The sequence below is a fragment of the Pongo abelii genome, chromosome 23 (assembly GCF_028885655.2).
Source record: "Pongo abelii isolate AG06213 chromosome 23, NHGRI_mPonAbe1-v2.0_pri, whole genome shotgun sequence".
In the NCBI taxonomy this organism is placed as follows: Eukaryota; Metazoa; Chordata; class Mammalia; order Primates; family Hominidae; genus Pongo; species Pongo abelii.
Window position 1 is genome coordinate 43,993,313 of NC_085929.1, and position 136,133 is coordinate 44,129,445.

Genomic DNA, 136,133 nt, shown 5'->3' on the forward strand with positions numbered 1-136,133 from the left:
CCTGAATGTGGGGCGTGGAGGAGGGGGGAACTGGAAGGGGAGGGCCACAGCCAGAGAAATGAAATATGCACAGACCCACTTTTATTTATTCCATTTTACTTTTATTATGGAAAATCTCAAACCCCTACAGAAGTAGAGGGACTGGTATGAGGCACTCCCACGTACCCATCACCCAGCTCTAACTGCCATACCCACTTTGCCGTTCTCATTCCATTCCTCCCTCAAGCCCCTTTTTAACAAAAATGTCAGACATCAGATCATTTCACCCATTAATATTTCAGAATGTATCTCTCACACATTAGCACATTTCTAAAAATAAGCCCAACATCATCACCATACCTAATAAAATGAACCATTCCTTAAGATCCTCTAATATGCAGTCCATCTTCAAATTTTCTCGTTTTCCTGAAAAATGCCTTTTAGGGTTTGTCTGTTTGAATAAAGATCTAAACAAGGTCTTGTTGCCCAGGCTGGAGTGCAGCGGTACGATCTCGGCTCACTGCAACCTTTGCCTCTGGGTTCAAGCGATTCTCCTGCCTCAGCCTCCCAAGTAGCTGGGATTACAGGTGCTCGCCACCACACCCAGCTAATTTCTGTATTTTTAGTAGAGACAGGGTTTCTTCATGTTGGCCAGGCTGGTCTGGAACTCCTGACCTCAGGTGATCCGCCCACCTTGGCATCCCAAAGTGCTGGGATTACAGGCATGAGCCATAGCACCCGACCCATACATTGCATTTTGGTGCTTTATCTCTTAAATCTCTTTTCCTCTCTAACAGTCTTTTCTCTCTTCCTTTTTATGCCCTTTTACTTGTTGAGGAAACCAGGCCCTTCATCATGTGAGACGGTCCTCATTGTTGATGTGGCGGACTGAACCCTCGTGGTGTCATTTAACATGTTGCACTGTCCTCCTGCTTCCTGCAGACTGGTGTTTAGGTCCAGAGGGTTGAGGTGATGTAGGGTCAATCATTCTAGCAAGCGGACTTCCTGGGAAGTGCTGTGTCCTTCCTATGGGATCACATCTGGAGCATACTAAGAACGCTTTCTGGGCGATACTAAGAAGGCTTGGTGCGTTCTGGTATTGCCAGCCTGATCCCTCCATTAGGAAGCCCCATGGCATTGCCTCAGTTATTTCGGTACCTTCCATAGCATCTTAAAACACTGACAGAGCTGGAAGAGATCTGAGAAGTCCGTTCACTAATGTTTCTGTTCGTTCCTCAAATATTTGTTGAGGATCTACTATGCCAGGTCATGAGCTGCAGGGAACAGAACCAAGGGGATCCCTGATCGTGGAGCTCACAGCCAGGTGGGAGAAGACAACAAACAAATACCTAGAAGGCAGGTCTGCAAGGGTGACGGGTTATGAGTGACTATAACAGGAGGTGATTGATGACCACCAGGTGGCTGCTGTGTGATGGGAGTGGGGAGCCTCCCTAAGAGGTGGGACATGGGAGCCTGACAAGAACAAGCCAGCTGTGCAGGAGTGAGGGTTGCAATACAAGGAGAGGCAAGAACTGGTGCTGGCAGAGAACGTGGCACCTGCCACAGCAAGCAAGGAGGCCACTGTGCCAGGAGCCAGTGAGCAGTGGAGAGAGGACTACAGGAGCAGCAAGGAGGCTGCTGTGATAACAGCCAAGGTAGGGAGTGGAGGTGATGGCCAGCCCAGTACGCCAACCTCTTACTGCTGAGAACGTGAGCTCAGCAAGGACAGAGAGTTGCTACTTACTGAGCAACTACCCCGCATCAGGAGCTTTCTATGCAGCATCTCAAAGCCTCACAGCCTGCTGCATAGGAGCCACTGTGCGCATTTTACAGATGAGGCCAGTGAACAGTGAAGCCACCTGCCTAAGGGCATAGAGCCACAGGTGGGCAGCAGGGTGGAGCCCAGGCCTGAGGAGGTTCTCCAACTCTTCAAAGTTGTCCCGCAGCGAGATGACCACTGCAAAGCCAGGCTGCCTCCAACCTTGGCTCTGGCACCAAGAAGACCTGTGACCTGGCCCAAGGACCTTCTCCCCTTCTGTGCCTCAGTTTCCCAATCTGTAAAACGGGAATAACAATTGTACCTACTTCAAATAGGTGGGAATGAAATGAACTAATTTATGTCAAGTACTTAGAACAGTGCCTGACCCCCAGCATGCACTTGATGGTAGATATTTGTGTTTATAGTTCTGTTGGCATCAATACTTACAGAAGGGCAAAGCTGAGATGATAGGTCACCAGACTCCCGGGACGGAGTCCACCTCACTCACAGCAGGAGCAGGTGCATCAACTAAAAGATTGCCAGGGCCGGGCGCGGTGGTTCACATCTATAATCCCGGCACTTTGGGAGGCCGAGGCGGGCGGATCACTTGAGGTCAGGAGTTCAAGACCAACCTGGCCAACTTGGCAAAACCCTGTCTCTACTAAAAATACAAAAATTAGCCAGGCGTGGTGGTGCATGGCTGTAATCCCAGCTACTCAGGAAGCACGAGAAGCACTTGAACCCGGGAGGCAGAAGTTGCAGTGAGCCAAGATCATGCCACTGCACTCCAGCCTCGGTGGCAGAGTGAGACTGTCTCAAAAAAGAAAAAGGTTGCTGGGAGGAGAGGAGACCTACCTTGGGCCCCTGCACACTCCTTGCTGGGGATAGGGGCTGGTTGAGGGAGCCATAGACCCCTGTAGGAGATCTCCAGGCTCCTTCTGATGTCTGCCCCAGGCCAGGACTCCTGTTCTGGAGTCACTCTCTGTCCCTGTTATCATAGAGGCCTACCCTCAGCCACCTAGCCGAAGGATCAGTGACCACCCATGGTCCTCAAAGTATCCCATCCACATGCACCCTAAAATGGGCAGGCAGAGCTCAGGCTAAACGGGAGGAGGCTCAGTGGCAGCTATGTGCCCAAGGGGCATGGCAAGGCCAAGACTAGGTGGTCTAACCTTGCTACCCCACCCCACACTCAGCCCCTGCCTCTGGGGCCCAGATGGGTCACTTCAGCACAGGGCACAGGGAGCTTCCTAACTTCCCAGGCAGACACACAAAGGGTTAAACTCAGACTCCCTCCTTCCTTCATCCCAATTCTGATCCTTGCTGACTCTGCTCCCCCTCCCTACCCCCAGCTATTCTGGGACAATGGAGGCAGCAGATGGCCCGAGTCCTGTTCCCTCCACCCGACCCTCAGGATCTGGGAGCAACCCGAAAATCTGCTGCCGTGTCTAAATGCGGGCAGACAAGCAGCCTTCCCTGGGTGGGGTGGGGAGGACAGCGACTGTGGATGGCACCATTCCAGCCCCACGGGGCTGCAGGGCCAGGGGCTACCCTCACTCGACTGGCATCCCATAAACCCAGCCCTGGGCCCGCCCAGAAAGAAGCGAGGCTTTGGAGAAGCACAAGTGGCCAGTTGCACCCAACTCACTGTGTGACCACAGCACGTGGCAGTCCCTCTCTGGACCTCTCCTCCCTGGAAAACAAGGGGCTGGCTTCAGGTGCTCAGTGGTTCCAGATGTCCCCAACACAGATGTAGCCAGAAGACGGTTTCTGATTCTTGAAGGGTGGAGCCCCTGGCCCTGGCTCCCTGGATCAGGGCCCCTCTGGCCCTGGGGATCTCTCCTCCTCCCTCACCATCTGAGAGCCCCACTGTGACCCCAACTCCGAGCATCACTGGGCATGACACAGACCTCCCCTCTCTAACCCTCCCCTGCCTATGTGCCACCATGCCTGAAATTTCACCATGATAGCTTTCATTCATCCATCCACCTTCTTGGGATCCGAAATTCCAAGGGCACTTGCGTTTATTCAGTTCCTGCTCTTGGCTGTCAAATCGCCCTTCGGCACCATTATCTGCTACCTGAGGCTAAGTCCCTCAGCCCTGAGTCTCCATTCCGCCTTCCCTGATTCTCTGACCTCCCCCAACCCAGGCCCTGGGGGCAGAGAAAAGGAGGAACCACTCCACACCTCACAGCACACACGCTTACATGTATACATCATGTACACATGTGCAACACAGCCACAAAAACACACAGCACAGGCCAGGTGCGGTGGCTCACGCCTGTAATCACAGTACATTGGGAAGCCGAGGCGGGCGGATCTCAAGGTCAGGAGATCAAGACCATCCTGGCCAACATGGTGAAACCCTGTCTCTACTGAAAATACAGAAATTAGCTGGGCGTGGTGGTGCACGCCTGTAATCCCAGCTACTCCGGAGGCTGAGGCAGGAGAATTGGGAGAACTGCTTGAACCCAGGAGGCAGAGGTTGCAATGAGCCAAGATCGCACCACTGCACTCTAGCCTGGTAACAGAATGAGACTCTGTCTCAACAAAAAAAAAAAAAAAAAAAAAAAACCACATGTACATCTTTATGCATAGACACATGTAGAAGGTACATGCCACACACACACACACACACACACCTGTGCACCGCCTCACACACCATGACTCACAAACACACTAGTAACAGTCACCATCCACTGTGCCCTTCCTTTTTCTGTGCCAGGCTCTGTAACATGGTCTTTGCACACATCATGTCACACCACCAAAAGTGACTGCCATCTCCACTGTGATAGACAGATAAAGACCATACCCCGTCAGGAAAAATTTGGCTGCATGTAACAGAAAACTGGACCACGAGAGACTTAAACAAATAAGCATTTAATTTTCGTACAGAACCAGACGCTGGAGGGAATAGCTGTGGATGATTGTCTTGGCCTTTCCTTCATGGTAGCAAGGTGGCTGCCCCAGATCCAGCCATCACACCCACATTTACAGCAGGAAGATGGGGAGTGGGCTGCATGCAAAACCTTCCCCCAGAAACATCTCTATTGGATTTGCTTAGTTCCCTCTGGCCAGAGCTGGTCCCATGGTAGCCCCTAACAGCAAGGGAGGCTGGGAAATGAGCAAAAAGGATCATCACAATTGGCTGGGACCCATTATGCTCCATCATCTGGGCCCCGGCATGCTGAGGCTCCAAACAAAATCGGGTCCTGTTAGCAAGGGCTGGGGAGCAAGGAGCTTTGGGAGACTGGTTGGCAACAACAGCAGGTGCTGCAGACCCTGGATTCTGCCATCATTCCACCCGTGTCCCTTCAGGAACTCGGGACACAGATGAGGGAGGCAGGAGTGGGCGGCCCAGCGCTTGAGCCCCAGGGGAATGACTGAGAGACATTAGCCAGGGCCAACGGCCATGTCACTGCCTAAAGGGTTAGGACCCCTGAGCCCCAGCCCAGCTCAAGTGCCCCCTGCCCTTTTTCAATTCAGCCTCCTGAGGGAGTCTAGCCCTTGGAGCCTCTCTGGCCACCACCTGGTCCACCTGGTCCCCTGGGCTGTCTAACTCACCTCCCAGGGCCTGGGGTGCCTTCAGTGCCAATTGCCACTCAGATCCTGGGCTTGCCAACCACCCGAAGGCCCTGCCAGGGACTGCCTATCACAAGACACTTGCCAGGGACCCACAGTGCCACCTTGGGAGCCAAGGCACACCCAGAAGTCTCTGCCCAACCTTTGCCCAGCAGTTCAGGGTTCATCGGGCACCCAGCTGGGGACACCAGGGTGTATCTGGATAGACGAGACAGTGCAGGGAGCGAAACCTGCAGAGAGACCAGAAAAGGACAGGATGGTCACCCCCACTTCTGCTCTCTGCCCACTCTCCTAGGTGGACACATGCCACAGAGATGGTTTGGAGCAGGGTTTCTCTACCTCAACACCACTAACACTTAGGGCCAGAGAATTCTTTGTTGTGGAGCTGTCCTGTGCCTTGCGAGATATTTAACAGCATTCCTGGACTCTACCCACAAGATTCCAGTAGCATCTTCCTGAATCATAATAATCAAAAATGTCTCTGACATTGCCAGATGTCCCCAAGGAGACAAATCACCCCCACTTGAGAACCGCTAGTTTGGAGAAACTTCAAAAGCCAGAAAGGCCATAAAGAGACCTCAGCTGAGGCCAATCATCTAATTACATGCATCTGAATCTCTAGGTGGCTCCAGACCCATTTGGCAGTAATCTATGACTTCTAGAATCTTCGGGCTTTAAGGAAATTTAAGGAAATTAAACCTCTTGTCAGTATAGCTATGGCTTACACACTTCTGCTGATGGGAAGCTCATCCTATTAGAAGGCAGCTTCGTTCATCTTGGAATTTTGAATTTTTGTCCCTATATCGAGCCAAATTCTGTTTCCTTGTAATATCCAACTTGTTCAACGCAGCCTTGGCCGCAAGGGCCCTCAGCATCATGGGAGCCCTCTGCCCCAGGACAGGCAGCACTGAAGAACATCAGGGCCAGGGGCCCTGGTTCCTCCAAGCATCACAAGCATCCAGACAGAGCCTACAAAGGCCTTGGAGAGGCCCTTGCCATGTCCCCAACCAAATTTGACACCATTCCCTCCTCTTCTCCACATTCCGGTCACACAGTCTCCTTTTCCTACCTTGAGCAGGTCAAGGCCTGTCTCCTGCTATCGGGCCTTTGTATATGCTGTCCCCTCTGCGGGAGCGATCTGCCACCTGCTCTTCTCCTAGCGACCTCCGGCTAGCCCTTCAGGTCCTTCACGTTACCTCCTCAGAGAAGCCTTTCCCGGCCAGCCCCTACACCCCAGTCAACATCAGGGCTCTGACTTACTCTCCTATAACAGCCTATACTTGCATACTCACCCTCATCCCCTACACACACAGTGTTCTGTACTCCCCGTACCCCAGGACTCCCTCTGGACAAGTCTCTGTCACTCAAGTGGGCCCAGAGTTCACCCCATGCCCTCCTCTACTCGTTACTTCCCTGAGTCCCTGCTCAGTCCCCAAAGGCAGGAGCAGGGCTCCTTCCCCAGTTCCCAGACCCATTGCATGTCACTACAAGGAGCAGAAATGGAAATAGAAGGGTCGGGGCTAGTCCAGCTGCCCAGAGGTAGAACAGACTGCCACAGGAGGGAGGAACTCCCCGTGGCTGCAGGCATGCAAGGTGAAGCCAGCCTATCAGTTGGCAGAGATGCTGGGAGGGGGTCAAGCATCAGTTCTGGGGTTGGACTGATAGGCCCAGAGTCCATGTGTCCCCTCCCCCAACTCCTCTCCACCGCCATCCCGCCACCCCTGGCCAGAATCACAAGCCATAGCTGGGCCGGGGGCAGTGGCTCATGCCTGTAATCCTAGCACTTTGGGAGGTCGAGGCAGGCGGATCACTTGAGGTCAGGAGTTCGAAACCTGCCTGGCCAACATGGTGAAACCCCGCCTCCACTAAAAACACAAAAACTAGCCAGGCATGGTGGCAGGCGCCTGTAATCCCAGCTACTCGGAGGCTGAGGCAGGAGAATCGTTTGAACCCAGGGGGCAGAGGTTGCAGTGAGTCGAGATTGCGCCACTGCACTCCAGCCTGAGCAACAGAGCGAGACTCCATCTCAAAAAAAAAAGCCACAGCTGGCAGGTGCTGGTGTGTGGAAAGGAAGCTGCATATCACAGGCTATGCTCCAAGACTACTCTAAACCAGTCAGGAGCAGATTTGGGTGGCCCACCTCCCCGTGGCCAGTTCTGGGCAGAACTAGAAGGCATTATTCCAACCCTTTACCTGCCTAAAAGAAACATTTAAGAGTATCAAAGAAACAATGAGTCCAAAAAAGATAAAATAAAAATTCCCCACCAGAGCCTGAAGTTCCACCATGAGAGCGTTGCCTGTGCTGAGGGAAGGCATTTCAGCCTTCCAGGGTCTCCCAAAGAACCCAAGGATTGGGGCTGGGAGAGCTCTTCAGATCCATCATGGCCAGCCTCCAGGTGTTACTAATGGGAGACTGAGTCCCAGAGAGGGCAAGACACTTGCCCAAGGTCACACAGCAAGCCAGTGGCAGGGTCAGAAACTGAAATCCACTCCCTCCACTCCTAGCTCTGTGCTGTCAGCCACCAAAGCCTGTCCCACTCCGCTCCCTCCCAGCTCCCCCATGTTTGGATGCCTGGACCCAGCCCCCACTCTTCCCATCCAAGGTTCCAGCCCCCAGACCCACCTGGAGGGGTCCTCCTCTGGGGAGAAGGGGCCCTGTAGCTTAATGACGTTGAGTTTCCCCTCAAAGACACCGTAGCTGAGGGTGACCTGGGCAGGGAGACAGAAGAGTGTTGGGGCGTCACACTGGGGATCCCCACAAGGGGGCAGCATCCTGGTACAGGTGGAGGAGGGGTTTTAAGCTGCAGGGAAAGCTGCCGGGGAACCTGAAATTCCCCGCTGGTGGTGGGAGCTTCACTAAGGAGCCCACCCGACGCCCCAAGGCACTTCACAGCTGGAAGAGCACTGCCATGCCCTTAATCCCATTTGCTCCCTCGAGAGTTGAGCTCCCCTGAGAAGCTGGAACAATACCCCCATCTACAGATTTGGAAACTGAGGCTCAACAGGAAAAGGCAGCTTTCCAGGAAGCTGCATGCCTGGACTAGAATGGAGGTTTTCTGAGACTCACTGGAGGGCCTTGACACATCCCTCTTCACCCGGAGCCTCTACTCCACCAGGCAGTGACAACATGGATCATGATTTCAGCTCAGAGGCTGTAGAGCACAGTGGTTAAAGACTGTGGGCATAGGGACCACCCAGCTAGGGTTCCAGTGCCCCTCTGCCCCATATTAGCTGTGTGCCGTGGTCAGTTCAGCTCGCTGGGTCTCATTTTCCCCATCTATAGAATGGGGAGAATGTTAGTACTCACCTCATGTGAATATTGTGAGGAATCAGAGAGTTAAACAAGGATGGCTGGGTGCGGTGGCTCATGCCTGTAATCCCAGCACTTTGGAAGGCTGAGGCAGGTGAATTACTTGAGGTCAGGAGTTCGAGACCAGCCTGGCCAACATGGTGAAACCCTGTCTCTACTAAAAATAGCCAGGCATGGTGGCGGGTGCCTGTAGTCCCACCTACTCAGGAGGCTGAGGCAGGAGAATCACTTGAACCCAGGAGGTGGAGGTTGCAGTGAGCCAAAATCGTGCCATTGTACTCCAACCTGGGCAACAGAGCGAGACTCTATCTCAAAAAATAAAAAGAAGGGAAGGATCCCAGCGTGGTGCCTGGCATTGTGGGTACTCAGGATACCCTAACCATTAGGGTGCCCTGGTTTGGGCTGCCTCAAATCTGCCTCTCTTTCCTGGTTTCAGGCCCTGCCATCCCAATGGGACCAACCTCAACACCCCAGTTCCAGGCCTAGCCAATCAACACTAACTCCAGGTGCTGGTAGGAGATGGGTCACGTGACCCAAGCCCAGTCATCAAATCAATGAACGCCAGCCCTGGGATCTGAAGAAAGGAGGCACTCTCCTCCAATAGTGGGGGGAAAGCTGGGGCTGCCATCTTGCCAACATGAGGGCTGAGTCCGCCTGAGGATGGGCCAACTTGGGGGAGAGCTCCTCAGTTACGTGAGCCAACCATTTCCTTTTCAGGTTAGCCAGTCCATGTTGAGTTTCTGTCACACTGTTGGGCAGGAGATCCTGGGGACGCTCCCAGCCAGGACAATCTACAGCGTGAGAGGGCAGCCTCTCCGAGGCAGAGCCAGTTGGACTGTATCACCTGCCAGGTGGTGGGATGGGGTCCCCCTCCTCCCCCAGCATAACATAATGCTGAGCATCCCCCCGAAGACCCATTCCAAGCCGGTAACCTCAGGGTTGGCAGGAACAGCACTGAGCAATGGATAGGGGAGTTTTGATGAAGGAGGGGGCTCCCAACGGGTAAAACTAGAAGGGCCAGCTGGGCTCCCCGGGAGGAATGTGGGGAGGATGGAAGACTGAGTAGAAGTATGGGTGGGGAGCAGGGTGGTGGGAACCTGAAGACAAGCTCATCTCATTTGTTCAGGTCCTTCCCGGCATTTGAGGACCAGATCAAAGAATTTCAGCTTCACAAATGCTAAACCTTGAGGGTTAGAGGTGAAGGGATTGAGTCCCTGTGTACCCTTAGGGGGTCCTTTGCCACCCTAGGCCTCAGTTTCCCCATCAATAGGGAACAGCCAAGACCCATAATCTGGAGTTCCAGGTTTCTTTCAAATGCCAGGAGGGAGGGTTGGGGGGACCTCATGTTCCTTTGGTTCCCCATTCCCATTTGCCACCTGCCCCAAGGCCAGCTCACCTGTTCTGGGAGCTGCGCAGTCCTCAGCAGCTGCAGGGTCTCCAGGTGGGAGTGGAAGAGGGGGCTGGGCTGCAGGCGGCCGCCCAGCTTGCACTCAATGATATAGCCCATGGTGCAGTCATCAGGCAGCCGGATGAGAGCAGATGTGTCCATGAAACGGGAGCCACTGAGGGACAGAGCCAGACTGTAGACACTGGCCCAGGCCCTCCACACCCAGAGCCGTGGGCCACCCCACAAAGGCCCTCTACTGGGACAAGCTGGCAGAGCAGAGCACCTGCCTCCTGCATACTGTATGACCTTGAGCAAGTCAGGAACCTTGGGCAGCCTCAGCCTCAGTCTCCTGTTCTATGAAATGGGGATGCTAATGGCTGTATCTTCATGGGGTTGTTGTGAGGATTAAACAGGGAATGGGAAGGTGATGCCCTTTATAAATGTAGCCTTTCCTTCTTTCCCCGTCTTGTCATTCATTCATTCACTCATTTATTCATTGCTGGTGCCAGATACCATGCTAGGGCTGAGGAAACAGAGATAAGAAAGAAATGCTTCCTGCCCTCAACAGCAGCCGCTGTTATGGAGGGAGACAGAGCAGGTCTTTCAAAAAGTGGTGCTAAGTCAGAGGGAAGCACGCTGCCTGGGGGTATAGGGAGAATCAGGCAGGCTTCCCAGAGGAGGTGGCAGCTTTTTTGTGTTTGTTAGTTTGTTTTTGAGACTAAGTCTCCCTTCGTTGCCCAGGCTGGAGTGCAGTGGCACAATCTCGGCTCATTGCAATCTCTGCCTCCCGGGTTTAAGCGATTCTCCTGTCTCAGCCTCCCGAGTAGCTGGGACTACAGGTGCCCGCTGCCATACCCGGCTAATTTTTGTATTTTTAGTAGAGATAGGGTTTCACCATGTTGGCCAGGCTGGTCTCAAATTCCTGACCTCAAGTGATTCACCCACCTCAGCCTCCCAAAGTGCTGGGATTACAGGCATGAGCCACCTAAACAGAGTCTTGCAGGATGGGCTGGAGTCAGCCAATGCTGAGAAGAGAGAGGAACAGAGTCCCAGGCAAGGACTTCAACTGGCCGCACACACCCCATTAATGCCAGTGCCCCGAATGCCTGGCCAAGGGGCAAGTGGGTACGGAAATCCAGCCTGTACTCCCCTCCCCAGCCTGCACTCCCCTCCTCAGCCTGCACTCCCCTCCTCAGCCTGCACTCCCCTCCCCAGCCTGCGTGCCCTCAAGCTGCACCTGCAGGAGTTGGAGGGAGGGGGCTTTTTCTAATTCACACAAAGGTAATTTAAAGGTGGGCAGAAGTCTGGGTGGGGGCACCCCAGGCACACAGATGACCCTGGTCATGTGTACACACACAGTTCTGTGGACATGCCCCAGGACAATGAGCCCGCTCTTGTTCAGTATGAATCACCTGGGGGGCCCCTCCCAGCCAGGGCAAGGCAGGGCAGGCTTGGGTAGTAGCAAGGCTTGCAGACCTTGGAGCCAAACCCAGCAGCTGAGTGACCTTGAACCTGGCTGACCTCAGACTGGCTTAATCTCAGCACCTCAGTTGCCTGAGATCTAGAAACAAGGCTAACGCCACCTTCTCCCCCAGGTGTTGTGATCCTCTTGATGGAGCACAGAACTGGCTCAGAGTCAGTCCTCGATACAAGGGAGTGGCTGCTGATGGTGCTGTTAATAATAATAACAGCCCGGAAAGACCTCCAGAGGCCAGGCCTTGCCACTTCTAGAACACCAGTGTCCCACCCCCAACCACACTTCGGCCTCCACTACCCCTGAGATCCCCTTATAATATTAGGAGTAATATTATCTCCCTTAGATGGCCCAGTGTATACTGGACTGTCCCAGCTCAAATACCACCTCTTCCTGGAAGCCTTCCCTTCTTCCTTCACCCAGAAGACCCTTCTCCCTCCTCTGAAGACCCTTACTTTTGGCCTTCACCTCCCCTATGGCATTGACCAGTCAGAAAAAGGCAGCAAATAGCAACTACCAGGGCAGCCCAGACATTTTCTCATTTAACCCTTACCACACCATTGGCCACTGTATTATCAGGTCCATGTGCAGACGGGGGGACTGGGTCTCTTGGAGATGACATGACTTGCCTGTGAGTGGCATGTCATGCACTGGGTCGTGCAGCCCCTGAGGGCAGGTGGCAGGTGGCTTGTTCACCACTAACTGCCGCTCTGTGACACACGCGAATGAGGAGCAGCTTCTCTTGAGCTCACTCTCAAAGTCCTTCCTGCTGCAAAGGCCCCTCCTGTACCCCAGCCGCCACCCCCTCCCCGCCCTCCTGCCCATCCCTGGGTGTCCACTTACCTGGCCCACGGAGCCATCTTCAAAGCCAGTTTGCGATTGATGCAGAAGCCAGCACCCCCAGTGGCAAACCAGAACTGTACCAGCCTCTGAGGGAGAGGAGGACCAAGGGGCAGAGTGAGCCTGGTGGCAGTTGTGGGGAAAAGGGACAGCCAGGCCACCCTTCACCCCCAACCAGCATGGCTTAAAAGCCCTTTATTTTGAATCTCACTAGAGTCTTGCTACAACCTGGCATTATTGTGCCCATTCTATAGATAAGAAAACAGAGGCCCGAAGTCACATAGTTCATTATGAGTGGTGAGGTCACTGATCAGACTCAAGTCCAGCTGAATTCCAGTTAAAGGGAATAGGTGATGTTTTACTCACCCGGCCACCGTGCCCCTTTCCCCTAAGAAAGGTCTCTACCTCACTCCATGTGGGTTGGGAGGGGCTGCCGAACATGGCACCTGCTCTCCTGGGCCACAGAGGTGGGCCTAGGTTAATGGGGCCTGAGTGTGCATAGGAAAGATATGGCTGGGAAACAAAGGTCGGGCTGTGTCCACTACAAATACACTAACACTTTTTTTTTTTTTTTTAGAGACAGAGTCTTGCTCTGTTGCCCAGGCTCAAGTGCAGTGGCACCATCTCTGCTCACTGCAACCTCCGCCTCCCGGGTTCAAGCGATTCTCCAGCCTCAGCTTCCCAAATAGCTGGAACTACAGACGTGCACCACCACGCCCAACTAATTTTCATATTTTTTTAGTAGAGACAGGGTTTAACTATTTGTTGGTCAGGCTGGTCTCAAACTCCTGACCTCAGGTGATTCACCCGCCTTGGCCTCCCAAAGTGCTGGGATTACAGACATAAGCCACCGCGCCCGGCCTCAGATCACTAACACTTTCTAGTGTTGACTTCGTGCCAGGTCTCATTCCAAGGACTTGGAGAGATGACCTCATTTCATTCTTTCTTCTGTGTTCACAACCACTCTTTGAGTAGGGGCTGTTATTACCCATTTCACAGGTTAGGAAACTGAGGCACAGAGAGGTGAGGTGACCTCAATCAAGGTCACAAAACCAGGAGGTGGCAGGGCTGCCGTGTAAACCCAGGGAGTCAGGCTCCAGCGCGCAGTTCTCCACCCCAGGGGCAAACTGCTTAGGCAGAGGTGAGTGGCCAGCAGTGAAGTGGTGTGAGAGCCTGGGGGACCTCCTGGCTCCCCTGGAATCACTCATACACAGAGCCCTAGGGCCCAGAAGAATTTAATTAAGGCTCAGAGGCTGATTAGCTACTGATAATTAAGGCTGTGTGTTTTCTGCTCTTGGTTTTCCTAATGAAGCAGATGGTGACCTGGGAAGGGAGGTTGAGCCCCGCTGTGTGCCCAGCTCCTGCACCAGGCGCTGCCTCTAGAGAGGGACCTCCCGACCCGCCTTTTTCCTGGAGCCAAGGGAGCCCTAGGGCCTGGACCACTCTAACACCTGATGCCCAGGGGGCCCTGGGGACAGGGAGAGAACCGTGCAATATTTGGGACATATTATACTAAAAATTTCCTCATTATTTATTGGAAAGTCAAGTTTAACTGGATGTAGTGGTTTTTGATTTGTTTAATGAATCTGGCAACCCAAATCAGTGTCCATCCAGGTCAGGAAGTGAGGCGGGTACAGAGCCCCCTGTTGTGCCAGGTGTCAACTCTTTAGTCACAGGCTAGTGGAGGTGTCTGGAGAGAGAGGGTGCCCAAGGAGGGGAACGTGGGGAAGGGTTCTAGGGCTCAGGCAGCAGCAATCAATCACCCAGCCCCACAGTATTCAGCAATTTTTTTTTTTTTGACGGAGGAACGGAGTCTCGCTCTGCCGCCCAGGCTGGAGTGCAGTGGCGCAATCTCAGCTCACTGCAACCTCCACCTCCCGGGTTCAAGCGATTCTCTTCTCTCAGCCTCCTGACTAGCTGGGACTACAGGCGCCTGCCACCATGCCCGGCTAATTTTTATATTTTTAGTAGAGACGGGATTTCACCATATTGGTCAGGCTGGTCTCGAACTCTTGACCTCAGGTGACCCACCCACATCAGCCTCCCAAAGTGCTGGGATTACAGGCATGAGCCACTGCCCCTGGCCATTCCAGCATTTTAACAACCTGCACACCTACATGGGGACACCAGGTGGCTGGGAGCCCTGCTGTGGTGTGATGCAGCCTCAGCTCACCTGGATGCTCCCTGAGTGACCAGGACAAGCCGTGGTTCCCGGGGGACGGAGGCCTCACTATGTACTGTGTCTGTGCCATGACTGCATGATCTCAGTCTCCCCATTTCACAGAGGAAGAGACTGAGGGTCAAAGAGGGGAAGCTACCAGCCCAAACCCACATGGGGCCAAACCTGAAACCCAGAACCCCTCTCACCTCTCTAGCACACCCCCACCACCAGGACCGGCCCGGCCCGGCCCTGGGATCAGCAGGCCAAGGGGCAAAGGAGGAGGAGAGGGACCCACCGTGCGGTTGTGAGGCTGTGGCTCTGAGGCGTGGATGGGCCGGTTCAGGCTGGGCCTTCCCACGTAGACATCGCGGGCCAGCGGGAAGGTTCTCAGCAGCTGCAGCAGCGCCCTTGGGTTCACATAGTTGTCATCGTCCACGTGGCAGAACCACCTGTAGGGATGAAACGGGGACAGTGAACTTGTTGGGGAGGGTTCCAAGCCAGGGTCCCCAAGCACCCCCACAGTCGGTCAACAGTGACAGAATGGGGGTAGGGGTGGGAGAGGCTGACATTTAAGGTATCTGTTTTGTGCCAAGTTGCATATTGTGTAAGCTCGTGAGGAGGGTGCCCACTTCACAGTTGAGGACCAAGACTGAGAGGTTAAGACACTCGCCCTGGCCAGGTGTGGTGGCTCACGCCTGTAAGCCCAGCACTTTAGAAGGCCAAGGTGGGTGAATCACCTGAGGTCAGGAGCTCGAGACCAGCCTGGCCGACATGGTGAAACCCCGTCTCTACTAAAATTACAAAAGTCAGCCAGGCATGATGGTGGGCATCTGTCATCCCAGCTACTTGGGAGGCTGAGGCAGGAGAATCGCTTGAATCCGGGAGGCGGAGGTTGCAATGAGCCGAGACCGCACCATTTGCACTCCAGCCTGGGCAAGAAGAGCGAAACTCTGTCTCAAAAAAAAAAAGTCATTTTCCCAAGGTCACATACCCAATCCTGAATGTCAGGACTGGAACCCAGCTGGACTTCCCGGCCATCTGCCCACGGCCTGCTAGAGGAGTGCGGGCTGAAGTCGGACCCCAGGAGGCCCAGGGGTTATTTTCACTGGGCCCAGACCACACCTATCCCCAGAGACCCAGGAACACTTACCTAAGCCCACTGGCCAAGAAGGTGTCGAACTCAGCAGCCATCTTGCAGGACAGAGCTGGGTGGCTGTGTTCCGCGGAGCAGTTGGTGACCACAAGGTGGGACCCTGGAGAAGTGAGGAGGAGTCAGGGGACCCTGCCCAGGTCCCCCCTTCATAGCCCTGAACACAGAATACAGAGCAAGGCTGGGCTACAGGGAGGCTGGAGCAGCCCACCTACTCCCATTTTACATATGGTAACACTGAGACCTGGGGAAGGCAGACCTGCCCAGGACCACAGAGCTAGTGGACAGCAGGCTGGGCTGGGACTCAGGTGTCCAGGGCCTTGTCCAGCACAGCTCCTCCCCATACCCACACCCACACCAGTTTCCAGGGAAGAGGCCCACTTCCCTCCTGGGCAAAGGGGAATCTCCACATACCAAGGGTGGGCAGCCCATTTCCTGGGAACCCTCAGGCCAGGGCACAGCCACCCCAGCTTTCCTGGGCAACAGCTAAAGTCCCCCACCCCACCCAGGCCGGGCAGAGTTACCCAGTCTCTCCTGGAGGCCTTTGTCTGGGCTGTCGGTGAAGACGAATGTCTAGGAAGGAGAAGAAGGGGTCAGGACTCACGTCGGCCCAAGGGGCACCCCAGACCAATCCACAGCCCACCACCACCAGGCCCCTGGAGGGGTCTGGACTCTGTACAGGACTCTGTACTCCTCCAGTGACAGACACACCCCTCTCATGGTCACACGCTCCTTTAGGACAACATACAACACATACAACCCAGCTTTTGTAGACACACAACTTCAGGGTGTACACAGCCCACAGTCTAAACACATACATTCACCCCCTTTCCGGAGCAGCACCACAGGGACCCAACCACAGCCACACACCTGGGCAGCATCTCACCCTCTTCTATCACACACACACACAATCACTCACACACACACACACACACACACACACACAATCACAGCTGCACTCGGCTCCTCCACAATCACATAACACAACCTTAAACCCATTATCAGGACACAAACTCTATGTGAACAGACCCACGCCCACACCCTGGGACACCACGCCACTAGGGAGACGTCACACCTTCACAGCCACACAAACCCCCTGTGCAAGCCGTCTCGGAAATGCTGCCTCACAACCCAGTCCAGCTCTCCCAGGCTGGACATGTACTTTCCTCCAATGACCCTCAAACCTCACAAGGCAGGCGTTGTCATCTGTTCCCTTCCCAGACGACAAAAAGGAGGCTGAGTGATGGACCAGGATTGGCAAGTGCCAGGCTGAGATTCAAACCTGCAGGACCTGGACCTCTCCCCACTGCCTCCCAGGCAGCTAAAGCTGCTCAGCCCCTACATAATCCAAACTCAAACTCTGAATGAGAGGTAGAGGAAGTACATGGATGCGACAAAGACAAGCCAGGCTGGGGACTGGTGTCCTTCCCATTCCACGCCCAGCCCAACATGGCAGAGCTTCTCAGCTGCCCAAGTGGGTCCTCTCATCCAGTGAGCACATCAACGGCCTTTGAGGGCCTCCCCAGCCCTGGGACTGCCCGGCCCAGGACTCAGGACAATTCTGGACCCCTTCCAAGTGTCCCACCTCTTTAAAGCCCCCAGACTCTCTCAGCCCCCACTGGGGCCACACTCGTGGCTTAACCCTGTCCTCCCTTGAAGCTCAGGGCCTCCAACTGCAATGCTCCCCTCTGCTTACCCACAATCCCCTCCCTCCTTTCCAGGAATTAACCCTTCAGGTCAGAACAGTCCCCGCCTTGATCCTCAGTTTACCCATCTACAAAAGGGGGATAGTAGTGACTGTGAGAATAAAACAAGATTGTGTGTAAAAGAGCAAGGAAGAGTTGACAGTGAAGTCAGGCTCAACTACTTGTATTTCAGGGGAAACTGAGGCATAGGAGGCCAGGAGGCCAGGTTTGACACAGGAAGGGGCAGGAGGGAGCCAGGCTGTCTCCCAAGGCCCATGGCCACAGCCCTGCTTCTGAGCCACTATCACCTCTCACTGGACTATTGCTAGACTCTGCCTCATTCCCTCAGATATGTTTCCCTGCCAGGACCAGAATCGGATAACACCCACCTCCACCACCAGCCACTAACACCTTCCATGGCTCCCTACTACTCTTGGGATAAAGGCCAGCCTCCCTAAGTGTGGCCTGTGAGGGGCCACCTGGCCACCCTGCCTGATGTAGTCTGATCTCATTACTACCTGTCTACCCCTGGGGCTTCTCTGTCTCTCTGTCTCTCTCTCTCACACACACGCACGCACGCACACGCACACACGCACGCACGCGTGCACGACTCTGAGCCTCTGCACACGCTATGCCCTCTTTCCACCCTCTAGCTCCCAGCTCAGGCATCACCTCCCCCAGGAAGCCTTCCCTGACACCCCTGCAGCTACTTTAGGGGCCCCTGCTATGTGTTCCTCAGCCCTCTGTTTCTCCTGTCACTAACAGCAGTTAGCAAAACTCCCTGGTTACAGAAATTTCTCTCCCCGTCTCTTCCACCAGACGATGGCATCCTGGAGGCCACAGGCTGGGTCCAATTTGTCTCCTTGTTCCAGCACCTGGCTCTCCTCAGGAAGGCCTGGGCAGCATCCACCCTCTGAGCCTCTCTCCCTGGGGTCTGTCTCCCACCGTCAGATTTAGCGAATGCTGGAGGTCTCTGGATTTCCGCAGGGGGAAATGTTGGTGGTCCAAGCCTAGGCCCTGGTCTGCTTCTCCATGAAGCCCACTCCGTCGGTGACGCCATGCAGCCTCTCAGCTTTAAATACCATCATGGAGCTGGAGACTCGTGGACACCACCAGCCCTAGCCTCTCCCTGAGCTCCAAACTGTCAAATCCCCTGAAACCATGACGTCTCCTGGGGGCTTAACACATCAAGACTGAGCCCCCATTCTCCCCAAGACCTGTTCCTCCCTCTCACTGGTTGGGACCCAAAACCTCAGACTCCCCGCTCCTCCTCTCTTCCTCTCACACCTCTCCCCGAGCCTATCATCAATTCTGCTCACCAGCTTCCAAATCGTCTGGGACGCTGCTCTTCCCTCCAGCCCGCCCGGCCACCTAGTCCCCGCCACTGTCGTCACCTGCTGCCCACTTTGCTGCAGGCCTTCCTCCCTGGCCCCCCTGCTCCCTGCCCCCACCCCAAGTCTGTTTTCAACACAGCCTCAAGGGATCCTATAAAAGAAGCCAGGCCTTTCCTGCCCTGCCCTCGACAAACTTTTGCCACCAAACAGCCACCAGATAGTGAAGCACTCTCAAGCTTGGAGCATGGCCAAATGGGCTGAGGACCATTTCCCAGTGAAGATCTAGTAAGCCTGAATAAAGCAAGAGAACAGGCACTTTGGGAGGCCAAGGCAGGTGGATCATTTGAGGCCAGGAGTTCAAGACCAGCCTGGCCAACATGGCAAAACCCCATCTCTACTAAAAATAGAAAAATTAGCCGGGCGTGGTACGCATGCCTGTAGTCCCAGCTACTCAGGAAGCTGAGGATCGCTTGAAACCAGGAGGCGGGGGTTGCAGTGAGCCAGGATCGCGCCACTGCACTCCAGCCTGGGCAACAGAGTGAGACTCTGTCTCAAAAAAACAAAACAAAACAAAACACCAGCAGCCATGAACAGAGTGAGGGAGAGAGCCGAGAAGGGGAGTCCAGGTCCAGAGGGGGCGGGGGCACAGGAGAGGGCAGTGAGGCTGGTGCTTTCAGTCCCTGGGAATCCTAAGATTGGCACAGAGCGATGGGCAGAGTTTCTTCAGAGCCAAGGGCTGCATTTGACTTGTTTAAGGAGGGGACCTGACAATGGTGAAAACTTCACAGGCAGCCGCGGGAAACAAAGGGACACACAGCCTGCTGGGGCAGGGGAGGGGTGGCCGGGGACCATCTGCTGCAGAGGAGGGGAGTGGTGGGGCTGCTGCCACCTCTCCCCACAATGAGGGGACCGTAGGGAGGAGAAAGGCTCCCCTTGAGCACAAAACCCGCCTCCCCCAGCCCACCCCCTCAGCCCAGGACAAAGGCCAGCACACGAGTCCCAGCCCCTGCCACAAGGCCCACCTGCCACCCGACCGCCCTTAACCAGCCAGGCGGTCGCCCAGCGCTGCAGTTAACCAGCTCAGGCCTGGTCCAGACACTCCTGCCCTGTGCAGATGGGAAAACTGCGGGCCGAAAGGGCAGGGCCTTGGCTGAGGTCACAGAGAGAACTGAGCCAAAGGGTGAGAGACGTGGGGTAGCGAGCGAGGGCCTCCCTGTCCTCCCACCTCCTCCTCCATCTCAGCATCCTTCCTTCTTTCAACTTCAAGGACAAGATTTCTAGAGTCTGCCCCTCGCCCCTTGGGTCCGGCTGACTGGATTCATCTTCCACTTCGGCCAAACCCTGCTTAGTGTTTGCACTGTAAGGCAGGAACATCACGGCCATCACAGCCGATCTCTGGGGCTTACTGTGGGGGTGAAACAAGCAACTCGCCTGGTCTACAGCCCTGAGCGGCGGCATAGCTGCCAGCACACCCACTCCCACCCCATCGCCTGATTCACATGTGGGATCGAGCTTGGGACATGGAAGGGGTTGTTCTTGCCTGCCTCTGCTGGCCTGGTACTGCCAGGCACAGCCGCCCAGGCTGAAGGCCAAGGACCCTCTCCTGTAGCCCAGTGACCCAGGCCTCACAGGGCTCCCAAGTCTCAGCAGGGGAGAAAAGCACCCAGCCAGGAGCAACGTTCTAGGTCCCACTGGGCTCTGTCCCCTCAGGCCTTCTGCGTGACACCACGCCAGCCAGCACTTCCCCCTCTCTGGCCTCAGTTTCCTCATCCGGGGCAAGGGCACCACCGCGGTGATGGAGACAAGACAGGAAAGGGCCGTGGGCCACGTGAGGCCACGCTCCCGGGTACACAGACGCATAAACAGGAAGGCCTGCGGGAGGGCCCGCCTTGGCGGCTTCCGCAGGAAGAACCAGGATCTCCCCAAGATGAGAAGCCGTGTGGGGCCCAGAGAAGAGCTGGGGTGCTGGGGGCCAGCTGGGGAAGAGTTAATCCCGAGTACAAGGGCAGAAATCAGGGCAGGGTGCCCCTCCCCAGGAGGGCCTGGCCTCTGCCAGCCATCCTCTCCGCCTCCTTTTGGTCTTCCAGGAGGCCTCAACTATCTCCAAAGACTCAGTCACTTCCTCCCACTGAGCCAGCCGCCAAAGAGGGGATGGGTGTGTGTGTGTGTGTGTGTGTGTGTGTGTGTGTGTGTGTGTGTACCCGTTCTCCACCTCCCCCATCAACGGTCCCTAACACCGACATCACTAACTTTGCTTAAGGAAGATACTGGATGCGAGGAGGGGAAGGGCTGGAAGGGACTTGGCTCGCCGGAGCCGCACAGCCATGTGACAGACATGCCTCTTGTCACACACATCTAGCACACTCCAGCTCCGTGCGTGTGAGCACACGCGCACACACACAATCCCACATGCCAGGCAGGCCTCCCCGACCTCCGGCCCACCACTGCCTCAGCCGCCACCCTCATGGCATGCGCTCTCCTTCCCTCCCTCAGAAGCAACCTGCAGGAAGCCAACGCAGGAGGCCAGACATGGCGGCCTCGGCACACCCGGGGCAACAGAGACACAGCGGCAGGGGCTATTGGGAAGGCCAAAGGGATGCCTCCCCCAAGGACAGACCCCACCTAGACATTCTCCCCCCATCCTCCATCCTCAGAGCCTGGGCAGGACAGCACCTAGGGCCTGGGTGGGACAGCCTGGCCTGGGCACGGGTCAGGGCCAGGACCTCTTGGAGGTCTCCACCCCAGCTGCCCAACACCCCCATTACCCCTGATGCCAGGCTGGGCCTGGGTGGCTAGGAGTGAAGCCCCCACGGGAGAAGCTAGGAATAGAAGAATCCCCAGGAGGGACCCGGGAGCCTGGAGCAGGGGCCCAGCCTGGCCCCCAAAAGTGGTGGAGCAGTAGGACCTGGGCGCACCTGGAGTCAGGACCAGTACAGGGCACAGGCAGGGCCGCAGGCAGCCCCTAAAGCCCGGAAGAAGGAGAGAGGAAGAGGATCCCAGATTAGGCAGGTATTGGGCAGCTTTTCCCATGAGGCAGTCAGGGACCCCAGCCCAGTAGAAAGGCCTCTGAGAACCCCTTAGGCCAGGGGCCACTCCCAGGGCCCAATGTCACCCACTTGTCACCTGTTCCCTGGTCCTGGAAACCCACGTGTCAAGCAGCAGCTCCAGGCGCAAGCGGTGGAAAGCCCGGGTTGTCTTCACTGCAATGAAGACATCGTGTAGCTGTAGCTCAGGGGTCCCCAGGCTCGGCTGGCTCAGCTCGGGGGTCTCCTGTACCTGCTGCGGGGACAGGTTCAAGTGGTACCGCAGACACAGGAGCCCTATGCACAGGAGGGTGAGGAGGGCTCCAGCCAGGCCCCGCGGGAGCCGGCACTGCATTGGTTGGCCCTGGGACCCCAGACAGCTCAGCCCCCAAATCCCAACCAGATAGGGAGGGGAAGCTGGTCAGGCAGGGGCTCCAGCAGAGGCAAAAGCCTGGCAGGCATCAGTGGCTGGCAAGGAGGGAAGAGGTAGGAGCTGAGGCTCTGGACCCAGAGGCTGAGCCATGGCAGCACGATCTTGACTGCCGCCAGCCCTCCACCTGCTCCTGCAGTCCGGCCTGCCGCAGCCTCCGGGGCCGCCTGGCCCCGCCCCGCTTAGCCCGAGGGGCGGGGCCAGACTAAGGGAACCCCAGACAGAGGCGGCTGAAAGGAGGCACCAGCAGAAAGGGCAGCCCTGGCTGTGCCAGCTGCTGCGGTGGGAGGAAGTCACAACAAACCCTCCATGCCCGGTGGAAGGGAGGGTCCTCCAGCACCGTCCACTCCCCTAGAGAGCTGTCAGCTCGGCCCATTCAACACCCATTACTTTGGTGTCCTGCTTCATCCAGCCCCCAGCTTTTGCTCACAGGTTTCCTCCGGGGTGCTCTCCCATCTTCCACCAGCCTCACCCACATTCCCTCCACTAGGCTGAATTCTATCTGGACTTCAAAGCTTAAGGGTTCCCTTCTCCAGGAAGGCTTCCGTGATAACCTCTTAACCTCTGGGGCTCCCACAGTTATTCGCCCAGTTCCTGTAGTCTTCACAACAGCACTGGGACTGTCATTCCCAGTTTATAGCTGAAGACATAAGGCACAAAGGCACAGAATGAGCAAAAACGATCCAACAACTCAGCTGCAGAGCTGGCAGAACCCAGGTCTCTGGTCCTCATCTAGTTCACAGGAGGTCCCCTGAGGGCACCTGTCCAGCTGTGCCCCAGCCCATACCCGACCTCACTCCGCAGTCTCTGGAGCTGCCTCTCTCCCAGCACCTGACCAGTGCACAGACAGAGGGCCTTCTCCAGCCACCACCTCCATCTTGTTTCGCACAAGCTCACTCACACCTCCTCCCTCCTCCGCTCAGAGCCTGCACTGGCTCCAATTTTCTTCAGAACAAAGCCAAAAAGCACACAGCAGCCATAAGGCTCTGCGTGAGCTGGCCCCCAAGTTACTCCCACCCCATCTCCTGCTACTCACCCTGCTGCACTCCAGACCCTGGGACCCCAGCTGGCCGAGGCACGTGGCGGCCGCAGGACCTTGGCACTTGCTGTTCCCACCTGGGCCCCTCCCTAGAGACCTCCACGTCTCGCTCCCCACTCCCTTCTGGTCTTTACACAAAGGTCACCATCTCTGTGAGGCCTTCCCTGACCACGTTATTAACATTGCAACCCCTCACTGCCTCCTTCCCAGCCCCCCAGGCCTGTCCCTCTCAAGCCACTTCACTGTTTTCTTCATCACGCTTTTCATCTTCCAACATTCTGTATGTTTAACTTAGTTTCTTTCCTCCTCATGAGAATATCAGGGCAGGATTTATTTTTTGATCACTGAGTCCCTAATCCCCAGTGCCTAGAACAGTGACCAGCAGACAAGAACTCAATCAATGTTAATTCAACACAACAAAGTACCAGGTGGCTGGCGAAGGGAACTGGCCCTGCCAGGCTCAACCCTGCATGAGGACATCTGGGGGAGAGGAAGGGGAAACCAACCCTTTGAATGACCCTCTCATGGGCCAGCCCCTAGCCAGGCCGCTTCACAGGCCATATTCTCAGAATGGTGATGATGCCAGCCTTGGTGATGATCCCAGACTCTGTACCCCACAGACCAGGTTTAAATCCTGACTGGGGGCTGGGCACCGTGGCTCACGCCTGTAATCCCAGCACTTCGGGAGGCCAAGGCAGGCAGATCACTCGAGGTCAAGAGTTCAAGACCAGCCTGGCCAACATGGTGAAACCCCGTCTCTACCAAAAATACAAAAATTAGCTAGGCATTGTGGAAGGCGCCTGTAATCCCAGCTCCTAGGGAGGCTGAGGCAGGAGAATCACTTGAACCCGGAAGGCAGAGGTTGCAGTGAGCCGAGATGGCGCTACTGCACTCCAGCCTAGGCAACAAGAGTGAAACTCCATCTCAAAAAAAAAAAAAAAAAATCCCAACTGGGCCATTCACTGGCTGTGTGACTCTAGGCAAGTTACCTTCATCATTTCTAAAATGGGGACAAAAATATGACTTGGCGACGATTACAGGATGAGTGGGCTTCTCCACCCCACAGAAAGGATGCTTGACACAGGGAACAGGCAAAGGCAGCCAAGTCACAGGGCCCCTGCCTTTCCCCAGGCCAAGCACTGGGCCAGGCTCACTGTGGGGCAGGGGGAGGTTCATGTACCCAAATGCACACAGCCCAGTTTCCATGCCCAGGAAGCCACAGACATCGAGAGATAGCCACACAGACACCCTCGTCCTGCCACAAGGCAGAACATGGCACGGGCCAGGAGAAGTCCCAAGGGCTGGGAGGACCTGGTTGTGGGCTTCACGGAGGTAGTATCTCGGCCAGGCTTCAAAGCTCAGGAAGATTCAGGCAGGGAGAGCAGCCCAGGCAGGGACCACATGAGCAGAGGAGCACAGCTAAGGGTAAATTGAAAGGCCACTGCCACTGCCCGCGGTGGGGAGGATGTGGCTGGGGGGATGGGAGGGTCAACACCTGCGAAGGCCTGGAGTAGAAAGCGGCATTGCCGCTGACGCCCATGCAGGGAGGCTGCCCTTCCCCCAGGGCACCGCCTTTGCCACTCAGGGTCCAGCTCTCCAGCCCCTACCCCAGTGGTGACAGACTGGCAGGCCTCCAGGTCCAATCTGCACCTTGTGAAAGACACCCTGTCATGGAGAGAGTGGGAAGAGCTTTTTCCCAAGCAATGGCTCAGCCCCAGCCACACGTGCTCACCCAGCCATGGCCAATCCGTACCTCCATGCTCACTCCACCATCCTGGGCCTCCACTCCACAGGGGAGGGCCATGGGCCCAGAGAGGCCATCCGAGTTGCCAGGGTCACCTGGCTGACCAGAGCTTTGGCTTTCAACCAAACTACAGTGCCCTGCGCTCCCTGCACTCCATCCTGGGAAAGGCTCTCTGGGCTCCCAGGACAGCCTGGGCCCACCGTCCACCCTGGCCTCATACCCAAGCACCGTCATCCTGCGTGGTCCAGTCTCTGAGACCCTCACCACCTCTCCCCTACACCCACTCCTTGTCTCTTCCCAGTAAAGATGGGGCTGTGGCTCCCCGATCCACACCCCAATCCCTTCTCCCAGCTTCCCCATTCCCTTCTCCACCCACCACCCCAAATCCCCAGCCCTGACCCCTTCTTAAGCATTTTTCTTGTCAAACATGGAGATCCAGATCCACCCCTGGAGGCCACACAGCCCCTCCTTCCTGTCTGCTCCTCTCTCCTCCACTGCCCCTGCCCCCCGCCCCCTACTCCAATTGGCCTCAGCCCTCTCTAAGTCAACTCCAAACCAGAACTCCCACAGCCCTGCTCCCACATTCTGAGAGGCTCCCACAGCCTCCAGGGCACAGCCCAAGCTCCTTTACGCTCCCAACCTCCTTTCTGACTCCATCCAAGGTGGCCAGATCCAACCCATGTACTGCCTCTGAGCTTTCGCCCTTGAGGCTACCCTACCTAGTTAGTACACCCACACCCCAAGCCCCAGGGGCCTGCCCAGCCTCATCACTGTGGCTGAGGACAGTCACCTGCACTTGGACACGTAGGTCCAATAAGTGGTTCTTGAAGAAAGGAATCCCAACTCCCAAGCTCAAGTGGCACCTCTTCCAGTAAGGCTGCCTGGATTGCTCCCAGTGGGAGCAACCATCCTCTCTCCAGTAGAGCTATCTCAGGAACCTGCGTGCATACCAAGGGTTTGCTCTTGAGCTCCTGGGCTCAGCAGCCAGGCCCTTTCATTCGGAGGCCACACCCTGCCAGTTTTGGTGCCCCGCTCCGGGGGACACTCCTCTGATGATCAGCTGTGGGCAGGGCTGAGCGCTGGGGTGGCCCATCTGTGGGGCCTTCCTCTGGTCATTCAGGGGCAGGTAAGGTGACGCCAGTACAGATGGCGGGCGGCTCTGGGAAGAGGCAGGCAGGAAATCTGACCCTCCCGACGGGCAAGCGGGGACCTGAAAGGTGGTGGTATCTGCCTGAGCTGGGAGACAAATGAGGAGAGTGGCGGGGGCCCAGGCCAGGGATACAAGCAAGCAGAAGGCCACCAGCATCTATGACAAAAGTGTTTAATGTTCCATAATGTGCAGCTTCTAAGTGAAAAAGGCCCGTTAATCATCCACGGGCCGTACATTCTCATGACAGAGCAGCTGCCCTCCTCGGCCCCCTAAGAGGGAGGCATAGGCAGGGAATGGGCCCTGTGAGGCACGGTACTGTGTGTGCCCACCAGGAACGCACACGTGTTAGTGCCCACATGAAACAGGGGTGGGGCGTGACATTTACACAGGAGAGAACCACAGACACCCACGTGAGGAGACATGAGGGGCACAGGTAACCGTGGGCCAGGGAAGCCCCCAGTCCATGCATGGCTGAATCCACGAGGAGAGTGAGCTGGATGGTGGGGGTCACGCGGTAACGGGCTCGGGGCTCCTGGGAGCAGAACAGGCCCAGGTCATCAGGAGACCTCGTGCCCAGGGCAGCGGGACAGACCTGAGCCTGCCCGTGAGAACTTGAGTGTGCAAACCTGCACACAAGTGTGAGAACAGACTCCAGGGCGAGTGTTTAAGGAGAAGACACAGACACACATGAGACCCACTAGTGGGAATGTGGAGACCCCAGGACAGGTGGGGAGGCCCAGAGCAGCAAATAGAGGGGGGTGGGCGCTCTGTCCCGGGGCTCCTGCAGGCTCGGCAGGGCCAGAGACAGCCTTGCGGGTGAGAGGCCAGAGCCAAGAGCCCTGCATCTGAGAGTCCAAGGGTCTAGGAAGGCTCAGGGTGGGAGGGCCCAGCTTCACCACAGACACCAGGGTCCACGCTGGCTTGGGAAGAAGCTGCAGGTATCAGATGAGCCTCAGGCCTCACTGCTGCTGGGGCAGCCTCTGCTGCTGCCGCACTCCACCCACACGAGGCGGGCCTGCTCCTGCAGGATGCGGCCGCGCACCACCTTGGCCAGCTCCTCTGCGTGTCCCCACTCAAGGGCGGGCACCTGCACCCAGGAGCAGGGCAGCCCCCAGAGCACCTGCTCTGAGCCACGGCACTGCCGCAGCAGCTCTGAGTCCCGCCAGCCCGGCCGGCCCAGCAGACCCCTGCCAAGAGAGGAGTGGGCAGCGGTCAAAGTGGGGGACCAAGACAGACAGAGAGACAGGGAGAGAGGGACAGACAAAGGGGGAAGAGTCAGAGAGATAAGATGGACAACCAAAGAGAGACACATGGCAGAAGGAGATGGAGAGAGAGAGAGAGAGGTAGGTGAGAAGGAGAAAGGGGGGGGAGAGGGAGGGGGGGAGAAGGAGGGGGGAGGGAGGGAGGATGGAGGGGGAGGGGGAAGGGAAAGAGGGGGAGGGGAGAAGGAGATGGGGGAAGGAAGGGGTGGCGGGGAGGGAGACTTGGGGGAGGGGGGAGGGAGAGAGGTAGGAGGAAGAGAGTGGGGAGGGAGAGAGGGGTAGAGAAGAAGGAGGGGGTAGGGAGACAGAGGGGGCAGAGAGAGAGGAGAGGCGGAGAGAGGGAGAGAAAGGGGAGGAGGGAGAGAGGGGGGAGGGAGAGAGAGGGGGAGGGAGAGAGGGGGGAGGGAGAGAGAGGGGGAGGGAGGGGGGAGGGAGAGAGAGGGGGAGGGAGAGGGGGGGAGGGAGAGAGTGGGGAGGGAGAGAGTGGGGAGGGAGAGAGAGGGGTGGGGAGAATGAGAGGTGGGGAGGGAGACAGAGCGGGGAGGGAGACAGAGGGGTAGGGGAGGAGAGGGGGGAGGGAGAGAAGGGGGAGGGAGAGAGGGGGGAGGGAAAGGGGTAGGGGAGAATGGGGGGGAGGGAGACAGATGGGGGGAGAGAGATGGGGGAGAGAGACAGAGCGGGGAGGGAGAGAGAAGGGTAGGGGAGAAGGAGAGGTGGGGAGAGAAAGAGATGGGGGAGGGAGAGAGAGGTGGGGTAAGGGAGAAGGAGAGAGGGGGAGGGAGAGAGGGGGGAGGGAGAGAGGGGGGAGGGAGTGGGGAGGGAGAGAAGGGGGAGGGAGAGAGGGGAGGAGGGAGAGAGAGGGGAGGAGGGAGAGAGAGGGGGGAGGGAGAGAGGGGGAGGGAGAGAGGGGGAGGGAGAGAGAGGGGGAGGGAGAGAGGGGGAGGGAGAGAGAGGGGGAGGGAGAGAGAGGGGGAGGGAGAGAGAGGGGGAGGGAGAGAGAGGGGGAGGGAGAGGGGGGGAGGGAGAGAGAGGGGAAGGGAGAGGGGGGGAGGGAGAGAGAGGGGGAGGGAGAGAGGGGGGAGGGAGAGAGAGGGGGAGGGAGAGAGAGGGGGAGGGAGAGAGAGGGGGAGGGAGAGAGGGGGAGGGAGAGAGAGGGGGAGGGAGAGAGAGGGGGAGGGAGAGAGAGGGGGAGGGAGAGAGAGGGGGAGGGAGAGAGAGGGGGAGGGAGAGAGAGGGGGAGGGAGGAGAGAGAGGGGGAGGGAGAGAGAGGGGGAGGGAGAGAGGCATCCTCAAGGAGGAAGCTCTCGGGTCCAAGTGCCTTGCCCGCTGCCCCACCCACCCACCTCACCTGACTTCCCGGACATTCTTCTCAGTCACCTCCACGTGGATGACGATGGGGTAGATCTCGTTCTGCACCAGCTCCCGCACACCCCGAGCACCCAGCTCCAGCAGGCAGTGCTTCTGCTCGGAGGATCGAGGCTACATTGTACTCCCGGGCCAGCCTCCCATGCTCTGCCCCCAGACAGGTCCCCTATCACCGCCTTCCCAGATGCAAGTCCTGCCTCCCCACCCAGAGGGACCCTGGCAACAAGGAAGGAGCCCAAAAGTACAGACAAGAGGCCTGGGCTCATGGGGCAACCTGGAGATACAGACCTCCCCCTCAGGACCTAGGCCTCCCCACCCGGAGGATGGAGCTGACCCAAACCCACCCAACACCCGCCACCCTATAGCCGACTGCCAGCTCCCAGGACAGTGGCAAGTTCAAGGACAAGGATGTGTAGGTGAGCTGTGTCAGCCAAACACCTCAAGGGGGGCCCATATGCAGTCAACTGCCCCCACCCACCCAGGCGACAGGTGAGGAAACTGAGGGCCACAGGAGGGAAAGGACTTGGCCAGGGCCGCCCTGCCAGTGAGCAGCAGAGCATGGCCCGCACTCAGACGCTGGTGCTCAAGCCCAGAACAGCAGCACCCGCTCTGGGCCACCTCTGTGAGCACCCCAGGCCAGCCCCCAGCACCCACCTTCCCAACAGACTCCTGGATGGCCCGGATCCTGCTGCCTAGCCCAGGGGTTGCAGGCTGAGCCTTGGGGGCTCCAGGCGCTGAGGATGGGCACAGTTCCTCCCCGGAGAGGCTTTCTGCACAGGGAGTGGAGAGGGAGAGATGAAGGGTCCATGGGCCCGGCCGCCCAGAGGGGCCCCCAGCCCTCCCCTCCCTGGCACATGGTCTCACCCGCTGGGCACACTTGGAAGTCCAGCCGGGAGCTGGGCAGGTCTAGTAGGTTGCGGATGAGCCGGGGCGCCAGGCACTCAGGCAGTAGCACCACCGGCCGCAGGGCAGACACCAGCAGCGGCCGCACCAAACTGTAGGGTCTGAGGCTCCGCTCCGGCTCTGTGGCAGGGGAGGGGGCGCAGAAGAGATAAGGGCACAGGCAGGCAGCATACCAGCTCCTCAATACCCCAAAACCCACCCCGCCACCCATCCTTTCCTAAGTCCTGCTGCTGCTCCTCCTACACATGCACGCACATACACATACACCCCCCCCACACACACACACACACACACCCTTAGTAGGACCGACGGTGGCAGTAGGCTCCTCCCTGATTCTCCGCCTCATCCCTGCCCCCTACAGTTCATTCTCCACCCAGCAGCCAGAGAGGCTTTAAAAAGCAAATCAGATCACGTTAACTCCCCTGCTTTCAACACACCAGTGACTTCCTAGATTCTCAGGAATAAAAGCCACATCCCCCACGTGGGCGACGCAGTCCTGCCTGAGAGCCTGGGAAGGCTGCCAGCCACTGACCCCACGCCACCAGCCTCCACTCTCCCTTCAGCTGCCTCCAACCACAGGGCCTTTGCATGCCCTGGGGCTGCCCAAAGCCCCAGCCCTGCACCACTCAGCCCAGTTAACCCTTGCCCTCCCTTCAGAGCCTAGGCCACACCTTCCCTGGTCCCCAGACAGCAGGGCCCCTGTCATGTGCCCCACAGCCCCCAGTTCTCCTCCACTGCACACCTCACACTCTCCCATTGTGTTCATAGGTGGGATTATCTTACCCTCTACCCCCTAATTAGACAGCAAGCTCCATGAGGGCAGGGACAGTCACGTCCCCAATGCCTGACAGAGCTGGTACTCAATACTCACCTGCTGTCCCCAACACCCTCCAAGCACACCACACACAGCCATGCCTCTGTGCCTTCTGCCTGGAACGAACTCCTCTTTATCTTTGAAGGCCCCAGCGGAAACTCCCTCTCTTCCAGGAAGTCTTCCCTAACTACCGACTCCTCTTGCCCCAGATTTGCTACTCCCTCATCTGAGCTCCCCCAGCCCCTTCTCCCTGTCTGGCCTAAGGCCTCACCCTACTGCCTCCAGGAACTCCCCTGGGTCCTCACAGCACCTGCCACCACACACGTGTGAGAAGCACCACTACACACACTCTGCCAGAAAAGAACAAGCCCGTATGTGTGCAAACCCACAGTCACAGCCACGTCTGCATGCACCTCCCCGCAGGGTCTCCCTCAACCTTGGCAATCACCATGGCAGGCGGGGTGGTCTTGTCTCTCAGGCCCCCAGCATGACCCCCACTCCTGTTGGAACCCTCACAACAGGCCCTTCCAGGCCAAAGAGGCCACCCAAGCTAAAGGACACCCAGCTGCACACATCCCTGGACAACGGGAGCAACACAGGATACAGCTTTGCCCCCGTGCACTCACCTGCACAGGGCTCCAGCAGCAGCTGCTCCGGGGAGTCCCCTGCGGGCGCCCCCACGGGCTTGGGCCTCACCAGCCGCAGCTGGTCCAGGGCTCTCTTCTTCAGCTGGGAGGGTGCAGGGACAGAGGAGCATCTGAGAGCTCAGCCCCACCCCCTCAGGGAGAGGAGGAAACGGGACCCCTGGCAGAGCGGGCCCCACTGCCACTGTGGTCCAGGCTTGCCGGAAGAGCCTGGGTCAGCAAAGATGTCCTTCTCCACCAGGCCCTCCCCTGCCCCTCCCCAGCCCAGCACAGTCCCCCAGGCAGATGACAGCAGCCACCCCTGTGGCCCCAGGGAAGCCAGCCGGTCTGAGCCTGGTGGAGGGGCCTTAGGTATACTCCCTAAATTACAGATGGGGAGACTGAGGCCCAGAGACCAAGAGGAACCAAATGTCACATATGAGGCAAACCTTATGGTCTCTTCCGATGAATTAGCAATGTGACCTTGGTAGGAAAATTAATGAAACCAATAAAGATGGCACTGATTTTACCAATACCTGACAGGTCTCAAATGCCTACAACATGACAGACACTCACTAAGCCCCTGAGGGGCACTAACTCACAGAAGTCATCCCCCGCCATGCACAGCCTGAGAGGCAGTACAACCCCCGCATTTTATAGATGAGGAAACAAGCCTCAAGGAAGGTTCAGGTGATGGTCCAAAGTCACACAGCTGATAGGTGGCAGAGCTGGGGTCCAATGCAGGCTGCCTGGCTGGGGCCCTCGCTCTTCCTTTATCTGATGCCTCTGAGCCTCACTTGCCCATGTGCACAGCAGCACTGGCCACAAAGCCCAGCCACCATCCAGGCGTTGGAAAAGGTGACGTGACTGCTGGGTTTTTTTTGTTTGTTTTTTGTTTGTTTGTTTTTTTGAGACGGAGTCTCGCCCTGTCGCCCAGGCTGGAGTGCAGTGGCGCGATCTTGGCTCACTGCAAGCTCCGCCTCCCGGGTTCACTTCATTCTCCCACCTCAGCCTCCCAAGTAGCTGGGACTACAGGCTCCCGCCACCACGCCCGGCTAATTTTGTTTTTGTATTTTTAGTAGAGACGGGGTTTCACCGTGTTAGCCAGGATGGTCTCGATCTCCTGACCTTGTGATCCGCCCGCCTCGGCCTCCCAAAGTGCTGGGATTACAGGCATGAGCCACTGCACCCGGCCTGTCAAATGTTTATTACGTACCAGGGGTACTCCTGCGTACTAGGCATGCTTTACCTCATTTCATCTCTAAACTACCCTGGACGGTGAGCTCTGCTGTTCTGTTTGCTGGGCACATAGTAGATGACCAATTAAATCACCAGGGAAGGAGGGAGGGAGTGTCTTCCTAGGTTGCCAGAGAACAGAGCCTGCTAGCTCCCTTTTGGACCCCACCCTTGGGGCCCCCCACCCACTGCCCGCCCAGCCGTGCTCACATTACTGCGGGGGCCTCGGTGCCGGTTGGAGGGCAGGCATTTCTCCTGAACTTCCAGGAGCTGCTGGGCTCTGTGGGAGGGAGTGACATCACGTGTGTAGGAAGAAGGAAAGCTCCTCATTTCTCCTCAAACCCCCCGCCCTGTCCCAGAGGATGGTGACGGAATGCGGGAGGAGGGAAGAGCACCCCCATCTGGGCCCTGGCTCCCAGCGGGACCCCATCCCCAGCTCCTGGCTCTGCATCACCTCTGATAATTGGGCACGGTGCCCCGGTCCAGGTCCCGCAGAGTGAGGGGGTCAACCCGGGTGCAGAACCATTCCTGCCTCCGCTTGTATGCCGGGTCCACCAGTCGAAGGATCTCTTGGGCTTTCACGCAAAGGGCATGGGGATCTGCCCTCTCAGGCAGGGTGAGGTTGGCACGAATGTAGAAGGGCTCGGCACCTGGCCCCTTTGCCCAGGCTTCTAGGGCCTCGTGGAAGGACTGGCAGGCTGGGCATGGATGGGGCAGGGGGCAGCAAGGAGGATGAGAGGAGGATGGTGAGGTCCAGGATCGGCCTTGGTGGGGCCACAAACATGGCCCTCTCGAGGCCTGAGCTCCCAGGACCCCACCTTCACCTTCTTAGAATGACTTAGGTCCAGAGGGGGCAGGGACTTGCCCAAGGCCAGTGCCTTCTAGAAACAGAGCCAGGACTCAAATCCAGGTCTCTGGACTCCTAATGTAGTGCTCCTTTCACTGTAAGCTGCTTACAGAGGGAGGCATAAAAAAAGGGCACAAGTACAGACAGAAGGAGGCATCAGCAGGTGGGGAGCCAGGAGAAGGGCAATTGGGGCAAGGCTGGTCCCTTCTCAGGTCCGTGGTCCCCCCCCACCCCATGCACCACGGGTTAGAGGACCCCTCTGGGGCCATCAGCTCCGACTCCCAAGCCAGACTTACCCTTCGAGTCCATCAGGGAAGGGAGTGTGGACCCCTGGTTCCAGAGCAAGGTTCTCTGCTGGGCCTCGGCTTCCAGGCACGCCCCCTCCAGACCAGCAGCTTCCACCCTTTGCTGGGAGAAAACCCAGGCAGGGAGGGAAAGAAGTGAGCTTCTGAGAGCAGAGCAGCCCAGAGGCTGGAGGAAGACCGGGTGTGGGGGTGATCATGCCTCACAGTTCAGATAGCGCCCCCTCAGAAACTGCCATGCCCAGACCGGTCAGACCCGCCCCCATCCACAGCACGCCCCCATCCACAGGACTCCCCAACCCGCCCAGCTCATCCAGGTCTTTCCCGACTTGAAGCGCAGGAATGTAACGCGCTGTCAGTTGGCTCCACCTCCCAGTCCCTGCCCAATCAGACTTCAATTAACCCTGGCTGAGCGGGTAACCACAGCTAATCACTGAGCCTGCTTCGGCTTTGGCCAATCCCCAGAAGCTCCACCCGGTGATCTTGATCCACCAACTAGGGGATGTCCAGCCTGGGCCAAAGCACTGACCCCACCCCCCCAGCTCAGGAGGCGGGGCCTCACCTCTCTTGGTTCCATCCTGGCCGACCCAGGCCCAGACAGCACCCTGCGCACCACAGCCCCAGACCATCTGTCCCCATAAAATGACAGTCCATCTGGTCCCTTGTCCTGCGGCTCTGGGCCCCCTGGGGGGCTCCGGCCAGACACCCGAATAGCCAGAGACCTGAGAAGGGAGAAAGAAGATGATAATTGAGTCCAATCAGTACTTGGATTCAGTTCAGCATTCTTGGAAAACCACAGTGATTTCATTTCGCAAGTATGCCATGACTCCCACCCCCAGGCCTCTCCAACTTCTGTGCCCTCTTCCTTGCCTTCTCCACCTGGGAAATGCTGATCATCCTTCAAAGCTCAAGTCACAAGCGGCCTCTCCCCTGGACCTGGGCACACGGTGCAGTGGAGCCTGCGTGCCACAGGAGCACTCCAACTTTGCCTTGCCACGGCCCTTTCATTTCCTCCATCAGAACGAACACCTTCAGGACCAAACTTCTATACTGTTCCGCTCTGTAGCCCTGGCACCAAACCCAGTGTCTGGCACATAGCAGATGACTAATAAAAGCTTGTTATATAGCCAAGGGCAGTGGCTCACGCCTGTAATCCCAGCACTTTGGGAGGCTGAGGTGGGCGGATCATGAGGTCAGGAGTTCGAGACCAACCTGGCCAACATAGTGAAACCCCATCTCTACTAAAAATACAAAAAAATTAGCCGGGCGTGGTGGCGGGCGCCTGTAATTCCAGCTACTCGGGAGGCCAAGGCAGGAGAATCGCTTGAACCCAGGAGGCAGAGGTTGCAGTGAGCTGAGATCGAGCCACTGCACTCCAGCCTGGGCAACAAGAGTGAAACTCCGTCTCAAAAAAAAAAAAAAAAAAGCTTGTTATGCTCACAGTCTGAGGAGGGAGGTCACCATTAGCACGTGGCACAGATCCAAAGGTGGTTACAACCAGCTGTGGAAGCAGAGAGAGGCTTCCCACGGAAGAAGTACCTGGGCTACACACTGGTGAAGAACAGACGCGCTTTGGTGACAGACAGAGGAAACAGAGTTCCAGGCTGAAGGAATATATCAGAGCAAAGATGTGGAGGACAGAACACAGGATGTGTGGAAGAATTTAATAACAACAATAGCAGCGAACACTTCCTGGGTGCTTTCCATGTGCCAGACACCATGCTGAGCTCCTTGCCCTAATTCTTATTTTACATCATGGGAAGCAGCTCCCAGGAAAGGCAAGCTGGAGCCACCCTTTGGAGGGCGTGGAACAGAGGCGTCTGGTTTTCCTCCCATGGGCAGGAGGACCACTGACAATTAAGACGTCACCAAAATCCCCATCATGGTAGGGTTCTGCCTGTCCCTGGATGAGAAAAGGTGAGGCCTTCCTTGTGGCCAGGCTCAGAGACAAATGGACCCCAAGTCCCCTGCCAGACACCTCTCCAGACTGGAGAGGCAGCGGGGCGAAGCATCTCCATCCACCCCAGCAGCTGCAGCCCAGACACAGCTGCACTGCCCCCTGCTGCCAGCCTGGGGAGGGCGAGGCTGCAAGGACCTCCACCCAATCAGCACTGCTGGGGAGCAGCCCCGCCCTCTCAGGTAAGACACAGAGCCAGGCTGGGGGGCTGGACAGATGCAGGCATGGGAGGCATCATTCAGTGCCGCGTGTCCTGGCCGCATCGAGGTGGCATGGAAAGGGGGCAGGCCTGAGACCCAGCCTGGCTATGCTGGCCCTGGCTTTGTGGCTGGAGCACACGGTCCGCTCCAAACCCCAGGGCAAACTGCACCCTAGACTGGGCAAATGAGCCAGTTGCTGAGCGTCAGTTACCGCATGCATAACACGAAGCTGACAATGGCACCCCCTGCCGTCTGTGGGTGCGGGGAGGTGCGCACATGAATAAAAGATAATGCAGGGAAAGGTGGAAACCAGAGGACTCTGGGGCCTCCAAACTGCAGGCCTGGCCCTTAGTGGGTGGTGACATTCACTGGGTTGTGACTGGCACAGCTGGATAATGCGATGGAATAGAAAGTACAAGGCTACCCCCACCCGCCTCCCGCCACCCCAGGTAAATCCAATTATTATCTCATGATCTTTTTGTTCCAGGCGTGTGTACCGGGTTTCTCTCACTGTGGGTTGTGGTCAGATGGTCTGAGAAGCACAGCACGCAGGGCGCCAGCAGGAACTCTGGGGTCAAACGGCCTAGCTGCTCAGCTGCTGAGCCTCAGCTCCACCCACCTCCCTGGCTACTCGCTGAGTTTAGACATGGGCAGCTCTCAGAACAGGGCCCAGGAGACACTAAGTGCTCTGTCAAAACTAGACATTTACTGGCATCAGGTGTGATTCATAACAAATCACCTCTCGCTTGCCTCAGTTTCCCCACCTGTTTCAAACCCACAGACGACTGACCATCATGGCTCTCCAGACCAGAGCCCAGTGAGCAGCCGGCATCCAGGCTCTTCCGCCAACCCTACCAACCCTACCCACCCCACCCACCTCTACTCGCTCCCTCCCCCACACCCCTCCCCTCTGCAATGCAAGCATCGAGGCTGACCTCAGCCTTGACTTCAGGTTTTTCAGGCTCTTCTTGACAACTCCTGCAGCTCCCTGAAGACCCAGCTCAGGCGCCCCCTCCTCCAGGACGCCCTTGCCAACCTCCTCAAAGGACCAGTGACTTCTCTGAGCCTCCGCAGACCAGGAATACCCGCTCCCAGCACTCGCACTCCTCGGAGTCTGCAGAGCCCACAGGGGGCTTGCCCAGAGCGGGGTCCAGATAGGGTTCCTCCCAGCCCCCCGCCTCAGCAGACAAGCAGGAGGGGTAGAGAAAGGACACAGCAGGGAGAGGGGCTGCCTGCTCCCCGCTCCTGGGACTGGCTGACCAGCTGGCTGCCTGTGGGGTACTAGGAAGCACAGTGTCCTTAGCCACCAGCTCCCGGCCCCCTCCCCAGTCAGGTCAGGTCACAGGCAGACAGGAACGGGGCAAGTCTGCCAGCTCTGCCAGCTCTGAGCAATGACAGGCCACATGGCCTCAATGAATGTCCCCCAGGGCCCCGTGGGAAGATCTCTGAGTAGTCTGCGTGCCTGCTTGGTACCAGGTCAGGGACCTGATGCTGAGACTGAAGCATGCCATACAGATCACCTCAGCCAATCCTCCTGACAACCCAATGGTTGAGATAAGGGAAACTGAGGCACAGGAAAGTTAACTTGCCAAGAATGGGCACAGCTAGTGGGCCGTGAAGCCAGGCAATGACTTATGGGAACCCTCTCTTTGCAAGGACACAAGGTGCCAGAGATCCCCTGGGGCCACGTGAGCGAGCTTGGGGCAGTGGTGAGGCTATGCTGGGGAGACGGCACCCCGAAACCCTCCAGTGCTCTCCATGCTCTGCCCCTCTCACCCAGCACCTCACTTGCCCCATGAGCTCTCCCTTGCTGTCCCCCACCTGACTATCTGTCAGCCCATCCCCCAGTCTGCCCCAGCCCCCGACTATCCACCATCCCCTCCCGGCACCCAGGCTCCAGGAGCTGGGAAGGGCAGGGCACAGAGGCTGAGGGCAAGAGATGGGCAGGAAGTGGGAAAGAGGAGAGAAAATGCCCAAGATGGTGCCCAGTACACAGTGGGCACACAACACAGATGTGAGATCTCCAGCAGCTGAGACAGCGGGGAGGCACATCGGCATCTCCAACCAGCTCCGAGGGGCCTGTGACTTGGGACTGATTTCTAACTGTCTCTGCACTTCAGTGTCCTGGTCTGTGTAATGAGGTTAAAATTCCAGCCTTGCAGAGCTGCTCTGGGGATTAAACAACAATGACAACAATAATCATAGCTAACCGCGAGCATATGCTGACATCCACTGTGAGTGTGCTAAGCATTCTAGAAGGGATACTCAAACCCCCACAGTGACCCTAAGGGACAGGCACTATGTGAGCCCATTTTACAGAACAGGAAACTGAGGCACTGGGAAATTCAGAGATGTGCCCAAGGTCCCACAGTAGCAAGTGCTGGCACCAAAGCCGGCTCTTCCCACCTCGCCATAACACAATCCCAGGAGACACGCAAGTTGCCGAGACCTGGGACCTGTCCGGGCCCTCATCTCCCTCTCCCTCTCCGCCTGTCCGCCTCTCTCTCTCTCTCTGTCCACCACCTCTGCATCCTCCCCAGCCTGTGTTCTTCCCCAGGAACCTCTCTCCTCCCCAGGAACAGCATGGGCAGCAAAAGTGGCCCCATGTGATCGTGGAGCCTGGGCGGGGCTGGGACAGAGGCTCCTGCTCCCTGGCTGCATCCTGGCGCCCCCTGGACAACAGCCAGGACCCCTGCTGCAGCCCAAACTGGAGGAAGGGGGGAAGGGCCGAGGCGAGCAGGAAGGGAGGCGCCTCCACCTCTTCCCCGAGAAGCACGTCCTGCACAGGCAAAAACAATGTCTCGCTGGGCCCACTGCCGGGGGCCAGGTGGGGGCAGGGCCTGGACATTGGCTGACCAAGCCGCTCCGGAGGCCAGAGGCCCTGGTCTTATGCCGTACCGATCTGCTGCGTGACCCGTCCCTCTGCACCCAACACCTCCACATTCCAGTGCTGACAGTCCATGTTTCCTATGCCCTTTCCAAAACCCAAATCTGATCAGGTCCCTATGAACCCAGACCTGGTACTTCCCAACTGTGGGACCCTGGGCAAGTTGCTTAACCTCTCTGAGCCCCAGTTACCTCCTCTATGGAACAGAGATAATCGTCATTATGCCTGCTCCCTGGACAAAGAGCATGTTGTAAAACAGCCAGCAGCTGGCCTTGCAGTTAATAACTAAACCCTCCCACATTTCCCAGAGTGTACAAGCCAAAGTCCACACTTTCCCAGCCTGACTCAGGAAGGCTTGACTTTCGCCCTTCCCCCTCACTCCTCCTCCACAGTCACCGGATGCTCTCCCTACCTGCCCTCTCCTCACAGCTGAGTTCCAAGACCACAATGGCAGTGCAGCCCCCGCTGTGCCCCACCCCTCCCTTAGATACACTGGCAAGTGTGAACAGCGGCGACTCACCGGCCACACTAACAGCACGTCGCCTACAGTGCACTCTGCACTAATGGGCTTTGTGACTCCTGTTATGGACCTGTGGCTGGCCCGGTCACAGGGGCTCCTGAGGTGACCCAAGCCCACCCACAGCATGAAACTTTGCTGGGTGGCTCAGTCCCAGGGACTCAGAGCCAAGGGACCGACAGGCAGGACATTGGGACAAGGACAGCTTGTAAGTGACAACTATTACTAAGCACCTGCTACATGCCTGGCAGAGCTGGGTGCTTTGCTTCTGCGAGCAGAGCCCTCAAAAGACCTCCGTGAAAAAAGAGTCATCATCTCCCTTTAGCTACTGAGGAAATGGAGGCCCAGAGAGGTGAAGGGACCAGCCCAAGTCACAGGGACGATCAAGAGCGGCAGCGGGATTGGAATCCAGGGGCTGCCAGTGTCTACAGATCTTAATCTTGCAACAGTTGCATAAAACAGGGGTGAGGCAATTGCTCCTCCCACCTCACTCCTGTTCCCCTCTCAAGCAATCACCCCAGCTCCACCCACCGCAGGCAGCTACAGTACCTGTTGAGGAAGTCCAGGCCACTGCCCCGAGCCAGGAGGCCTTCCGGCTTTCCCAAAGGCCACACGCTGTCAGAGGACGAGGACGAAGAGAGGCCAGGGGACCAGGGCTTAAGTGTCACACTCCCTGGGGAAAAAGAATGAGGTTCAGTGGTCTGGGACTGGGAAACAGGGATGGCCAGGGTCCACGACCGGGACTGACCCCCCTCCAGCCCAGGACCCGAGGGGCCTTGGCAGGTTTGAGGCCCCAGGAGCACATCAGACCCACTGGGCTCAGAGATAGGTCAGGGCCCACCAGGCTGACCCCGCAGTTTCCCAGAAGAGGGTGAAAGGTGGCCCAGAACTGAAGAGCCTCGTACATCACAGCCAGGAACAGGAGTGAGGCCCAGGACTGGGCTCGGGATGAGAGGCTGGAACCAAAGCCTCCAGGGGCCTCCCAAGCACAACCTTCCTGCCTGGCAGGGGCCACGGCGGGGCTTCAGGGAAGCGGATGCAGGCCAAGGGTAGCGCAGGTGCTGCAGGCTTCAGGTGGGCTGCAAAGCCACCTCCCCTCACCGGAGGAGCCCTCCCCACAGAACTCAAGGGCTGTTACCTGTGATGTCTGACATGCTGCTGAAGGATCTGGGCAGAGAGAGAGCAGGGAGGGGCAGGAGGTGAGGCACGGTGGGCACTCTGCCCTCCTCCCTCCTCCTGCCCCCACGCCAGATAAAGGTCTCACAGCCCCCAAGCAAATGCAGGCTAGACTCAAGGCGGGGTCCCAGGTACAGGGCACCCGTGCCACCTGGCTCTCCTAAACTCCCAGGGCAAGAAGTTAATGTCCTGGCCTCTGTCAAATGTTGTTCCACCTAGAATGCGCTGGCATGCCCTTCAAAGCCAGCTCTTTCAATGCCACCTCCTCCTGGAAGCCACCCCTGATCTCTCACCCCTCACCTCACCCTCACTTGCCATCTTTGTGGTTTGTGACTCCCAGGTACGCCTCCTCATCAGACGCTTCCTTGGGACAGATTCACACAGATCGAGGCCATACTGATCCCAGCCTCCCAGGGCCCAGCCTCTCACCAGTAAAGGAATAAATCAAGGGCTGCTTACAGAGGAAAAGCAGTGACAGGGATTGCGCCCCAGGAGGCAGGCTATCTCCCGCCCTTGGTCTTGCCACCAGAGGGTGCGCCTTGGTTTTTCTGGTCCCTATTTGCTGCTGATGCCCAAACCTGGGGCCTGGCTTTCTTGCCCGAGGTCCCTGATACCTTGAAACATTCTCCACGCCCCCTAGTCCTGAACCATCAAGCTTCTCCTTGGGTATAGGATCTTCAAGGCTTGACCCCCAGGGACTCTCCTGCCAGGATGCTTGGCTAGGACTGAGTTCACTCTGCCCATCGGCCTTGTCTTAACCCTGATCTTGGTCGCCCCTGTGACTCACAGGACCTGGGTTTCTAGAGCTCCAGCCATCTGAGAGCAACTAAGGGAAGTGACTGCCTGGATCTGACTTTGGCATTGCAGATTCTGGGAGGTGGCTGTTCAGGAAACCGCAGCCCCACCTCCCTGGGTGTCTACTGCTATCCCCAGCCATCTCACCTCTTAGGGGGTGCAGGGTCCTCCTCACGCTGCCGGCGGAGGATGGAGCCGGCACTGGGCGGGAAGGGCAGGATGGAGAGCCGGTTGATCTCCTTTTCACTGTCTGTGGCTTCCTCCTGCAATGCCATGACAGGGCCTGGGTCACCCCCACTGCCCAGCACCATCCCAGTCCTCAGCACACCTGGTATGTGCCCATTCCACAGATGAGAAGTAGGGCCCAGAGTAGAAGAGTGGGCTCTGCAAGATTATAGTGTGCGGGTGGCTCTCCAGGCCTCCTGGCACCTATGCCTGGCAAGGAAATGGTTCTGGGTGAGCTTCAGTGAAGTACTTGGCCTCCCTGCGCCTCAGTGTCCTCACCTGTGAAATGGATCCTTCAGAAAGCACTCTCTACATTAGGAATAATGCTATAGCAGTGTCCCCCCTTATTTGGGATGGGGCAGTTGTCTTACCGAGTTGTGAGGCTCAGGTCCCCCCATGACAGTGGCCTCCCCAGTTGCTTCTGGGCCTCCCAGAGGGGAGGGGAACTCGCTCAGGCTCCAAGTGCTGCTGAGGTTGGAGCACAGGGAATGGGAGGAGGCACAGGCCTGGAAGAGGGAGAGGAGAGGATGGAGGTGAGCAGTGCTAGGCCCATGCCAGCCACAGTCCTTTACTGAGCACCTGCCATGTGCCAGCACAGGGACAGATCCCTGTCCTCAAGGAGCTCACAGCCTAGAGGGGGAGACAAACTGTAAACCAGCAGACATGTGAACAAAATAGCCCCAAGCTGAGACAATAACAGAAGGAAGGTGCCCGGGGCATGGAAAACACACAAAGACCCCACCCAGCCTGGGAGTCCAAGTACTCTCCAAAGAAACTGTGGTTTGAACTGAGAACTCAAGGGTATATAGGCGCTAAGTAGGTCAAGCTGGGATGGCCCAGGCAGACCAACAGCATGTGCAAAGGCCCTGAGGCAGGACTGTGATGCATTCCAGTTGAAAGACTGGAACCCACAGAACCAGGCGAGAGGACAAAAGGAACCCCATCCGCAGGGCCTCTTGGCCATGAAAAGGGACTCTGTCTTTACCAAAAAGCAAAAAAGCCACTGGGGGTTAAAAAAAAAAAAAGTCATGGATTAATGCTGACTTTTCCTATATTCCTCCGAGCCCCAGTGCTTCAAACACCAGGCCTGCGGAGCTCACTGTCAGGCAACTCAAAATAAGAAAACACAGGCTGGGCGTTCGCGCCTTTAATCCCAGCACTTTTGGGAGGCTGAGGCAGAAGGATCCCTTGAGGTCAGGAGTTTGAAACCAGCCTGGCCAACATGGTGAAACCCCCATCCCTACTGAAAATACAAAAAAAAAAACTTAGCTGGGTATGGTGGCAGACACCTGTAATCCCAGCTACTAGGGAGGCTAAGGCACGAGAATAACTTGAACCTGGGATCCAGCCTGGGCGACACAGCAAGATTCTGTCTCAAAAAAAAAAGGAAAAAGCAGAGCTCCCGGCAGCAGCCTAAGGACCATGAACCAATTTACAACGGGTCTGGGACTCCAGCTCCAGTGCCAGCTGGCTGTGTGGCCTTGGGCAAACCCCTGACCCTCTCTGGGCCCTGCGCGACGAGAGGATTAGACCAGCTGGTCTCTGAGGGATGCTTAGGCCCATGTTAGTCCTGACTAGCTGGTCTCTGAGGCCCAGGTTTTGCATTCTAACACGCACACAGGCACTCAGGCAGCCAGCCTTCCCCAGTTAAATGCAAAGACCAGCTCCAAACTATTCTTAGTGTCCCAGAAGTAACCCCAGAAACTCAGAGACCAACATGCCCCGCCCCGCCTGCTCACCAGTCCACACCCAGCCCAGCCAGGGTTCAAGTTCCCACCCCTAACTGAGGGCTCTTCCCACTTCCCCCAAGCTTCCTCCCCTGGCTGAGGTCTCCCACCAGGGCCGGCACGTTCCCAGCCCTGGCCAAGAGCTCCTGCCAGGACCCCCACAATCTTGACCTGCTCACCTTGAGGCAGGTGCCACCCTGGGCCCGCTGCAGCTGCACCTCCAGCAGAGCCTTGGTGCCCTCCAGGCTGGTGAGCGTCGTCAGCAGCTCATCCCGCTCCGCCTCCAGGCCCCGCACCTGCTTGCGGTACTGGTCCTTCTCGATGAGGCTCTGTGAGTACTGCAACTGGATCCGGTCACGGCTCTGGATGGCCTAGGGTTGGGGGAGGGGAGGCAGCAGCTGAAGGAGCCACCTTGGCCCAGCTTTCCTGGTTTATGACTTGGAGAATGGGGACAGTAAGGAGAACGGCAGCTATCACTTACTGAGCACTGTGTGCCGGGCCCTGAGCTAAATTCTCAGCTCATTTAAATATCTTCACACTAACTGGCTAAGTTAGATACTATTAATATCATTATTCTCATTCTGCAGATTGGGGAAACCAAGCCAGGAGGGACAGAGCTGGGATTCAAATCGGGCAGTCCATTTGCAGAATCCAGGCTCTCACCATTTCACCAAGAACTGAAAACTTTTCCACGAGACCTGCTATGTGCCAGGGGCTTCACTCCCAGCATCCCAGTCAGTGGAGAAGCCAGGAGTCAAACCTAGCCCACTGCATCCACAGTGAAGACCAGGGGCTCCAGAGCTGGGCCCATGGTCCAAACCTGTCACCCATGCCTCAGAGACAGCCGGGGGCAGCCCCATAAAATGCAGATTCCTGGGGCCTACCCCAGACCACCTGAATCAGAATGTCCAGAGAATGAAGCCCCAAATTTGCACTTTCAAGCTTCCCAGGGGATTCTGAGGGCATTTCTAATATGCAGACTTCGGCTGGGCATGGGAGCTCATGCCTTTAATCTCAGCACTTTGGGAGGCTGAGGGAGGTGGATCAGTTGAGCCCAGGAGTTCAAGACCAGCCTAGTCAATATGGTGAAACCCTGTCTCTACTAAAGATACAAAAATTAGCCAGGAATGGTGGCGTGCCTGTAATACCAGCTACTTGGGAGGCTGAGGCAGGAGAATCACTTGAATCTGGGAGGCCTCAGTGAGCTGAGATTGCACCACTGCACTCCAACCTGGGCAACAGAGCTAGACTCAGTCTCAAAAAGTAATAATAACAATAATATGTAGACTTCAACTCCTCTAGTGGGATTCACACTTGGTTAAGGACAAAAACCTCCTGCCCTTCCCCGCTGCACATGGAACCTCACACAGGGAGGCTCAGGGGCCTGGTGGCACTGGCTGGAGGTCCTCAGCCCACCCCACAACCTTGGCAGGAGACAAGGGTCATAGTGCCCAGGGACTGAAAGCCAAAACTTTTGAGAATTTCTTCATCGGCTTCTACTTGTAAGCACCTCCTCTGTGCTGGCCTTGTCTTTGAGATGGAGAGAACAAGGGATTCAGAAATGAAGACACCAGGACCAGCTTCTGTAACTGCCACAGGAGCTCAGATGAGGCCAGCGGGTCCAGGGTGTAAGGTTGGTATCTCAAGGGCTCCAGGTCCCGTCTGGTTCCCCCAGCCTTTGTGCCCCATCCTAACCCACCAGGGAGCTGCTAACGTCTCTTTCTACCATTCTAGTCCCCTCCATTGCTCCTTGTCTCCTCCCATATGAGAAGCAGCAACTGGCCCAGGGCCTCGTACACGCAGGCTGGGCTCACCTGGTCTCGCTCCTTCTCAATCTCCTCCAGTTGTGCCAGGACAGTGGCCATGCGGTGCTTGTACAGGTCACAGTCCTTCTGCAGGGTGCGGTGCTTGAGCCGCAGGTCTTCCATCTCCTGCAGGTACTGAGGGTGGCACGGGGCGGGGTCAGACCACAAGGCTGGGGACCACAAGAAAGCTAACCAACAGGCGTCCAGGAGGGCCAGTGAGAGACGCTCACCAACAGTCTGAGACCCAATAACAAGTCCCCTCCTGCCCAGTGGAGTGGTCTGAGCCACTGACTTTACCTCACAGGCCCTCAACTGCCTAATCTGTGAAATGAGAAGAATGATCATCATTTCACCCATCCGGCCACCCTTGGCCTCCCCACTCAAACTGCAACCGGTCCCTTCCCCAGCTCTGCGCCTCCCATGGCGCTCATCGCCTTTGACTACATGAAATAGCTGACATGGGACTGTGTATCTCACATACTGCCGGTCTCCCCTGCTGGAGTTCCCCCTTAAGGAAAAGGCACCTTTGTTTTGCTCACTGCGGCGTCTCAAGCGCCTAGAAGGGTGCCTCCGTCAACATCTGAGAGCGAATGAATGCATTTCTCAGCACGGCACCTGCGTCAAGCAGATGCTCAGGGAAGGTGTGAGCATACTGGCCCTGCCTGACACCCTCCCCCACAAGGGGCAGGGCACGGGCAGGGCCCCACCTGGTCGCGCAGCTCCTCGGCCCACTGCAGCTCCCCCTGCACGGCATGCAGCTTCTGGCACAGCTCCTGCCTGCTGTCCTGCGCCTCCCGCCAGTCATGCTCTAGGATGTCCAGCAGGATGCGCTCGGAGCCCGGGGCCCCTGGCCGGCTCGCCTCCTGGGGATCACAGGGCAGGGCCACCTCAGGGTCTGGCTAGGGGCCCACCCTGGGTGTGGGAAGGAAGGGGACATGCAGCTCTCAGCCCTCCAAACCCACCTGACCAACTCTGCCATGCTGGCCCGGGGCCTCAACCCTCTCTGCATCTCTGTCTCCCCATCGGCAGAGTGGGTGTGGCCCCACAAGCCCTACCCACGCTCCAGGGAGCATCTGGGGTACAAGTAAGCTAATAAGCTAAGTGGATGAGGGTGTGACTGGACAAGTTCAGCCAGGATTATTCCTACAAGCACCGGGCACATACTCGTGCTCTGGCCCTCACCCACCATCCAGGGCAGCAGACGGCAGCCATTTCCAAGGCCTATTCCCACCCCCATGACTAGGGATCTTCAAGGGGCTGAGCCTGGCCCATACAGGTAGACCCTGGGCCCAAGATCTTGCCCCCAGACCCACACCCCAGCCAAGTGCCCCAATCCCATGAAACGCACTGGCTCCCATCCCCCACTTCCTGTGTGGAACAATGGCCAGGAGGCAGGCCCATGCAGCCGCTGACCTGCCACTGACCTGCCGCAGGACACTAAGCAAGCCCTGGGGCCACCAGGCCACACCCTCTACAAATCAAATTAAAGCTGGGGCCCTTTCCCCAGAAAAATGCTCACACTCAAAATCAGGGGGACAGTTTTAGGGAGTCTGGGGACGTTCTGGAGGCTGCTCACACACCCTAGACCAGACAACCAGGGACAGCCACGTGCTAAGGGCCCTCAGCTCAGAGCTTCAGGCAAGAGGCTAGCGGGACTCCATCCAGATCTCAGATTGCTGGTTCTGAAATCCTCAACTTCCCAGGCCTTGGGAGAATAAGCAAACAGCAAGAGGGCCTGTTTTCTGGGTCTGACCCCCGCCCCCATTCCATGTCCACGAACCCCGGCCCTAGTAACTGCTGCAGGCCCTCCTGACCTCCCCCCAGCCTGTGCCCATGAGCCCTGGCCCTGGTACCTGCTGCAGGCCCTCCTGACCCCCACTCAAGCCCCATGCCCACGAGCCCCAGCCCTGGTATCTGCTGCAGGTCCTTCTGATCTCCCCCAACCCCCATGCCCATGGGCCCCAGCCCTGGTATCTGCTGCAGGTCCTTCTGATCTCCCCCAACCCCCATGCCCATGGGCCCCAGCCCTGGTACCTGCTGCAGGTCCTCCTGACCTCCCCCAGCCTGTGCCCACGAACCCCGGCCCTGGTACCTGCTGCAGGCCCTCCTGACCTCCCCCAGCCTGTGCCCACGAACCCCGGCCCTGGTACCTGCTGCAGGCCCTCCTGACCACCCCCCAGCCTGTGCCCACAAGCCCTGGCCCTGGTACCTGCTGCAGGCCCTCCTGCAACTCCCGCAGTGACGCCGTCAGCCGCTGGTTCTCAGCACGCAGCTCAGAGACGAGGTCCACATTGTCTGGCTCCTTCTCCTTCTCCTTCTCCTCTGTCCCAGGGGGCGGCCCCCTGGCCCTTCGAAGCAGTGCACACTCTTCCTCCAGCCGACTCACCTTGAGCTTGAGCTGATCCACCTGGAGCCCAAGACATGGGTCAGCCCAGAGGGGGACACACTGGGAGCCACAGGTTACAGGGGTGGGAAGACCTGCTCCCTCACTCCTGGGTGCCTCCCAGATTCCCAGAGAAGCCGAAGCAGGAGTCCTCCCCAGGCTTGTCTATGAAAACAGGACAGGTTGGACAGATAGAAAACAAACAGGGCTGAGGAAGGAGCAGTGGGTAGCAAGGCCAAGGACACCCTCCCAGGGGAATCCACTCTAAGAACTTGTGGGCGGATGTGCTGCATCACGACACACTGTCTGTCCCGCAGTTCTGACACTGACTCCCGTCAATTGAGCCCAGTATTCTTATGGCAGAAAAGGAGGAGGGCCGATCATGAAGAAGGGGGGCCAGGCACAGTGGCTCACGCCTGTAATCCCAGCACTTTGGGAGGCTGAGGAGGGCCCTCAGCGGATCACCTGAGGTCAGGAGTTTGAGACCAGCCTGACCAACATGGTGAAACCCCGTCTCTACTAAAAATACAAAAATGAGCTGGGCGTGGGGGCACATGCCTATAGTCCCAGCTACTAGGGAGGTTGAGGCACGAGAATCATTTGAACCCAGGAGATGGAGGTTACAGTGAGCCAAGATTGCGCCACTACACTCCAGCCTGGGCAACAGAGCAAGACTCTGTCTCAAAAAAAAAAAGGGAAACCAGGCCAGGTGCGGTGTTCACACCTGTAATCCTAACACTTTAGGAGGCCGAGGCGGGCGGATGGAGACTAGCCTAGTTAACACAGTGAGACCTCGTCTCGACAAAAAAAATTTAAAACATTAGTTGGGTGTGGTGGTGCGCGCCTATTATCCCAGCTACTCAGGAGGCTGACGCGGGAGAATCACTTGAGCTTTGGGAGGTTGAGGCTGCAACGAAACATGATCGTGCCACTGCACTCCAGCCTGGGCAACAGAGCGAGCCCCTGTCTCAAAAAAAAGAAGAAGAAAAAGAGAGGAGGAGGGAGGGGGAGGAGGGAGGGGGAGGAGGGAAGGGGAGGAGAAGGGAGGGGGAAGAGGGAGGAGGAGAAAAAGGAGGAGGAGAAGGAGGAGGCGGGACGAGGGCAGAGGAGGAGGAGGAAAGAAGGAAGAAGAAAGAAACAAGGAGAAAAAAAAACAGGGTCAGACCCCAGCTCTGTCTCTAGCTCAGTGTGACCCTGGGCAAGTCATGGCCCCTCTCTGTGCCTCAATCATCTCATCTGTACCGGGGGTGTGAGGGGAGAGGAGAGGGCAATGGTTTTGAGAATTGAGGGTCTTATCTAGCCCAGGAACCAGATGCTCCCCCCAACAAGCCAACATCTCACCTCAACACACTCTCAGAGACTCAGACTTGGTCTGGTCCACCTTGAAATGAATTCCTAACACAGCCTCCACTCCAGAAGATTTGGCTGTTGGTTCATGTCCCTCAAGAGCTCCACGTCCAGGGTTCAGGTTTCAATTTTGCTACTTCTAGGCTCTGTCATCCTGAGCAAGTCACTTACCTTCTCTGGGCCTCAGTTTCCTCATCAGTAAAATGGGCCCAGTCAATCCCCTGGCCCCATCATTTGCCTCCCAAAGGTGTTGCAAGAATCAAACAAGACAGCAAGTGGGCAGAGGCCTCTAAACTGTGAAGCGCTACAGAGCTGCCACAGTGTGACCGTGGCTGTCTTCACAGCTTCAAATAAAATCCCATGCCCCTAACCAATCACCAGTTAGGAGTGTGCAGCCAGAAGTTGGCCTGGTATGGTGGGTGGGCAGCTGTGGGGTGACCACCAAGCTGGGAGCAGACGTGCATGGCCAGTTTGCTGGACTATGAGTGCACTCAGCCAAGCGTGATGCATGTGGGGTCTGAGGTGGCCAGACAGTGACAAGAGTGGCAGCAGGTGGCAGGACACAAAATGAAGTCATTGTTGGGAAAAGGTCACAATGACTTCTGGTGCTACAGTCAGGCATGCAATATTTGGTGCCCTAGGAGTCCCCTGGCCTCTCTTGGAAAGTGACTTGCTAGTCCCCCAGCCTTGAGAGGTTAGAATGGTATCCCCCCTCCACACACACACACATACACACATACACACACATACACACATACACACACATACACACACTGGTCTGGAGGCTGGGTCAGGCAATTCTACAAATTAACAGTCCACTCCTCCTCCTCCACAAGAGACTCAGAAAGAAATTCATGACTCCCGCATTCCTTTCCACTCACAAAACATGCTTTGTGAACAGCCAGAGAAAGACAGCTCATTACAAGGACAACTGTGGTCACACCCTCTCAGCAAACCACAGCCACACACCAGGGCCTCCTGCCTGACCCCTGGCCGGCCGGCTTCCCTGATGAGCTCAGAGGACAGGACACCTGGGAGTCTCCGACGAGCAACAGGAAATATGGATGCATTTAATCCCAGCGTACAAACTCACTGAGCACAAAATTATAGCGTTCGTTCCTTCAGTTTATGTTGCTTAGAAATAACAGCTCATTAAATTTGCACCTTATAAAACAGGGTATTAAATCCCAGCCGCCACACACCTGTCCATGGGAGGTGGGGACGCAAGCTGCCAAGCCAGGCACGATCAGCTGCTCTGTTCAGATCCATCTGCAACACCTTTGTTAATTTTGGAGCAGAAAAGCTCCAAACATAAATTATAAATCAAGGTAAATTTATAGTAGCTAAGTTTAATTTCACTTCTTTTTTTTTTTTTTTTTTGAGACAGAGTCTCGCTGTGTCGCCCAAGCTGGAGCGCAGTGGCTCAATCTCGGCTCACTGCAACCTCCACCTCCCGGGTTCAAGCAATTCTCCTGCCTCAGCCTCCCGAGTCCCTGAGACCACAGGTGCATGCCACCACGCCCAGCTAATTTTTTGTATTTTTAGTAGAGACGGGGTTTCATCACGTTAGCCAGGATGGTCTCAATCTCCTGACCTCGTGATCCACCCACCTCAGCCTCCCAAAGTACTGGGATTACAGGCATGAGCCACTGTGCCCGGCCAATTTCACTTCTTAGGTCCCTAAAATAGGAAAAAGCAGCCACTCTGCCTAGAGGCAGATAACCTGCAGACTACAGAGGCACCTCCAACCATCTCTTTTCCATCCCCCTCCCCTGTCCCAGCAGCCCCCAGCTGGCCACACACACAGGACATCTCCCAATCCCATCGCACCCAACCCAAAGGTAGGACAAGCCGTGCGGGCTGCAGCCCCTCCCAGTACCCCCAGCCCGCAGCCCTCACACCGTCCTCTCTAAGCAGCAAATTATTTCTTCTGAGAAAACCCTACAGCAAGCCCCATGTCTGTTTCAGAAAAAAGGGGAAGCCCTCTGGGTAAAGAAAGGGGAGCACGCCTACCTGCCCGCCACCGCCCCTCTGCAGTGCTGACAGCCAACTCAGAAATCCTTCAATCCGGCCAAACACAGTGGCTCATGCCTGTAATACCAGCACTTTGGGAGGCTGAGGCGGGCAGATCACCTGAGGTCAGGACTTTGAGACCAGCCTGGCTAACATGGTAAAACCCCATCTCTACTAAAAATACAAAAAAAAAAAATTAGCCAGGCATGGTGGCACACACCTGTAATCCCAGCTACTCAGGAGGCTGAGGCAGGAGAATCGCTTGAACCTGGGAGGCGGAGGTTACAGATCTCACCACTGCACTCAAGCCTGGGTAATAGAGCAAGACTCCATCTCAAAAAAAAAAAAAAAAATCCTTCAATCCCGGGACATTGGGAAAGTGCTCTAACCAACTTCTCTGTGCCTCAGTTTCCTCCTCTAGAAATGGGGAAGATAGTGTTGTCCACCCCAGCGTAGGGTGGCTGGAAAATTAAAGGGGTCTGTGCGTGGCAAGCACTGAGGATGGTATCTATAAAACACAAAGGCGTTTTATAATTGTTACGTCATCCTTAAATGTGATGAGGATGAGGAAACTGAGGCACAGAAAGGAAAGCCCTCCCCATGCCACGTGGTTTTTCGCAGTAGAGCAGGCCTGGGACCTGTGTCCCTGTCCCTGCCCACCACTCGTCAGAAAGCCTCCGTCTCCTGCCACACACCAACCAGGCCCTCAAACGATAGCCTCAAGGTCATCTCACAACCTCAAACCGGCCACCTACATCCTCAAGCAGGACCAGCGGCCTGGACCCTTCAACTGGTGGCCTCAACACCCCCATCAGGGCTCACCTCCCCAAGATATCGACCCACCTGGCGTGCACAAACCGAGGACTGGCACACCAGTGCACCCACATCTACAGCCTCACAGCCACCTGCAATGCTGTAGCCACGGCCCAAGGCTCCTGGGGTAGGGAGGCTTCAAACTCCACGGTCAGAACCCACTGTGCAGCCTCGAGCAACATGGCTGGAGAGAGCCTCCTGCGTGCCGTGCAGCTGGCACTGCTAAGCCCTTGACGTGGATCAGCTCATTAAATCCTTGGAACAACGCCCTGTGGCAGTCAAATACCAGTATCATCCCCTTGCTAAGTCCCAGTCAGAAACCAAGAAAGTGAGATGCAGTAGGAGGCACGGCCTCGCGTGCTGCTGGAGGGAGTCAGGTGAGACTTCCCCACACAGGGAGTAGGCGGAACAGCAGCGTGGGAAGGGGGCTGGCACTGGAGCCAGCCGCACCCGGTTCAAATCCAGGCTGTGCCGCTTCCTGGCTCTGTGACCTTGAGCAAGTCCTTTCACTAATCTGAGTCTCAGAGTCTGTATTTGCAAATGAGGACTTGGTGTATGGTGCTTTGGGGAGGATTAGAAGACATGATGTTTACAACCTGTGTGGCTCTTGATAACAATATCAACAACGGCTACTGATGACACAAGTTGTGAGCAGTGTGCTAGGGACTGTACATGTTTGAAACTGTGTCTTAAACTCACCGGGCCAGGTACGGTGGCTCACGGCTGTAATCCCAGCACTTTGGGAGGCCCAGGCAGGCAGATCACCTGAGGTCAGGAGTTCAAGACCAGCCAGGTCAACATGGTGAAACCCCGTCTCTACTAAAAATACAAAAATTAGCTGGGTGTGGTGGCTCAAGCCTGTAATCCCAGCTACCCAGGAAGCTGAGGCAGGAGAATCGCTGGAACCCGGGAGGCAGAGGCTGCAAGGAGCCGAGATCACATCACTGCACTCCAGGCTGGGCAACAAGGGTGAGACTCCATCTCAAAAAAAAAAAAAAAAAAAAAAACAACTCACCAAATCCTCATAACCCAACATTTCTCGGCCCCAGCCCTACCAACGTTTTAGGGTAGGTAATTCTTTGTTGGGGACTGTCCTGTGCCCTGCAGGGCGTTTGACAGCATCCCTGGCCTCTACACACCAGATGCCAATAAATCCCCACTAATTGTGACAACCAGAAATGTTTTCCAGAAATGGCCAAATGTTTCTAGGGGGTCAAAATCACTCCCCATTGAGAACCACAGTCAGAACCCAATGAAGTAGGTACACCAAGCACTAAAAGGACTTATCCATGTCAAAGAGCCAGCAATGGTGGCTCTGGGACCAGGCTGGCTGGCTACTATATTGCAAAAGCTGACCCTTCCCTTTCCTCCCCGACCCATCTCCCCAAGGCCTACCGCCAGCTGCAGGTCACGGCTGCGAAGTACAGCCGAGTTCTTCTCCTCACTGAGCTGTGCCAGCCGCATGGCGATCATGTAGTTCTCATCCTTGAGCCGCAGCAGCTCCAGGCTGCCCGCCTCCCAGTCCTCCCGCAGCCGTTGACAGCGCTCCTGAGCCTGCTGCTGGTCCCGCAGCCGCTGCTCCAGCCCTGCCCTCTCCTCCTCGAGCACCCGGCCCCGGGCCTGCAGTTGCTGCTCCCGCTGCAGCTGGCTCTTGCGAGCTTCCCGCAGCCGTCGCACCTCTGTCATCAAGAACTGGGTCAGGCCCTCAGGCCCCTCCTCATCTGCCAGGACAGAACAAGGGACAGAATAGGCAGCTCAGGCAAGTAAAATCCAGGAGATAACATACTGTGTCAAAAAACTCAAACCATAAAAACACTAGAGGGAAATTCTGGAATATATTTGTAGAATTTGGGAGAAGGGGAGGTCTTCCTAAACAACACACAAAATCCAGGAGTTATAAGAGAAAAAAGATGGACAAATCCATATAAAAATGTTTAAACCTTTGAAAAATGAAAGATGTAACAAAGTTAATAAGCAACAGAGTGGGAGAAAATATAACAAGAACTCAGAGCCATAATATATAAAGAGCTCCTACAAATCAATAAGATCAACAACCAAATAAAAATATGGACAAAAACTATCAATAGGCAAGTCCCGAAATAAAAATAGTTAATAAATACAGGAAGATATGCACCAACCTATCAACAATAATTACAGTAGCTACTAATATTTGTTAACTTCATTCTTTGTGCTAGACACATCTTAATCTTTATGACAACACTATAAGGTAGGTACTATTATCGTACCCATCTTAAAGACAGAAAAACTAAAGCACAGATCAGTTATTTACCCAAGGTTTAATAACTAGTAACCTGTGAACTGTATCACTCAATGAAATATAAACTTAAAACAGTAACATTATTTTTTACATATCAGAATGGCAAAAATGTTTAAACATGATCCCCAGAATTCAAATGGGCCCTTACACACTCCTGGTAGGAGGTATGTTGATTTAACAGTTAAAATACACAGACTCTTTGAGAAATTCTTCTCAGAACCTCTTCGCCTGAGACGCATTTGCACAAGGACGCACATACAAGGATGTTCCCACATCGTTGTAATAATACAAAACTGGAAACCTAGGTATCCATCAACTGGAAATGGGTTAAATGAATTATGTCCTAACTTCACTAATGAACAGTATGCAGTCACTTAAAACAAGTGTATGTAACAGAGGTGAAAGAATCACTAAAATCAGCTGTTCTAAGAAAAAGCAAAATACACATGTAGGCGTGTGTGTGTGTGTATGTGTGTGTGTTTTTTATATAAAAAAATTCAGCTGGGTGCAGTGGTTCACGCCTGTAATCCCAGCACTTTGGGAGGCCGAGGCAGGCGGATCACGAGGTCAGGAAATCAAGACCATCCTGGCCAACATGATGAAACCCCATCTCTATTAAAAATAAAAATACAAAAATTAGCGGGGCGTGGTGGCTCATGCCTGTAATCCCAGCTACTCAGGAGGCTGAGGCAGGAGAATCGCTTGAACCTGGGAGGCGGAGGTTGCAGTGAGCCGAGATCGCACCACTGCACTCCAGCCTGGTGACAGAGCAACACTCTGTCTCAAAAAAAAAAAATTCAAAGTCACCTGGAGCCTCTGTATTTTTTTACATAAAAAAACTATACATCTGTGTATGACAGACATATGTCTGAAAACTATCAGGAAGAAAGAGCCATCTTAAGCATGTGGCTCTGAACTTGGAATAACAGCACTAGCAACCAGCCCCACCCTCAGCCTACCATGGGGCCCTGGGCAAGCCCCTTCAGCCTCTCCATGCCTCAGTTTCCCTTACTGTTCAACAGGCATAGTGGGAGCGCCTCCCTAACAGGGATGGGGAAAGGAGCCTGTGCACTGGAGTCCGAGGTGCCAGCATCCACCGCAGATCCACTCACCGAGGATCATGGAGCAGCGCTGGGCGGGTTCCTGGCCCGTGAGCAGCGTGAAGTGTTCGGGGTAGTAGAACTCCAGGGCTTCCAGGAAGGCCTCATAGCCTCTCTTGCCACGGCAGCGCAAGATGTCCATCAGGCGCCCTAGAGAGTAGTGGGGGGATGTACCCAGGGTCTAGGGGAGGGCCTCCCCAAGTGCCTGGTTGCTTCTGCCCCCACCATGCTCCAGGCCCACGTTCCCCAGATTTTTGAGCCAGTGACACACACAGAGGCCTGTCCCAACACATCAGGGAAGAGAAGAGAGCCATTCTGCCACAGCCAGGGGAGCACATTGCCTCATGACTCCTGGGCTCCCAGAGCTCCCCAACACCCGCCATAGACACAGACGCCGGCCCGCAAATGCAGCCGGCCTTTTCAATGGCACAGAGAAGCCCCCTCTATCCCCAGAAGCAAAGAAAATACTTCTCCCATTGGCCATGCCTGAAATTCCACCATTAAAGACCATTCCATCACGCCTTTGTGAGCTCTGGTTCAAAGGCACACCCTGTGGGAGAGGGGACCCTCGTAAAGCTGAGACGGGTCTTGACACTTGAAAAAGGACTCCCCCAGAAGTGTATGGTGCACAGAGGAAGGGACAGACAGAACTCGGAGATCAAAGAGCGCAGGAAAGGTGCCAAGTCCACCGGCTGTGACCGGGAGGTCCCAGGCCCAGCCGGCCCTGGCAGCCACATCCAACCCTCTGCTCTAATGTGGACCCAGGAAGTGGGAGAGAACCCCAAGAGACAAAACTCTGACCCCGGTGTGGGCAACGCGGACCGCCAGGGCGCAGTGGTGGTTGGGGAGGAGGCAAGGCTGGTGGGCATATCCAGCCGGCCCACTCTACTGATGGCGGGGACCGAGCCCCAGGGCAGCAGAGCCCTAGCTTCGCGCTCCACGGCTGTGGGCGCTGCGCCCAAGGGCACGGTCGGCCCAGGTCGTGGCCCACTCGGGAACCGCGGCTCACCGGTGCGGTTGACGCGGCACGGGAAGCGGTAGGTGCTCAGCACCTCCTCCTCGTCCTGCTCGTCGATGACCCGGCACTGGCGCAGATACGGCGTGAGCTTGGCCGGGTTCAGGGCGCGAGCCAGCCGGTGCCGGACGCCCTCGATCCGCTCCCACAGCGCGTCCTCCTCCGCCTCGGACCCCGAGCCGGCCCCGGCCTCCTCCTCGGCCTCCCCCGCCTCCGCCCGGCCCGGCATGGCCGTGTCCTCAGGGTCTGCGGGCAAGAGGCGCACGGGGGTCGACCAGGGCGCCCTAGGGCTAGATGTGCGGCCAAGCACCCTCTGGGGCGTAGTCCGCAGACCCGCCGTCAGGGGCGCGCCCCTAGCTCCCCGCGACTCACCCCGCACGCTACAGCCGCCTCGGGCTCCCGGGTCCGCGCTCGGGCGGCGGCTCCGCCGGCGCAGGGGGGCGGTGCCCGTGGCGCCCACGGCTCCGCCCCCGTCCCCGCAGCCTCCTGGGCTGCCCGGGCCTCCCCACATCGCCGCCCGCCCCGGGTCGTGCGTCCGGCCCCCGGCCACCCCGCGCGTCCGTCCGCACGCCCTCCCTCCCGGCCGTCCGGCTGCGCCTCCCCCTGCTTCCTGTTTCCCGCCGGCTCTCCAGCCCGGCTCGGCGGGGTCCTGGCCGCCCGCCCACACCTGCCCGGCCTCTGGGCGGGGCGGGGGCGGGCAGGCGCGCTCACACCCCCCGCGCGCCGCGACACACCTTCCCCGGGCCACGCGCATCGTCTCCCCACGCTCACAGCGCGCCCGCCCGCGCGGGGCTAGCCGCTCACGCCTGGCGCAGCCCGCGGGCACACAACCTGGGCTTGCTCTTCCCGGGTCCCCACATACACTGCAGGCGCCGGAGCTTCCCTGGAGCGCGAGACAGCCCCGGGGGGGACAGCAATGGGCAGAGGTCATGGGGGCCTTCTGCAAGATGGGGGTCTGAACCTGCAGGGCGGCACTGCCAACTCCCCTCCTACGCAAACTCCCGTGGCACTTGGGGACCAGGGACCCCACAATTCTCAAAGGGTATTCCTCCAGGTGTTGGTCCCAGAGATGCTGGGGGCGGGCTGTGACTAGCCATCCATACTCCCGCTCCCGCCTGGGAGGCCGGTGGTCTCTTACCATGATACTGGCCGAGTCTACAGAGTATCTGCTGGTGCATGCGATAATAGTCTCGCCATGCATTAGAAGCTGCCAGGTACCTGCTGCCAGGGAAGAACAGAGGAGGCACAACCGGTACAGGAAAGAGATGTGAGCTCCCTAAACGCCTTCCACAACTTCTGAATTAGATGCCGTGGACATATGTATTACTTATCCAAAGAATTAAGGTTTCAATCAATAAAGGCTCTGAAAAGCCCTGCTTAAATTAAGGCCGGGGGCGGTGGCTCATGCCTAGAATCCCGACACTTTGGGAGACCGAGGCGAGTGGATCACCTGAGGTCAGGAGTTCGAGACCAGCCTGACCAATATGGCGAAACCCCATCTCTACTAAAAATATAAAAATTAGCCGGGCTTGGTGGTGCGCGTCTGTAATCCCAGCTACTAGGGAGGCTGAGGCACGAGAATCGCTTGAACCCAGGAGGTGGAGGTTGCAGTGATATCGTGCCACGGCACTCCAACAGCCCGGGCAACAGAGTGAGACTCCCCCTCAAAAAAAAAAAAAAGGCCCAGCAGTAAAGAAACAGATTTAACTTTATATATCCTGGTGTCCTTTTCCAAACTTAATTAACCACAGCCTTTTTTTGGTTAGGTTTGTTGTACATTTGTTTTTGCTTTGGGTGTCACCCGTTTACATGCAGAAGAAATGCTTTGGGAGAATTGAATTCTAGTGCAAATTCCTCAATTCACAAAGGAGGAAGCAGAGCTCAGAGAGGGCAAGGAACTTGCCCAAATTCACACAGGGAGGCCACAGTGGGAACAGCCCGGAGCCCAGCCCCCCAGCCTCTGTCTTCTCCAAGCCCGGAGTCCAGGCACACACCAGGCCTCCCTTTCAATACGTCCTTTCCCTCTCTGTGGCCTTGGTTGCCCTTCCACGCAGAGCGGCAGCTCCTCCCACCAGCAGCCCTACTCCTCGTGAATATTTTTAACTTGGCCAGCAGAGCAGGATGGACGCCTTGGAAAATGAGGCTATGGTTAATTATTTTTTCATCAAGAAGCTAAGCAGGGCCTAAAGATAAGGCACAGAAGCCAAGAGGTCTCTGCAGATAAGTGGACAGAGAAGTGAGGGCACACTGGGTCTGAACAGGCAGGTAGCTGGGTACACTGAGCGCCCCTGGTGCCCGGCATTCCAGGGGAAGCGACAGAGTTCCTGTGGGTACCACTCCCACATTCACATGTACAATTATACAGACATGCACACGCACCATCACATACACATGCACACATACACACTCACCCACTGTGGGCATCAAGCCAGGCAGGAGGCAGACAGGGGCGTACCCACTTCCCCACAAACATCTGAGCCTCCTCATCTTTCCCCTGTCCCTGGGCGTCCATAACACCGAGTGTGCAAGCGTGTGATTAGGAACCACGTTCATTATTGTCCTCTTGTGAGTTCTGCTACATTCATTTTCTCTCTATAGCTATGCCAGGAAGGCGGGCGGGGACTACAGCAGGGACACAGAGAATCTAGACTTTGTACCAAGAGCCCTGGGTTCTATCGCGGGCTCACCACTATGAGTATTGTTCTTCTTTGAGTCTCCATTTCCCTGTCTGCAAAAGGCAGGCGGTGAGTAGTCCCAGCCACACCTACAAAGGCAGACAGTCCAGGAGCGGAGAGTGCCCTGGAGACCAACATTCAGCCTTAGCTGCATCTACTGGTACAAATTCCTCCCCCTCTCAACTTCTACATCTGAAAAATGGACAATAGTCCCCCATGTGCAGGGACTGCCTCTGAGTTGCAGTCTCTCCATATGTGAAGTGGGTACAGGAATGTCAGTCCTCTTCCCAACTCATCAAAAGGCATGCCTCCATGTTTCAAACCAGTCTGCGTCCTACTGCCTGTAGCCCCACTGGTCCAAGCCACACACGCCCCCACAAACTCCCACCCACAGTGCTCTGGGCTATGGTATGTTCTCCACTCTGCGGCCTTAATGATGTTTGTTTGGTTTGGGAGGTTTTTCTGAGACAAGGTCTGGCTCTGTCACCCAGCCTAGAGTGCAGCAGCCCAATCATAGCTCACTGCAGCCTTGAACTCCTGGGCTCAAGCAATCCTTCCACCTCAGCCTCCCACATAGCTGGGACTACACATATGCACCACCATGCCCGGCTACTTTTTTTACTCTTGGTAGAGAGGGGTCTTGCCACGTTGCCTAAGTTGGAAAGAATGATGGTTTTAAAAACAGAACAGGTTTTTCTCTGGCTTAAAACCTCTTAATGGTTTCCACCAAACTGGAATAAAATGCAAACTGCCTCCAGACCCTGCCGGCTCCCCCGCCTCCCACTTCCCACTGCCCCACTCGCTCACCAGCCTCATTCTGTTCCTGGAACCTGTCAGCTTTTTCCACGTCAAGGCCCTTGTCCAGCCTGTTGCCTCTGCTGGGACTGCTTGTCCCTCCACTCCTGGTATGGAGGGTTCCTTCTAGCTTTTCAGGTCTCAGATTAAATTTCCCCTCCCTTGATTCAGGAGCACCCCCCCCCCAGCAGGGAGTTCCTTACACCCCATCCAAGCCATTCTGTGCTACGTAGGGGCCAAAAGACAGCTTCTCCTTCTCCCTCTAAAGGTTTGCCGGAAATGCACTGACAATAGGCAGATAAATAGAAGAAAAAAAGCATAAAAAATGTATTTAACATGCATAGCACAGGGGAAGCATAGGAGAATGATTACCCCGTAATCCATTGAGGTCCAGACGTTTATATCTGCTTCTTCGCTGGGGAAGGGGAGACGGGGCTGTAGGAGTGAATGATTGTTAGGAGGCATTAATGGGCCTGGGAGGCAGACATTATCTCACAGATGATTTTCTTTGGAAATTGAATGGGACCGAAGAAGAAACACTCATTTGGGACAAAGTTTGTCTGGACTCTAGATGTGGTGTTTAATTTTCTCTTCCTCTGTGATATGAATTTTACTCTCCGGTTAATGAAATTTCAGGGAAGAGATCGAAAGCAATCGTGTTCCTCTTTGGGGGTCTAGTTTCTAGTAGATAAGGGAACTTCAGAGAACAGCCTCCTCCTGTGCTTTGGGAGAGACAGAGGATTGACAGGATGGGGGAAAGGTTGGCAGAGAGACCTCGAGGTTGCGTCTTTATTCGGCCTGTCAAAGCGCCTTATTTGGCAGGTATCACTTTCTGAGCCCCGAGAGCTATTTCCTCTCTATCTGACATTTTCCTGGTGCTTGCTTTGCTGCACCAGGAAAATGTCAGCAACCTGTGTGTTGCCTACTTCCATCCCAAGAACAGAGCCATCCTTGGCTAGCAGGAGTGAGCTGGAATGTTCCAAGAGTGGTGAGGATGAGGAGTGGAGCAGGGGAGGAGAGGAGATTGAAGGAGGATTGGAAGCAGGGCAGACAGAGCAAAGGCCTTGAAGGTCATTATGAGGACTTTGGCCTTCACTTTTCTCGGTAGTAATACTCTGCTATCATTCTCTTCCACAAATCAGCCACAAAGGCCATGGAAGCAGGGATCCACCTTTTTGTTCATTCCTTCAAGGATGCCCCTGGCCCAAGCAACCCTTCCGTTCATCTTTGTCGCCTCTGATTGCATCCAGAAATGTGGGTCTGGAGTTATCTAGTCCATAAGTCTGGATGCCTAGTGAACCTGTGCTCCCTGACCCAAGCCCCCAGCCCCCAGTCCCATCTCGCCTCCTCTGGCCATCTCTTTACTAGGATCAGGGTCTGGGCCGCATGGATCCCAGCACAGGATGTGGCACTCAGGTGTTCAGCAGGAGATGAGTGAGTGGGCCCAAGAGTGGGGAGAATTCCTTTGATGAGCTGCACTACACCACAGCCAGAACACCCAGGGTTCAAATTCCAGGACAACGTGTGCCTGTGATCTTGGTCAAGTTCCTAAACGTTTCTCTACCCCTCATCTGAAGGGCTCTAGCACAGCCTGAGCACAAGACAGATGCTAAATGCCCATCCTCAATTGATGTCACTTCCCCTCCCCATTGCCCAGTGTCCCCTGGGGCACCTTTACATAGCAGCCTTCCCTAGGTCCTATTCTTTTTTTTTTTTTCTTTTTTTTGAGACGGAGTCTTGCCCTGTCGCCCACGCAGGAATGCTGTGGCGTGATCTTGGCTCACTGCAAACTCTGATCCCTGAGTTCAAGCAATTCTCCTGCCTCAGCCACCCTAGTAGCTGGAATTACAGGCGCCTGCCACCACGCCCACCTAATTTATGTATTTTTAGTAGAGATGGGGTTCCACCATATTGGCCAGGCTGCTCTCGAACTCCTGACCTTGTGATCTGCCCGCCTTGGCCTCCCAAAGTGCTGGGATTACAAGCGTAAGCCACCGTGCCCGGCTCCCTAGGTCCTACTCTATGGGACTGGGGAGAGAAGGGGCTGGGGAGGCTATTGTGCCCAATCACAAGAGTCTAGGCTGAAAGGGTCCTTAAGACCTTTATTTTATAGCTGGGCCCGGTAGCTCACACCTGTAATCCCAGCACTTTGGGAAGCCAAGATGGGCAGATCACTTGAGGTCAGGAATTCGAGACCAGCCTGGCCAATATGGTGAAACCCCATCTCCACTAAAAATACAAAAATCAGCCGGGTGTGATGGCGGGCGCCTGTAATCCCAGTTACTTGGGAGGCTGAGGCAGGAGAATCGCTTGAACCCGGGAGCCAAAGGTTGCAGTGAGCCGAGATGATGCCACTGCATTCCAGCCTGGGCAACAGAGCGAGACTCTGTCTCAAAAAAAAAAAAAACTATTATTTTATACATATTGGGGAAACTGAGGTTGCAGTGGCCCAAGTGAGCCCTGGGTTCCTCAAGGCAGGGAAAGCAGAGCACAAGGAAGCGAGATAGGAACAGCCAAAGGGATGGTGCTGGCCCTCCAGTATCAGGTGACTGCATCTCCCTGAGAACCGGGGACTCCTGCAGGGGCCAGAGGAAGGGTGGCCCTGTCCCCACCTTCCCTTTTTCCCGTGGCCGCCCCCAGCAGCCTTGACAGCAAGGAGTAGAAATGCTGACCCACCTTCACCCTAATTCAGACCAATTATGGAGATGTATGCCTACTGCCTGGCCTTGGGCTGGGCAAGGAGCTGGGTTAGGCTGGGGATATCCAGGGATGGGGCAGGAAGCTGTGCCAGGAGGTGAGAGATGGGGCTGGGGCAGGCTGGGAAAAGACAGAGAAAACTGAAGCTGGGCTCCCCAGAGCTGGCTCCCATCTCTGAGTCTGTGCCATCCAGCCCCGTCCCTGCCCCTCTCTGTGCCTCAGTTTGCCCCTCTGCACCACAAGGTGGTTGGAGGGAGATGCTCACCCTAGCAAGCCGCCTGCATCTGAGAGAAGCTCCCAGGGGGCCACAGGACACAGCCAAGGGCGGCCATGGGAGCTCAAGCCACCCACCAGCATCTCCATGGAGGAACGCTGCCTGGGGCCCTGAATTCCAGAGAAGAGCCTGTGGAATCACTGGGGCTGAGTCAGAGGAAAGGGCGGGCCAGGGGAGCCACGGCTCTGAGTCACTGGGGCTCCACGGGCTGGCGTGCCTTCCTCTGCCGCCCACCCAACCACGGAGTCCCAACCATGGAATCATCCTGACCTGGATTCAAATCCCAGATCAGTGAGGTTGTGAGGTCATAACCCTGGACAGGACTGATGTGTAGAGACAACCATGGTTGTGTCTGATTAAATGAATGACTTTATGTAAAGTGCTTGGCACAAAGTTGGCACTCAGTGACAAACACTTCGCTCAGTAGTAAACAGTTTTGAGCACTTAACTACGCACCCAACATATGATGTACAAGCATTTTCCAGGGTTAGCTCCTTAAATCTTCCTAATAAACCCAGGAGGTAAATCCTCCTATTCTCCACACTTTTCAGGTGATGGAACAAGTTTGGTGAGGTCCTACAGTGGGCACGTGTGGACCTGAAAGGGAATTATCACAGATGTTAAGTGTGGGTAAGGGCCTGCCTTGCCCTGCCCCTCACCCTGCAGCCCAGGTTGTGACATTCCCCCACCTGCCAGCACAGTCCCCTGCCAGTCTCTGTGCCCAGCCCTGTTTGTTGCCCTGAGGACCCAAATGAATGGACCAACCCAAGCACTGCTTTGAGGAAGCAGGTTCATATCCAACCACTTTAAGTTGCTGGCAGCGATGAGAGAAGGAAATCCTCGACTCTGCCCAGGGGCATCAAACACTAAAGCAGAAGAAGAGGCAAAAGAGGAAAGGTGCTCCAGGCAGGAGGAACGGTCAGTGCAAGGGCCCAGAGCCCAGAAGTCTCATGCCAGGCTCCCACAGGGATCCTCGTCCTTCGCTTGCTTTAACTTGCACCGTTTCAGTCCTGTTCGTCCTTGTTCCCATGACTCAGGCGCCCCCCGCACAGGGGAGGAGGAGCTGGTGAGTGGGCCATCCCTGCCTGGAAGGCTGGTGAATAATTGTCCCACCGGGGTTCACACTATGGACTGTGCCAGGTGCCGAACTCATTCCATCTCACGCTACCCCAGGGGGCGGGGCCTGTGACTACCCCAGGTCCAAGTGAGGAGGCCCAGGCTCAGGTAAGGCCACTGGCAGAGCGCCCCGGTCCCAGCCAGCCACCTACGTCAGCCTCAACGCACTCTTGGGAGAATGAGCAGCCTCTGAGGCTGTGGAAACCCAAGTTGAAATCCCTACTCTGCCCCTCTTTTGTTACTGGACTTTGGGGAGTTGACACCTCCTTTCTTGGCCCCATTTTCCATCCCTGTGCAGTGGGGGCAGCCTGAATGAAAGGGAATGCAGCATAGCCTGGGGTCAGGAGCACGGGCTCTGGAGCCGGAGCGCCTGCATTCACACCCTCTCTCTGGGCCTCAGTCTCCTTAAGGGGAGGATAGGAGCAGTGTCAAATGACAACACGCTTAGTTTAAAGATCTAACTGGCTTTTAGGGCTGGGTGCAGTGGCTCACACCTGTAGTCCCAGCACTTTGGGAGGCCGAGGCAGGTGGATTGCTTGAGGTCAGGAGTTCGAGGCCAGCCTGGCCAACATGGTGAAACCTCGTCTCTACTACAATACAAAAATTTAGCCGGGTGTGGTGGCAGGTGCCTGTAATCCCAGCTGCTAGGGAGGCTGAGGCAGGAGAATTGCTTGAACCCGGGAGGTGGATGTTGCAGTGAGCTGAGATTGCACCACCGCACTCCAGCCGGGGCAACAGAGTGAGACTCCATCTCAAAAAAAAATAAAAAAAAAAAAAAAAGATCTAATTGCCTTTTATTTGCAATTCTAGAATCAGGCAACACCTCCCTCTGTGAAGTAGAAGGGAGATTCCAATAAGCTGAACAGAGGATGTTAGCTTTTTTATAGGCAGAGAGGTGCTAAAGAGGGCAGAGACAGAGAACGAAAAACGGAATGGTTGTTTCACAGTTGCTTTCCTTGTAAAGGGTTAGAGCAGAAAGGACTTCCTTAGGCCAGTGACTCAGGTTGACTGGAAGCTCCTGTTCTCTAGAGAAACAGACCCATTTCAAAGTTCAGTTTGAGTACGGAGCTCTTAGCACAAGTGACTCCTTTCTGATTTGGTCTGGTAGGATGGGCCTAGTACAGGAGGCTAGTCTGAAACAACGGCCTCCCATGCGTTTTATTTAACATCACCTACCGGATAGGGTTGTTCTGAGGACAGAATGAGTTAATACACATAAATAGCTTAGCACAGTGGCCTCCACATAGTAGGTGTTCAGCATAGTGTTGGCTGTTGTCATCTATGAGTATCTTATCTGCTGGGACAACCCATGACCAGCAATCAAGGCGGCAGCAAATTCTGCTCATTCCCCCCACCCCCCACCCCGCCACTCCCGTGCCCATCCTGGCCTAATTCCCGCACACCTGGCCCCAAAGACACCTCTGGACTAGCTCCACCCCTCTGTCTGGAATGCTTTTCCCTCCCCTTTCCTCATGCCCGGCTCCGAAACACCCTTTGGTTCTCTGCTCACAGGTCCTCTCCTCAGGGAGGTCTCCCTGCCCACCCAGTAGAAAGGAGGTCCTCCAATTATTTTATTTTATTTTATCTTATTTTATTTTATGAGACGGAGTTTCACTCTTGTTGTCCAGACTGGAGTGCAATGGTGCGATCTCGGCTCACTGCAACCTCCACCTCCCAGGTCCAAGCGATTCTCCTGCCTCGGCCTCCCGAGTAGCTGGGATTATAGGCACCCGCCACCACGCCCGGCTAATTTTTTGTATTTTTGGTAGAGATGGGGTTTCACCATGCTGGCCAGGCTGGTCTCAAACTCCTGACCTCAGGTGATTCACCCACCTGGGCCTCCCCAAGTGCTGAGATTACAGGCGTGAGCCACCATGCCTAGCCCTCCAATTAGCTTTTTTGTCTCCAGCCCCTATTTTTCACTTTGGTACTCTCATCAAAATCTCTCAACTCTTTTATGTATTTGTCCACTTCTGTCTCTATAGAATGTAAACCCCTGAGGGCAGAGGTGGTGTTCGCACCTCCATCGCTGCATCCCTAGAGCCTAGCTCAGTGCCGGGCGCGCAGCTGGTACTCCAGAGATATAGGTAGAATCAATGAATGAATAGTATGTAACAGGTTCCTAGTAAATCCCACACACTAAGCCTAGCTCATCAGTGACTGGCATACAGGTGCTCTCAAGAGATATGTGTAAAATGAATTAATTAATAGTATGAATTCGGTTCCCAATGAGTGGGCTCCCAGAGCGCAGGATAGGACCCTAGTGCCTGGGGCAATATAATAATTGCCAACATTATGGCTGGGTGAGGTGGCTCATGGCTGTAATCCCAGCACTTTGAGAGGCCAAGGCAGGTAAATCACTCAAGCCCAGGAGTCTGAGACCAGCCTGGGCAACATGATGAAATCCTGTATCTACAAGAAAAGTACAAAAATTAGCTGGGTGTGGTGGCACATGCCCATAGTCCCAGCTACTTGGGGGGTGCTGAGGTGGAAGGATGGCCTGACCCTCAGAAGCGGAGCCGAGATTGCGCCACTGCACTTGGGGCTGGGTGACACAGCAAGACCCTGTCTCATAAAATAATAATAATAGGCCAGGCTTGGTGGCTCATGCCTGTAATCCCAGCACTTTGAGAGGCCAAGGTGGGCGGATCACCTGAGGTCAGGAGTTTGAGACCAGCCTGTCCAACACAGTGAAACCTCGTCTCCACCAAAAATACAAAAATTAGTCAGGCGTGGTGGTACATGCCTGTAATCCCAGCTACTTGGGAGGCTGAGGCAGGAGAATCCCTTGAACCCAGGAGGCAAAGGTTCCAGTGAGCCGAGATCGCACCATTGCCCTCCAGCCTGGACAACAAGAGTGAAACTCTGTCTCAAATAATAATAATAATAATTGCCAACATTATGGAATGCTTGTTACATGCTAAGGAGCGTTCTGAGCACCTTTCCTCCCCACAATGAACTTGTGAAGCAGTCACTATTTATATTTATATATATATATATTTTTTTTTTTTTTTTTTTTTTTGAGACTGAGTCTCACTCTTGTCACCCAGGCTGGAGTGCAGTGGCGTGATCTCGGCTTACTGCAACCTCCACCTCCTGGGTTCAAGCGATTCTCCTGCCTCAGCCTCCTGAGTAGCTGGGATTACAGGTGCACCCCACCACGCCTGGCTAATTTTTGTGTTTTTAGTAGAGACGGGGTTTCACCGTGTTGGCCAAGCTGGTCTCAAACTCCTGACCTCAGGTAATCCACCCGCCTCGGCCTCCGAAAGTGCTGGGATTACAGGTGTGAGCCACCGTGCCCGGCTAGCAGCCACAATTTCTATCCACATTTTATGGATGAGGAAACTGAGGCTCAGAGGCAAGTAACTCGCCCCAGGGCACCCAGCTATGTGACCTGGAATTTGAACCTAGACACACTCTGGTTCATAAAGTTGGCTTGCTTTGCAACACTGCCCACTACTGCAAGCAGGAAGGCTTCCTGGAGGAGATGTGGCAGAAGCTGGGCCTGGGAGAGTGGAACAGATTCCTACAATAGGGAACTGAGTCGCTGGGTGCAGCAGCTGGCAGGAGTGGAGCGGAGAGGGCACTGGGGAATAAGGTTGGCAGGTGTTTCAGTTATCTATTGCTGATAGGAATCCACCCAAAAACATGGCAGCATTGACTTAGCAACAACCATATACTTAACTCAGGAATCTGCAACTGGCGGGACTCAGCAGGGACAGCTCATCTCTGCTCACATGACATCGGTCCTCTGTGGTCTCACTACCTGGCCTCTACAACATGGTGGCAGCAGGGCAGCCAGCTTCCTGCATGGTGGTTTCAAAGACACATGTCAAGAGACAGCCAGAGGAAGCCATCGCCTTTTATGATCTGGCCTTGGAAGTCAGCCAGTGTCACTTCTGTTATATTATATTAGTCAAAATATAAGTCTGCCCAGGTTCAGAGGAAAGGGGAGGACTGGGTATAGCCTGTTTTATACAGTCTGATAGATAGTTCTGGAGGCTGAGAAGTCCCAGATCAAGGAGTCAGGAGATTTGGGTCTGGTGAGGGCCCACTTTCTGGTTCATTGATGGTGCCTTCTTATTGTGTCTTCATGATGGAAGGGGTGAGGGGTCTCTCAAAGATCTCTTTTATAAGGACACTAATCCCACTCGTGAGGGCTCCACCCTCGTGATCTAATCACCTCCCCAAAGCCCCACCTCCTAATTTTTTTTTTTTTTTTTGAGACAGAGTCTCGCTGTCTTGCCCAGGCTGGAGTGCAATGGTGCGATCTCTGCTCACTGCAACCTCTGCCTCCTGGGTTCAAGCAATTCTCCTGCCTCAGCCTCCCAAGTAGCGGGGATTACAGGTGTCTGCCACCACACCCAGCTAATTTTTTGTATTTTTAGTAGAGACAGGGTTTCATCATGTTCGCCAGGCTAGTCTCGAACTCCTGACCTCAAGTGATCCTCTCGCCTCAGCCTCCCAAAGTGCTGGGATTACAGTCATGAGCCACCGCGCCTGGACGCCCTACCTCCTAATACCATCACCTTGAAGGTTAGGATTTCAACATATGAATTTTAGGAAGAAACAAACATTCAGACTATAGCATGATGAAAAAACAGCATTTAAGTGTTATAAACCCTGAGAAAGCAAAAATAACATCAACAATAATAGTAGGAGGGGAAATAGGAAAAAATGTAAAAGAGCTTTCACCTTTTGTTACAAAGAACCAATTCACACTGATTAAATTGAAACATGTAGTTCTTTTTTTAATTATTCCAAATATTCCAAATAAAAGATAAGACTATCAGGATGAATAAAAGTAACAAACTCCACTATATGCTACTTACAAGATATATGATTTAAATATAAGAACACAGAAGGCCAGGCGCGGTAGCTCACGCCAGGCAGGTGGATCACGAGGTCAGGAGTTCAAAACCAGCCTGGCTAAGATGGTGAAACCCCATCTCTACTAAAAATACAAAAATTAGCTGGTGGGGGTGGCGGGCACCTGTAATCCCAGCTGCTCAGGAGGCTGAGGCAGAGAATTACTTGAACTTGGGAGGCGGAGGTTGCAATGAGCCGAGATCACGCCACTGTACTCCAGCCTGGGAGACAGAGCAAGACTCCGTCTCAAAAAAAAAAAGAAAAGAACACAGAATGGCTGCAAATTTAAAGATGGAAAGAGATCTATCACCCAAACAATAACCACAAAAAATCTGCTGTACCTGTCCCAAAGTTAAAGAGTAGAATTTAAGGTAGGAAGCATGAGCAGAAACTTCATTTCAGTTAGGAAGGTATCAGAATCCCAAGTCTGTATACATCCAATAGCAGAGCTTCAAAATACAAGTAAAGCCTAATGGAACTAACAGGAGAAATGGGCAAGTCTAGTCATGGAAGGAGACTTAAACACACATCTCTAAAAAACTTATGTGGATTTAACAAAGTCACTAGATATGGGGTCAATAGCTAACATCAACTATATCTCTGTCTACTAGCCACAAATATAAACAAAGTTTTTTGTTTGTTTGTTTGTTTGTTTTAGATGGAGTCTCGCTCTGTCGCCCAGTCTGGAGTGCAGTGGCACAATCTCAGCTCACTGCAAGCTCCGCCTGCCAGGTTCACGCCATTCTCCTGCCTCAGCCTCCCGAGTGGCTGGGACTACAGGCACCTGCCACCATGCCTGGCTAATTTTTTTGTATTTTTAGTAGAGATGGGGTTTCACCGTGTTAGCCAGGATGGTTTCGATCTCCTGACCTCATGATCCGCCCGCCTCGGCCTCCCAAAGTGCTGGGATTACAGGCGTGAGCCACAGCGCCCGGTCTATAAACAAAGTTTTTTAAATGAACCCACTAAACTCCTAGCAGATAATATGGAAGAAAATCTAGATGACCTTGGGTTTGGCAATGACTTTTTTTTTATTTTTCTTTTTTTGTTGTTGTTGCTGTTTTTGGTTTTGTTTTTGGAGACAGGGTCTTGCATTGTCACCCAGGCTGGAGTGCAGTGGCACAATCATGGTTCATTGCGGCCTCAACCCTCTGGGCTCAAGCAACCCTCCTGCCTCAGCCTCCCGAAGTACTGGAATTACACGTGTGAGCCACCACACTCAGCCTTATTTTTCTTTTCATTTTTTTCCTTCTGGTTTGTCACGGGCTCAGAAAGAGGGCAATGACTTTTTAGATAAAACTGCAAAGCCACGATCCATAAAAGAAATAATTGATGAGGCCAGGTGCAGTGGCTCACGCCTGTAATCCCAGCACTTTGGGAGGCGCCAAGATGGGCGGATCATGAGGTCAGGAGATCGAAACTATCCTGGCTAACACGGTGAAACCCCGTCTCTACTAAAAATACAAAAAATTAGCTGGGCGTGGTGGCGGGTGCCTGTAGTCCCAGATACTCAGGAGGGTGAGGCAGGAGAATGGTGTGAACCCGGGAGGCAGAGCTTGCAGTGAGCCAAGATCCTGCCACTGCACTCCAGCCTGGACGACAGAGCGAGACTCAGTCTGAAAAAAAAGAAAGAAAGAAAGAATTGATGAGTTGGGCTTTGTTAAAATTTAAAACCTGTGCTCTGAGAAAGACACCGTCAAGAGAATAAAAAGGTAAGACCAGGAGAAAATATTTGCAAAAGACATATCTGATAAAAGACTGTTGGCCAAAATATATGAAACTCTTAAAATTCAACAATAAGAAAATGAACAGTGGAACGTGCCTATAGTCCCAGCTACTCAGGAGTCTGAGGCAAAAGGATCACTTGAGCCCAGGATTTCAAGACCAGCCTGGGCAACACAGGGAGACCCCCATCTCTTAAAAAAAAAAAAAAGAAAAGAAAAGAAGGCAGGGCACAGTGGCTCGCGCCTATAATCCCAGCACTTTGGGAGGCTGAGGCAGGTGGATCACCTAAGGTAGGAGTTCGAGACCAGCCTGACCAATATGGTGAAACTCCATCTCTACTAAAACTACAAAAATTAGCTGGGCATGGTGGCATGCGCCTGTAGTCCCAGCTACTCGGGAGGCTGAGACAGAAGAATTCCTTGAACCCAGGAGGTGGAGGTGGTAGTGAGCCGAGATCGTGCCACTGCCCTCCAGCCTAGGTGACAGAGTGAGACTCTGTCATTAAAAAAAAAAGGAAAGAAAGAAAGAAAGAAAAAAGAAAAAAAAAAGAAAGCAAATGAAAACAACCTGATTAAAAAATGGGCAAAAGATCTGAACAGACACCTTCCCAAAGAAGATGAATAGATGGCAAATAAGCACATGAAAAGATGCTCCACATCATGTGTCGTTAAGGAAATGCAAATTAAAGCAGCAAAATACCAGTACACACCTTTTAGAATGTCCAAAATCTAAAACATTGAAAACATCAAATGCTGACAAGGATGTGGAGTAACAGAAACTCTCATTCGTTGTTGGCGGGAATGCAAAATGATACAGCCACATTGGAAGACAGTTGACAAGACAGTAAAGTTTCTCACAAAAATAAATATTGGCTGGGTGCAGTAGCTCGTCTGTAATCCCAGCAGTTTGGGAGGCCAAGGTGGGAGAATCACCTGAGCCCAGGAGCTCAAGACCAGCTTGGGCAACAGAGTAAGACCCCATCTCTACCAAAAAAAAAAAGTTTTAAAAATTAGCCAGGTGTGGTAGCATGTGCCTGTGGTCCTAGCTACTCGGGAAGCTGAGGTGGGAGGATCACCTGAGTCCAGGAGGTCGAGACTGCAGTGAACTGTAATCATGCCACTGCACTCCAGCCTGGCTGACAGAACAAGATCTTGTCTCAAAAATTAAATAAATAAATAAATACACTCTTACCATACAAACCAGCAATCATTGTACTCTTTGATACTTATCCAAAAAAGTTGAAAACTTACATCCACACAAAACCTGCATATATATGTTTACTGCAGCTTTCTTCGTAATTACAAAACTTGAGAGCAACTCAGATGTCCTTTGGAAGGTGAGCAGATAAACTGTGGTATGTCCAGACGGTGAAATATTATTCAGTACTAAAAAGAAATGAGGCCGTGTACGGTGGCTCACTCCTGCAATCCCAGCACTTTGGGAGGCCAAGGCGGGTGGATCACCTGAGGTCAGGACTTTGAGACCAGGCTGGCCAACATGGTGAAACCCTGTCTCTACTAAAAATACAAAAATTAGCCAGGTGTGGTGGTGCACGCCTGTAGTCTCAGCTACTCAGGAGGTTGAGGCAGAATTGCTTGAACCCATGACGTCGAGGTTGCAGTGAGCCAAGATCACACCACTGCACTCCAGCCTGGGTGACAGAGTGAGACTCCATCTCAAAAAAAAAAAAAAAAAGAAAGAAAGAAATGCATTATCAGGCCATGAAAAGACATGGAGGAAGCTTAACTGCATATTGCCAAGTGAAAAAAACCAGTGTGAGCAGGCTACATACTGTGTGATTTCAACTCTATGATATTCCGGGAAAGGCAAAACTATGGAGATGGCAAAAGGATCAGTGTTTGCCAGGGGCCCAGGGGAGGGAGGGGATGATTAGGTGGAGCACAGAAGATTTTTAGGGCAGTGAAACTGTTGACTATCATACTATAATGGTGGATACATGTCATTATAATTTGTAAATTCCATAGAATGTACACCAAGCATTTACAATGAAACTTATGTCAACTATAGGCGCTGGGTGGTAAAGATGTATCTATCCATGTAACTTCACTGATTATAGCAAATGTGCCACTCTGGTGTGTGATGTTCATGGAGAATTCTGAGTTAGAAGGGTGGGTGTTACATGGGAAATCTCTGTACTTTCAGCTCAATTTTACTATGAACCTAAAACTGCTCTAAAAAATAAAGAAAGTCTATTTTTAAAATGAAGCCATTTATGGAAGCATCAAAAACATCAACTTGGTAGGAATAAACCAAACAAAAGATGTGCAAGATCTGTACACTGAAAACTACAGAACGTCGTTATGTATGAGTCACTAGGAAAAGCAGATCCAAACCACAATTCGATACCACTTCGCACCCACTCAGATGGCCGTAATCAAAAAGACAAACAAAACAAGCGTTCGCCAGAAGGTGGGGAAATTAGCTCCCTCACACATTGCTGGTGCGAATGTACGATGGCACGGTTGCTTTGGGAAACGGTTTAGCAGTTCCTCAAAAAGTTAAATATAGAGTTACCATATGACCCAGCCACTTCACTCCTAGGTATAAAATACCCAAGAGAATTGAAAATACATGCCCACACATGACGTTCATTACACATGATGTTTATAGCAGCACGATTCATAATAGAACAAAAGTGTCAATGATCCAAATATACATGCATGGGTGAGTGGATAATAAATGCATCATTCCAGCCATAAAAATAAATAAAGTTCCGATATGTGCTACCACATGGATGAACCTTGAAAACGTTACACTAAGTGAAAGAAGTCAGACACAAAAGGCCACAGATTGTATGATCCCATTTATATGGAAAGTCCAAAACAGGCACATCCATAGAGACAAAAAGTAATTAGTGGTTGCTAGGGACTAGGGGAAGGGGAAACAGAGAATGACAAGAATGGAGGGTGACCGGAATGGAGGGTGTATGGCGTTTTGGCGGGAGTGAAAACATATCCGGAAATTAGGTAGTGGTGATGATTGCACAACTTTTTAAATACACTAAAAACCTGGCCAGGCGCAGTGGCTCACACCTGTAATTCCAGCACTTTGGGAGGCCGAGGTGGGGTGGATCACAAGGTCAGGAGTTCGAGATCAGCCTGACCAACGTGGTGAAACCCCGTCTCTGCTAAAAATACAAAATTAGCTGGGCATGATGGCAGGTGCCTGTAATCCCAGCTACTTGGGAGGCTAAGTCAGGAGAATCGCTTGAACCCCAGGAGGTGAAGGTTGCAGTGAGCTGAGATCGTGCCATTGCACTCCAGCCTGGGCAACAAGACCCAAACTCCATCTCAATAAATAAATAAATAAACAAACAAACAAAAAACCCACTAAACTGTACACTTTAAAACAGGTGAATTCTATTGTATGTGAGTTATATCTCAATTTTTAAAATTAATAAAATGACATCATTGTGGGAAATTAAATAAGATCTAAATACATCACTGGGCACAGTGGCTCACTCCTGTAATCTCAACACTTTGAGAGGCCAAGGCAAGAAGATCGCTTGAGCCCAGGAGTTCCAGACCAGCCTGTAGAGATCCAGTCTCTACAAAAAATAATTTAAAGATTAGCCAGGTATGGTGGCACATGCCTGTAGTCCCAGCTGCCGGAAAGGATGACTCAAGCCCAGGAGGTCAAGGCTACAGTGAGCACGAGAATCATCTGAATCTGAGAAGCAGAGGTTGCAGTGAGCCAAGATCACACCATGGCACTCAAGCCTGGGCGACAGAGCGAGACCCTGTCTCAAAAAAATAAAAATAAAAAATAAGTGTATATTCACACAGTGGAGTGCTACTACACAGCAGTGCAAATAAATAATAAATGTATAACTATAGGCAACATCGTGGACGAATCCCATAAACATAATGTTGAGTGAAGGAAGCCAGACAGAAAAGAGGACGGGATTCCATTTACGCAGAGGACAAAACCAGGTTAAAATCTGCAAGATCAGGATAGTCCTTCGTTGTGGGAGGAATTGTAGAAAGTGGGCTCACAGGGGTTCATGGGGGCTGGCTGCGTTCTGTGTCTTTATTTGGTTTCTGGCTACATGGAGTGCTCACTGTGTATACACTTATTTCATATATACAATATTTCAATTAAAACTGTACCCCTGTTTCTCTGCCATGGGCTGATGTGCATTCCCCAAAAATCCATATGTTGAAGTCCTAACCCCCAGTATCTCAGGATGTGACCATATTTGGAGATAAGGTCTTTACAGAGGTGACTGAAGACTGGGTAAGCTGGGTGTGGTGGCTTACACCGGTAATCCCAGCCCTTTGGGAGGTCGAGGCGGGCAGATCACCAGAGGTCAGGAGTTCTAGACAAGCCTGGCCCACATGGCAAAACCCCATCTCTACTAAAAATACAAAAATTAGCCGGGCATGGTGGTGCATGCCTGTAATCCCAACTCCTCGGGACGCTAAGGCAGGAGAATTGCTTGAACCTGGGAGGCAGAGGTTCCAGTGAGCCGAGATTGTGCCACTACACTCCAGCCTGGGTGACAGAGCAAGACTCTGTCTCAAAAAAAAGACACTGGGTGAGGTGGCTTACACCTGTAATCCTAGCACTTTGGGAGGCTGAGATGTAAGGATGGCTTGAGCCCAGGAGTTCGAGAACAGCCTGGCACCATAGAGAGACCCTCCCCCCATACAAATTAGCCAGGTGCAGTGGTGCCTGTCTGAGGTCCTAGTTATCCTGGAGTCTGATGCAGGAGGATAGCTTGAGCCCAGGAGGTCAAGACTACAGTGAGCCGTGACTGTGCCACTGCACTCCAGCCTGGGCAACAAAGCGAGACTGTCTCTGAAAACAAAAACAAAGCATAAAGAGATTAATAAATAAAGTTAAAATGAGGGGCCGGGCACTAGAGGGGAACTGGAGGCCTACATAAAGTTGGTTTCGTTTTCTTTTGTTTTTTGAGACAGAGTCTCACTCCATCGCCCAGGCTGAAGTGCAGTGGCACAATCTCGACTCACTGCAAACTCCACCTCCCCGGTTCAAGCAATTCTCCTGCCTCAGCCTCCTAAGTAGCTGGAATTACAGGCATACACCACCACAGCCGGCTAATTTTTGTATTTTTAGTAGGGACAGGGTTTCACCATGTTGGCCAGGCTGGTCTCAAACTCCTGACCTCAAGTGATCCGCCCACCGTGGCTTCCCAAAGGGCTGGGATTACAGGCGTGAGCCACCGCACTCAGCCCTACGTAAAGTTTTAACCCAGTAAGTATATTTTTTAAATCACTAAATAGTTCACACATATGCAAATGTTTAGAGAAAAACAATGAACACCAAAATATTCAAAAAGACTAATGTTTGGAAAGTACTCAGAATTGTGTTCCCCAAAAATTCATTCCCCCAAGACCCACAGGCCTCAGGGGTCTGTAGCTTTCTCTCAGGGCCAGAGATGGGGAAGGGGCCACCTGGCAGGGACGGTCGTTGGCACCTTCCCCCCTTTACAGAAGAGGTGTAGAGATGAGGGTCTCACCATGTTGCCCAAGCTGGTCTCGAACTACTGGGCTCAAGCAATCCTCCTGCATTGTCTTCCCAACAACAGGACACCCTGAGAAGTTTGAAGGCTCGCACCCAGACCCATGCACAGGTCTGGTTTTTGTCCACAGCTTGGCGTAGGTGTGGCTTTGGAGTTGGTGGCAGCTGAGGGCTGGGTGACGTTAGCAAGGTCTGAGCCTCAGTCTCCTCATCTGAAAAACAGGATAGTAATTCCCTCTTTATACTGCGGCCATTAAGAAGAGGGCTGATGTGGGTGGAGTGACTGGTGGGGCAGGCGCTCTGTAAGTGGCTGTCAGCAGGGCAGGGGCTGGGCTCAAGCCTGCGACCACACTGCTCCAAGCTGGACACATGGTGGCGCCCTCGTCCCACAGGTGCAGCGCCAGTTCTAGCCTCTGTTGGCATCGGTTACTGGAGGGAGGGAGGGATGAAGAGAGGAACGGAGTTATATTTGCAAACACACTGCCCACTCTGGGCCCTAGGGGTGGAAAGGTGAATGAGGAACACACAGTTCCTACTCAAGGAGGCTGGATTGGAGGGGCTGGGAGCCCCAAGGAGGAGAAAAACGTGGGAGAGGGCACTGCCTGGGGATTTTGCAGTGGGTTGACCAGCGACCCCCCTGCAAAAGACATGTCCACCTGGAACCAGGGAATTCAGTCTTATTTGAAAAAAGAGTCTTTGCGAATGTAATGAAGATAAGAATCTCGGCCGGGCGCGGTGGCTCACTCCTGTAATCCCAGCACTTTGGGAGGCTGAGGCTGGCGGATCACCTGAGGTCAGGAGCTTAAGACCAGCTTGACCAACACAGCGAAACCCCGTCTCTACTAAAAATATAAATAAAAAATTAGCCAGGTGTAGTGGCGGATGCCTGTAATTCCAGCTACTTGGGAGGCTGAGGCAGGAGAATCACTTGAACCTGGAAGGAGAAGGTTGCAGTGAGACCAGATTGCACCATTGCACGCCAGCCTGGGTGACAAGAATAAAACTACATCTTAAAAAAAAAAAAAAAAAAAAAAGTAAGGATCTCAAGATGAGATCGTCCTGGATTATCCGTGGGGGGCCAAATCCACTGACAAGTGTAATTACAAGAAGAGAAGATGCTGACACAGAGGGAGCTACATGGAAATGTCAGCAGAGGCAGGAGTGAGGCTGCCATAAGGCAAGGACACCTGAAGCCACCAGAAGTGGGAAGAGGCAAGGAAGGATTCTCCCCTAGCACCTTCAGAGGGAGTGGGGCCCCTACAACACCTTGATTTCAGACTTCTGGATTCCAGAACTAATCGTTTTTGTTTGTTTTTCAGTGACAGGGTCTTGCTCTATTGTCCAGGCTGGAGTGCAGTGGTGTAATCATAGCTCACTGCAGCCTTGACCTCCTGGGCTCAAGTGATTCTCCCACCTCAGCCTCCCGAGTAGCTGGGACTCCCAGCTCACACCACCATGTCCAGCTAATTTTTTAAAGTTTTTTGTAGCGATGAGGGTCTCACTATGTTGCCCAAGCTAGTCTCGAACTACTGGGCTCAAGCGATCCTCCTGCATCGGCTTTCCAAAGTGCTGGGATCACAGGCAAGAGCCCTGCACCTGGCGTGAAGAGAAAAAATTTTTATTGTTTTAAGCCACCAAGATTGTGGTCATTTGTTACAGCTGCCACAGGAAGCTAATAGAGATGTTTAAATTCTCTTACTGCCACTCAGTTCACTGACTCCCACTCCCAGTAGCCTACAGGACGGTGCCCAAGGCCCTACACTCCTAGCCCCCCTACTTCCCCCCGAAACCCAAACTCCACCACACCCACTGCTCTCCAAACACACAGGTTCTTTGACACTTCTGCACTCTTGCTTCAGGGGTTGTCTGTCTGGGATGCCCTTCCCTTGCTGATCCCCTGGACAACTCCTAGAGACGTTTCAAAATCCTCCTTCAACATCCCCTCCTAAGTATATCAGTATCTTCTGAATCAATGGCTTCCAGGACACCCGCACTCCTCCATCTCCCGCAGCCCACTGTGTTCCTTGTTCCTTGTTTCATCACCAGCAGCTCAGCTACATGCCCTACCCCCTCCACTAGTCCTCTCCTGGCCTCTCCATCCCCAGAACTAATGCCCTCGTTCAGGCCCCCAATCTCCCACCAGGCTTCTTGTGCCGACTCCTAACTGGTCCCTCTGCCCTGGTCTGGCCCCTCCAGTCCATCACCACTCTGTAGCCCTGGCGTTCAGCTCTACCATGTCACTCCTCTGCTCAAGAGCCTTCCATGGATCCCTGCTGCCCTGAGGAGAATATCCAAAGGGAATGATAGTATCTTCAAATGCTCCTTCCCACCTCTCACCCCACCAGTGTCCAACACATCCATGTGCTACACACCTCTGGGCCTTTGCACAGGCAGTGGCCTTCCCCGGGCATGTCCTCTCCCTGTCTGCCAGGCATGCTCCAACCCATGTCTTGGGCAGCTCCTCCCACAGTACCCACCATTCAGCAGTGGCATCAGCTAAAACATCACAAGGCTGACCATACACCAGGTGCTGTCATAAGCGCTTTACATGTGTTAACCCTTTGGATTCTCATAACACCACCAGGAAAAAGGCACCATTCCTGTGTCCAGCTCACGGATGGGAAAACCAAGGCCCAGATGGGAGAAGAACCATTCAGAAGTGGCAGAAGGAGGCCGGGCACGGTGGCTTACGCCTGTAATCCCAGCACTTTGGGAGGCTGAGGCGGGCGGATCACGAGGTCAGGAGATCGAGACCATCCTGGCTAACACAGTGAAACCCCGTCTCTACTAAAAATTCAAAAAATTAGCCAGGCGTGGTGATGGGCGCCTGTAGTCCCAGCTACTCGGGAGGCTGAGGCAGGAGAATGGCGTGAATCCGGGAGGCGGAGCTTGCAGTGAGCCGAGATTGTGCCACTGCACTCCAGCCTGGGCAACAGAGCGAGATTCTATCTCAAAAAAAAAAAAAGTGGCAGAAGGAGCCAAACCCAGCCTGCACTGTCAACCCTCCTGGTAGGGGCCTCAGAATTGTTGAACCTCCCCTTACCCACACCAAGCCCGAATTCACCACCCTCTCCTCTGTGGATTCCAAATTTTGTAAACACATCCCTCACTGTGCTGTGCAAGCGTTACCCCGATTACACGGTGGTCTCCCCCTCCCGGAAGCCCCCGGAAAACTTCACTGTACTTGTCTAGGTCCCTGGTAACTGGCACAGTGCAGGGGTTTAATAAACGAGAATGAATGAGCTCATAAGCAAATGGTTTCCAGGGAAATTGGGCCCTGGGGATTTCTCATTCTCCTCAAAGAACAAATTATGCAAATTCTCTGGGACCAGGCCCTCTGCTTTCCTCCTCCCCCCTAGGTTTCTGGGAGGGTGTCTGGGCTCACCAGAAAGTGCCCCGGGCTCTCTAGTGGCCCGTTTCCTGATTATAAATGAAACTAGGGCTTAAAGCTGGTGAATCACTAGCAACTGCCAGCCAGGGCGTGCTGGGTGTCAGGTGGGGTGGATGGGAGAAGGCAGGCTCACAACCAGACTTCCCTACTACTTCTGGCACCCCCAACTTTGCCATCGCGGCAAGACCTCCCCAGCCACTGGTGACACTAGCTAGGAAAGAGCCTAGCTCTGGGGGCTAGACAAGCTTGAGCAACTCCTGGACTGTCCACACTCCTATCCCTGAGCCCACCACCCCTGGGTCCCAGGAACCCACAGCCTGAACCACTCGCAAACCTCTTTCCCAAGCCCGGTCTCAGGTAACTCAGGGATGGTATCCAGGGAGGTACTGTATCCCCATTTTAGAGATATAGAAACCAAAGTTCAGGGTGAGGGAACTACCCAAGACCACCCCAAAGAAAGTAAGTAGGGCCTAGGAAGTTGAACCCCAGTCTTCTGCCTCTTCAGTGGGGTTTAAAGCAGAACTGGCCTTTTTTTTTTTTTTTTTTTTTTGAGACTAGGAATTGCGCTGTGGCCCAGGCTAGAGTGCAGTGATGCAATCCTGGCTCACTGCAGCCTCCTCAAACTCCTGGGCTCAGGCGATCCTCCTGCCTCAGCCTCCTGAGTAGCACCCCCACGCCCAGCTCATTTTCTTTTCTTTTTTCTTTTTTTAATTTTTCTTTTTGAGACGGAGTCTCACTCTGTCACCCAGGCTGGAGTGCAGTGGCACGATCTCGGCTCACTGCGACATCCGCTTCCCAGCTTCAAGCAATTCTCCTGCCTCAGCCTCCCAAGTAGCTGGGATTACAGGTACCTGCCAACACACCCTAGAGATGGAGTCTCACTGTGTTGATCAGGCTGGTCTCAAACGCTGGGCCTCAAGCATTTGGCCATTTCTTGATTCAAACATCACAAACTTAGAGGGCAAAAGAGTGAAAAGTAAGGATCCCAGCTCCTACCCAAGACTCCTGGAGGAATTTCATCAAGTGTTCAAGGACCCTGAGGCAGGTTGGGAAACTGCAAACCAGTGGGTAAGAGCCCACGTCCAGGTGGACACCTCACAAGTCACAGGGTTTTTGTGATGTTGGGCAAGTTTCTTAGCTTCTGTTGGTCTCAGGTTCCCCCATCAGTGAAATGGGAACAAATCTAAGTACCTACTGCAACATAGGATTGTGGTGAGGATGATATGAATCAACACGGATGAGGCTCAGAGCAGTGCCAGGTGGGCAGTACATGCTCAATAAACAGTAGGGTCTTTAAAAGTATTTTGAAAGATTCAGGCCGGGCACGGTGGCTCACGCCTGTCATCCCAGCACTTTGGGAGGCCGAGGCGAGCAGATCACCTGAAGTTGGGAGTTCCAGACCAGCCTGACCAACATGGAGAAATCCCGTCTCAACTGAAAATACAAAAAAATTGGCTGGGAGCGGTGGCTCACGCCTGTAATTCCAGCACTTTGGGAGGCCGAGGCGGGCAGATCACAAGGTCAGGAGATCAAGACCATCCTGGCTAACACGGTGAAACCCCGTCTCTACTAAAAAAAAAAATACAAAAAATTAGCCGGGCATGGTGGCGGATGCCTGTAGTCCCAGCTACTCAGGAGGCTGAGGCAGGAGAATGGCATGAACCCGGGAGGCGGAGTATGAAGTGAGCCGAGATTGCACCACTGCACTCCAGACTGGGAGAGAGAGCGAGACTCTGTCTCTAAAAAAAAAAAAAAAAAATTAGCCGGGCGTGGTGGTGCATACCTGTAATCCCAGCTACTTGGGAGGCTGAGGCAAGAGAATCACTTGAACCCGGGAGGCGGAGGTTGCGATGAGCCCAGATAGCACCATTGCCTGAGCAACAAGAGTGAAACTTTGTCTCGAAAGAAAGAGAGAAAGAAAGAAAGAGAGAGAGAGAGAGAGAAAGAAAGAGAAAGGAAGAAAGAAAGAAAGAGAAAGAAAGAAAGAAAGAAAGAAAGAAAGAAAGAGATGGAAGGAAGGGAGGGAGGAAGGAAGAGAGGGAGGGAGGGAGGGAGGAAAGGAGGAAAGAAGGAAAGAAGGAAAGAAAATAAGGAAAGAAGGAAAGAAAATAAGGACAGAAGGAAAGAAAGATTCACTTCCCAAGGAGGAACCATTGGGTGAGTCCTTGTCATCAGAGAGGAATGCTCCCCATACCTGCCTGGTAGAAGGCTCAGGCCTGGGGCCTCCTTATAAATCCCAAGATCTGTCCCACCCAGACCTGCCCAGTCAGAGACTTGGAGGAGGGGAGCTGATATTTTGGGTTTGTTTGCTTTTGTTTTTGTTTTTGAGACAGAGACTCGCTCTGTTGCCCAGGCTGGAGTGCACTGGTGCAATCTGGGCTCCCTGCAACCTCACCTCCCGAGTTCAAGCGATTCTCCTGCCTCTGCCTCCCGAGTAGCTGGGACTACAGGCGCACCACCACATCTGGATTTTTTTTTAATAGAAACAGGGTTTCACCATGTTGGCCAGGCTAGTCTCAAACTCCTGACCTCAGGTGATCCACCCCCCCACCGTCGGCCTCTCAAAGTACTGGGATTACAGGCATGAGCCACCGCGCCCGGCCAGAAGCTGATGTCTTGAACCACAGCCCCAGGGAGTTTCTTGGATCAGGCAAGTCTAGGAATCCTAGAGGCTGCGTATCAGGTCCTTCTTTGAAGACTCTTCTGGTGAAACACCTTCCGCCCACCTGTCAACATGTCCTTGGGGTAAAGCCAACTTTCTCTTCTTCTCAATTAATAATAATGCTTCCTAACTGGAATGGGGTGCACACTAGTGCCAGGTGCTTTCTAAAATATAAATTAATTAATTTCATCCACCAATAGCCCTCTGGGGCAATTATTTTTAGCTCCGTCTTACAGAGGGGGAAACTGAGGCCAGGGGAGTTCACAACTCACCCAAGGTTACACAGCTGGAAACTTGGAAGAGCCAAGACTCTCTTCCCCACCACAGAACAGCCTGTGCGAGCTGCCCCAGTGCCCCAGTCAAGCGCCTGGAGGCACCGACACAGAGCGGGTCTCACAGGGCTGAAAACCTGGGGTCTTCCCAGGGCAGTAGGGTGGTTTCATGGAGCTAGAGGCTGTAGTCCCAGTCCCAGGCCCCAGGCCCTTCCCCTCGCCAAGTCTGCATAGCCACATCAAATGCGGTGGTTCCTTTACCAGGCTCCCCTCTGCCTTCCTACCTGGGGCAAAAGAGGGCGCTCCAGAGCCACAGAAAGTCCACTGGGACAAATGACCTCATCCTTCCACCCCAGCCCTCCACTCCCTAAAACCTCCCCTCCTTCCATCACCTGTGCCTTTCTCCAACCCCATCATGTCACTAGCATTTCTCTAGAAGTGCCATGCCTTTGGCCAGGTTGTTTCCTGGGCCAGGCACACTCTTTCCCAATTTTAGGCTTCTATATTGAGACGGTGGCCTCCTTCCTCCAGGAAGCCCTCCCTGACTGCCTCCTCTGAGCTACCTAGCTCCAATGTGCCCCCACGGCCTCTGGGGGATGACTACCCCAAGCATCAACCATGTTGTGCCCTAAGGGGCTGGGGTCTGGGAGGGGAGACGAGGACAGGGGTCACCTACCTCCTTTTGGGTTAGGTGAGGGAGGGTGTGGGGGATGGGGCAGGCCTCCCTCTGCTCGACCTCTTCTGGACCAGCGACCCTGACCCTCAGGCCCTTGGTCAATACCCATTGGGCAACCACAGGATCGATTGGTTGGGGCTGCCTGGAGGGGGAGGTAGGCAGGGTTGTTTGCTTCCCCGGGGCACCTTTGGCCAGCCCCACCCCTCCGTGGAGGTATCCCCTGCTGGTCCCAGCCTCTTGACGTCCTCACCCCTCCTCTGGGATTGTGGAGGCAGCAGGGGGGAAAAAGAGGGAGGCAGCAGCAGATGGCGGCTGACCCGGGAGCTGGCTCAACGCCCTACCCTAGGGATGGAGAGACTGAGGCCGCCAGAGCCTGGTCAAGCCAGAGCTGAAGCCTCCGGCCCCAGCGGGACAGGAAGGAATCTGGTCTCCTCCGTCCTGGCTCCCTCAGCCCCGCCCCCATCAGAGCTGGGGAGGCCCCGGGATGGGAGGAGAGGACTGGGGCGGGGCACCCAGACTTGGAGTGGGGCCTGGAGCCAGGGATGCTTCCTGCGGACCTTCAACTCCCACATTCCAGGCTGTTCCCAAGACTCCTCGCTCCTCCTCCCTTCTCTACCCATCCCGTGTTGAGGGCGGGGGCGCGGGTGTTAGCGACCCGGGTCTGAGCTAGCTGCCTGGAGCCTGTGGGGGTACTCGGGGGCCCCTCCTAGGGAGGGATTAGATCTACACTAGAGGGGCTGCCCTGGAGGCCTGTCCAAGCACCACCCAAGGGTACTTGTGATTGTTGTAAACAGGAAGCCCCCCTTTCCCCACCGCACCATGTGGACAGGCCCTGTGTGTCCAGACGCTGGGCTCTGGAGGCCGGGGGCTCTTGACCTCCCCGGCTGCGTTTCCTGTTAGCTGAGCCAGAGGAGAAAGAAGGGGACTGAAATGGGCTGGTCAGGGGAGGTGCCTGAGGGAGTGAGAGCAGAGGGGGAAAGAGCTGAGGCCGAGAGTGAAAGGCCAGAGCCGCCTGGCACACAGTAGGTGCTCAATAAATAGTCTGTGGCCTGAGGTTGGGTAAGAAGGGAGGGGCCCCTCTGAGGAGAGCCATACAGTTACGGGGAAGAGTGGAGGATTCACCCCGCTGCCACCAAGGCCTGGCACATAGTAGGTGCTCAGGAAATATTTGAGATCCATGTTTAGGGTAGGCCGGGAGGAGGCGTTCTTGGAAGAGTGCAGCGTTTCTGGAGGAGAAAATGAGGCCACCCTGGCCTTGCATCCCGCTGCGGGCTCAGCATTCCCCCACCGTCCCTGTCTGGCCCCCGCCCCGCCCCGTGGCTGCCTGGGCCAGGCCACTGTCTCAAGGCCCTTTATTTTTAAAATCCCTGCGGTGTTCCTGCCCCAAGACTAAGGAGCAGTGCCAGCCAACAGCTCAGCCTGCGGCCTGGGCTCAGGGCCCAAAGGCGCCAGGGGTGGGGCATCCGGCCACCCCACAGCTGCTGGCCCAGCCGGCCTGCCTGAGCAGGGTGAGGAGGCCCCTGGAATGCCCCCACCCTGGGCCCGAGGCATTAGTCCTTAGTCCCTGGTGAAGGGACAGAGGTCCACTAGAGTGGCAGGCAGGCTTTGCATGTTGAATATAGTAGCTTTTCCTCCCACATCTTCCAAACAAATACGGGCACAGCACCTACTGTGTGTAAGGAGGAGGCGCGAGCTGGACCTTGTGGGGTGACAAAGGGGTGAGACACGCTTTCTCTTTTCCAGGGAGTCAGGGCCTGCAGAGGAAACAGGCATTGCAGTTGTGGGCATTTCTTGAAAGAGCCACGGACTGGAATCTAAGAGGCTTGGGCCCCAGTCCTGGCTCCATCCCTTCCCAGCTGTGTGGACTTGGGCAAGGCATTTGGTCTCTCTAAGCTTCTCTACAAAGGAAAACAATCACAGCTACCATGGAGGGCTGCTGTCTGTCACTAGACACAGCGATGAGCAACGCAGTCACCATCCCTGCCCTCACGGAGGTTAATGTCATTGGGGAAGGTGGTCCCCTGAACAAGGTCATGGCAGTCACCAGAGGCACAGAGCAACAGCACGGAAGGGAGGGTGCTGGGGGGCAGGGGTGGGAGAGAACTTAATTTATTTGTTTTGGTTTTTTGAGACAGAGTTTTCACTTTTTTTGCCCACGCTGGAGGCAATGGTATGATCTCGGCTCACCGCAACCTCCACCTCCCGGGTTCAAGTGATTCTCCTGCCTCAGCCTCCCGAGTAGCTGGGATTACAGGCATGCATCACCACGCCCGGCTGATTTTTGTGTTTTTAGTAGAGACAGGGTTTCACCATGTGGGCCAGGCTGGTCTCGAACTCCTGACCTCAGGCAATCTGCCCACCTCAGCCTCCCCAAGTGTTGGGATTACAGGCATGAGCCACCACGCCCAGCCAAGAACTTAGTTTCGATCCCTGGTCCCGTAGGCCCCTGAGGAGGGGACATTTGAGCTGAGCAGAAAACAGCCTCTCACTTATCTGGGAAAAGAGTATTCTCTGCAGAAGAAAGAGTATTCTCTGCCAGGGCCCTGAGGCAGCAGGTGACAGGTATAGAAATGAAAGGACTTTGTAAACCCTCGAGGGCTGTGCACCTGGCAGGAGGTGCTATTATTATTATTATTATTATTATTATTTGTTTTTTGAGAAGGAATCTCACTCTGTGGCCCAGGCTGGAGTGCAGTGGCGCAATCTCAGCTGCAAGCACCGCCTCCCGGTTTCACGCCATTCTCCTGCCTCAGCCTCCTGAGTAACTGGGATTACAGGCACCTGCCACCATGCCCGGCTAACTTTTTTGTATTTTTTTAGTAGAAACGGGATTTTACCATGTTAGCCAGGATGGTCTCGATCTCCTGACCTTGTAATCCACCCACCTCGGCCTCCCAAAGTGCTGGTATTACAGGTGTGAGCCACCACGCCCAGCCTATTATTATTTGTTTTGTTTTGTTTTGTTTTTTGAGACGGAATCTCGCTCTGTCGCCCAGGCTAGAGTGCAGTGGTGCAATCTCAGCTCACTGCAACCTCTGCTTCCCAGGTTCAAGCGATTCTTCTGTCACAGCCTCCAGAGTAGCTGGGATTACAGGTAAGCACCACCATGCCAGACTAATTTTTGTATTTTTAGTAAAGACGGGGTTTCACCATGTTGGCCAGGCTGGTCTCTAACTCCTGACCTTGTGATCCACCCACCTCGGCCTCCCAAAGTGCCGGAATTACAGGTGTGAGCCACCGCGCCCGGCCAGGAGGTGCTATTATTATCAGTGTCACTATGTCAAGCGGGGAGGAGGCAGGGATGTCAGGCAGATCACGCCACAGCTAAGAGCTGCCCCTGCCTCCCCTTCCCTTCACTTGCTCCCCAGAGAATGCCAGACTGGCTAGCCAGCATGTGTGGGCCTTTGCCCTACAAAGGGCGTTCACTCTGGCCCAACTTGTTTTTGCTTTTGATCCTCCCAACAGCTGTGGAGTAAGGCAGGCAGGGTATATTATCACATACACCCATTTGATGGATGGGGAAACTGAGGTGGGGTGCAGGATGGTGGGGGTGTCTCACTAAAATCACCCAGCTCATTCATGGCAAAGCTGGCCAGGTGTAGTGGCTCATGCCTGTAATCCCAACACTTTGGGCGGCTGAGATGGGAGGATCACTTAAGCCCAGGAGTTCGAGACCAGCCTGGGCAACAGAGCAAGACCACGTCTCTACAATAATTTAAAAAATTAGCCGAGCTGAGCATGGTGGTATGCACCTGTAGTCCTAGCTACTCAGGAAGCTGAGGCGGGAGGATCGCTTGAGCCCAGGAGGTTGAGGCTGCAGTAAGCCATATTCATGCCACTGTACTCCAGCCTGGGCAACAGAGCAAGACCCTGTCTCAAAAAAAAAAAAGAAAAAAAGACCAAGCTGAGCCATGCAACCAAGTAGCCCAGTTCCCAGGCTAATCCATTTGCTCTGAGGTAGTCCCTTGGGAAGCCATCCTTGACCCCCCCCCAAAAAACATTTCCTGCCTCACCCCAGCATCTGTCCCAGCGCCCACAAACCAGATGAGCTTCTTTCCAGCACACAGACTCCACCAGGAGGTGCCAGCCACCCCTCAGGCTCCAGCCAGAGAAGAATGTGGCCTGACCCTCCCCGTGGGAGCTCTGGCCAGCAGGCCTTGGCAGAAGCGAGGCCGGCTGAGTCAACAAGAGGCTGGCAGGGGCTCAAGCTGCCCACTGAGGGGGAGTCAGAGACCCAGAGGGGACTGCCCATTCTCCAACTCTCACTCTCTGCAAGATCCCCCCTCCTGCTTGATAGGCACCAGCCAGCCCAGTTAACCCCTGCAGACCCAATCGGGGAATGGCCTAGTGAGAATCCACTGTCAATCCCCTTTGGAATGGTGGTGTGGGACTTCAGGTAGGTCACTTCACCTCTCTGGGCAGTTTCCTTGCCTGTGAGATCCTCCACTTGCCCATGAGGATGTTGTCAGAGTCTTTATGAATTCATAAAGATGACTCTGCACATAAAACCCTGAACCATCGCGTCCCCTCTCTGCAACCTGGAAGTGTGAATTTCTGAGTTCAAAGGCAGTGGCTGGGCCAGGCGCCGTGGCTAACGCCTATAATCCCAGCACTTTGGGAGTCCGAGGCAGGCAGATCACCTGAGCTCAGGAGTTTGAGACCACCCTGGGCAACATGGTGAAACTCCGTCTCTACTAAAATACAAAAAATTAGCCAGGTGTGGTGGTGCGCACCTGTAGTCCCAGCTACTCCGGAGGCTGAGGCACCAGAATCGCTTGAACCTGGGAGGCGGAGGTTGCAGTGAGCCAAGAGTGCACCACTGCACTCCGGCTTGGGCTGTAGAGTGAGACTCTGTCTCAAAAAAAAAACCACAAAGGCAGTGGCTGTGCCCTGCTGCCAGGTGCTGAACTGGTGCTTCATGAGTGTTTGCTGTGGTGCGAAAGTTAAGTCCACAAAACAAATGAGAAAAGTACAAGGAGTTTGAGCCTCTGCAATGATGATGACACACCCCCAACCTGTGTTTCTAAAGCTCCTTTCGCAGACACGTTTGATCACAGGCATTTTTTGTTTGTTTGTTTTTGGGTGTTTTTTGGTTTTTTTTTTTGAGATGGAGTCTCACTCTGTCACCAAGCTGGAGTGCAGTGGCGCGATCTCAGCTCACTGCAGAGCTGAGATCTCTACGCCTCCCGGGTTCAAGTGATTCTCCTGCCTCAGCCTCCTGAGTAGCTGGGACTACAGGCATGCGCCACCTCACCCGGCTAATTTTTGTATTTTTAGTAGAGATGGGGTTTCACTATGTTGGCCAGGCTGGTCTCAATCTCTTGACCTCGTGATCTGCCTACCTCGCCCTCCCAAAGTGGTGGGATTACAGGCGTGAGCCACTGCGCCCGGCCAATCATAGGCATTGTTACTCCCACTTGACAGATGAGAAAACTGAGGCACGGGGAGGCTAAAGAACTTGCCCAGGATCCACAACTGGGACTACTTGGAGCCAGGTCTTCTTCTGACTTTCTGCAAAGGGACGCATCTGGGGAACTCTCTGTTCTCAGAGGTGGAAAGAGGAGCAGTGATCAGAGGTTATGACGAGTTGATTTCTGCTCCATTTCAGGGAGAAATTCTTGGCTGGCAGAGCTGTCCTCTTGGGGGAGTGGTGAGATTCCAGTCACCAAAGGGATGTAAGTAGAGGCAACAGCCATCAGTCAGAGTTGCTTCTGAACAATTCTGCCCCAGAAGGATGTGTATACAGGACGTGAGATTCCTCCTCACCCCTGGAGACTGGAGGAGATCATGGTCCCTCTGAGCGTGGTCCCAGAGCCTTTGCCCTCAAGGCAGCAGGCCACTGAGAGGTGACAGATCTGGACTCAAATCCAGCATGACCATTTCCAAGCCATGAGAGGTTACTTCACCTCCTTGGCCTCAGTTTCCTCATCTGCGCAATGGTGTTGTGAGGATCAGAGCAAATATAAGTGGAACTTCAAGCTCTGAGCTGTGTCCGGCAATCAGGAGACACTCAGTTAATGCTCCTCCTGCTTCTGCTCTTCTTCTTATCATCAGTCCAGGAAAGAGAGGAGGAAACCAGGAGCTAGGAAGCAGGTTTGGGGCATAGGAGGTTGCTGGATGAACCCAGGACCTAGAGCCAGGAGCGCCAGGTCCGACTCCCAGCTCTTTGATGAACAGGCAGGTGCCATGGGCAAAAGGTGTGTTCCCTTGTCCATTTCTGTCTCTGCCACACAAAGGAGAGCATGAACGTGGAAGTGCGTCATTAACCAAAGTGGACGGGCTTTTGTTAGAAGAAAACAGAGAGATCCATGTGTCCAGGAATGAGCGCGTGGCCATGGGGGTGAGGAAGGCACCCCCACAGCCCACCCAGCCAGGGCCACGTGAAGCCCCCAGGGCTGGGCCAGGCTGGAGGAGGCCATGCAGGAGATGGTCAGGGCAAAGCAGGACTGGCCTGCAGCCCACGGGCCTATCTCTTAGGCCAGGCTGGGCCACAGAGAATAGGCCATTGTTTCTGCTCCTCAAATGCTTTTCCTGTCCCCCCCCCGCCCCTCCTCTCTCTACCCCACCCACCTCACAGTGAGAACAAAGGTCTCCTGGAGGACCCCTCCCCACCACCCTTCCATCCAGGCCCCGAACCAAATGGCCCAGGTCTGGAGAGCACAATTCTATCACCCAGGGACAACAGGGTCACCTGGCCCTGACCCCTTCTGCTGCCCCTCCCGCCCCCTCCAACTACAGCCGCCGCGGACCCCCACTCTGCCCTCAGTCCATCCATCTGTCTGTCCTCCTCAGGGGTGGGGCTGGAGGAATTGACCCCACATCCTTCCTCAACCCCCCTCCAACTTCTTGCTCTCCAGGAGAAAGGGAGCCAGAGGGGTTGGGGGGGCCTCCCCACCCCCATTTCCCTGCGGATCAGTGAACAAGAAACCAGAGCTGGGTCGGCCTGGAAGGCTCCGCCTGAGAAAGCTCTTCCACAGGCCAGCCCTTTTCCCAGAGCCTGGAATTCCAGAGGCGTTTCCGGCTCTGACAGCTGTCTCCTGGAGACGTGCCCTCCCTGTGGGCCTCACAGCCTCGCCCTCCAAAATGCCCCTGGGATTAACTCCCATCCTGACCCTACTGCTCCCAAGAATCCTTTCGCACCCAGACATCACCTCGAGGAGCAGCTGGGTGACACAGATAGGGACGAAGAGCAGCTGGGTGACACAGATAGGGATGCATCTGCCATCACCCGGCACCCAGGCTACTCCCTAGCCTCAGGCCAGGCCCTGACTCCCGCACGTCTAAGTTATCACTGCAGCTGACACACCTTGGCTGCATATACCCGAGTCAGACACACACACTTAGTGTTTCCAGCCTGGCTCTCACGGTTTGCACACAGCCTCATACATCTATAGAGCCTCGCTCATCCTACCTCCTCCAGGCAGTCTTCCTGGAAGCCCTGCCAAGTCGGTGCTGAGCCTCACCTGTCTGTGAGCCTGTTTCACCCTGTTAGGCTGAGAGATGGCACACACTCAACAGATGCTCACCCACACTGAAGCCAGCCATGGAGTGTGTGGCAGCCCAGGACTCCACTGCACACTCCCATGCAACCCCGACAAGTCTATTCTCTCTGGGCCTCAGTGGCCTCAGAAGCCTTATTTTTTATTTTTATTTTTTTCAGTCACCCATGCTGGAGTGCAGTGGCACATCTCAGCTCACTGCAACCTCCGCCTGCCAGGTTCAAGCGATTCCTATGCCTCAGCCTCCCCAGTAGCTGAGATTACTGGCATGCGCCACCACACCCAGCTAATTTTTGTATGTTTAGTAGAGACTGGGTTTTGCCACATTGGCCAGGCTGGTCTCGAACTCCTGACGTCAAGCAATCTGCTGGCCTCAGTCTCCCAAAGTGCTGGGATTACAGGTGTGAGCCACTGCGCCTAGCCCCTAGGAGCCTTCTGAGAACCCTGAAACCGCCCCCTCTCCCGCCACCAAGTGTTAACTCGTGGGGATCTGGAGTCAGAGGAAGGAACTAGAGAGCCGAAGAGTCCTTCCAGGAGGGTCTCCATCTCCTGGCTCTTTCAGAATACATTCCTGTCATCAAGGGCCGCAAGGGAAAAAAGAAGCAAAACAAAAAACAGCATTAGGCAGGGTTGCCCCCAGCCTCTGCTAATGAGGAAGCCCCATCAAGGATCCTGAGTCACCCCCGGGTCTGTGATCCCCGAGGGCCACCATCACTGGGTGAGGCAGTGGCCCAGCCTAGCACCCGACACTACCCTCCCTGTGTGCGGCATTCAGTGCCTCTGCCCGCGTCCTCCACAGTAGACCCAGCTCAACTTCTGGCCTTCCAGAACCAGATCATGAACTCAGGTGTACCCATTCCCACTTCCACCTCTCTGCTGAAGCCTGTTCTCTCCCCAACTTCACCTACAGACAATCTTACCCCAAGACAGAATGCCCAACTCAAGTGCCACCTTCTCCAGGAAGCCTCCCTGGCCCTCTCAGTCGGTCTTCTGCCTCCCTGGTCCCTTCAACCGCTGCTTTGACCTTTCATCACTACCAGTCTCCTGGCCTCTGTCTTCCCCAGCAGACTCTAAGTGTCTTGAAAGTATGGCCCACGTTCCTTACCGCTGCCCCCTCACAAGGTGCCCAGCCCAGGGCCTGCTGCAGCAACTACCCATTTACCATGTGTTCACTGAAACTGCCTACTGGGAAAGGGAAAAAGATAAAGTCATAATAGGCCGGGCGCGGTGGCTCACGCCTGTAATCCCAACACTTTGGGAGGCTGAGACGGGTGGATCGCTTGAGCCCAGGAGTTTGAGACCAGCCTGGCCAACATGGCGAAACCCCGTCTCTACTAAAAACACAAAAATTAGCCAGGCGTGGTGGTGGGCATCTGTAATCCCAGCTACTTGGGAGGCTGAGGCACAAGAATCGCTTGAACCTGGGAGGCAGAGGTTGCAGTGAGCCGAGATCACCACCACTGCATTCCAGCCTGGGTGACAGAGCAAGACTCCATCTCAAAAAAAAAAAAAAAAATGGTCGGGCGCAGTGGCTCACACCTATGAGCCCAAATCCCAGCATTTTGGGAGCCAAGGCGGGCGGATCACCTGAGGTCAGGAATTCAAGACTAGCCTGGCCAACATAGCGAAAACTCGTCTCTACTAAAAATACAAAAATTAGCTGGGCGTGGTTGCGGACTCCTATAATCCCAGCTTCTCGGGAGGCTGAGGCAGGAGAATCGCTTGAACCCAGGAGGCACAGGTTGCAGTGAGCCGAGATGGTGCCATTTCACTCCAGCCTGGGTGACAGAGCAAGACTCGATCTCAAAAAAAAAAAAAAAAGAAAAGAATAGAAAAAAGAAAAGAAAAGTCATAATAACAGCTACCCTTCCTTGACCGTAACTACAGGTCAGGCAATGAACTTTATGGCTTATTACAGATAATGGAGCTGAGACCAATGCTGGGGACTGACTTATCCAAGGTCACTCTGCTAGTGAGAGACAAAGTCCTGATTTGCACTCAGGGTTGTCTGACTTGGGAATGCACACTGGGTCGCAGAGGGGAGAGCATGGGGTCAGCCTCCTTGGCCCATTGCCAGTCTCCCCTAGGTGTGAGGTCACCTCTAGAGAACTAGGTCACAGCACAAACCTCTTGAAGAGTCCAAAGCTGCCCCCTTCCCCTGCAGTGCCCAGGTGTGCCTGAGCCCCTGCAGGGGTCTAGCCAGTGAGTATCCCTGGATTGGTCCCAGGAGGAGAGTACCTGCTCTCGTTTGGCTCAGTCAAGGAACGAGGAACAAGGATTCCTATGCTGGTCCTGATCATTCATTTCCCAGTGTGCCAGGAGCACAGAGCATGCATGGACATCACTCTCTCATCGGCGATCTCACCGAGAAATAGATACCAACATGGAGGATGGACCAGATGCAGTGGGGAGGCTCATTTTGAAGGAGTTCTTCCAGAAGAAGGTGACATTTCAAAGCAGTCTTCAGCTGGGCGCAGTGGTTCATGCCTGTAATCCCAGCACTTTGGGAGGCCAAGGCAGGTGGATCACCTGAGGTCAGGAGTTAGAGACCAGCCTGGCCAACATGGCAAAACCCCATCTCTACTAAAAATACAAAAAAAAAAAAAAAAAAAATTAGCTGGGCATGGTGGCGGATGCCTGTAATCCCAGCTACTCAGGAGGCTGAGGCAAGAGAATTGCCTGAACCTGGGAGGCGGAGGTTGCAGTGAGCCGAGATCACACCATTGCACTCCAACCTGGGCGACAGAGCAAGACTCTGTCTCAAAAAAAAAAAAAAAAAAAAAAAGCAGTCTTCAAGGGTATTTTGCCTCCAGGTAACCCGCTGATGAGGTGAGCGAAGTGCATGTGTGTGAGAGAGATGGGGACGTGCTCAGACACCCATATTGGTCAGCAGGGACCAGGTGTGAGTCAGTGTAAGGGCATTACAGGATGGAAGTGGAAGGAGTAGATGGACAGGTGGGTGAGTAGATGGCCACGGGTGTGAGCAGTGGATCAAGCGATGCTGGATAGAGTGGGTGGGTGGGTGTACAGATGGGTAAATGGATGATGGGATGGAAGGATGCATGGGTGTGTAGGCGGCTGGATGGGTGCATAAGTGGATGGATGGATGAATGGGGGATAGGCAACGGGTCAATGGCAGGGTGGGTAAGTAAGTGGTTGAGTGATTGGATGTGTGTGAGTAGCAGATCAAGACGTGGACAGGAAGTAGGTGGGTAAATGGGTGCATGGAGGGGAGGGCAGATGGACAGACAGGGGAGTGGGCAGTGGGTAGATGGATGAATTAGCAATCGCATCGATGGATGGATGGACCAGTGGACACTCAAGAGCTGGAGAACGGGAAAGACCAATCAGTGGGTCAATGAGCAGATGTATTAACTGACCAAAAGCCCAGCCAGACTTTGGAGTACAAAGGGGACATGCACCCTAGGGAGGGGCTGATAGTTGTGGCCTCAGTTCGAGGCTCCCATCCCAAACCTCCCTGGAACCTGGAAGCAGCCACTGGCATTCCTGGGTCCCCAAGGAGGAAATACTTCTCCCCAGCTGTACCCTGCCCCCTCCTCCCTGGCTCCATAGACTGCTCGCTGCCCAGGACCTGCCTCCTTCCCTTAGGCCCCTTGCCTTGGCCAACCCAATCTGCTGGGCTGAGTGGAGGGGGCAGCTGAGCTCTGGGGCTACAGCCTGAGGAGCCTGGTTCCTTCAAGACAGGGAGGTAGGGGATCCTGAGCTCTGGGCAGTTGGTTCACCTAGCAGCTCCCCGTCCCCAGCTGGGAGGCATTTGTTCTGCATTCTGCACGGTGATTACAGCCCTGCCAAGGTTAACCCCTGCACTCCTGGGCACAGCCTCTCAAAGGGAAGGAAGGGGACCGCAGGAAATTGGGGGAGGAGAAAAGCATGATAAAGGGAGACTGCCCAACCCTGGACCCTTCTTGGGGATATTGAAACTTCTCCCTTTCTCCTGTTTTCCAGAGGGAAAAACTGAGTCAGATCCTTAAATCAGGAGTGGAGCCAGGAACAAGGGCACAGCCTACATGGAGATAGGTTTCTATCTGGAGGCAGGCTGCAAAGGAGGGAGAGGGCTCCTCTCTGCCTCAGCTTACCCAGATGTAAAAGGGGACAAGAATTCCTGATTCATAGGTTGCCTGTCAATGAGCTGGAGAAGACAAAGCGTGTGGCATATATAGTAAGGAGGTTCTCAACCTATTGTTCTTTCCTGCTTGCCCTCCCTGCCCACGGGTGAAGAAGATGGAGCAAGCATGGGGCAGGTTGTAACCACTTCCATCAGGACTGCTTGCTCAGTCATCTGCCTGGGGCTCACAACACCCCAACTAGTAAATACCCACACTACTATTATACCCATTTCAGAGATGAGAAACTTGAGGCTCGATGGGCCAAGTGCTTTGCCCACGGTCAGCCACTGGGCCAGGATTTGAGCTCAGGGCCTTTGACATTGCACCAAACTGCCTCCTTTACCAGCCACTCTAGGGATCCTCTGACTAGAGTGACGTGTAATTGATTGTCTAACCAGGTCACCTTTGAGAATGAAAGGAAGTGCTATTAATAACTACACTGGAACAGTATGTGTAATCTGGGCTGTCCTAGGCAAATTGGAAAGTATGGCCATCCTGCCAAAGTAGGGGGCTTTATGCAAATCACTTCACTTATCTGCAAAAGGGACACCATGGCAGGACTTTCCCTATGGGGCTCTCACAAGAATTAAATGTCATAATGCATGTTAATGAGCTACAGGACCTGGTATGCATCAGGTGCTCAATAAGTGCTGGTTACTACTGATGCTATTAATAGTAATAACCACAGTAGCACTAGTTCTTTGCTTCCATCACTGTCCTTCTAGTCCATTCTTCACTCACAGTCAGACTTCTATTTTTTTGTTTGTTTGTTTGTTTTTTTGAGATGGGGTCTCGCTCTGTCACCCAGGCTGGAGTGCAGTAGCACGATCTCAGCTCACTGTAACCTCCGTCTCCCAGGTTCAAGCAATTCTCCTGCCTCAGCCTCCTGAATAGCTGGGATTACAGGCGCCCACCACTATGCCTGGCTAATTTTTGGCATTTTTAGTAGAGACAGGGTTTCACCATGTTGGCCAGGCTGGTCACGAACTCCTGACCTCAAGTGATCTGCTCGCCTCGGCCTCCCAAAGTGCTGGGATTACAGGTGTGAGCCACCGCGCCCGGCACTTTCTTATTTTTATTTTTTGAGATGGAGTCTCGCTCTGTTGACCAGGCTGGAGTGCTGGGGTGCAATCTCGGCTCACTGCAACCTCCGCCTCCCGGGTTCAAGCAATTCTCCCTGCCTCAGCCTCCCGAGTAGCTGGGATTACAGGCGCCCACCACCACGCCTAGCTAATTTTTGTATTTTTAGTTGAGACGGAGTTTTACCATATTGGTCAGGCTGGTCTCAAACTCCCAGCCTCAAGTAATCTGCCCACCTCGGCCTCCCAAAGTGCTGGGATTACAGGCGTGAGCAACCGCGCCAGGTGACAGTCAGTCTTCTAAATGTATACCTGCCGGTGCTGCCTGCTGGCTCACTGTCCTGATGCTGTTCCAATTCTCCATGGGACAAAATACTCCTGGGCCGGCCCCCAGGGAAAGAGTTCCTACTGCTGTGCCACTTGAGCAAATGCTAGAATGCTTTGTGCCTCTGTTTCCTCATTTGTCCAGCTGCAGAAATAGCTTCTTCCCTTGGCGGCCAGCATGTGGATTCAGGGAGCCAGTGGAAGAGGCCTAGCCCCTGGGTGAACAGTAAAGACCTTGTCTCCTCCACCTGCGGGTAAATACAGCTCCTCATCCGCGGCCACAACAGTGCTCAGCCAGTCTCCTCCAGCCGGGTTTGCCTCCGCTGCGGGGTCCTCCACTCCCAGCCTTTGCTGTGCTGTCCCCTGCCAGCTGTGCACTGTGCATTTCCACTGCCATTCCCTCTGCCTACACGTCCTTTAAGACTTAACTCACAACCGCGCAGTGGTTCACACCCATAATCCCAGCACTTGGGGAGGCCGAGGCAGGCGGATCACCTGAGGTAAAGAGTTCAAGACCAGCCAGGCCAACATGGTGAAACCCCCTCTCTACTAAAAAATACAAAAATTAGCCGGTCGTGGGTGGGTGTCTGTAATCCCAGCTAGTCCAGAGGCTGAGGAGGGAGAATTGCTTGAACCCGGGAGGTGGAAGCTGCAGTGAGCCAAGATCATGCCATGGCACTCAAGCGTGAGCAACAGAGCGAGACTCCGTCTCAAAAAAAAAGAGAGAGAAAGAGACTTAACTCAGGTATCATCTCCTCTAGGAAGCTTTCCTGAGCCCCCGGGCCCTGCAGGAAGTGTTAGGGACCTCTCTGTGCCCTGACAGCCCGAGGACTCTATAGTCAGATGGGAGTAGTTAGTCAGAGGAGGGCACGACAACGGGAGGTAGGGGCCGGAGATCTATCTCCCCTCCTTGAGGATGGCACAGGGTCCCGGGTATGGCTGATTCCCTGCCCCCCATGGAGGTGGGGGGGGAGTCTGTAAAGTCTCTGAGATGCGACCTCATTTACCTGCCGAGCAAGCCTCCTAGGTGCTCTTGGAGCAGGGAACACTTCACACATCTGATGCTGCTATTATCTATCCCACTTTCAGATCAGGAAACTGAGGCAGAGAAAGGTTAAGTAGTGACTGAGGCAGGACAGGAGCCCAGGCTGTCCGGCCCCAGGCTCCCGGCCTTGACGGCCACTCTACCCCACTCTACCAGTCGCCCCAGTGTGGCTGTCTTCCTCCTGGGCACCGCGGGGCCTGTACGGGATGGAAGGGAATGAGAACGGGGAGGACAGGAGTGGGCATGTCATGCTTGTAAACATCAAGGTTTAAAGGCACAGGCATTCAAGGCCTCAGATCGAGCTTCCCGGTTCCCAAACTCCTGCAGGGCGCGGCTGGAGGGCGCAGGAGGGAGGAGAGTTCATCAGGCCTGGACGCCCCAAGGCCACGAGGGGAACCGGTGGAGGAGGGGTTGGCGGCCGGGGACCGGAGTCGCCTCCCCGGGGCAGCCCGCACGTTCCCCGGCTTGCCCTGTCCGGGGTGGCGAGCAGAGGCCTGGCCTGGCCCCCCAGCCGCGTCCCCGCCAGCTCTCGGCGGCGGCGAGGACGGTGTCGGGGAGGGGGCCGAGCCCCGCCAGCGGGCGGGAGGAGAGGGGCGGGAGGCGGGAGCGCCCACACCCCGCCCCCGCCCCCGGATCCAGCCCGCGGAGCCCGCGGCCAGGGCGGCGCAGACCGGCCCAGCCACTCTCCCGGGCTGCCAGCGGGACGCGCGGCCGCCGCCGCTGCAGACGACGAGTCCGCCCTTGTCCCGCGCCCCCGGGGCTCGCGGAGCCAGGTAACAGCCGGGAAGCACGGGTACTCGGGGCGGAGGCCGTGGTGGCCGGCGGGTCCCGGCGCCCGCGGGGGCTCTGCACCCTCCTAGGCTCCCGGGGCCGGGACGGGGACGGAACCCGCCCCGGAGAGGCGCCCCCGGGTGCCCACGGGAAGGCCGGGCGCGGCCGCGGAGCCGCGCGAGGCAACTCCGAGCTTTCGGGCTTCGTGTCCGGTTCCAGGCTGGCGGAGGGGGCAGAGGATCCGACGGGGCTGAGCGGCCAAACTGCGCGAGGAGGGGGCAAGCCGAGGGGCAGAGCCGGGGCTGTCTCCGCGCCTTCCTGCGCGGGGGAAGGAAGGGCCGGGGCTGGGAGCGGGCGACGCGGCGGAATGTCTCCCTTCCGCGGAGGCCCACGCGGAGAGCGGGAAGTGGGGGGTGGGGGGCCCGGGGAGATGGACAGGCACCCTGCCCCCTCCCCGACCGCCGCATTCCAGGCTGGAGCCGCGGATGAGGTCATCCCGTCCGGTTCCCCTCCGGCCAAGACAGCCGGCCGTCCCCTTCCCCCACGGAGCGACCCTCCGCGTCCTGAGCCCCGTCCCCCCAGGGAATGTTGGATGGCCGAAGTCTTTCCCGGACTTCCAATCCCGGCCGCCCTCCAGATTGTTCTGCCTTTGCCCCAGCCGTGCCAGACCCGCAACATTCGAAGCCCTTTTCCTAGACCGGGAAACTGAGGCTTAGAGAGTAGAGGGGACTGGCCGGGAGGCCGCAGCGGCACTAAACGTGGCGCGGGGAGCCGAGGCGCGGCCCGCAGCCGCTCCGCCTCGCTCGGTCCAGGGCTGGTTCGGCTCTAACTCGGGGCGGTGGGCACGAAGCGCGTCTCCTTTCCACTTTGCCCGTCGCTCCCTAATGGCCCACGGTGCCCCCCTTGGAATACGGAGGACCGGGTCCCCTAGCGCGACTGCGAACAACTAGCTACCCCGTTCTGGCCTCAGTTTCCCCGTCTCTCCACCTTGAAGCGTCTGGACTTTGAGGAGCAGGAGAAGCCAGCCGCCCGGGTTAACCCCTTATCCCAGGGACCAGAGCAGGTTTGGGGGAGCTGCCGTAACCATGACAGGGACCCGCTGTCAGCGGTAGGGGGGGGCGTCACCCAGCTGGATGCCCGCAGGAAGCGGGCTGTGTGCACCTGAGCAGTGGCCTCCAGGATGAGACGTGGGCCCCTGGCCAGCACTGCGGCCTGCGGGTGACCCCCAGGTGAATACCAGGGTGCAGCCGCCCCCGCTCTCCTTCAGAGCCGCCCTTGGCCTCCCCGCGACCACATGTGCCTCCACAGCGGCCCCTGTTGGCCCGATCCCGGCTCCAAAACTTGTTCTTGCGTCATTCCCACCATTGAGTGAGCTCAGGCCATGTGCCCAGGCCCTGACTATCCTCTATAGGGTAAATACAAGGACTCCAGGGACACTGAGGCTGTGTGGTGACCTCCTTGCCCGGGTTACAGGCAGTGAATCTGCAGAGCTGGGTCTCCTGTCTTCCCAGGCCTGCACCTGCACCCCACACCGGGCTCAGCACTGGGCATCCAAGCCCTCCAAATCCTCTTCCCCATTCCCCATCGTCTTCACCCCCACCCTGGGGCATTTACCAGCAATGTTGGTCTGTGACTGAGGGTAAATGTCTCCTTTCTGAGCTTCGTTTTTTCCATCTGTGAAAGGGGTGTTCTGAACACTAACAGGCGGTGTTCCTGGGCCGGTGAGGGGAGGTGAGCCTGGCACCAGGACACTTGGAGCCCTGCTTACTCCCGTGCCAGGTGAGGCACACCTGATGGCCAGCAGTGCCCTGTGGTTGGCAGCAAGTGCCACGTGGCTGCCACCAGGGGTCCCTGGAATGAGAGATGTTAGTGTAAAGGTGTCAGATTTGAACCCATGGCTGCCCTGCTCCAGTATCTGAGGGTTTCATTACATTTTCTACCCTTGCAACTCCCCTGGGAGGGGAACTGCCTGGTGTGCTGTTCCTGTTTTCCACATGGGAAGACCGGGTCCCAATACCCTGCCCTCAGCTCCACAGCACTGCAGAATCTCTCCACCGCAGTAGGCAGGGTGGTGTGGGGGGTGGGTACTATTGGAGGGTGCCCAGAAACATTTGAAAGATGGGATCATCGCAAGATTGGGGAGGAAGCTGGTCCCCCAAATCAAAAGTGACCATGGGGGTTCAGGGGGGAGGACCCCCTTTTGCTGGGAGATGAGGTGCTGCCTCAAGAAGTCAGAGAGGCCAGGTGTGGTGGTTCACACCTGTAATCCCAGCACTTTGGGAGGCTGAGGCAGCAAGATGGCTTGAGTTCAGGAATTTGAGACCAACCTGGGCAATGGAGTGAGACCCTGTCCTTACAAAAAGTGGAAAAACTTAGCTGAGCATGGTGGTATGTGCCTGTAGTCCCAGCTCCTCAGGAGGCTGAGGTGGGAGGATCGCTTGAGTCTGGGAGTTCGAGGCTGCAGTTAGCTGTGATGGAGCCACAGCACTCAGCCTGGATGACAGAGTGAGACCCTGCCTCAAAAAAAAATAAAATAAAAGTCAGGGAGCTGGGGTGGGAGCAAGTGGGTAAGGCCACATGGCAGACCCTTCTACAGGACATTTTCCAGAGGAACACCCTCCCCACTCCCATTCCTTCCCCCAGAGATGCATCCTTAATCCCTGCTGAGCAGGGAAACTTGGCCCTGCCATGAACCTGTCACTTAACCTTGGACAGGTCTCCCTTCCCTCCGAACCTCAGTGCTGCCTGTCAAATAGGCCACGCTGCAGCTTTGCAGGGTTGTTGGAGAATCAGATGACATCATGTAATGGTTGGCCAACTGTGGATCGCTTCAGAACTTCAGCAAACATTCTACAAGGACTTCTCGGTGCCGGGGGTGCCAGGGAGGTAAAAAGATGATTCAGAAGTTCCCCCCCTCACAAGGGGGAGGAGTTAGGATTGGGGGAGGATCAGATGGTAGGAAGGGAAGAGAATGTAGTCAGAAAACAAAGCAAGCTTTGTCCTATTGGCTTCTTTGTTCTTATCTTGTTATTTATCCTATTTTGAATTTCAAATAACATTAGAAGGGCAGTATTGAGATTTTTATGCTTGGAGGTGGCAGCAATGGTTTTAAAAAAGGAAGAAGGCTGAGCCGCAGACGTAGGTGTTCTTGTTAAGGATCATTATTGACTTTTATCAGCTGAGATCCCAGGTCTGTGTAGGTAAGTGACTTGCCCAAGGTCGCATTGTGAGGACACAGAGCCCAGCCTGCCCTCCCACTCTCAGAAGGGGCCAGGGTGATGTTTTGGCATGCAGGTTATCATGGAGATCTGTGATTCAGCTGGCATTGATTTGGCATTTGCTAAGTGCAGAGCCCAAGCTGGGTGCCCGAGGGAGAAAGGCAGGAAAATCCAGGCAGCCACCCCACCCTCCAAGTGCATTGCCAATCTCGGGAGGCGAGACTGGGCTCCACAAGCCAGTCAAGGGCTTATGTGAGTCAGAGGCTCTGAGTTCAAGTCTCAGCTAGCTCTGTGGATCTGACCTCGAGCCAGCTTTGCCATTATGGGCCACGGGAAAAGCAAAGGATCACAGGTGCACTCTAGCCTGGACTTTGTATGATACTAGAAGGAAAGGGGTCAGAAGGAAAGGGGTCAGAACAAGAGATGCTTAGAGAGGCTGGAGCAGGGGAGGATGTGTGTGTGTATATGGTGGGGGTGGGGAATCAGGAAGGAGAGATGGGCAAGAAATAGCTTTTGGCACCAGCTGAGCTTTTTCCAAAGCTTGCTCCCTGACAACAAGGCTCCTACATCAATTTGACAAACTGTGATAAAGTCTTTTCCTGCGGGCCTTCTCAGAGCCTTGAATATGCTCATGCATGGAGGAAGCAGCTGGAAAAAGCCACTTTTGACCACAGGATCCTTATTCCAGGAAGCTCCTTGAAGGTGGATGGTTCAGAGGAACCTCTGCTCTGGCTGTTTACCCAGCTTCACAAAGCCTTGGTGAGGTGTCTGCTCCCTCCCGGCTTCGCTGTGTGGCAGAGACTCTAATGCACAGAGAAGGGAGGTGACTTACTCAGTTACTCAGCAGGAGGCAGTGTAGCCTGGGGCTCCAGGGCTCTGGGATGTGGGGCCTGTTTCACCATTTCTTACTATGTAGCCTCAGGCAAGTTACTTCACTTGGTGCCTCAGTTTCCCCTCTCTAACTAATATCGTGCTGCCCTCAGGAGTAATGTTTTTGTTGTTGTTGTTGTTGTTTGTGAGACGGAGTCTCGCTCTGTCGCACAGGCTGGAGTGCAGTGGCGCAATCTCGGCTCACTGCAACCTCTGCCTCCCGGGTTCAAGCAATTCTCCTGCCTCAGCCTCCTGAGTAGCTGGGATTACAGGCGCCTGCCACTACGCCCAGCAAATTTTTGGGTGTATTTCTAGTAGAGACGGGGTTTCACCATGTTGGCCAGGCTGGTCTCTAACTCCTGACCTCGTGATTCGCCCGCCTCGGCCTCCCAAAGTGCTGGGAATATAGGCATGAGCCACCGCACCCAGCCCGTCAGGAGTATTGTGTGGGTTTAAACGATGAGGCAGGTGAGGTCTTCGCACTTAGTAAGTGCTTCATACGTGGGCCCTGCAGAATAAGCACTTTCTTTCTTTTTTTTTTTTTTTTGAGACAGGGTCTCGCTCTGTCGCCCAGGCTGGAGTGCGGTGACACAGTCATGGCTCATTGCAGCCTCGACCTCCTGGGCTCAAAGGATCCTCCCTTGTTAGCCTCCTGAGTAGCTAGGACCACAGGCATACACTACCACACCCAACTAATTTTTTTTAATTGTTTTTTATAAACCAGGTCTCATTATGTCGCTGAGACTTAGAATGAGTGCTTCTGTTTTTTCCTGATACATGGCTTAAGTGTATAGCTCGATGAATTCTTTGTCCCGTGTTCAGTCAGTACCTGCTCCGAGGCTGCTATCATTCTGATTGCTAATAGCATCAATTGGTTTTGCCTGTTACTGAACTTCCTTTTTTTTTTTTTGAGACGGAATGTTGCTCTTGTTGCCGAGGCTGGAGTGCCGTGATGTGATCTTGGCTCACCTCAACCTCTGCCTCCCAGGTTCAAGCCATTCTCCTGCCGCAGCTTCCTGGGTAGCTGGGATTACAGGCGCGCACCACCACGTCCAGCTAAGTTTTGTATTTTTAGTAGAGACGGGGTTTCTCTATGTTGGCCAGGCTGGTCTCAAACTCCTGACCTCAGGTGAGCCACCCACTTCAGCCTCCCAAAGTGCTGGGATTACCAGCGTGAGCCACCGCGCCCAACTGTGTTCTTGAACTTTCCATACACAGACTCACTTGGGTCCCTGTATGCCTAGCTTCTGCCCCGCATCAGTTGGGGGCCTCCATCCGTGTGGTTGGGTGTGATCACCTATCCTCTTCAGCTGCTAATGTTTGGACCCCGCATTTCCTCCTCTGTCCCGGGCCTGTCGTCACCACCCGTTCTGTCTTCCTTCCAGGTCTCCACCCCTGGGCAGGAGAGGAGCCGACCACCTCGGGGGTGCTTTCTCTGCACTTGAACATCTATAGCTGCTTCTGAGGGGCTGGGAGCTGGGCCCCGGGGAGAGACGAGCCATGGACCCCCCACAGCCTCAGCATTCGGGGACCTCACCTTAGGAGAGTGCCATTTACAGCTTCCGCCAGGGCAAAGGAGCTGAGCAGCCATCCCAAGCCCAGCCCACCTCCCTCCCCCGGCCCCTGGTGGGCATGGACTAGCAGCTGTGAGCAGCCAGAGCTGATGCCCGGCCCCCAGGGGGGTGGAGGCGCCCCCACCATGAGCCTGGGCAAGCTCTCGCCTGTGGGCTGGGTGTCCAGTTCACATGGAAAGAGGCGGCTGACTGCAGACATGATCAGCCCCCCACTCGGGGACTTCCGCCACACCATGCATGTGGGCCGCGGCGGGGACGTCTTCGGGGACACCTCCTTCCTCAGCAACCACGGTGGCAGCTCCAGGGGCACCCATCGCTCACCCCGCAGCTTCCTGGCCAAGAAGCTGCAGCTGGTGCGGAGGGTGGGGGCGCCCCCCCGGAGGATGGCGTCTCCCCCTGCACCCTCCCCGGCTCCACCGGCCATCTCCCCCATCATCAAGAACGCCATCTCCCTGCCCCAGCTCAACCAGGCCGCCTACGACAGCCTCGTGGTTGGTAAGCTCAGCTTCGACAGCAGCCCCACCAGCTCCACGGACGGCCACTCCAGCTACGGTGAGGGCCTGGGTCATCTTGGCCCACTTTTCAGAGGCTGAGGCTGAGGCCCAGAGGGGTTCAGTGGCTCCTCCAAGCTCCAAGTGAGCTCCAAGTGACCACAGAGGTCAGGCCCAAACCCCACATCATAGATGGGGAGGGGGTGCAGTGGTGGGAACAAGCTGACTCCCCAAAACACCTGAGGTTGAGAGTGAGGAGGTGGAGTTTGAGTTCTAGCTGCCCCTCACTTGCTGTGTGACCTGGGCAAGCACATCCCCCTCTCTGGGCCTTAGCTGAACCAGTCACCCACCCATTCTTGCCCCCTTCAACCAAAGCCTTCCCCTCATGTTGGAATGATATCATGGAGAGGTGAAGGGCCTGGGCTCTGGATTCCAATCCGGTTCTGCCTGATTTTCAGGAAGTCAGTTGACCTCTATAAGTTCAAGTCCTCGCCTGGATAATGAGTCTCTGGGGGTCATTGGTAAGATTCAGTGCCAGGAGAGGCGCAGGGGGGCTGGTACATAGTAGTGCTCAGGACATTGGAGCTGTTGTTATCTGAACTTGGTTTCCTGTAACTCGACAAATTTGGAAAACCACTCACAGGGACCACAAGCCAGGGGCCTTCCTGCCCAGCCAGAAGTGCCACCTTGGCCGTTCGGGCAGAGCTCACCTGAGAACCATGGGCCCCTGCTGCCACCTGGTGGCCACTCCCTGCCTTGCGGGAGTGGCTCTAACGCCCCTGCCCCAGGCGGCTGCTCAGAACCGCACTGAGGACTGGTCCACAGAAACCGATTCTGTCTCAGGTCTGTAGTCCTGGAAGCAGGGGCTGGACATGTCGTCCTTCATTTCTATACAGTCAGACCCTGATTGCTGGTCCCATCCTGTGTCCACAAACCAGCTCACGTGCTATGGGTTCACCTGCAGCCATCGGCCAGTGTCATGGCAGGGAGCCGGTGGCCATGGCTGAGGTCACAATTGGGACTCAGAGGAGATTTGAGCTCCAGACTTGATTCCACCTCGTCAGGCTTCTATGGCCTTGGGCTAGCCCCTTCGCCCCATCCCACACTGAGCCTCACTTTCCCCATCTGCATAATGGAAATGAGGATAATGATGATTTTCAGCTTTCGGGGTGGACAGGAAAATCACACAGGTGACCATGGAGCGTATTCTATTGGAAAGATGGGAGAAACCGAGGCCAGAGAGGGGAGGGACTAGCCAGAAGCCACACAGCAAGCCAGGACTGGTCCTGTCTCCCCTCCTGAATTCCTGGTGAGGGACCCCAGCTCTGAGCCCACTGCCCATTTCTCTTCTAGGCCTGGACTCTGGGTTCTGCACCATCTCCCGCCTGCCCCGCTCGGAAAAGCCGCATGACCGAGACCGGGATAGTTCCTTCCCCTCTGAGCCCGGGCTTCGCCGCTCTGACTCTCTCTTGTCCTTCCGCCTGGACCTCGACCTTGGGCCCTCGCTCCTCAGCGAGCTGCTAGGGGTCATGAGCCTCCCAGAAGCCCCTGCAGCTGAGACTCCAGCCCCCGCTGCAAACCCCCCAGCACCTACTGCAAACCCCACGGGTCCTGCCGCAAACCCCCCAGCCCCTACTGCAAACCCCCCAGCGCCTGCTGCAAACCCCTCAGCGCCTGCCGCAACCCCCACGGGTCCTGCTGCAAATCCCCCAGCCCCTGCCGCAAGCTCCACACCCCATGGACACTGTCCCAATGGGGTAACAGCTGGGTTGGGCCCAGTGGCTGAGGTGAAGGCCAGCCCAGTGGGAGGGGGTCCCCGAGGACCTGCTGGCCCTGCCCTCGGCAGGTACTGGGGAGCAGGCTGGGATGGCGGCCACCACTACCCAGAGATGGATGCGCGGCAGGAGCGGGTGGAGGTGCTGCCCCAAGCCCAGGCCTCCTTGGAGAGCCTGGACGAAGAGTGGAGGGCGCCCCAGGCAGGCAGCAGGACCCCGGTGCCCAGCACAGTGCAAGCAAACACCTTTGAATTTGCGGATGCTGAGGAGGATGATGAGGTCAAGGTGTGAGGGGCTGGGGCACGGTTCCGGGACCCACCTAGGTGCAGAGCCGGCCCCTCACCTAACAGCTGGTTCCTACCAGACCAGAGAGGGGAGAAGTCGAGTTGCCCCTAAACCCCTCCCCACCTCTGCAGGACAGACATGGGAGGGAGGACAGGGAAGGCCAGGCTTGCTCTGGGACTTTTATGCTCCCAGAGGCCCTGCCAAACTGACCACCTCCCCCCACTGCCACTCTGGACCTAATAGCTCTTCCTTAGGCCCCACTCCATGCCACCCCCACCAGCTGGAGGACCCAGCCTCACAGTGTGTCCTTTGTGCCAGACCAAGCTGCCCGTGGGGGGTGGGGGATAGGGAGTGTACCACACAGGGCCATTGTCTCACCTCCCAAAGGGACCGCCTGCCCCCAGCTCATCCCAGAGCATCCCCGCTGCAACCCTGACAGCCCCCTCCCAGGCCGCTTTCCCAACATCCCCGCCCCAGCCTCCCTCTTACCCCAGAAAGGTCAGGTATGACCTCCCGGGGAGGAATCCCACCTGCCTGTATACCCCAGACTTGCCTCTGGGGCCTGATTAAATAAGGCTGTTTTGATAAAAGGTGTCCTGCAAGATGCTTGGGGACCTGGGACAACAGCATCAGCTCTGCCTGCTTCAGTCCCCTCCCCTCCAGGGAGTTTAGAAAGCCAAGGACCCCCCATCAAGGCCCCCAGCAGGGAAGGGAAGTGGACACGCCAAGGGGAGGGTAATAAGTAACCAGGCTGGAATGCTCCTGAGATAAGAGGCCCAGGTGGGAGCCCTTATCTGCAGTTCCGGGAACAGCCCCTGGCCCAGGTGCCTGGGACTGGTGTCTGCCCCATAATCCCACAGGGCAGCGGGGCATTTGCTCTGGCGATAGTGGGGGCAGATAGACAGGAGCAAGTGCGTAGAACTGTTGGGAACATGTCTCAGCCTCCCAACGTGGCAGCCGGGTGTCCTCATATCTCAGTTTCCTCCTCAGTATCACGAAAATGCCAGGAGCATTAAAATGCATGGAAAGAGAAATGCCCTCCTTAGGCATCGGAAGACCGGTTAAATTTAGCCACAAACAGCAAACGTCAGGTGGTGAGCTCCCTGTCACTAGAGGTATGCAACCAGAGGATGTGTGGCAGGAGGCAGGATCACTACAGGACCTCAGGATCCCTGAGAGCAGGACATTCTGGATCATGGGGTGCCTTCATTCAGAGGTCCTCAGACCAGGGGTATCCCATGTTTTTGTAAACTTGAGGGACCCAAGAGAGAAAGGAGTCACGAGCCACTGTTCTTGCCACAGGAAGACTCGATAAAAACGGATTATTTTGTTTGCTTTTAGCCTTGGGGCAGGAATAGGGGAACACACCCAAGGTCTGTTGATCCTGGTGTGACTCGGAAGAAGACCCAGGACAGAGAATCTCAGCTGGAAGTCTTTTATTCTTTTAACTTGAAAGAGGACATGTTGAACCCGCCCCTTATGCTCAGGTAGCTCAGGTGGCTGTGGCCCAGCCTGTTGGGAAAAGTCAGCTCGTGCCCATCTGGCAGCTTCACCTTGAATTTGTCACTCTCAAAGGTCACTGTGAACTGTGGGGAGAGAGGGTGTCAAGGAGGCAGGAGGCCCTGGAAATGGGCCAGGGCAGTGCCTGATGGCTCAAACAAGGCCAGCACCTGTGTCCAGGCCAGGCTCCCTTCCATCTGGGCCCTCCCCTTGATATCACCCCAGTGCCCTTTCCCCCTTTGACCTCACCTTGACCTCTGACCCTGGGTTGAAGCACAGGTGATCTTCCCGTTGTTCTTGCCCCCAGTTGCTGCCGTCCAGTGAGTTGCAGACAATGACGGATTCGCTGAAGCGAGGGTTGAAATGCAGGTTCAGCTTGTCTGTGCCCTGGCCCAGATTAATTACAAAGCTGCAGGAGAAGGGGTAGCAGGTGAGGTTCACGGCTCAGGCCTGGAGAAAGCAGCTTGGGTTGGAGGACCTTGGTTGACCACAAGCTGGAAGAATCAAAGCTTGTGTTCGTTGAGATCTGTGCCTTAAACAAGGGAGGTAACAACCCGCTCAGACTTAGCACTCTGGTAGCACATTCCTTTTGGAGCAGGGATCACGCTGTTGAGAGAAGGGTAACTGATAGTGACAGCTTCAGGAATTGGGGTCGGCTCTCCTGGGAGAGAGAAATGCTATCTCTTAGATATCTGAAGACCTATTAAATTTAGCCATAAACAGCCAACCTAAGGTGATGAGCTCCCCGTCATTGCAGGTATGCAACTGGGGTTGTATGACTTCTTGGCAGCATCACTACAGGAGCCTGGGCTATACCTGCAGGGTTCCTGAAAGTGGGGCATTCTGGGTCATGGGGTGTCTTCATTCGGCAGTCTCAGACCAAGGGTATCACACATTTTGACAAACTGGAGGGTGCCAAGTAGGAGAAAGAAGTCACTTTTCCCTTAGCTCCTATGACATGCCTCCTCCCTAACCAAAAGTAGATAAAGCACAGTTCCAAGATGCGCTGACATGTTCTGCAGGCGAGAGAGCCCTTCGCTGGACTGTGACTCATGGAGGCGGTGAGGCCGCTGGTTCTAACCAAGAGGATGCCGGTGAGACCACTCAGCCTCCCCTGGTGGCTGCCCCGGTTTAATGCTCATGAAAGGCCAGCCTGTGGCCATTCCTCTGGGTAAAGAGGGTGGTGTCTCTGGGGATTTGAGCGTTCCCTAGAGGCACCTGCCCCGCAGGGGGCCAGGCAGAGTTCCAGGGGCTTCTCCACCTGCCCCTTCAATGGCTTTTGGGGCAAAAGAACAGCATATGGCATCAGCTCTGAAATTCTGCAGGTCCCCAAACCTAGCCTCAGACATGAAGTGGGGGCTAGCAGGGGTGTGGGGAGAAGGGTGTGAAAAAGGGCCCGTTGGCCTGACGCCCCTCTTGCCTGACCACTTCACAGGGCTGCCCTGCCCGCCCCACCTGCCCTGCCTATTCTGAGCCTGCAGACTCCCCCAACCCTGAAACCTTGCTCACCCATCAGTGCCATCGGCGATCCTGCCTGTGATCTTCAGGGTTGACCCCGGCTTCATGTCCACGTTCTTAACCTCAAGTTCCCCCTGGGCCAACAGAGAAACATTCCACTCGAGTCCCCACAGAAAATCAATCCCACACTTGCCCGGCACCTTCATCCACCTCATCCCAACCCAGCTGCAGGTCTCATAATCCCCCTGCCCATGTGAGGACGCAGGAGACCACCAAGCTGGAAAGTGGCACAGCCAAATCAAGGCCTCCCAGAGCTTCCCCACCCCCTGCCCTGTTTTGCTCTTATCCACCCCAACCCAAGGAGGCACAGGGCCCAGGTGGGGGAGGCTCAGTTTGCCCATCTATGAAAGGGGCAGAGTGCTTCCTGCCCAGTTCCACGAAGTGTTCAAGTGATGAAATCACGCTGCCCTCAGCAGAACCCCAGAAACAAAAATATGATATGGAAAATGACTGTATCAGAGGCACAAGGTCTTGGCCCATCCAAAACTAAATCTGACCAGGCGCAGTGGCTCACGCCTGTAATCCCAGCATTTTGGGAGGCTGAGGCGGGCTGATCACCTGAGGTCAGGAGTTTGTAACCAGCCTGGGCAACATGGTGAAACCTCATCTCTACTAAAAATTTAAAAATTGGCCAGGTGTGGTGGCTCACGCCTATAATCTCAGCACTTTGGGAGCCCGAGGCGGGCGGATCACGAGGTCAGGAGATCGAGACCATCCTGGATAACATGGTGAAACCCCGTGTCTACTAAAAATACAAAAAATTAGCCAGGTGTGGTGGCGGGCGCCTGTACTCCCAGCTACTCGGGAGGCTGAGGCAGGAGAATGGTGTGAACCCGGGATGCGGAGCTTGCAGTGAGCTGAGATCGCGTCACTGCCCTCCAGTCTGGGCGACAGAGCGAAACTCTGTCTCAAAAAAAAATAATAATAATAAATAAAATATAAAAATTATCTGGGCATGGTGGCGGGCGCCTGTAATCCCAGCTACTGGGGAGACTGAGGCAGGAGAATCGCTTGAACTCTGGAAGTAGAGGTTGCCATGAGCTGAGATCGTACTATTGCACTCCAGCCTGGGCGACAAGAGTGACATTTCATCTCAAAGAAAAACAAAAAAAAACGCCGGGCACGGTGGCTCACACCTGTAATCCCAGCACTTTGGGAGGCTGAGGTGGGCAGATCACCTGAGGTCAGGAGTTCAACACCAGCCTGCCTAACATTTAACCCCATTTCTACTAAAAATGCAAAAATTAGCCAGGTAGGGTGGCACGCATCTATAGTCGCAGCTACTTGGGAGGCTGAGGCAGGAGAATGGCTTGAGCCTGGGAGGCAGAGGTTACAGTGAGCCAAGATCACACCACTGCACTCCAGCCTAGGCGACAGAGCAAGACTCCGTCTCAAAAAAAAAAAAAAAACTAAGAATCTATAAAACTCCGCAAGTCCCACGTCTGAACATGTCCATCAAAGTCTCTCTCCAAGCCTCACTCTCCTCATCTGTAATTTAATTTATTCATTTAAAAAACCGTTGATAGCCTGGGTGTGGAAGTGTGTACCTGTATTCCAGCGACTCGGGAGGCTGAGACAGGAGGGTCACTTGAGCCCAGGAGTTGGAGACCAGCCTGGGCAACATAGTGAGACTCCCATTTCTAATTTTTGTTGTTGTTGTTGCTGAATGCCAGCTGTATGACAGACCCTGTCACACCAGGGAGACACCACCAACCTTCAAGCTTGTTTTGAGAGGATTCAAGAACATGTTTGTGAAATCCCCCACGCACAGGGCCTCACGTAGACCAACAGCAAATCACAGGAACGCCGTCATTTATTGTTTTACTTTCCTTTTCCTTTTTTGTTTTTTTTGTGGTTTTTTTGAGCAGAGTCTTGCTTTGTCGCCCAGGTTGGAGTGCAATGGTGTGATCTTGACTCACTGCAACCTCCACCTCTCGGGTTCAAGCGATTCTCCTGCCTCAGCCTCCTGAGTAGCTGGGACTACAGGCATGTACCACCATGCCTAATTTTTGTATTTTTAGTAGAGACAAGGTTTCACCATGTTGGTGAGGCTGGTCTCAAACTCCTGGCCTCAATTGATCTGCCCACCTCAGCTCCCCAAAGTGCTGGGATTACAGGTGTGAACCAAGCCCAGCCTTAATTTTCTTTTGTAAATTTTTTCTTTTTTTTCTGGACAGTGGTCTGCCCGAATGACCATCATTTTGATTACTTGTTGTTATGATTCATCTGCTCCTTATTTTCCACAGGAAAGCAGCACCTGAATTTCTGTACAGCAGGAGCCTCCTCTAGCCTCACGATGGTTACTAGGGAAGATTTCTAAGCTGGGTTTTCAAAGCTCATTACCCAAGGCTCGTTACCCAAGGCGGTGGCTCACGCCTATAATCCCAGCACTTTGGGAGGCTGAGTCGGGAGGATCACCTGAGGTCAGGAGTTTGAGACTGGCCCGGCCAACCTGGAGAAACCCTATCTCTATTAAAAATACAAAAATTAGCTGGGTGTAGTCCCAGCTACTTGGGAGGCTGTGGCAGGAGAATCGCTCAAACCCGGGAGCCGAGATTGTGCCACTGCACTCCGGCCTGGGTGACAGAGCAAGACTCTGTCAAAAAAAGAATAGCTCATTACTCAAGACCAGTTTTCGCATCTATGACCAGAGGGTGAGGTTTGGTCTGACCAGGACACAACAGGCACCAAAGATTTAGAACAACTTATGGGAGGACACTTTTACATTGTAGGAGTTCTGCTCACTGACTTTTTTCTTTTTTTTTCCAGAAAGAGCGTAATCTGAGATGCCCTGAATGAGCTCATTGGACTGGGGCACTTTGCCAGAAGTCAAGGGCAGTGGCCACGGGAGGACCCTCAGTGCCCTCTTGCTGGCAGCCGCCTCCTCTCTGCAGAGGAGGAAGTGACCCGCTGGTTGGTCACATGTAGGGGTAGGTTGTAAGGTATTGCCCAACTCTCCCACAGGCAGTAAGTTCTTTTTTTTTTTTTTTTTTTTTTAGATGTTGAGATGGAGTCTCACTCTGTCACCCGTGCTTGTGTGCAGTGGTACGATCTCGGCTCACTGCAACCTCCACTTCCTGGGTTCAAGCAATTATCCTGCCTCAGCTTCCCGAGTCACTGAGATTACAGGCTCCCACCACCACACCTAGCTAATTTTGTTTGTATTTTTAGTAGAGGCAGGATTTCACCACTTTGGCCAGGTTGGTCTCGAACTCCTGACCTCAAGTGATCCTCCCCTCTGGGCCTCCCAAAGTTCTAGGATTACAGGCGTGAGACACTGCACCTGGCATTTTTTTATTTTCTTTCTTTTTTTTTGAGACAGGGTCTCACTCCGCCACTCAAGCTAGAGTGCAGTAGCACGATTATAACTCACTGCAGCCTCACAGCCTCCTGAGCTCAAACGATCCTCCTCCCTCAGCCTCCTAAGTAGCTAGGACTACAGATGTGTGCCACCATGCCCAGCTAATTTTTAAAATTTTTGTAGAGATAGGGTTTTGCTATGTTACCCAGGCTACTCTGGAACTCCTGACCCTCAAGTGATCCTCCCGCCTCAGCCAGTAATACTTTTTTTTTTTTTTTGAAAGATCTTGCTCTGTCACCCAGGCTAGAGTGCAGTGATGTGATCATAGCTCACTACAGCCTTGACCTCTTGGGCTCAAGCAATCCTCCCACCTCAGCCCCCCAGGTAGCCTGGACCACAGGCATCCCACCTGGCTCAGCTGATTTTTTTTTTTTTGAGATGGGATCTCACTATGTTGTCCAGGCCAGCCTCGACCTCCTGGGCTCAAAGGATCCTCCCACCTCGGCCTCCCAAAGTGTTGGGATTACAGGTGTGAGCCACTGTGCCCGGCCTGGCAGTACATTTTATAAGAGACGCCTGGAGGAGGCAGCAATGCTTAACCCAGGACAGCGGGCCATGACGGCGGCATGTCAGACACGAGGCTGCTCAGACTAGGGCTTCTCAGCCTTGGCCCTCTGGACGTTTGGGGCAGGCACTTCTTTGTTGGGGTCTGTCTCTTGTGTTGTAGGATGTTGAGCAGTATTCCTGGCCTCTACCCACTGGATGCCAGTGACACCCCCGCCGAGCAGTGACAACCAAAAATGTCTCCAGACCGTCCGTTGTCTCCTGGGGGCAAAACCTCCCTGCTTTAGAGAAAGTGGGGTTTGGAGGCTGGACACCTAACTCCCCACATCTTCGCTTAACATTATGGGGTGGGGTCCAGATTTTGGAGCCAGACAGATGGGATTAAAATCAGTCTCTCGCTGGCCGGGCGAGGTGGCTCACACCTGTAACCCCAGGACTTTGGGAGGCTGAGGCGGGCAGATCATGAGGTTAGGAGATCGAGACCATCCTGGCTAACATGGTGAAACCCCATCTCTACTAAAAATACAAAAAAATTAGCCAGGTGTGGTGGTGGGCGCCTGTAGTCCCAGCTACTCGGGAGGCTGAGACAGGAGAATGGCGTGAACCCGGGAGGCGGAGCTTACAGTGAGCCAAGATCACACTACTGCACTCCAGCCTGGGTGACAGAGTGAGATTCTGTCTCAAAAAAAAAAAATCAGTCTCTCACTGACAAAGACCATTACCTCTGGGAGATGAGGTTATCCAGTGAGGACAGCCCAAAAGGGGCTCAAACAAGAAGCAGAACACAGGTGTGCCTGCCACACAGCAGGCACTCACAGATGTGTGCCCTGCGCACACACACGTCTAACACCAAGAATCAGGAGATGGCTCCTTGCCTCCTGCCAGCAGCCTGTGCCCACACCCTGAGCCCTGGAACAGTCAGGCCAGGATAGGGGAGCTGGAACTGCACTAAGAGAAGCACCCCCACTCCCCTTGCAGCTCCTGGGGGCTGTCTGGCTGAAACAGCAAAGCTCAAACCCCAAGGATAGAGGTGGGGCTGCTGCAGGGCAGAGGCACTCGGAAGTCCAGGGTTAGGAGTGCACTTGGACAAATAGGGATGCTGAGAGCTGTGGGAAGGTTCAGGCCCGGGAGCCTTGTCCCCACCCAACAGAGTCAAAGGCGCAGAGAGAAACAGGCAGAACTGGGTGGGGGTGTGGTCGTCCCTAGAGCTGGGGGGGTGGGGAGTTGGGGGCCCAGACTCTAGTGCCGACTCTGCCCCTAATTGGCAGAGGGGCCTGGGGCCAGCTTAGCCCCTTTCTGGGCCTTGGTTCCGTTATCTGTCATATAAGGAATTTGGATGATGTGGCCTCTGGAGATGGAGAGAGAGGAAAGAAAAGGCAGAGGTGAGATGACCAGGAAAGAGAAGGTAGGAAGAGTCTGTGGGCCACAGCAGTCCTCCCCGAGAGGCAGAGGGTGATGAGGGCATAGACCCTTCCACGCAGGACCCCTGGCACATTCACGTCCTGCATCCCCCCTGCACTTGAATAGCGTCTCCCGAAAATTCATGTCCACCTGGAACCTGTCAATGTGACCTTTTTTTTTTTTTTTGAGATGAAGTCTCACTCTGTCACCTAGACTGGAGTACAGTGGCGCGATCTCGGCTCACTGCAACCTCTGCCTCCCGGGTTCAACCGATTCTCCTGCCTCAGCCTCCCAAGTAGCTGGGATTACGGGTGCCCGCCACAACATCTGTCTAATTTTTTCTTCTTCTTTTTTTTTTTTTTTTTGTATTTTTAGTACAGACAGGGTTTCACCATGTTGGCCAGGCTGGTCTTGAACTCCTGATCTCAGGTGATCCGCCTGCCTCGGCCTCCCAAAGTGCTGGGATTACAGGTGTGAGCCATGCGCCCAGCCTCAATGTGACCTATTTAAAAATAGTTCCTTTGCAGATGTAATCGAGTTAAGAGGTCATACTGGTTTAGCGTTGGTCCTAAATCCAATACGACCAGTGTTCTCATAAGAGGAGAGAAATATAGACACAGAGACGGAGACACACAGAGGAGTCCATGTGAAGTCGGAGGCAGAGATTAGAGTGATGCAAGCCAACGAGTGTGAGGAGCCACGAGAAGCTGGAAGAGGTGAGAAGGAACCCTCCCCTAGCGCCTTCAGCAGGAGCGTAGCCCTGTAGCACCTTGGTTTCAGGTTTCTAGTCGCCAAAACCAAGACAGAACAAACGTCTATTGTGTGAAGCCACCCACAATTTGGTGGTAATTTGTTATTGCAGCCCTAGGCAGTGAATACACCATCTAATCCTCAGAAGACGCAGCCTGTGATCCCATTCCACAGATGTAAGGAAGACTGGGGCTCAGAGACGGTCAATGACTTGGCCAAGGCCACACAGTAAAGCTGTGGCAGAGTCAGGTGTAGAATCAAAGAATCAGAGACCTCAGTGGGAATCTACTCAACCCCTTGTGATTTGCAGCTTGTGGCCTTGGGCAATTTGCGCTCCAAGACTTGGGTTTTGTGTGTGTGTGTGTGTATATGAGACAAGGTCTCACTCTGTTGCCCAGGCTGGAGTACAGTAGTGCAATTATGGCTCACTGTAGCCTCGACCTCCTGGGCTCAAGTGATCCTCCCACCTCAGCCTCCCAAGTAGTTGGGACTACAGGAGTGTGCCGCTACCCCCACTAATTTTTTAAGGCAAGGAGTAGTGGTATGCACCTGTAGCAGAAAAGGTCTCACTATATTGCCCAAGCTGAGATTTTTTTTTTATCTCTATAAAGATCAATGGAGGCCAGACATAGTGGCCCACACCTGTAATCTCAGCACTTCGAGAGGCCAAGGCAAGAGGATCCCTTGAACCCAGGAGTTTGATATCAGCCTGAGCAACATAGTGAGACCTCATCTCTACAAAAAATAAGAAATAAGCTGGGTGGGGTGGCTCACGCCTGTAATCCCAGCACTTTGGGAGGCCGAGGTGGGCGGATCACCTGAGGTCAGGAGTTCGAGACCAGCCTAGCCAACATGGTGAAACCATGTTTCTACTTAAAAAATCCAAAAATTAGGCCAGGCGCAGTGGCTCACACCTGTAATCCCAGCACTTTGGGAGGCCAAGGCCGGTGGATCACCTAAGGTCGGGAGTTCAAGACCAGCCTGACCAACATGGAGAAACCCCATCTCTACTAAAAATACAAAATTAATCAGGTGTGGTGGCGCATGCCTGTAATCCCTGCTACTCGGGAGACTGAGGCAGGAGAATCGCTTGAACCTGGGAGGTGGAGGTTGTGGTGAGCCAAGATTGCACCATTGCACTCCAGCCTGGGCAACAGAAACTCCGTCTCAAAAAAAAAAAAATTAGCCAGGTGTAGTGGCACATACCTGTAATCTCAGCTACTTGGGAGGCTGAGGCCAGAGAATTGCTTGAACCCAGGCAGCAGAGGTTGCAGTGAGCTGAGATCGGGCCACTGCACTCCAGCCTGGGCAACAGAGCGAGACTCCATCTCAAAAAAAAAAAAAAGAAAGAAAGAAAGAAAAGAAACAAACAAAATTAGCCATTGTGGTGGTGAGTTCCTGGGGTCCCAGCTACTCAAGAGGCTGAGGTGGGAGGATCATTTGAGCCAAAGAGGTCAAGTCCGTAGTGAGTTATGATTGCCACCACTGCACTCCACCTGGTGACAGAGCAAGACACTGTATTTTTGTTGTTGTTGTTGTTGTTGTTGTTTTGAGATGGAGTTTCACTCTTGTCGTCCAGGCTGGAGTGCAGTGGCACAATCTCGGCTCACCATAACCTCTGCCTCCCAGGTTCAAGTGATTCTCCTGCCTCAGCCTCCCCGGTAGCTGGGATTGTAGGCATGCGCCACTAGGCCTAGCTAATTTTGTATTTTTTTAGTAGAGACAGGGTTTCTCCATGTTGGTCAGGCTGGTCTCAAACTCCCAACCTCAGATAATCCACCCACCTCGGCCTCCCAAAGTGCTGGGATTACAAGCAGGAGCCACTGCGCGTGGCCCAAGATGCTGTTTTTTAAAAAAAGACCTCTGTCCAACTTCTTTGCTGCACAGATGGGGAAACTGAGGCCCAGAGAGGGAGAGCAGTGGTTTTCTCTAAAAGCCCCCACCCAGGCAAACACAAAGATGAACAGAGTGGGGCAGGCAGCAGGGGGCTGATGTCCTCACCGTCATGGTGACAGCTCCTGGCAGCAGCTCCCAGCAGCTCCTGGAGGCCTGTGCTCAGGGTCTCAACTCGTAGTCAAGCTTATATCCTAGAATATTACACATTAACTCCCTCAAGGTCCTAAGTGAGGACTTTGCCTCTTCTACCTGGTGTCTCCCCGCCTGCATCTCCCAGTACCCAGCCCAAATAGGCAGAAGACTCCTCAGCCAGCTCCACCCCACCCATCCCGGAGCATCCTCCTGGCCTCCCTCCAGCCCAGCCTCCCCCTCCTCAGTGCTCCCAGAGCCCGAGAGGGGAGGCAGCCCCAGCTCTGCCCCCACACAAACTGCAATACAGCCGCTTGACAGCTCTCCCAGCCTCCCTCACTGAGCCCAGCTTCCTTGCCTGTAAAAAGAGAGATTTGCTTTGCAAAAAAAAAAAAAAAAGTCTAGGCTTCTAATTTTCTTTTCTTTTTTTTGTTTTTTGAGACGGAGTCTCGCTCTGTCACCCAGGCTGGAGTGCAGTGGCACGATCTCCGCTCAATGCAAGCTCCACCTCCCGGGTTCACACCATTCTCCTGCCTCAGCCTCCCAAGTAGCTGGAACTACAGGCACCCACCACCATGCCCGGCTAATTTTTTGGTATTTTTAGTAGAGATGAGGTTTCACCATATTAGCCAGAATGGCCTCAATCTCCTGACCTCGTGATTTGCCCACCTCGGCCTCCCAAAGTGCTGGGATTACAGGCGTGAGCCATCACGCCTGGCCTAAGCTTCTAATTTTCTATGATGTCATGATTCATTGTCAGAAAGCATTATGTTTTCTTCTTCCCTCCTCGTATTATTTATCTGATCGGACATGTAGGTTTCAAAACCAATACATGGATTCAAAGGAAAGATTTCAAAGTATTTACAACAAACAGTCAAAAGCAGAGAAGAGCTGGGCGCAGTTGCTTAAGCCTGTAATCCCAGCACTTTGGGAGGCCAAGGCGGGCAGATCACCTGAAGTCAGGAGTTTGCGACCAGCCCGGCCAACATGGTGAAACCCCGTCTCTACTAAAAATACAAAAATTAGCCGGGCGTGGTGGAGGGCACCTGTAGTCACAGCTACTCAAGAGGCTGAGGCAGGAGAATCGCTTGAACCTGGGAGGTGGAGGTTACAGGGAGCTGAGATCGTGCCACTACACTCCAGCCTGGGTGACAGAGTGAGGCTCCGTCTCAAATAAAAAAATTAAAAATAAATAAAAGTGGAGAAGGAGTGAGAGGGCTGAGTGGGGGACACAGAGGATGAAAATACTTTGCTTTTGACTTCTGTTACTTATGTAACTGGCATGCTTACTACAGACAATTAGAGATATTAAATAAGAAGAAAAATAATCACTCATAATGCCACCACCACGAGGGAACTGGCTTACTCTGTTGGCATGTTTCCTTCCAGGTGGTTCTCCACAGCTTTACATTATAGACACCCCTCTGTCTGTGCAATTGTTTATCTTTCTTCATTTGGGAAACATTAAAGACCACAAATCTATATTTCAGAACCATACTTTAATGCCTGCGAAATAGTCTACCTTTCAACGACTGAATTTATTTAACCAATTTCCTTCTGCTGAATACTCACATTAATTCTAAATTTCTGCTATTAAAAATACTGCTGCATTAAATCTATTTGGACATAAAGTTTGGCTGCATCGTGACAACTTATGTAGGGCAGATTCCCAGAAGAACTTTTCTAGAGCTCAGGATTTGGCGAGCCAGAGTGTTTTCCATCAGAGTTGGCGGTGGCCACTCCGGGCAGGATGTGGGGAGCTGGCCTTGCCGAGGGCCCTCGGTGCCAGGAGTCTGCATGTGGCTCACTGCCCAGTGCCCACGTAGGACACCACCTTCAGTCCCCTGCCAGCCCGGAGTGGGGAGTGACTTCCTCCTTTCACCCACAAGGAAATTAATCCTCTCTCGGCCTTTCTCCAAGAGGCATGGTAAAACCCCAGTGAGATAAGGAATTTTAAAAGGCTTTCTCCCTGGAAACTAATCAACAGAAACTATACCTTTTAAAGGTGGCATTTTTCTGATTATAATAATAATATTATCTCACTATAGGAGGTTCCAGAAAGTACACAAAGTAAAAGGAACTTAAAGTTCACTTGTTTTAAAAGAATGTTCAAAAGCAGGGGAACATGACCATACATATGATTTATGTACTTTGCTGTATGTATGTTTTATACCAATGAAAGATTTAAAAAAAGAATGACTGGGTGTGGTGGCTCACTCCTGTAATCCCAGCACTTTGGGAAGCTGAGGTGGGTGGATCGCTTGCGTCCAGAAGTTCGAGACCAGCCTGGGCCACATAGTGAGACCCTGTCTCTACTAAAAAATTTTTTTAAAATTAGCCGGGCATGGTGGCACATGCCAGTAGTCCCAGTTACTCAGGAGGCTGAGGTAAGAGAATTACTTGAGCCCTGGAGATCCAGGCTGCAGTGAGCCACGATTGTGTCACTGCACTCCAGCCTGGGTGACAGTGACGGACCCTGTCTCAAACGAAAAACAAAAAAGAACAGAAATCCTGATACTCACATCTGTAACCTTGTCCTCTTAACAATGGATACCTTCTGAAGGGCATTCTGCACTTTGCAAACCACTTTCTCCAGCCCTCATCGTTATAAGCTCACAGTACATTCTCAAGGTAATGTCTGTTCTCACCCCATTTTTCTGGTGGGGAATTAGGGATCCCAGGACTCACTCAACTAGAAAGTAGCAGAGCTTGCTGTCCAGCAACCAATCCCTTGCTCAGGCGCCTGCCAAGGTGTGTGGCACTGCCCTCACTTAGCAAAAAGAGCATTTGACCTCCACTGTGACCTTGAGCCCTCTGTGCGGTGGCCGCCTCTGAGATGGCCCCAATGATCCCCAGCTCCTGGTAATCACACACTTGCCTAATCAGCTCCCTTGAGCATGGCTGGACACGGGACTTGCTTCTAACTAAGAGAATACTAGAATATGGCAAAAGTCATGGGATGTCACTTCCAAGGTTAGGTTACAAAAAAACTGTTGTCTCGGTGTCTCTCTCATCCTCTGCTCTGCTCTTGCCCTGGGGAAGAAGCAATGAAACCACCTTGTGAGTAGCTCTACGGAGAGGCCCATGTGCCAAGGAACTGACGTCTCCAGCCAACCACCAACAAAGACCGGGACCTGCCAACAGCCACATGAGTGAACTTGGCATTGGAGCTTACCCCACGCCAGCCTGGAGACAACTCATGCAGCCGACACCCTGACTGCAGCCTTGTGAGACCCGGAGCCAGAGGCTCCCAGCTAAACCCCACCTGGATTCCTGCCCCAAAGAAACCATGAGAAACGTGTTTCTTATTTTAAGTCCCTACATTTTGGGTTAATTTATTACGCAGTGATAGATAACTAATATACCTTGCCAAGCAATTGTTATTGGAAGGCTGGTAGGAGGAATAATATTCCTGAAGGCCTCCCTCCTGGCTAAAGAATCTTTGGTCCATAGATGTCCACAGACATTCTATAATACTATACTGAATTTTTTTTTTCTTGAGATGGAGTCTTGCTCTTGTCGCCCAGGCTGGAGTGTAACGGCGCAATCTCGGCTCACTGCAACCTCCGCCTCCCAGGTTCAAGCGATTCTCCTGCCTCAGCCTCCCAAATACCTGGAATTACAGGCACCCACCACCACGCCCAGCTAATTTTTTGTATTTTTAGTAGAGACGGGGTTTCACCATGCTGGCCAGGCTGGTCTTGAACTCCTGACCTCGTGATTCACCCACCTCGGCCTCCCAAAGTGCTGGGATTACAGGCGTGAGCCACTGCGCCTGGCCTATACTGATCTTTTTAAAGAACCAGCCCTTGGTTTTGTTTCCTTCATTATTTTCTGCATTTTTTTTCATACAGTGTCTTACTTTGTTGCCCAGGCTAGGGTGAACAGTGGTGCAAAGACAGTTCACTGAAGCCTCGACCTCCCAGTCTCAAGCGATCCTCCTGCCTCAACCTCCTGAGTAACTGGGACCACAAGTACATGCCACCATACCTAGCTAACTAAAATTATTTTTTTCTTTTTTTTTTTTGGTAGAGATGGAGTCTCACTATGTTGCCCAGGCTGGTCTCAAACTCCTGCGCCCGAATGATCCTCCTGTCTCAGCGACCCAAAGTGCTGAGATTACAGGCTCGAGCCACTGCACCTGGGCTTCTTTTAGTTTTTCTTTTATTTTACTGCTCTTTTTGTAGCTTGCTGAGTTGAATGCTTCACTCCCTTGTTTTTCATCTTCTGTTTACTAGTAAATGTATCGAAGGCTCTGAATTTTCCTCTCACTGCCACTTTGGCCATTTCTCACAGGTTTTGAGGTGTTCCCCTCAATACTGTAAATGTTACCCTTGAATTAAGCCAGATGGTCAGAAAGTTGTTCTCAGCATTCAGTAACAGTGCTTAATCAATCTTTACTGACTGATTAACTGGATACCAGTCATCCCCATCGTCATGATTGGGGAGGAGTTAGAATGTGAAACATCAGTAATACAGGATTGACTACGTAATAATAAATGATGCTACAGGCCAGGCACAGTAGCTCACACCTGTAATCCCGGCACTTTGGGAGGCCGAGGCATGTGGAACACCTGAGGTCAGGAGTTCGAGACCAGCCTGGCCAACATGGTGAAACCCCCTGTCTACTAAAAATACAAAAATTAGCTGGGCATGGTGGTGCGCACCTGTAATTCCAGCTACTCCAGAGACTGAGGCAGGAGAATCGCTTGAACCCAGGAAGTAGAGGTTGCAGTGAGCCAAGATCGTGCCACTGCACTCCAGCCTGGGCGACAGAGCAAGACTCTGTCTCAAAAAAAAAAAAATCAGCCGGGCGCGGTGGCTCACACCTGTAATCCCAGCACTTTGGGAGGCTGAGGCGGGCAGATCACAAGGTCAGGAGATCGAGACCAACCTGGCCAACATGGTGAAACCCCATCTCTACTAAAAATACAAAAATTAGCCAGGCGTGGTAGCGGATGCCTGTAATCCCAGCTACCTGGGAGGCTGAGGCAGGAGAATCACTTGAAACCAGAAGGTGGAGGTTGCAGTGAGTGGAGATCGTGCCACTGCACTCTAGCCTGGGCAACAGAGCGAAACTCCGTGTCAAAAAAAAAAAAAAAAAAAGCCACTTAGCAGATGGTACAGGACTCAAATCTTGGTTCTACCTCTTCCTAGCTGTGTGACCTTGGGCCAAGTCGTTGACCTCTGAGTTTAGGTTCCTCATGTGTGAAATGAGAACACTAAGTGTTGTGAGGATTAAGGGAGATAAAGTCCAGCCCTTCATTAATACTTAACGGATGCTATTTATTATTATTATCAGGAGCCCAGTGCCCCACCTGTGTCCGCTATGGAGGAGGCAGTCACCTCCACCTGGCAGCTGTGTCTCAGCCCTAAGGACTCTGGGAATGTTCTCCTTACAAGTCCCCAGGGTTTCATTATGACTTTCGTGTGCCTGAGGCACTTCCGCCCCTTCCTACACACGTATACATACTTGATATACATAAATATGCATGTACACATATGTAATTCTATTTTAAAGCTTCATCAAATGAGTATATTCATATTATATATTAAAAATTTGGGGGCCAGGTACAGTTCCTCACACCTGTAATCTCAACACTTTAAGAGGCCAAGGCAGGTGGATCACTTGTGCATAAGAGTTCAAGACCAACCTGGGCAATGTGGTGAGACCTCATCTCTACAAAGATTTTTTTTATTTTTATTTTTATTTTGGGATGGAGTTTTGCTCTTGTCACCCATGCTGGAGTGCAGTGGTGCGATCCCAGCTCACTGCAACCTCCACCTCCCGGGTTCAATGATTCTCCTGCCTCAGCCTCCAGAGTAACTGGGATTACAGGCGCCCACCACCACGCCCAGCTAATTTTTGTATTTTTAGTAGAGGCGGCATTCCACCATGTTGGCCAGGCTGGTCTCAAACTCCTGACCTCAGGTGATCCGCCTGCCTCAGCCTCCCAAAGTGCTGGGATTACAGGCGTGAGCCACCACACCTGGCTACAAAAGATATTTTTAAATTAGCCCGGCATGGTGGAGCACAAATGTAGTCCCAGCTACTGGAGAGGCTGAGGTGGGAGGTCCGCTTGAACCCAGGAGGTCAAGGCTGCAGTGAGCCATGGCCACATCACTGCACTACAGTCTGGGTGACAGAGTAAGACCTTGGTCTCAAAAAATATGTATATATTTTTTCTTCAACCTAAAAGTTTATTTTATTCTGATTGTATAAGAAATTAAAACATTTTAGGCTGGGCACAGTGGCTCACGCCTGTAATCCTAGCACTTTGGGAGGCCGAGGCAGGTGGATCACCTGAGGTCAGGAGTTCAAGACCAGCCCAACCAATGTGAAACCCCACCTCTACTAAAAATACAAAAATTAGTCTGGTGTGGTGGCGTGCGCCTGGAGTCCAAGGTACTCAGGAGGCTAAGACAGAAGAATCATTTGAACCCAGGAGGCAGAGGTTGCAGTGAGTTGAGATAGTGCCACTGCACTCCAGCCTGTGCAACACAGCAAGATTCCATTTCAAAAAAAAAAAGAAAGAAAGAAAGAAAAGAAATTAAAACATTTTGGTGTCATGGGCCTGAGGCATCATGCCTGCTGAGCCTGGTGGTGCACGCAGCTTCCCACAGGGCTCCTGCTATTGGGAGACTTTGGTCCTGACATCCCTGAGACCCCTACTGTGTCCTCTGCTGTCCTCCTCCCAAAGAACAAACAGATCAACACCCTGGCAATATCTGTTTTAACTCTTGCTTCCCTCTCTGTCAAGCCCTCCCCAGCAGCACACAGAGGGACCAGGAAGACCCTCAGGTCCTGGTAGGGTGTGGGAAACACAGAGCTTTCAGCAACAGATAGATAATGTCCAGTCCCGGCTCTGCCACCTACAAGCTAAGTGGCCATGGCAGGTTGCTTCAAGCCTCATTCTTCATCTGTGAAAGGGAGCTAACAGCACCTTCTTCCCAGGGTGGTTGTGAGAATTTTTTTAAATTTTATTTTATTTATTTGTTTATTTTTTGAGACGGAGTCTTGCTCTGTCACCCAGGCTGGAGTGCAGTGGCACGATCTTGGCTCACTGCAAGCTCCTCCTCCCGGGTTCACGCCATTCTCCTGCCTCAGCCTCTCAAGTGGCTGGGACTACAGGTGCCTGCCACCACACCCGACTAACTTTTTTGTATTTTTAGTAGAGACAGGGTTTCACCGTGTTAGCCAGGATGGTCTCGATCTCCTGACCTCGTGATCTACGCGCCTCGGCCTCCCACAGTGCTGGGATTACAGGTGTGAGCCACTGCGCCCAGCCTTAATTTTAATTTAAAAAGTTAACCTATGGGCTGGGTGCGATGGCTCACACCTGTAATCCCAGCTACTCAGGAGGCTGAAGCAGGAGAATTGCTTGAAACTGGGAGGCGGAGGTTGCAGTGAGCCGAGATGGTGCCATTGCATTCCAGCCTGGGCGACAGAGCAAGACTCCAACTCAAAATAAATAAATAAATTATATATATGACTATCAGGTCTCCAGGATGTTTAGGCTGCCTGAAGGCGGGTCCCCTGCTCGTACAGCTCTGATGAGCTGACCGTCTCTCCTTTGGGGGACTTCCACAGAGCTCTCACCTCATCCAGCCCAGGGATCTTCCTGTGTAACTTGATGGCCAGGTCCGGGGCCCCTCTCTACACCGCAGCCACTGGCCATGCCTGGCCACCCATCCCCAGCTAGTGTCCCTCCAGGACCACCCAGGTCCCCTGGAGCTCTGGGGTCATCCCATCTCACCTGGAATCAGGGTGGGGCCTCGAAGGAGGAAGGAATTTGGAGACTTAGCGGGGAGTGGGCCGAAGCCACCGAGCTGTCTCCCTTTCTCCACTCCTGCCCCCACAATCTTTCCACCAACCACTGGTTCTTTGTAAGATGTAAATGACAACATTCCACTCTCCTGCTTTAAACCCTCCAGGTTTCTCCTTGCACTTAGAGCAAAACCCAAACTCCCCTCTCAGCTAACCAGCCCCACACGATCGGGTCCGGTCCACCTCTTAGCCCCATCTCACCCCACCTGCCCCCTGGCCACACTGACATCTCTATCCCTTGAATTCACCAGGCTCATTCTAGTCTCATGCGTTATGTCCTTGCTGTTCCTTCCACCTGGAATTCTTCCTCAGCTCTTGGCTGGATTGAGCTCCTTATCATGTCAGTTTTAACTCAAAAGTGGGATGGATGGACAGTCGGATGGATGGATGGGTGCTGTGATACTATTATTACATAAAATAGGTTTTGCCCATGATTTCTAACTCATAACTCTCACAGCCTTTGTTAGTCTTTTGTATAATGTTGGGGTGCTTTAGGCCTCAGGAACAGGCCTCAGAAAACAGAATCTCTCTCTGACCTTTGGCTGTCCTTCCTTCACCTGCTCCTTTCTCTCCTCAAAGTAGCAATCTCCCCCTGCCTTTCTGTCTTAGAACAGAAATTCTGGCCAGGCACAGTGGCTCACACCTGTAGTCCCAGCACTTTGGGAGGTTGAGGCAAGCGAATCACTTGAGATCAGGAGTTTGAGACCAGCCTGGCCAACATGGTGAAACCCCGTCTCTACTAAAAATACAAAATAATTAGCAGGGCACGGTGATGCGCACCTGTAATCCCAGCCACTCGGTAGACTGAGGCAGGAGAATCGCTTGAATCTGGGAGGCAGACGCTGCAGTGAGCCGAGATCATGCCATTGCACTCCAGCCTGGGTGACAAGAGTGAGACTCCATCTCAAAAAAAACACACAGAAATTCTTCCTTAGAGAAATTCCCTGGCAGGGCACGGTGGCTCATGCCTGTAATCCCAGCACTTTGGGAGGCCGAGGTGGTCGGATCACCTGAGGTCAGGAGTTCGAAACCAGCCTAACCAACAAGGAGAAACCCCGTCTCTACTAAAAATACAAAATTAGCCAGGCGTAGTGGCGCATGCTTGTAATCTCAGCTGCTCGGGAAGCTGAGGCAGGAGAATTTCTGGAACCCAGGAGGCGGAGATTGCAGTGAGCCGAGATCGCGCCATTGCACTCCAGCCTGGGCAACAAGAGCAAAACTCCGTCTCAAAAAAAAAAAAAAAAAAGAAATTCCCTGACCTACCTTGTCATAAGACCCTCATTTCAGAAGGGGTCCTGCCCCATCCCTTGGAGTAAGAAATGCTGCACAGAGAGGCCAAGAAGAATCTGAACAGACGGGACTTGCGGCGGTTCCATACTTCGTCTAGTAATATTAGATAAAATCCTTTTTGCCCATTCACAGTTCTACACAGAGGTCAATCATGCCGGCACAATAAAGTCCCCATAAAAGGCCCAAGGGGATTGGGTTTGGGCAGCTTCTGAGATAGCTGAACACATGGTTGTCCCGAAGGATGGTGCCCCCAGGTGGGAGGGGGAGCTCCGCATCTCTTCCCCATAACCCACCCTAAACATCTCTTCATCTGTATGTTTTATAACATCCTTTATAATAGACCAGTACACACAAATGTTTCCCTGACTTCTGTGAGCCACTCTAGCAAATTAACTGAACCCAAAGAGGGGTCGTGGGATCCCCAACTTGAAGTCCAGAGGCTCAGACTTGCAATTGGGTGGAGGGAGAGGGGAGTCAGGGAGAGGGAGCTCAGCAGTTCGAGACCAGCCTGGCCAACATGGCGAAATCCTGTCTCTACTAAAAATACAAAAATTAGCCAAGCGTGGTGGCACGCACCTGTAAGCCCAGCTACTCTGGAAGCTGAGGAAAGAGAATTGCTTGAATCCAGGAGGTTGCAGTGAGCTGAGATTGAGCCACTGTACTCCAGTCTGGGTGACAAAGTGAAACTCCGTCTCAAAAAAGGAGAAAAAAGAGGCCTGGCGTGGTGGCTCACACCTGTAATCCCAGCACTTTGGAAGGCCAAGACAGGCAGATCATGAGGTCAGGAGTTCGAGACCAGCCTGGCCAACATGGTGAAACCCCATCTCTACTACAAATACAAAAATTAGCCGGGCGTGGTGGTGCGCACCTGTAATCCCAGCTACTCGGGAGGCTGAGGCAGGAGAATCACTCGAACCTGGAGGCAGACGCTGCAGTGAGCCGAGATCGGGCCATTGCACTCCAGCCTGGGCAATAGAGTGAGACTCCATCTCAAAAAAAAAAAGAAAAGAAAAAGAAAAAAGAAAAAAAAGAAAAAAGATGCATGGCTAAGTGGGTGGATGGGTGAGGAGGTGGAGGGAGGGGTGGGTGCGTGGATGGTGGATCAGCAGCAGGAATTACTCATCATAGAGCCCCAAAGGGTGGGTATCTTCAGGGCTCCTATCTGGTGCAGCACGGCCCCTCCCTCCATCCCTCCTGCCCCCTCACTGGCTTATTATCCCAGCCCTTTGAACCAGGAAGGCTCCTTCTCAGGGCCATGCCAACTTCTGCACATGTGGTGCTGGGTGGATTTACAGAAAAGATCTTCATGTTCTGTGTCCACCTTCTTATAAGTGTGGCAAGAAGATTTTCCATCTCTGTGTCTTTAGAAATTGAAGATGTAAACCAAGCTGCTTCTGTGACTTGGGTGGTCCTTGAGTGCTCTTCCTCAGAGATGGGTGACCTGAGTCCTGAGCGTAGTTTCTTCTCCCTGGCCCAGGCCACACAGTCTTTCCATGGATAGTGAAGCCTTTTTTTTTTTTGAGACAGAGTCTCACTCTGTTGCCCAGGCTGGACTGCAGTGGTGCAATCTCGGCTCACTGCGACCTCCACCTTCCAGGTTCAAGTGATTCTCCTGCCTCAGCCTCCCAAGTAACTGGGATTATAGGCACCCGCCATCACGCCCGACTAATTTTTGTATTTGTAGTAGAGACGAGGTTTCACCATGTCAAAATGACCAAAAGCATGTTGGCCAGGCTTTTCCTCAACTCCTGACCACAGGTGATCCGCCTGCCTTGGCCTCCCAAGGTGTTGGGATTACAGGCGCAAGCCACAGCGCCTGACCTGAGCCTTCTGCAGCTTAATCACCCAGTCACAGCTGTCCACGCGGGCGGATACCTGGGGATAGTGAGGAGAGGCTGAAACAACAGACGCAATGAAGCAACGCTGCTCACCCCAGCATTCCCACCCCATCCCCAGCTTGTGGCAGGATTATATCTGCCAAGGACAGGACTATATCCGCCTCAATCTTTGTGTTTGCCAAGCAGGGAGAGTAGCATTTATCTGTCTCTAACATGGTAAACAACCAGAGGAGGTCCCCGGCCAAGTGCAGCCCTAGTCACAGGAGCACACCCACTCCCAAGGCTTCTGATCCACCCTGAGCACCTAAGGCCACTGGAAACCCCGCCCTCTTATTGAAGTCTGTCCCTGGGGGCAATCCCCTCCCTCTCACAGTTGGCCCCAGCTCTGCCCTGGGCCACACAGATTCTGCTGCATCACTGCTTTTCTGATGATTGCAGTCTCAGGACCATCTGGGCTGCCTCCCCGCAGCACCCCGTACATATAGAAGCCTCCTTCCTCCAGCGGAAACACCTACGAGCCCCCAGGGCCTCACCTCCTAGAATCAGAATCCGAAGGATTCCAGAAGCAGCTTGGTTTAAATGGACATTTTCCTGAAGGCCTGTACCTAAAATCAACAGGTAAAGGCCTTCAGGGAAATGTCCATTTCAGAAGCTGACCCTTTATCTTTAGGATGGGAGCAGGACCTAGGCACCGTAATACCCTTGCTGGTCAAGTTCACAACCCCCGAGACCCACCAACCAGAGCAGTCATGAATTCTCCCCTAATTCCCAGAGCCCCTGGGGAGACCACGGGCTGCAGGAGAGCAGATGAGACTGTGGCTGGGTGTCCAGAGCAGCTGCCTGCTCCGGAACCTTCATGGAATGGCATTGGCCTCAAGTCCTCGCTGCCTCTTACTGGCTGTGCGACCTTGGGCAGGTCAGGTAGCCTCAGCTTCCTAGAGAATGTATGTAATGGGCTTGGCATACAGAATATGGCACATAGTAGGTACTCAACTATTATTATTACGTATTTAATAGCTAATTGGCTGGCATTTGCTGAGCACTCCGCATACATTGGGCCATTGCGAGGTCTCTCGCCTGCATCGTTTGCTAATTAGGTGTTTACCTGGGACCTTCCCAGAGCGGGCATTCTCTCCTCTGTACGCTTGACAGCCCCAACCCTTGTTCTCCCAGCAGGAGCAAAAGGGGTTGAGTATGATGACCTCCAGCTCAATGTCTAAGGATTTCTGGGTTTCAGTTTCCCCCTCGGCCAGCTCCTCCTGCCCCTACCACCCACCTCCCAAGCTGGGGGTTTCACTGGCCCACTTTTGTTCCCTGCAGAATCCTAGAGTTCCCCAGCCCTTCCCTCTCCGACCTTCACACTCCACATCCTCAGCCCAGCACAGGAGCCAATTTTGCCAAGAGGTAAAGAGACTTCACCACTGCTTCACCAGTCTGTCCATTTCCTAGCAAGCAACTGACACTTGTTTGGTTTTATAAATTAAGGTTTCAATTCTTGGCCAGGCGCGGTGCCTCACACCTGTAATCCCAGCACTTTGGGAGGGCAAGAGTGGTGGATTACCTGAGGTTAGGAGTTCAAGATCAGCCTTGCCAACATGGTGAAACCCCATCTCTACTAAAAATACAAAAATTAACCCGGTATGGTGGCTCATGCCTGTAATCCCAGCTACTCAGGAGGCTGAGGCACAAGAATTGTTTGAACCCAGGAGGTAGAGGTTGTAGTGAGCCAAGATGGCACCACTGCACTCCATCCAGCCTGGGAGACAAAGCAAGACTCCTTCTCAAAAAAAAAAAAAAAAAAAACAGTTTCAATTCTTGTATAATATGTTGCTAGTGGGAATGTAAAATGTTGCAGCTGCTATGATAAATAGTTTGGCAGTTCCTCAAAAAGCTAAACATAGAATTACCCTATGATCTAGCAATTCTACTCAAGTATGCACATACCCAAAGGAATCGAAAGCAGGAACTCAAACTAATATTTGTAAACCAATGTTCATAGCAACACTATTCACCAGACCAAAGGTGGAAACACCCAAGCATCTACCAACAGATGAAAGGAGCTAACGACCCGGCGCGGTGGCTCATGCCTGTAATCCTAGCACCTTGGGAGGCTGAGGCAGGAGGATCACGAGGTCAGGAGATCAAGACCACCCTGGCTAACACGGTGAAATCCCGTCTCTACTAAAAAATACAAAAAATTAGCCAGGCATGGTGACGGGCGCCTGTAGTCCCAGCTACTCGGGAGGCTGAGGCAGGAGAATGGCATGAACCTGGGAAGTGGAGCTTGTAGTGAGCCAAGATTGTGTCACTGCACTCCAGCCTGGGCCACAGAGCAAGACTCTGTCTCACAAAAAAAAAAAAAAAAAAAAAAAAGAAAGAAAGAAAGGAGCTGGGCATGGTGGCTCATGCCTGTAATCCCAACACTTTCGGAGGCTGAGGCAGGAGGACTGATTGAGGCCAGGAGTTCGAGACCAGCCTGGGCAACATAGTGAGACCTCATCTCTACAAAAAAAAAAATGTTTTTTTAATTAGCCAGGTATGGTGGCACACACCTGTAGTTCCAGCTACTTGAGAGGCTGAGGTGGGAGAATCATTTAAGCTTAAGAGGCTGAGGCTGCAGTGAGCTGTGATTGCACCATGGCACCCTAGCCTGGGCAACAGAGAAAGACCTTGTCTCAAAAAAAAAAAAAAAAGATGAATAGATAAACAAAATATGGTATATACAGACAGTGGAATTTTTTTTTTTTTTTTTGAGATGGAGTCTCACTCTGTCTTCCAGGCTGGAGTGTAGTGGCATGATCTCGGCTCACTGCCACCTCTGCCTCCCGGGTTCAAGCAATTCTCTTCCTCAGCCACTCGAGTGGCTAGGATTACAGGCACCCGCCACCATGCCCAGCTAATTTTTGTATTTTTAGTAGAGACGGGGTTTCATCGTCTTGGCCAGGCTGGTCTTAAACTCCTGACCTTGTGATCCACCCACATCAGCCTCTCAAAGTGCTGGGATTACAGGCATTGAGAGAAGAGAGACAGATCCTCTCATATTGTTTTATATTGTCTTATACTCAGAAAAGGAAAGAGAAGCAAAACTAAAGGCAGGTAGCCCGGCACCTAGGAACCAGACCCGAAACCAGGCCTGGGCATGCCTGACCTAAGCCTGGTAGTTAAAGATCGACCCCTGACCTAACTGGTTATGTTATCTATAGATTCCAGACATTGTATGGAAAGGCATTGTAAAAATCCCTGTCCTGTTCTGTTTTGTTCTGATTACCGGCGCATGTAGCCCCCAGTCACGAACCCGCTGCTTGCTCAATCCATCACGACTCTCTCACATGGACCCACTTAGAGTTGTGAGCCCTTAAAAGGGAAAGGAATCGCTTACTCAGGAAGCTCGGCTCTTGAGACAGGAGTCTTGCCCGATGCTCCCGGCCGAATAAACCACTTCCTTCTTTAACTCGGTGTCTGAGGAGTTTTGTCTGTGGCTCGTCCTGCTACAGCGTGAGCCACCGTGCCCAGCAGACAATGGAATATTATTTAACTATGAAAAAGGATGATGTACTGATACATGCCGCATGCTACAGCATGGATGAAACTTGAAAACATTATGTTCAATGAAAGAAGCCAAACACAAAAGGACAAATATTGTATGATTCTACTTATATGAAATATTTACAATAGACAATTTATAGAGACAGAAAGTAGATTAGAAGTTACCAGGGGCTGAGGGGATGGGAGAACAGTGGAGTTACTGTTTAATGGGTATAGAGTTTCTGTTTGGGGTGATAAAAAAAGTTTTGGGAATAGATAGAGGTGATGGTTGCACAATGTTATAAATGTAATTAATGCCACAGAATCCTACATTTAAAGATGGTTAAAATTGGCCAGGTGCTCCCCGCCCCTGACGGAGTCTTGCTCTATCGCCCGAGCTGGAGTGCAGTGGTGCAATCTCAGCTCACTGCAACTTCCGCCTCCCAGTTCAAGTCATTCTCCTGTCTCAGGAGGAGGGATTACAGCCACCACTTTTTTAGGCGGTTGTCAACGGGATGGTTTAGATGTTTGAAGAGAGAAAGCATTTACCTCCCCCTGCTGGCCACTAAGAGAACAATATAAATTAGGAAGGAAAACAGCTTGTCAATTGCTAAACCTCTACTTAAAAATATGACAAATTGAGACAAGCATGTGATTAAAACACTTCACACAGCTCAAAAGGGCTTTACAGGGAAAAGCAAGTCTCCCTCTTTTCTCAGTCCCCACAGCCAATATCTTTCTCATGCTTGTTTCCAGGGATATTCTATGTGCTACATAGGTGAAAACATGCCAGACATTGACACTAACTGCATCTTTTTTTTTTTTTTTTGGAGATGAAGTCTTTGTCACCCAGGCTGGAGTGCAGTGGCGTGATCTTGGCTCACTGCAGCCTCTGCCTCCCGGGTTCAAACAATTCTCCTGCCTCAGCCTCCCAAGTAGCTGGGACTACAGGCGTGTGCCACCACCGCCGGCTAATTTTTTGTATTTTTAGTAGAGACGGGGTTCCACCATTTTAGACAGGATGGTCTCAATCTCCTGACCTCATGATACGCCTGCCTCAGCCTCCCAAAGTGCTGGGATTACAGGCGTGAGCCACCGTCCCCGGCCAACACTTTTCTCTTTCTAAAGTCTGGGATGTATTCCACCTTCGACATTTTCAGCCAGTCACCTACTGGTGGACATTTAGGTTGTTTCTAGTCTTTGACTTTTACAAGCAAAGCTGCATGATCCTCTGTTAACGTGGCCCTTTGTGCAAGCGTGTCATGATTTCTAGGAGATAACTGAGCGCTGGCTTTGTGCATACGCTATCACTTTAACCATATGCCAACCCCTGAAGTAGGTATTACAATCTCCATTTTACAGAGGAACAAACTTAGAGAGGTTAGGTAATTTGCCCCAAGTTGCCCAGGAGGTAAGAACCCAGGTCCGAGGGCAGGGTTGATGCTAACCCATCAGTGCTTATGTGCAAATTAGGAAAAGGTATAACCCCACCCCAGGATGAGGGGTTTGGCAGATGGAGGTGAGCTGGATGTCTGGTTGAATGTTTAGCCAGGTGCTATGTGCAGTGCACAACCTGCCCAACCCTTCACAGTGGTGCTGTGGGGTTCCTGAGTTGTCACCTGAAGGTGAATTGTGGGTTCAGGTCTGGAGGTCAGTGAAAAAGTGATGGATGCGAACTAGATAAAGGTCAAGTGTTTGTTTGCATTCATTCCATTCATTCAACCACCATCGCCTGAACCTCTGTGAGTAGGGCCCATGGATACACAGAGAAGCAAGTAGAAATGGCCCCTGACCCAATCCAGCCCCCTCCCAGCAGAAAAAGAGACCCACAGCAAAAGGCAGCCCAAAGGGAAAAGGCATTTCGTGAGGGCAGAGAAAAGGCCTACAGGCTGGGAGGCAGGTGACAAAGCTCTGGGGCTAGTGGTTCTGTGACTTTTAGCAAGCCACTAATCCACTCTGGACTCAAATTAGACTTGGACCAGCACCTTCTAACTGCAAGCTACCAAAGAGAACAGAACAGAAAATATCAGTGTGCCTGGCACGTAGGGTAAGTATTGCTGTGTGAAACATGATTATATGTGTGTGTGTGTGTGTGTGTGTGTGTGTGTGTGTGTGTGTGTGTTTAGGTCTGAGTCAGAGATGGCGTTTTTTGTTTTTGTTTTTTTCTTTTTGAGACGGAGTTTCATTCTTGTTGCCCAGGCTGGAGTGCAGGAGCACAATCTCGGCTCACTGCAACCTCTGCCTCCCGGGTTCAATTGATTCTCCTGCCTCAGCCTCTTGAGTAGCCGGGACTGCAACCACATGCCACCACGCCCGGCTAATTTTGTATTTTTAGTAGAGATGCAGTTTCTCCATGTTGGTCACGCTGGTCTCGAACTCCTGACCTCAGGTGATCCGGCCACCTTGGCCTGCCAAAGTGCTGGGATTACAGGTGTGAGCCACGGGGTCTGGCCTAGTCAGAGATGGATTTTCCATGATGCTAATAGACCTTAAATTCCAGGGCTCCTCCCTTGTCTTGGAAGAGGCCTTAGCAAGTGTTCATATGTTCAACAATTTGCAAAAGTAAGAGGGTTTTTTGTTTGTTTGTTTGTTTGTTTTTGAGATGGAGTTTCACTCTTGTTGCCGGGGCTGGAATGCAATGGCACGATCTCTCTCACTGCAACCTCCACCTCCCAGGTTCAAGCGATTCTCCTGCCTCAGCCTCCCAAGTAGCTGGGATTACAGGCATGTGCCACCATGCCCGGCTAATTTTTTGCATTTTTAGTAGAGATGGGGTTTCTCCATGTTGGTCAGGCTGGTCTCGAACTCGTGACCTCAGGCAATCTGCTCGCCTTGGCCTCCCAAAGTGCTGGGATTACAGGCGTGAGCCACCATGCCTGGCCCAAAAGTGAGAGTTTTAAGTCACAGTCAGGGCCGCTGCTATCTCTTTCCACTGACTTGCTCTCTGTCACACTTCCCCTAGTGAAAGGGATACTGAGGTGGCCGTAAGCATTTTTGAGACCCCACTAATGGGAGGTTGAGTTGGACATACACTTAATTTGAAATTTGCCAGGCATGGTGGCTCACACCTGTAATCTCAGCACTTTGGGAGGCTGAGGTGGGTGGATCACTTGAGGTCAGGATTTCGAGACCAGCCTGCCTAACATATAGTAAAACCCCGTCTCTACTAAAAATACCAAAAAAAAAAAAAAAAAAAAAAAAAAACAGGCCAGGCGCAGTGGCTCACACCTGTAATCCCAGCACTTTGGGAGACCGAGGTGGGCAGATCACGAGGTCAGATCGAGACCATCCTGGCCAACATGATGAAACCCCATCTCTACTAAAATACAAAAAATTAGCCGGGCATGGTGGCGCACACCTGTAGTCCCAGCTACTTGGGAGCCTGAGGCAGGGGACTCGCTTGAACCCGGGAGGCGGAGGTCGCAGTGAGCCGAGATCGTGCCACTGCACTCCAGCCTGGGCGACAGAGCGAGACTCCATCTAAAAAATAAATAAATAAATAAATAAATAAATATAAATTAGCTGGGCATGGTGATGGGCACCTGTAATCCCAGCTACTCAAGAGGCTGAGGCGGGAGAATCACTGGAACCCAGGAGGTAGAGGTTGCAGTGAGCCGAGATCGCGCCACTGCACTCCAGCCTAGGCAACAGAACGAGACTCTGCCTCAAAAAAAAAAAAAAAATTGAAATCAGTGGGTTATAGTTATAAGGTTCACAGTCACTTCTATGAATAGTTACATGATTGCTAGTGGCCCTAGTGTAGGAATGGCTTCCAGAAAAACTCCTGGAACCCCCCGACACACCTGGTATCCTGACCTAAAGGTGCAGGGACAGGGGTCACTCTGTGACCACGGTATACATCCTAGATGCCCAACATGGGAAGAATGTGGTCCTGGGAGGAGAAACAAGGTCTGCATTGTAGGGAAGCAGAAGCTAGTCTGTAGAAAATTCTTCCAATTATCAGATGCATTAAATTATAAATGGATGATTCAGTTCCCATTGATACTTGGTTAGAATAGAACTCCTGCCTATTGGGAACATAGTTAATAACGTTGCATATGTAATTACAAGTGTACCACGCAAGATTTGGTTTTTTGTTAGAAAGCATATGCAGTCGAATTGATCAGAATGCTTTTGCAGAGCACAAACCTGAAGCAGTACTGCAAACAGCAAATGTTTCTACACCTCGTGATTTACACGGCATGACACACGAGCTGTGTCTCAGCATGTAACACATTACCAACAACACAAGATGACACTGAGAAAAACTTTCCTAAAATAAAAAAGTAAAAAACATTTTTTGATCAACCATGCCAGAAAGCTGACTTGTCTTTCCCTTTATGGAAAATATAATCTGGAGGCTGGGCGCGGTGGTTCACACCTGTAATCCTAGCAATTTGGGAGGCTGAGGCGGGCAGATCACCTGAGGTCAGGGGTTTGAGATCAGCCTGGTCAACATAGTGAAACCCTGTCTCTACTTAAAAATACAAAAATTAGCCAGGTGTAGTGGCAGGCACTTGTATTCCCAGCTACTCGGGAAGCTGAGGCAGAATTGCTTGAACCCAGGAGACAGAGGTTGTAGTGAGCCAAGGTCACGCCACTGCACTCCAGCCTGGGCAACAGAGTGACTCCATCTCAGAAAAAAGAAAACAAAGAAAATATAAGCTGGCCATGGTGGTGCAGGCCTATAGTCCCAGCTACTGGGGAGGCTGAGGCAGGAGGATCCCTTGTTCCCAGAAGTTCAAGGCTGCAGTGAACTTCATGATCATGCCGCTGCACTCCAGCCTGGATGACAGAGTAGGACCTCATCTCTAAAAAAATAAAAATAGAGGCCAGGCATGGTGGCTCACCCCTGTAATCCCAGCACTTTGGGAGGCCAAGGTGGGCAGATAACTTGAGGCCAGGAGTCTGAGACCAACCTGGCCAACATGGTGAAGCCCCGCCTCTACTAAAAATACAAAAATTATCCAGGCATGGTGGCGCATGCCTGCAGTTCCAGCTACTCAGGAGGCTGAGGCAGGAGAATCGCTTGAGCCCAGGAACTGGAGGTTGTAGTGAGCCGAGGTCGTGCCACTGCACTCCAGCCTGGGTGACAGAGTGAGACTCCATCTCAAAAAAAATAAAAATAAGGCCGGGCGCAGTGGCTCACGCCTGTAATCCCAGCACTTTGGGAGGCCGAGGCGGGTGGATCACGAGGTCAGGAGATCAAGACCATCCTGGCTAACACAGTGAAACCCTGTC

The 136,133-nt window shown here is 53.9% G+C and overlaps 4 protein-coding genes across 9 annotated transcripts; 1 reads left to right on the plus strand and 3 right to left on the minus strand.

Moving 5' to 3' along the window:
* Positions 1–4,602: 4,602 nt before the first annotated feature.
* MFNG (MFNG O-fucosylpeptide 3-beta-N-acetylglucosaminyltransferase) lies at positions 4,603–22,282 on the minus strand. The gene is made up of 8 exons (XM_024240151.3): positions 21,785–22,282; positions 16,167–16,215; positions 15,643–15,745; positions 14,788–14,941; positions 12,335–12,420; positions 10,027–10,192; positions 7,944–8,029; positions 4,603–5,550 (listed from the first exon to the last, which is right to left on the minus strand). The coding sequence occupies exons 1-8, from the start codon at positions 22,037–22,039 to the stop codon at positions 5,484–5,486; spliced, it is 966 nt and encodes a 321-aa protein (XP_024095919.1). The 5' UTR covers positions 22,040–22,282; the 3' UTR covers positions 4,603–5,483.
* A 3,922-nt stretch (positions 22,283–26,204) lies between these two features.
* On the minus strand, positions 26,205–82,805 carry CARD10 (caspase recruitment domain family member 10). Of its 4 annotated transcripts, none has more exons than XM_054543390.2 (21): positions 82,636–82,805; positions 75,292–75,505; positions 54,635–54,772; positions 52,640–52,965; positions 46,898–47,095; positions 45,396–45,551; positions 44,698–44,823; positions 43,063–43,254; positions 41,528–41,662; positions 41,079–41,194; positions 40,099–40,127; positions 39,510–39,633; positions 33,962–34,121; positions 33,394–33,505; positions 32,705–32,948; positions 32,461–32,530; positions 31,018–31,120; positions 29,539–29,697; positions 29,329–29,444; positions 28,658–28,770; positions 26,205–27,234 (listed from the first exon to the last, which is right to left on the minus strand). In XM_054543390.2, exons 2-21 carry the CDS (start codon positions 75,341–75,343, stop codon positions 27,000–27,002), a joined length of 2,904 nt encoding a protein of 967 aa, XP_054399365.1. In that variant the 5' UTR covers positions 75,344–75,505; positions 82,636–82,805; the 3' UTR covers positions 26,205–26,999. The 4 variants fall into 4 exon arrangements, with proteins under 4 accessions (XP_054399365.1, XP_054399366.1, XP_024095927.3 ...); XM_054543391.2 differs by lacking the exon at positions 82,636–82,805 and adding an exon at positions 82,295–82,397; XM_024240159.3 differs by lacking the exons at positions 75,292–75,505; positions 82,636–82,805 and adding exons at positions 55,632–55,883; positions 56,010–56,169.
* Positions 82,806–96,982: 14,177 nt separating this feature from the next.
* Positions 96,983–105,942, plus strand: CDC42EP1 (CDC42 effector protein 1). 3 transcript variants are annotated; one of them, XM_002831097.6, is made up of 3 exons: positions 96,983–97,141; positions 102,613–103,353; positions 104,646–105,942. In XM_002831097.6, the coding sequence occupies exons 2-3, from the start codon at positions 102,891–102,893 to the stop codon at positions 105,356–105,358; spliced, it is 1,176 nt and encodes a 391-aa protein (XP_002831143.4). In that variant the 5' UTR covers positions 96,983–97,141; positions 102,613–102,890; the 3' UTR covers positions 105,359–105,942. The 3 variants fall into 3 exon arrangements, with proteins under 3 accessions (XP_002831143.4, XP_009232610.4, XP_054399369.2); XM_009234335.4 differs by having other exon boundaries at positions 97,002–97,141; positions 102,613–103,296; XM_054543394.2 differs by lacking the exon at positions 96,983–97,141 and adding an exon at positions 101,825–102,215.
* An 846-nt stretch (positions 105,943–106,788) lies between these two features.
* Positions 106,789–116,393, minus strand: LGALS2 (galectin 2). Its single transcript, XM_024240098.3, has 4 exons — positions 116,388–116,393; positions 108,362–108,444; positions 107,102–107,261; positions 106,789–106,938 (listed from the first exon to the last, which is right to left on the minus strand). Exons 1-4 carry the CDS (start codon positions 116,391–116,393, stop codon positions 106,789–106,791), a joined length of 399 nt encoding a protein of 132 aa, XP_024095866.2.
* Between the last annotated feature and the right edge of the window lie 19,740 nt (positions 116,394–136,133).

What these genes read in the sequence shown, in the direction of transcription:
- MFNG (XM_024240151.3), bottom strand. Translation starts at nt 22,039, where the DNA reads ATGCAGTGCCGGCTCCCGCGGGGCCTGGCTGGAGCCCTCCTCACCCTC. An exon ending in TTTCCAGGACCAGGGAACAG is followed by an intron (nt 16,216 to 21,784) that starts GTGACAAGTGGG and finishes TCTCCTTCCTAG; the next exon opens with ACATTCGTCTTCACCGACAG. An exon ending in CACAGCCTCACAACCGCACG is followed by an intron (nt 12,421 to 14,787) that starts GTGGGTCCCTCT and finishes CCTCTCCCTCAG; the next exon opens with AGGCTGGTACAGTTCTGGTT.
- CARD10 (XM_054543389.2), bottom strand. Translation starts at nt 56,148, where the DNA reads ATGTGGGGAGGCCCGGGCAGCCCAGGAGGCTGCGGGGACGGGGGCGGA. An exon ending in GACCCTGCACCCCCTAAGAG is followed by an intron (nt 40,128 to 41,078) that starts GTGAGATGGCTG and finishes CTCTCTGCCCAG; the next exon opens with ATCCTTCAGCAGCATGTCAG. An exon ending in AAGAATGTCCGGGAAGTCAG is followed by an intron (nt 27,235 to 28,657) that starts GTGAGGTGGGTG and finishes CTCTCTTGGCAG; the next exon opens with GGGTCTGCTGGGCCGGCCGG.
- CDC42EP1 (XM_002831097.6), top strand. Translation starts at nt 102,891, where the DNA reads ATGCCCGGCCCCCAGGGGGGTGGAGGCGCCCCCACCATGAGCCTGGGC. An exon ending in GGACGGCCACTCCAGCTACG is followed by an intron (nt 103,354 to 104,645) that starts GTGAGGGCCTGG and finishes TTTCTCTTCTAG; the next exon opens with GCCTGGACTCTGGGTTCTGC.
- LGALS2 (XM_024240098.3), bottom strand. An exon ending in ATCGCCGATGGCACTGATGG is followed by an intron (nt 107,262 to 108,361) that starts GTGAGCAAGGTT and finishes CTTCTCCTGCAG; the next exon opens with CTTTGTAATTAATCTGGGCC. An exon ending in ACCCAGGGTCAGAGGTCAAG is followed by an intron (nt 106,939 to 107,101) that starts GTGAGGTCAAAG and finishes CTCTCCCCACAG; the next exon opens with TTCACAGTGACCTTTGAGAG.